General features: G+C 48.0%; 4 protein-coding genes and 2 long non-coding RNA genes across 8 annotated transcripts; 4 read left to right on the top strand and 2 right to left on the bottom strand.

The window, feature by feature from the left end:
• The first annotated feature begins 5,741 nt into the window (after positions 1-5,741).
• eloca (elongin C paralog a) lies at positions 5,742-9,239 on the top strand. Of its 3 annotated transcripts, none has more exons than XM_048976943.1 (4): positions 5,742-5,888; positions 7,067-7,102; positions 7,299-7,442; positions 8,623-9,239. In XM_048976943.1, the coding sequence occupies exons 2-4, from the start codon at positions 7,099-7,101 to the stop codon at positions 8,811-8,813; spliced, it is 339 nt and encodes a 112-aa protein (XP_048832900.1). In that variant the 5' UTR covers positions 5,742-5,888; positions 7,067-7,098; the 3' UTR covers positions 8,814-9,239. The 3 variants fall into 3 exon arrangements, with proteins under 3 accessions (XP_048832900.1, XP_048832901.1, XP_048832902.1); XM_048976944.1 differs by lacking the exon at positions 5,742-5,888 and adding an exon at positions 5,895-6,072; XM_048976945.1 differs by lacking the exon at positions 5,742-5,888 and adding an exon at positions 5,895-6,085.
• A 4,165-nt stretch (positions 9,240-13,404) lies between these two features.
• Positions 13,405-31,979, top strand: ube2wb (ubiquitin conjugating enzyme E2 Wb). The gene is made up of 6 exons (XM_048976942.1): positions 13,405-13,518; positions 15,449-15,540; positions 25,190-25,292; positions 28,081-28,236; positions 29,900-29,975; positions 30,129-31,979. Exons 1-6 carry the CDS (start codon positions 13,504-13,506, stop codon positions 30,140-30,142), a joined length of 456 nt encoding a protein of 151 aa, XP_048832899.1. The 5' UTR covers positions 13,405-13,503; the 3' UTR covers positions 30,143-31,979.
• Positions 31,980-36,536: 4,557 nt separating this feature from the next.
• Positions 36,537-103,417, top strand: stau2 (staufen double-stranded RNA binding protein 2). Its single transcript, XM_048976946.1, has 15 exons — positions 36,537-36,639; positions 38,723-38,945; positions 40,518-40,648; positions 42,403-42,562; positions 44,568-44,703; positions 59,888-60,047; positions 62,678-62,785; positions 67,128-67,340; positions 67,538-67,675; positions 69,205-69,333; positions 69,525-69,585; positions 74,531-74,805; positions 83,205-83,318; positions 101,406-101,512; positions 102,226-103,417. The coding sequence occupies exons 2-15, from the start codon at positions 38,732-38,734 to the stop codon at positions 102,311-102,313; spliced, it is 2,034 nt and encodes a 677-aa protein (XP_048832903.1). The 5' UTR covers positions 36,537-36,639; positions 38,723-38,731; the 3' UTR covers positions 102,314-103,417.
• LOC125708981 (uncharacterized) lies at positions 60,099-61,746 on the top strand. The gene is made up of 3 exons (XR_007382565.1): positions 60,099-60,140; positions 60,296-60,822; positions 61,195-61,746. It is a non-coding gene; the product is annotated as an uncharacterized LOC125708981 (long non-coding RNA).
• On the bottom strand, positions 60,229-60,559 carry LOC125708983 (uncharacterized). Its single transcript, XR_007382566.1, has 3 exons — positions 60,487-60,559; positions 60,394-60,455; positions 60,229-60,331 (listed from the first exon to the last, which is right to left on the bottom strand). It is a non-coding gene; the product is annotated as an uncharacterized LOC125708983 (long non-coding RNA).
• A 2,611-nt stretch (positions 103,418-106,028) lies between the features above and the next one.
• Positions 106,029-117,795, bottom strand: rdh10a (retinol dehydrogenase 10a). The gene is made up of 6 exons (XM_048976935.1): positions 116,930-117,795; positions 115,919-116,154; positions 109,202-109,300; positions 108,178-108,323; positions 107,778-107,909; positions 106,029-107,402 (listed from the first exon to the last, which is right to left on the bottom strand). The coding sequence occupies exons 1-6, from the start codon at positions 117,213-117,215 to the stop codon at positions 107,279-107,281; spliced, it is 1,023 nt and encodes a 340-aa protein (XP_048832892.1). The 5' UTR covers positions 117,216-117,795; the 3' UTR covers positions 106,029-107,278.
• Between the last annotated feature and the right edge of the window lie 13,018 nt (positions 117,796-130,813).

Genomic DNA, 130,813 nt, shown 5'->3' with positions numbered 1-130,813 from the left:
TTACCCGACTTTCCTCCTTGCAGTCTGCAGACGTGCTGTTGGACTAACTGGTGACTCCAAGCTGACCTTTATATGTGCCCTGTGACAGACCGGCCTCCCATTCACAGTCTACTCTACCTTGTGCCCTGTGCTACAGGCAACTCTGACCAGGAGAAGTGGATAGAAGATGGACTTTAATAATGAACCAAAATTAAATTTTGTATTTTAGAAAAATTTATCCCCAAGATTATACAGTAATAGTACACCCCCTAGATCTAAGACTCTGACACGTTTAAGAGGGAAATATTACCAACTTATTTTAAAAAGATTTTTGTCTAAACTTTTTATTAAAATATCCAAGAAAGATTAGCTAGTCCTACTCCAGAACTCCTAAATTCACTCCTTAAGGAGCATTGGTCAATTAACAATTAACTGAACACAGCAAAACGCATTTTCAAGAACTATTTGTTCGATGTTTTCCAGTATACAATAATTGCAGTTATGTAATTATTCATCTTAATTGATCTCTTTGATTAGCTCGATGGGAAAAGCGACCGTATGAGGTTCTGCGATGGAGTGTGCACTGGGAGAACTGGAAGTCAGGGTGAGAGAGAAGGGCTGCTGGTCTTTGATATATTGCGAAATAGTCGAACGAAAGGTAAACTAAGGCCAGCCAGAAATGAGAGTGCTAACTTCCCCCCCCCCCGATCTGGTCGCGTAAGCGGTTTCCCCGGATGAGATGGCAGTTCTCTGTGTGTATATCCGAGACGCTGCCGTGACAGACGTCATGAATCACGCAGGCGAGTCACTGTTTGGCGTGATATATCAGCTGCGTGTTTATGTTCACGCTTTACGTCCCCAGCGCAGCGCAAACCCAGGGGGTGGTCAGCCGGCGCCCTGAATAAACCTGGCAGGTGATTCAAAATTCCCATATTTTGGGCCACATGTGAGAGTGACACCCTGCCTTTTAGTCCAAGAGGGCGTCCGGACTACCCGCTTCAAAGGGAAGGCCAGCTCATACGCCCTACACTCCCCCCGTCTTGTCAGCATTTCACATTGGAGAAAAAGCCCCCCCCCCCAATCCAGGGAGTGGCATGATTTTGGCTTTACTGAGAGACCGTGGACTAACGCCATACTTACACAAAGTACATAAATGAACCAATAAATATTAACAGCACACAGTGGCAATGAAACAGTCGTACTGATATTTAATATATAGTTCAGCTGTAACCAAATGAGATCTGAGATTATTAGCATTAATATTAAACTATTAATATTTAACTACTACCTATTAATATTAAAATTAAAAATAGGTTATTTTTAATATCTGAAAGTAAACCAGCAGTTTATAGGTAGTTTTAATGGTAGAACCTCTCTGCCGTAGCCATTATGCACTTTGTATTGGACGGCAAACTGGAGACGTCTTTTCTGCCAAATTAACATTAAACGTCTATTTTTTTTTATCCGTCTGCAGGGTGATTGTCCTGCTACCTGTTTATAAATAAAAAGTAAAAAATAAATCAAACAATGAGTACAGTGTAAAGAGTTATACGACCGTCACAGTCCCTGGCTGAAAGGTCACGCCTGAGAGTGTCACGCTGCCGAGTGCAGTAATGTCACTCTACCCCGGCCATTCCTACAAGGGGCCCCCTTTTCACAGTTTCATTTTTATTTACAGCCTTTTCTGAGGATCGTGTGCTTGGAACAGATGCGATAGAGATTCCCTCGGGTGGCTATAAGAGTCTGTGAAGTCGACTCCAGCCCCTCTGACTGTGTTTCTGTCCCACAGATCTGGCAAGAAGCTGCCACCGGGATAACATTCCGGCTAAAAGCGGATTTGAAAAAGGAGTCATGAGAAAAAAGGCAGATTTTCCTACGCAGCTACATTGCACCAACCAGAGAGAGAGAGGAGAGAGACTGACAGAAACACTGGCCACGGTCGTGTCAGACTACACGCGTGGGTCATGTTTCACCAGTCATCAGTTCTGTCTTATAAAAGGCCTGCTTGTGAGTCTATATGTCTGTGAGACTGTGTGTTTGTGAGCCTGTGAGTCGGGGAGCATGCAAGCCTGTGAGTTTAGGTGTCTTGAGCATGTGAGGCCGTAAGCCTGTGAGTCTATAATTCCATGTGTCTTTGAGTCTGTGAGTCTGGGAGCATGCAAGCCTATGGGCCTGTGTGTCTGTGAGACTCTGAGTTTATATGTCTGTGAGCACATGAGTCTGTGAGTCTGTAAGTCTGTGATTCCATGTGTCTCTGAGCCTGTGAGTCTATAATTCCTTTGAGTCTTTGAGTCTGTGAGTCTGGGAGCATGCAAGCCTAGGGGCCTGTGTGTCTGTGAGACTCTGAGTTTATATGTCTGTGAGCACATGAGTCTGTGAGTCTGTAAGTCTGTGATTCCATGTGTCTCTGAGCCTGTGAGTCTGTGATTCCATGCGTCTGTGAGACTGTGATTATGTGAACATGTGAGTCTGTGATTCTATGTGTCTCAGAGCCAGTGAGTCTGTGATTCCATGCGTCTGTGAGTTTGTGAGACTGTGAGTTAATGTGTCTGAAAGCGAGTCTGTGATTCCATGTGTCTGTGAGCCTGTGCATCTGTGAGTCCATGTGTGTATAAGCCTGTGACACAGACTTGTAAACATATTATAACAACAATATTTGAAATTTATGGAGGAGTGATGTAATGGTCAAACTGAAAAAGGGGTCACACAGCAAATAGTCACACTCAGTCACATTCTACCCCACGTCACGGTGCGTTACCTGTATAACACCAGCACAGAATATCGTTTCTTCTGGGGCTTTACTGCTCAGAACAGAATATCTTTGCTGATCAAACCTGTAATCATGTAATCATGAGCTACAGGGGACGCTGATATAAAAATGATAATTGAAATTACTATGAATTAAAATAAATGTAGCCATTAAAAAGCAAATAATAGAAGTCCAATAAATTTTTATTTTTGCACTAAGGTTATTTTAAGAGCCATTGTGATCATAAAATGACGAGTTATATCCAGGGTGATATTAATTAAAAAGAAAATGCTTATTTCACATTTATGTTATTGGTGTTTTCCTGTGTAGCATTGCTGTCTAAAACCTGCAGTGTTGGGGGGTTTGAGTCCCGCTTCTGTTAGTACCCCACCCAACACTGTATAATGCTACCCTCCCCAATAGGAAGAAGCCCATGTCATGCCCCCCCCCCTCCCCCAGCGAGCCAATTCAGCACAGACAGGCTATCATGGCAGGCTGTCAGGCCCCTGTTTAACATTACACAGCAGCTGCTGGCTGCCACATGGGCTCAGCAGGTTTCCTTCCCACCTGGGGCGGGCGGGGGGGGGCGGGCTTCCTTAATTAACCCAGCTCCCCCCCCCCCCCCCCCCAAAGGCCATTATGGACACACTGATAACTCGGCAGGGTCAGTGCTCCAGAATCATCCTTCCGGAGGGCACCTGCCCCTGTCCATCACCAAAAGGGGTGGGGGTGGGGGGGGGAGGGGGCACTAAAGGCTAGCAGCCATCTCATCAGTGGGGACTAAAGTCTGCACTTAGCCGGAAGCTTCCATGATTAGGGACACCGCGAAGGCTGAGCCAACAAGGATGACACCTCTTAGCGCCGATGTCCAGGGCAGGTCAATCCTATAGGCGATATAGGTGGCTGTGTAAGGTGCCACATTCTGGGGGGGCACTGACTGACAAGCCAATTTCGCTTTGCTTTGGATCGGGGTGCCAGCGCTGATGCTGAACATCGGCTAGGAATAGCACTGCAGACTCGTTTGGCCAAAATCTTCCAGAAAGTTGCTCAAAAGACAATGTTTGTCAATGTTCTCTTACTCAGAGGCAGGGCAGTGACACTTTGACGCGAGGATCTCTGCCAAAGAAACGTGACATTAATCGTCAACATTTTAAAATTTTACAATAACTTAATGAGTGAACATCAATTCAAAACCAGATTAGACTCAATTCTAAGACATTACACTTAGCATTAGGGAACCAGAGGTATTTTATGAGGTATATTATTATCTCACATCATTTATGACCACATGTTAACCCCTGCACAACATTTCATGTGACTGTGATGAAGGCAATTGTGCCTTACATGGCAGTTACACAGTAGCTTATATACCTGCCATACTTCGACATGGGCAGTGTGGTAGTTCAGTTCTTAGCTTCTGCAATGTGCAAGGAGTTTGCATGCTATACCCATGTCATGCAGGTTTTGTTCCTTAACCTTGAGGTAGGCTAACTGATGTCTGTAAATTGTAATGGAGGGCGAGTGTGCCCAGTGAGGTGTTCCAAAGTTGTGTGCCCTGTACAGCCCTGTTTCAGATAACGGAAGATGAATAAAACAATAACAATACAGTTATTTGTTTCTTATGGTGTCAAGCTACTATTTCTGCAAAATATCTGGCTGCCTTGTGCAGAGGTGAAAATCCCAATATCGTCAAAGGGCCTTTGCTCATTTATTCTGCTTGAAATGAAACAAACACAAGCCAAACTCGTTGTTCTGAAATACGCCTGAACTTTGCGAGGGATTGAAGATTACCCAGCACAAGTTCCTTGGCTCATAGCGCCCCCCTGTGTTAGCTATGGGCCAACACCACACCGCCATTCCTGTCATTACAGCTGCATAGACTAGTGACCGACCGTAAATCATATACTACACATGCCTGCAGGATAATCGAAATACACCTGTGTTTTACGTCAGCTAAATGTTTCTCTTTTTGTGTGTAATCATCCTATTTAATTCTAATGCTCCAAATCACCAATCTTGTAGTTAACGAAGCTTGTTTATTATTTATTTTTACAGTTTTCTCACCAGCTAATGAAACCACGAAAAGCGTGGACATCACACGAGGCACTGTATGTTCTGCTGACATCATTGCCCACCCACACCTCAATCCCTTAAAATAGCAGCACATGGCCGTTAGTCATAATACTTTCCCAGATAAATATAAAAATAAGCTATAAACTATCGCTGCATTGTCAAACGTGGGATGAGTGTTCGTGAGTCAATGCTCTAAGACTCAAGATAGAAGGAAATATTGATTTGATCTGTGTAAGGAATACATCTTAAGACATCAAACTTTTGTGGCATCATTTGTACTGCTATTTTAATTACAAACCTCTAATTTTTAACAGCAGATGTCAGGTTATATGCAGTCATTGCTAGAATGAAAACAGTAAGTTCTTTAATTAAATGAGGCAGGGAATTCAGCTTGAATAGAGACCAAGTTGCAATGACGACACGATGAACCATTAATGTGCAATTAACATACATCAAGATCCAAATTAGACTAACTTGAGTGACTAGGCTGGACGCGAGTGTGCGCTAGTGCGCCTGCGAATTGAAAACGGCTCCCCCTAAACTCCGCTATAAGGGAAAAAATCATGTAACTTTAGTTCCGATCATAAAACAATTTAGATGATACACAACAAAATAGTTTAGATTAGATTAGTTTGGATTAGATTAGATTACAATAGATTACATTCATTATATTAGATAGATAGATAGATAGATAGATAGATAGATAGATAGATAGATAGATAGATAGATAGATAGATAGATGCCAATTTTGCTAATTGAATATCTGAAATTGACACTAAATAAATCAAAAGGATTGAGCTATTACAGACAATATTAAAATGTCTTTGGAGCATTATTTTAACCTTATGAAAGCCGATAATACAGATGGATGCCTATGATCACTAAACCACTGCTAATTCTTCATCGTATTTTAATTTATTATGGGAAACAAGTAGAGAAAAGAACTGTGCATCTTGCAATAACCGGGAACCAAACCTTTCAAGTCTTTGTAGACGGAAGAAAATAGTGACGTACCGCCCGGGTGGTCTTCCGGGTAGCTCGGGCCGACACATAAGAAGCCGTCGCTACGGGTAATTCTGGCAGCGAGGTAATTTCCCTTAAACTGTTCTCTAATTATGCTTCTTGTGTTTTATTGAGTTTATTGTGATTTTGTATTTTAACAGTAGGCTCTAGAATAGTATATATTTGAAGCTTTTTTAAGTCTCCCAGCAGACTAACCGTAATTATGGTTGGACCCGAAGACAGAAAATCGCCACCAGAATTCTGCCTGTGTTTGTATAAAAAGTGATATTTCAATATATTATACTTTTGCAACTGCCAAGGCGCATACGGCGTAGTGCACTCTGTATTGTACGTGCTTCGTTGGAAAGACAGACTGTGCCTTTCGTCGTTTTCCCGACGTCCCCATTTCCACCTTTGTACAAAGCCTGCCTGTTTTATAATTAGGCTGAGTCTAGCTACCGGTAGCATTTTAATCGATGCACCCTGTGTTGCGGAGGCAGTCGTTACCCATAACCTGCTGTGGATACGTTTCGGGCCACTTTTCGCCTTTAAATCTAATTTTCATCTTTCTTGTTGCTATGATATGTTAAGACATTTGGTTGGACATCTGGTCCGTAACTTGATGTTTGTGGAAATTCAACCGTACTACAATTGGCACCTAAAATGGATCAGAAGTACAGCCATAAGTATTAGTTCACCACGCTGTTGCTTTATTACATTTACTTAAGATTCATTGAGGCCTGCTTATTTATGCTCTAAATACTGAACCCATAAAGCACAGAAAAAGACCAGGTGTTGGGTCCTATTGTGCAACCTGAATGTCCTGGATATTGCTGCTGTTGCTGTATGGCCATTTGAACATAATTTTATACAGTTCATGGTCTTATGTGGTGCCAGGAAAATGTCATTCTTGTTGGCCTCTAAGTTCTGGTTTGTATATGTTATGTTCTCTTTGGGGGAGGTGTCCTGTACTCAGTCCCTTAATGAGACCTCCTGGCGAAAGGAGGATGGTGGAAAGGAATGTCAGACTTGCTTATAGGACTCCTAAAAAGGAAATATCTCCTTTATTGCATATGCCGAATTTCATTTCATATATTCCAATGGCATTTGCTCCACTTTTGTTTGCATAATTAAGATTTGATATGGAGAAATTAGTACATTAAAGCAATTCAGTAGCCTTTTACTTGGTTCCAAGAAATACTGTTCTAACCTTTCCTTGGACTGGTAGTTGGCACGGCTAATCATTTGCGTTTATGTTTTTAGGAAGACTGTGGTCATCCCTCACACAAGAAGCAATGGGTTAGTGAAAGTTGCTACTTGACTACTGCTATGAATGGAGAACTTTTCGCTGGACTTTTGCCATTGCGTTTTCGCTTTTTAATGAGATATTTGTAATATATTCCCATGTGCATTGTTTTTGGTCTTGTTAAAGTCAGAGAAAGAACAGCATGCTCCAGCACTGCCTCTAATCCATGTTATTGCAAACTCTGTGTAGATGGAGAAGAAAAAATCTATGGTGGCTGTGAGGGCCCAGATGCTATGTACGTAAAACTCATCTCTTCAGACGGACACGAATTCATCGTCAAGCGGGAGCACGCCCTCACCTCTGGCACGATCAAAGCCATGCTGAGTGGGCCAGGTGAGCTTTTGCGACTGTGCGGGAGCCATAAAAGAAAAACATTTAGTGTTACACACACATTCGGTCCTTTAGGTGCTGGACAGTCAAATGCAGGGAAGCCAACACCTTAAAATCCACTTGCTCTAAGGGCGCTTCTACACTGCGCCAGGTACCGTACTTTCTGTACTTTCCCTTTTTCAATGACTCCAGTACTCAAAGTACCAAAGCAGCTGAGGTACTACTTTTAGTACTTCGGTGGTTTGGGGTGAGACTTGCAAAAGTGTTCATTGTCGATCACCAATGCAAATAGCCTGCCTCTAAACACAATGCAATCGCAGTCTTGGAAAAAGAAAACTCAGAAAACAGTTAAAATGAAGTTAGAAAAATTTTTTGCTATGAAACTTGGGTAAAATGTGAATGTACAGTACCAGTCAAATGTTGGGGCATATCTACTGAAAATCATTTGTTTTTCAACCAAATAGCAACCCTCAGCACACATTGAAGTTGTGCAGTAAGTATTACCTTGTGTAAAGGGAAAGAGAGGGTGTGCCCCCCCCCTCAGTCTAAACCCTATAGAGCTGGTTTGGAATGAGCTGAATCAAAGAATAAACGCAAGGTAGCCTGCTCACAATGTGTGGAAGCTCCTCTAGGACTGTTGGAGAAGCGTTCCAGGTGGCTACATCTGGAAGCTGCTTGAAAGAATTGCAAGAGTCTGCAGTGATAATTCAGGGCCTAATTTTGTTAAAATCCTGAGTTGCTGAATACTTCTCTTGGTCGTTGCAATATTCGAAATGTATTGCTTAATTTACTCTAAGCCTTTTACCATAACCTGAATAACATAGCTTAAAAAGAGAGAAATTTAATAAAAGTGGGTGTGTCCCGACATTTGACTGGGACCGTGTATTTTTAGACATGCATTTTTCTCCTGTCTTTGAGGCATTTTGGTCTCAGAATTTCAGCCAGATCGGGTTTATAATGTGTTTTATGTAGGTTTTATGGGTCATTTGTACTTGGACATATTGGCATGGTGAAGACACTAATGTATTAGATTGTAAAGTTTAAAGGCTACGTTTTCTTTGATTCTACAGAAAGGCGTGGTAGAATGTGGGGCCTGTAGTGGCACAGAGGCACTGACATCGCCCTGTGCGAGGGACCTGCTCTAAGGCCCTGTGTTCAGTATCGCTGACTGCTTCCCTTTCAGGTCAGTTTGCGGAAAATGAAACCAACGAAGTCAACTTCAGGGAGATTCCTTCTCATGTTCTCTCCAAAGTGTGCATGTACTTCACCTACAAGGTCCGATACACCAACAGCTCAACGGAAATCCCGGAATTCCCCATCGCCCCTGAGATCGCACTGGAGCTCCTCATGGCTGCAAATTTCTTGGATTGTTAAGAGAAAAGAGCTGATTTCTTTGCTTTTATGTTCCTTGTTTTACTAATTTATTCACCGAATACATCAGGATGTTTCACCCATTTTAGAATGAGTTACATACTTTAAATACTTTACAGTGTCATGTTGTGTAAAATAATGACTTCTGCCATTTGACCAGCTTTTTACTTCGGTTAAAATGATGCATAATCTAAAGGTTATGAACATCTGTTAATGCAGACATTAATTTTGTCTTGTATATAAATATGCATTATCTAATTAAACATGGAGGCATGTGTCATAGTGTATATATACATCGGTTGAAAGAGACTGCATTTTTGCCTTTTCTGTGGTTTCATAGGGCTTCAGCTTGCAGGTATGCTTTCTGTTACCCCATAGGAAATGGCTGATGCAGATGTCCATTAAAGTATTAGTAACTCCTGTACCCTCCCAAGTGTCTCGGACCTGAGTCTGCCTCCTGTCAATTTACAGAAAGTGGGGTTATGTTCTTCACACTGTTTCTCCTCTCATTTTTCTGGCTTCTCGTCCCCGTAAGATTTAGCAGGATTTTCTGGGACGCTGGTAAACTGCTATGATGTCATGCTCCTTCAAGTACTGTCACTGTTGTATTGTTCATTTTTGGCCTTTTACATCAATGGGTTTGATTCAAAATGTAACACGAAGTGTGGATCGAGAGCACATAGCTGCAGAACATTTGCAAGAAATTTCCTGGAGATGCAGCTGGACATCCGTTTATCTTTATTATGTTTGAGAGAATATTTAGGAAAATAAGGAAGGGTGGGTATTTCTGGAAACGTGATGATTGGTAGAGCTTTCGCTTTTCCTTTAAAGGTTTGATTTTAGGGTTGTGCTTTCTGTTGTAAAAACCCCGATGCTGATTGCTCGATGTGGCTGCCGTGTAACAAATGCATGGATGGGTCCGGCTGTTTTGTCCTGAGATCTGCCCATGCCGTCAGATTGGTGCTAGGTTTCATATTCAAAGTCAGGATATGCGTGATCAGAACAAAAAAGAAATCCATGCGGAACTGGATTAAATGATCTTGTAGATAATTGTAAAAAGTTGACGTCTGACTGCCTATTACAATTTCAGGGCACAGATTCATATGAAGAATGTTACCTAAGGAGAATCTGGTGGCCTGTTAGAATTATTTTGCATTTTCTTTTAACAAATGCTTTTGTCCAAAGCGATGTACACGTCAGACAAATCGTACATTGCAAGTGTTTAACTGTCTTCGTACTTATTAAAAGGAAAAGGGTAAAGAATCCAATGAAAGGAGTAGTTGGAAAATCACTTGATATACTCACATACCTTGTAATAAGTACTCGTGACAGTTGTCCACAGACTTATACAGTGCTCACAAAGTTTTGGGACTTAGTTCAGTAAAATATTGCAAGTTTGTTGGTTTTATAACAAAAATCATCCCTTTATTCATCTGTTTGCAATATATATCACAGTAGAAACAACCAGTAGTTTTAAGTTCAACGTTAATTTCAAAAAGTAATAGATTGAAACCAAAAATATAGCCTAAAAAGCTGTTCTAAATTAAAAGTTGTTAAACTCAGCAGTCTCCTTGGGTGCCTGTAATTAGTAACACCTTTGCAATAACATATAATACCAAACATTTGTGTTTAACGGCAAATGACTGCAATTGTAATTATTAGGAAAATGACAAGAACAAAACTGAATGAGACAAAAAAATATATATAACAAGAAAATGTGCGAGGTATGGATATGTGCAGATATGTTAAGTGTTTGTCAATGGATTTCTGTTGAGAAACCAATAAATATGTAACATTTTTGCCGAATATAGCAAGTGGCCCAAGACTCTGAACACTGTATGCCTGACTTAAACAATGATAGCAGATGGTTTGCTTTGACTGCTCATGTCTGTATATTGTCTGCAGTATTCACTCTATAAAGTAAGTAAATGGTGGCTGACCCTGGATAGATTAAAGAAAAAAAAAACCTACCAGCATTATCCTTTGTGCTTTTGTCAGCAGAAGTCAAGAGTCACAGTCACCATAAAAGCAGGCGTTAGACATTGAATGTATCACGGGGAGTGGTTTGAAATCGAGAACTTTCTGAATTCATCACCGTTATTAACAGAATTGATCAGGATGAGATGAAACACTCAGAATGCTTCATGCGCATTAGCAGTCAGGATGCCATTCTGTTTACATGCACTGACTTGTCTGTGACCTTCTTGTGAATCCTCAGACCATTTCCTGCTTGGCAGCAAAAGAAATCTAAATTCAGAAGTATAAATAACTTGCACTAAACCTCTGTATTAGACATCTGGTAATGGATGGATGGATGGGTGGATAGTGGCCGGAAGGTTGGAAATTAATCAATAGATCACTTCATTCATTCATCCATTCTGTCAGTATAGCTTATTTTTCTTGGGTGGGGTAACAGTTGAACCCCTGGTCCTATGTTAGAGTATCGGGGCTTACAGGTATCACTGAGAAACTGATATAAATATAGTGTTTGTGTTTGATGCAGGCTTCTTCAGTTGGTAGCCACACACAGTGACAGTGACCGGGCGTTATTTTTAGCAGAATGACACGGTGTGTGTTTTTACTCCACCCCTTTTGAAACACGAGAGCGGCTAATTTAATCTGAATGTGTTTACTGCCGCTCTTACAAGGCGAGATGTGTGAAAGCTGTGTTTACTCTTAATTCACTCTCTGCTGAGTGTAACACATTCTATTTGTCTTTCCCAGAAAGATCCCTGGATTTTGCATCCAGTGAGTTCACGTTAAACGTTTAAAGGTGCTTTGAAAGTGGTCAGACCTGTTCAGGAGTGGGATGTACTGCGGCCTGGCATCCAAACATACCACTGCTGTTTTGAAAGCAGCAATTCCTTCTCTCTGGAAAATCTGGTTCTGTTGTCTTTCAGTTAGCACTGGAGTAGGAATTGTTTTAAACATTCAGGGCTCTGTTATGTTCAATAACTTGTCATTTCAAGATGCAAACATAAAGAGAAAAACGTTATGAGTCAGATTTGGGGGAAAAAAACAACTTACAAATTCTGTTTTTATAAGTGTGAAATGTGCAAACAGCCCAATTGTTTACAAAAATAAGTTTGAATTGGAACAAGCCTTTACCGATGCTGAAGATAATACCTATGAATCCTATATATCTTAACTCACACCACTATTAAACGAGTGACTATTAAACTGGCTATTAAATGAGTGGCTGTTGCACAATGGTTTTGAGAACTTGTTTTGGGAAAGACTGTCTCCATGACTTTTATGGTAAGAAACGAGTGAAAATAGGTAACTGAGAAATAAAACGAACCAGTAAAAAGAGAGAATAATTGTGCAATAATAACAGGGATATGAACCAATATATAAAACTAATAGCCTTTATTTGGCAAGTACGAGTATAACTTTCGTGGAACTCATTTAAATTATGGGCAGACTTCAGTTCTGCAGTTTATTCCAAGGAAATTTGCTTGACTATTTATGAAACATATCTTCAGAGATGACGCGAATGACAGTTGACTATGCATGGTCATGCGCAGAAGTAGCTATCCAGCTGTTTAACTTCATTAAGTCTGTAATATATATACTGAACACAAATATAAAAGGAACATCCAGCCATTTCAAATATATTATTGGAAAGAAACTAATAAATGGAAATTCAAGCTTCAGAAAGGAAATCGTCAAGCTGTCTTTATCTCTAATATCCTGAAAAGCAAGGTGGATCTTGTAAATGAATTCCCACATTTTCAGTCGTGACCGCCATTTGTCGGTAGCAGTCTGACACATCTCCTTAGGGTTCGACTGTGACCTATGGAATGCTGTCCCGCAGTCCAACTTTTTTGTGAAAATGTCTGATATTGGTAGGAACATGCTGTCCTATGCACTGCTCTCGAACATCCCAAAAATGCTCTCACGTCTGGTGAGTATACAGCCACATGGTCTGTCATTGTGAAACCAGCTGGACACACTGCCAAAAGCCTCTTATGGTAGAGACATGGATGCTCGTGACTCATTCATGGGAACATCACTAATGCATATCACTGCACCAAGCATGCCAATGGCAGGGTCCTGCAAAACTTGTGTTTCTTTCATTATGCCCATAATAAGCAACATCTGTGTAACGTTCATCAACTTGCTGATATCAACTTGATATGCGCCTTTTACAAAAAAAAATCTTATTTGGCAAATTTTGAATTACATGCTCTTTGTTTTCCTGGATTTTTTTTTTCAAACTGCTGCAAAATGGGAGCAAAACCAAATGTTGCATTTATATTTTTTTCAGTATAGGAGGTCATTAAATAATATATGTGATACAAACCCTCAGAATTCTTATACTATCGTAGAGGTTTTTTTTAATAATCAGTCAATCATCAATTAAGGGAACCCTCCATAGTGTAACTGTTGCCTTACTACCTGCCATACTGTAGATTCTAATCTTAGAATCCCCTCAAAAGTTAAACTGTACAATGATCATTCTTGATAATTAATCGGTTAAGTTTTCTCTCGACGGACTGCGCTAGCGCTTCAGTACCTCCGACCACCACACGGGGCGCATTGAGCGTAAACAACAACGGTCATTCCTGCTTCAATATTAGGGGCCAGTCGTCCTCCGTACGTGTGACGTAAAGACCACATGACACAGTGACGCAGGACGCAGCTTCAGTCTGCGTTCCGCTAGCCAGCCTGCCGCAGGGGGGTTTCCATCATGGCGTCCATGCAGGTGAGTGTCGAAGCGAACCCGAAAGCGCTCCGCCATGCTTTCCGTACGCAACCGTGACTGGTCACTGCGGGCCTGCTTGTGGAATCCCACTGCGGGAGGGAAGCCCCCGCGTCTGTGGGGTGGTGGTACACGCCGGCGGCCGAGGAGGTCCCGCGGAAGGCGACCAACAGAGGGGGATGATCCGGAGAGGGACAGCTGATCGGCCGGAGGCAACACGGGCTTAGCTGAGCGATGGCGTGCCCGACCGAACCGAGCCGGGATCACCCCGTGAATAGCCCGCCGGTCCTGCAAGGAGGTGCAGCCACCTTTGCTCTGCTGTTGTCTGGGAGGACAAGCGCCTGCTGCGGCTCCCGAGCGGTGGATGGAGGGAACAGGCGGCCGGTCCGGGTCGGCGGGGGGATTAAATCGCGTCTTACGGAAAGGCCATTTGCCAGTCCCGCTGTGTTTGGATGCACTCGAAAGCTGGCTGTTATCGCTACGCACGTACCCAATCTTGACAGAAATGGTCTGCCGTGTAAACAGCCCGTCCAGGTCACCTGCGCTTGCTGCCTTTTTACAAGTCCGCCTGCTTTAGTCTGTATCGGTTGTGTTGAAATGAAATCGGAACTATCTACAGTGCAGATATTGTTCATGCATTTAAGGTCATTTCTTCTTTTTATTTGGCGACGCCTCATTACTCACATCCTGAAATACGGTTGAAGCCCCGTGACCCTTAACGGCACCTTCCTGTGTGGCATTTTGCGTGACACGATTCTCCTTCCTTAGGGGCGATGACATGCACTTAGGAGGAGGTTGTCTGTTTGGGTCCGTACGGATCCTGGGCCACTGGGCAGCGGGTGGTGTCCGCGGTTCAGCTTGACAGGGGAGAGGCTCGTGTGTGTGTGTGTGTGTGTGTGATGTGCAGCTGCAGGGCTGGGTCATGATTCAAGCTGATTCAGGTTGCTGTCATTGCACTCGTTTTTAATACTCGCAATTATTATTAAAATGAGTGCTGAGATGCCACTGCACCTCCCCACAGATTCCTCGCAGGTGGAACTGCCCTGTTAACATCTGTATTAACATCTGTATGCAGTGCAAACTGTTGTGGTTTTTGCAGAGCCAGTGTGTCCAGGCACTGTGGTTTTCTTAATGTTAATATTTCCTCTAGTAATTATTTGATTTTATGGCATAACATTACGATCACAGACGGTCACGCCTGTTCCACCATACCGTTCTGGGGAAGCCTGTTTTGTGTCCCTGATGGTTTGCTATAGATGTTAATAATAAGTTTCTCTGTGTGCTAAATAAGATTAATGGGAGTCGGGTGCAGACCTTGGAGGTGTAGTCTGCGATTTCCAGCTAAAAGGGCATGAAGACATGAATAGCTATGTGACCTTTCTGCTTTTTTATTCTCTGTTGAAACGAGATCTCCAGAAGAGACCCCCTGTGTTCGCTTTCTCACACTTGTACAGATTATTTTCATGCTTCTAATTAAAACCTTTTCTTTCCAGTGGTTCACAACTGTAGTCTTGCTCTTTTATGGGTCACAAATTGGTTTAAGAGCTCTTACAAGCTGCCCGGCGGCATTTACCAAAGTCCTGCTTCATTTGTGAGCAATTTCTCTTTAGTTTCCGTCTTAGGCTGTTTCACTTCTTGCTTGGGTGGGGTAAAATGTATCTGGGTGTTATTGTGGGTCAAGGTACATTTTAGCGATAGCCTTGTGCCCTTAAATCAAGTTTAGGCAGGTGAAGATGTGTAATTCGATGGAGTACAGGAGTGTTTGTTTACCAACTCGGCTGTTTCAGTGGCGTCCTGTTTTTCTTAGGTCCTGTTCCAGTTAATGTGGCCTGACAGGTGCAGCCTGATCACTGAACGATCCCCTGTTCTGCTAATTCTTCGTGTCCCACATGAACTAAACGGCTTCTTTCCTGACTTTTTTTTTCTCTTGCAGAAAAGGCTGCAGAAGGAGCTGTTAGCGCTGCAGAATGATCCTCCCCCCGGAATGACCCTGAACGAGAAGAGCGTGCAGAACACGATCACACAGTGAGTGTCCCGGGCGGCTCGTGGAAACCTGTGAAAACACACTGGCACGGAGCTCTGTGCCACTGTTTTTCAGATGCTGTTGGCTCTGCCTGTTTTACAGGGTTAACTGGTTTAATGCTGCTCCCTGCTCATAGCGCTGTTCTGGCGCTTGGCAGTAGCTGTTCCTCTGTGGCCCCCGGACCGTCATTAATGCTGGTCCCTGCTCGTATCGCTGTTCCGTCGCTTAGCAGTGGCTGTTCCTCTGTGGCCCCCGAACCGTCATTAATGCTGGTCCCTGCTCGTATCGCTGTTCCGTCGCTTGGCAGTGGCTATTCCTCTGTGGCCCCCGGACCGTCATTAATGCTGGTCCCTGCTCGTATCGCTGTTCCTTCGCTTGGCAGTGGCTGTTCCTCTGTCCACCGGACCATCATTAATGCTGTTCCCCGCTCATAGCGCTGTTCCATCGCTCGGCAGTGGCTGTTCCTCTGTGTCCACCCAGACTGTCATTAATGCTGCTCCGTGCTCATTGCACTTTCTGCATTCTGCTCACTTGATGTTCACCTGTGAATATTAATTGAATGGACCTGAATGATCTTACATTGTGAGAAGTGTCAAGTGTGCCGGCAGCGGGGATGTCTGTGGAGTTGATCTGATGTGGTACCTCTAGGCAGCATCCTGCTCATGCAGCATTAATGGGCCAGACGTCAGTGGGCGTATGCTGCTGGGCCTCTGACAGCCTCGGCATGGATGCCCATCGTGCTGATCCGAGGACATTAGAAGGACACGTGAGGGTACCAAGGAGGGGAACACTGTCCACCCTTGTGTCAGAAACCCCGAGATCTTTATCTGTGGAAAGATGTGCTTTAGCTGCTTGAGAATTCCAAAGCCTAAAAGTGAGAGAGATGTGTTTTGAGACTGTGACATGTGACTCAGTTGCCCGGTTTCATCTGACACTCAACACACCAGCCATATGGTTTATTCCCGTTTTCTGTCTTGCGATATAGGGAGCGGAATCTAACTTGTTGAATGGCAATATGATGCACTTTCGTTCGCAGTCATACGTCAGTGGAGATTAAGCTTTAATTTGTTCATCTGAATAAGTAGTGAGGTATTTAGCCCTTGCACTGGGTTGAGTTATGAGTCACATCGTTGAATCACTGTTTTTTTGGAGACCATGGGCGATTCTCTGGCATGGGGCCTGCGTGTTTTTTTGTTTTTTTTTGTTTTGTGTATTTTTCCAGGCCTGTACAGTTCTGGGTAATTCTGACTTCCATCATGCGGAGCTGTTCTCCTTATACCTCTGCGGTTGCAGCAGTGTTTGCATTCTCCCTGCCTTTTTGCATGCTGCTATCCGGGGGTTGCACTGTTTTGAAGTGTCCTTAAATTTGTCCTTAGCATTTCCTGTGAAAGTGAGATTGGGTCCCCTTATTGGGACGTCCTCGGTTTTCCCCGCTTCGACTCGAGGTCGCTAAAGACCACTTTGAATGACGATTTTCTTTCCTTCTGTAAATAAATGTATGAATGAACACGCTGGTAAAATTAACTGGTGCTTAATGACTTCCTGTTGCTACTCCACCTTGTTCCTCCCCCACCCAACCAGCATCGTACTGGTTGAAGGTTGTGTTGTACGTTCATCTGCGTGGTCTCTCACGGCTGACTTCATTTTATGCCATTTTAAAAGTAGGCGTGGCAAACTGAAGAGCCGAACCCATAATCTGTCTGCCATAAGGGGTGGTTTGGCCCTGCCCCACAAACTCCATGAGCCTCTGGTTTTTAGTGGGCTAGCTTTGAAAAAAAAAAACTCAATTTTACTGTAATATTAGCGGCTTACAAAACAGCAGAAACATAAGTAGGGAAGCTGGCGATAGATTAGTACTGCCTGTGTCTATGCTACATACTTGTAGTACATTTGTGTCTGTGTGTGTATAATATATATTTGTGTGTGATAATTTTGCAGTGCTTAGCGAAACCATTAATTTGAACAAATTATGAATCTTGTATTTCTTTAGTTCCCTGTAATATTTATTTTTAATTCTGATCTTTAAAAATTGTTCGTTTTTGAGTTGTTATATTCACAAAATGAAATTAATTTAGGACACACTGCTGGCACGTCCCATACTGAGGTATTCAGGGGGTTTTTAAAATAAAAACTTAAAATTCTGTCCCTGAGCACTTGCCTTGGAAATACTTTCTTAAATATCTGTCCCTTAAATCATCAAATATAATTTTCTTCCGAGCAGATTTTGGTGTGTCATGACAAACTCAAAAAAAGAAAACAATGCATATCCTATGATGTTACACATTTCAGCTCTGAGTCTGTCTGACATGAATCATTCATCTCTAACTGTTTTACCTTCTTTATACAGGTCATTCACCCAGCGTCCCAGCTGCTGGTGTTCAGGCACCTCTTAGTTATAACATGTGCACTTGATGTTTTCTGTCGTCCGCACCTGTTCCTTGTTACCGACTGGGTGGCGTGAGTAAGATTTTCTGTGCGAAATCAATAAAAAAAAAATCTTAAGTCTTGAAGAACTTGTTACTCTGGACTGTCAAATGTTGTAAGTCTGTAGTTCTAAACTAGGAGGAAAGATCTGGTTTGAGCAGAATTTGAGAATATGATATTAGTTTCAGGTATATTCTGATTTTTTTTTTGTTCCCAAACCAAGAGTGTATTATACAGAACATTTCTCTTTTTTGGTGTAGGAGCTTTTAGGCTGAATTTTGCTACTTCTGTCACCAGAGTAAAGCTTTTACTGAAAATCTGAGATGTTAGTTGATGTTGGGAGATGTTGGTAGATGTGTAATTGCTTTTCTGGATTCTCATTCTGCTCTTATTTTGACTGCTGTGCTGATGCCGTCCACTTGATTTAGTGCCAAAAGTTTCTCTGTTGTGATGAAGACGAGTCTCTCTTCTGTCGTCTGCTGTCATGAGAGGATTCCAGAAGCTTCTGGATTGTGTGTGTTTTATTGTTCCATTCATCCCTCCCTCCCTCCATCTGCCCCCCCCCCCATCCCCCGCTCCTCCGACCAAGTAAGGAGACTTGGCCAACTACATGGCCGCATTTTGATGTTCCCAGCTTTTCATAATAATGAAGGTCATAGTCGCCGCTGCTGATCCAGCAGATGCTTTTACCCAAAGCAAAGAACTTCTGAGAAAGCAGGATCATGCCGCCCCTGGGGCAGCCGAGGACTCGGGACTTTTCTCAGTGGCCCAATTGTGACATCATAATACCCTGAACCCGCAGCCTTCCAATCACAGGCACAGCACCCTAACCAGCTGAGCTACAATCCACCGCACAGTAATGAACAGGCGAGTTTCCAGCATATGGTCTTTTGGTTGGGCTGACTGTAGAGTTTAAATATGCTGTGATCTGGAAGTGTGGCAGAGTAGTTTGACAAAACTGTACAGTATATATAGTTAGCAGGCTAGGGAAGTAATCCAACCTCCAGTATGATCTTTTTGGATTAGAACAGGAAGCATAATCTATGTCTAAGGGATGCAATTCTCGCCATATCCGTCAGGCCAGTCCACTGCAAGCTGCTGTTTTCAAAGCATTAGCGGATTTGGGGTTTGTTAAAGCAGAGACAGTACAAGTATCTCCACTGGCATCCAGTACGCAGTTAATAAAACTTGCAGTGTATGAAGGTTAGATTGTGGGGAGGCAACATTAGGGATACAGATATTCGGTACAGTGATACGCTGCCCTAGATCTGTGCCTGTAATTAAAATAAGCCGTCTGGGTCTCTCCTCGTCGTCGAGGGTGAATGGTGAGATGGTATTATTTATGAAGGACAGGCACACCACGTGTGCGTATCAGGAGGAGAGCTGATTGGGCCCAACACACTCACGCATCTCCAGTATCCATATGGATGTCTGACTTTTTTTTTTATGTATAAACAACAGCAGCAGTAATAACAGGGAAAGTTAAAGATGAGAGTATCCTCTTCAGTGATTATTTGGAGGGACTTATAAATGCACGGTTTTCACCACTGGGTCTGAGCACATTCTCATCTCAGAAGGCAAAAGGTAGTTTACAGTGAATCTTTGTAGCCATGGCGATGGCAGATCCGTCTCACTCATCCGCAAGAGACTGCCGCAGGAGGGTCTCCCGATCTCCAGTGCACCTCTGCAGGTAGATCCGCGCAGAGTCAGCCGCTAACGTGAGACGCTGAAGGTCATCTCTTCTTCATGGTGGCCCTCAGGGTCACCTCTGTTAGCGTAACCTGGGAAACGGTGGAGAGATTGGGGAATGCACTGTGCCCCTGGGGTGGTGAAAATCCGGATAGAGAAATACCCAAAGGGGGGGTGGTAGTTCTCCATGGATTTTTAGCAGGTGGTCTAGTAGCCTGAAGATGCTCAGATAAGCCGGTGATGAAGATCAGCTCTGTGTTTGGTGCTGTTGGGGGGGGGGGGGGGCTTATTAGCAGTCTCCTCTTATGAGGTTGGTGTTTTTTTTCTTTGTTGTGGCCAGGATGGTGTGAGATTGGAAAGTCTTCGTAGCTTTGGGAATGCTTCATAAGATAGCTTTGTATGTGACTGCCAGAGCAGCGATTCTCATATGGACCCTTGGGGACCTCCAGGCGGTCTACGATTCTGTGCCCCACCAGCTCCAGTCTGTCATATGTGGTATAAACAGTCCCACCATGCAACGAAAATCTTATTCTGCACCATCTTTCTGGCCCCTGGTAAACACAGATTAAACGCAAAACATAAGTACAAATTACGGTGCCTCAATAAGGCAACAAATATGTAAAAAAATGTGTTGATTTATCCACTGCCTGGTCCAAAAGAAAGTCTCCATTTGTATTTTCCGTTGGGCGGCCTTTAGCTTTGATTATGGTGCACATTTGTCACGCCATCGTTTCCACAGGCTTGTGCAGGATCTCGGCATTTATTTTCATCTAGATTTGCGTTCATTTCTCACCGAGATCCTGCATTGACGAGTGAGTTGAACCGCTACATAAAGCCTCCTTCATCACATCCCAAAGACCGGCAATGAGGTTAAGGTCACAAATCTGCGGTGACCAAGTCATACGTGAAAATTATTCCTCATGCTGCCTGAACCTCTCTTTGACAATTTGAACCCAGTCAATCTTGGCATCCTTGTCCTGGAATATGCCCATTCCAACAGGGAAGGAAAATCCATTGCTGATGGATGGAGGTGTAACCTGGCCAGTCAGTAGGTTCAGGTATTCAGCTGATTTTACTTTTATTGCTGCATAACATTGCTGAGCAGTAATAATGATCCAGTCATTGGCTCTTATGTATTTGCTGACATACATTTAAATGACATTTTTTTTGGCAGTGTATTTGTGAATGAGAAATTTGGAATTGCAACTTCTTTAGATGTCACTCCATCTAAAGATTCTGTCGCATAGCTTTATATTAGGAAATATTTTAGGAGATATCTATGCTCTTTGTGTATGTCCTCAGTCACAGTTATTGTGAAGAGTCACTTTTGCAGCTATATTGGCTTTTGGGGGAAGTTTGTCCTGGGTTGGATCGGTACTCGGCAGTGCTGGAGGTGCGCAGTGCCACCCCAGGTTCTCCGGGTCCCTCGCAGCCATTCGGAACGTGCAGGAGCCTGCGCTCTGCTAATCAGCTCTGCTCGGGGCACTTTGAGTCAGACCCAGCATGGAAAAGCCAAAGAAGCTCCAGCAGAAAGCGGCTGCAGGGCTCTGCATCTTCTAATTCCTGTTGCGGTCTCTCTCTGCGCCTGTCCTGTGTCTGCAGTTTGCTTGTTTTCTCTTTGTTGTGTGCATTTCCTGTGGGTTTCGTCGTACGATGGCTGCAGATGGGATCTTAAAATCGAGTATAGATTGTGCGTGTGCACACTTGTGCCCTGTGATAGGCTGGCATCCTGACCAGGGTGTCCCCTGCCTTGTACCCATTTTTCCATAAAAATTGAACCCATGTCTTTCCAGGGTTTGTAATCAGGAGCACTTTTTCTTGCTGGTTGTATTTGAACCATTTCAGTAAAGCCGTTGGCCTTTGAATAAGATGCCAAGATAAGCTCGAATGTAATGTAACCCCCAGCAACACCTTAACCAATCAGTTTAATGGAAGTGGCAATTGCTTTGTTTAGTAGCTGCCAGCCTTTTTGGGGTCTTTTCAAGATTTGCTGGCATTTACCCTTGATTAGCGTGTTAGAGGCTATTACCATGACTGCAGTCAGCCTGCTTTCGTCATACTGGCTGCACATCACTGCGTTAGAGCCGCTTTTATAGCATGAATAAGTAAACAAAGAGCACAAACAGCTCTGTATATAGCCTGTCCTAGCAGCAGCGAAACCCTGCATGAGACGTGCCGTGGACACCCACCCCCCCCCACACACCGCTCCCCACCTCTCACACAAACCCCTTGCTTCTTCAGTGGCCTCCCTGGGGCCCCCTTGCCTCTGAGCCCCCCCATCTCTCCCCGGGGTCCCTCGCCTCTTCTGGGGGCCCATTGCCTCTCCTAAGCCTCCTGCCTCCCACCCCCATCTCTGGGAGGGGCGCCAGCCTCTCTCTCTCTCTCACCCTGTTAGGCGGCTGCAGTTTGTGTTTTTGTCACATGCTCATGGTTCCTGACTTTAACTGGACGGGGCCTTGTCCTTAGCCTCGCACTGCATACAGCTACGCCTGAACGTAACAGGAACTCCAGTGGGAGCAGACTCTCCGCTCGGCCTGCTTTTGTATTTTGACCCTGAGCAGTGGGCGTGGGGGGGGGGGGGGTTTGAATCCTCACTGTCGCAGTTATTCTGGGCCTGTGCTGCCTGAGTGAGTGTATCTCTGATTTATGCACTTAGACGTCCCGCTGAGATACTGTTCCGCACAGCTGGTGATGTAATGCTGCGTCCTGGCTGTGGGCCGGCGCTGGTACCGGTGCCCCACATCCACCAAACCCTCCGCTCACCGCACCTTTCATCATGCACAGCTGGGCCAGATGAAACGGCCAGATGTGACTCGGCTTTGCTGCCTTCAGATCTGGGTTCTTTCAGTGCGGCGATCGAACTGCCGAACCACATATGCACGTTTTTTTAAAGGCTGATTCGGAGTCCGTGTATCTTCATCTTCAGCCTTTCGATGTCGTTTGTGTCTTGCGCTATAACTATCGCAAGTAGATTATAAATACACTGCCTGTCCAAAATAAGTTGCGTCCTTTAATATTTCGTTGGACCGCCTTAACTTTCATCATGGTGCATATTCAGCAGTGCATTGTTTCCACGTGCTTGTGCAACATTTCAACGTTTTGTTTCACCAGGATTTGAATTCTTTTTTTTTTTTTTTTTTGCCAAGATCTTGCATTCTTCATGCTCCTGAACCACCCTTTGACAGTTTGAACCCGATGAATCTTGGCATTATAGTCTTGGAATATGCCCACGTCATTAGGAATGATGGGATAACCTGGCCGCTGAGTAGACGCAGTACAGTTTATTTAGGCATCGCAGCTGAGCAATATCCCATTTGTCTGACACGAGCCGCTGTTTCTGAAAACAGATGATTAATTTGCTTTTCCTGTGAAACTGCTGGTTATATCCACTGAATTACTGCATATTGGGGTGGGGGAAGCTTTGGGGGGGGGGGGTGTCTGTATGTCCCAGAGAGAACAGCTTTTCATTTTCAGATTTTGGGATGGTTTTGGGTGAAAGCTGGGAAAGGAGAAGTTGGCAGAATGGACAGAGGAGCATCAGTGTGAGGTTCTGGTGTGGTGTGGTGTGGACTTGGGGAGGGATGGTGCGTCACCTTAGAAACAGAAGCAGAACACACCAATGTGACCCCCGGCTGAGCAGATCTGTACAGATGGTTATTGTTAGAGAGACAGACGGCAGCAGCCTTGGGACGGACAATGTGCTGGTGCTTTGCCTTATCCCTCACAGCCCCCTCCTGCCCTGTGATGGGAAGGTCGACCCTTGAAAGCCCCCCCCCCCCCCCACTAGCACCTCAGTCCCTGGCACCCTCTGTTTCTGACCCTCAGAAAGGGTCGCTGATACCCAGCCATGCCTGAAATCTCTAAATTCCCTTGATTTGCCCACCGCTCTGACACAGATGTCCTTGTTCTCTTTGCACACAGCCTTGTTGCACTTTGCTACCCTCTGACACTTAAACATATATCTGCTTGTTATAAAGGATTGAATGTAGAATGTCTTTGCAGTATATCTGTTGCTGACCTCTGGCTGTATAGTCCAAATATGCACCCCCCCTAACCCCCCATCCAGTGATTGAAATGCATTTTCAACACGTTCGGACTGCACGGGTGCTGATTGTGTCGTCGCGGTGACTCAGCGCGGTGCATCCCCGTGTGACTGCAGTCAGATGAATGATGCCTACCGTCTCGTGTTACACACTCGTTGCCTGGTGCTGATTAATCTTCCATTATTTACGCACTGGGACGGACCCCTGTGTCGCCTGCTCAGATTGTTGCACTTTCTGTAGAGTGTGAAAAGAGCAAGGCCAGTTGTTAAGCGCTGTAGACTGTGCTTAGAGTGTACCTGCACCGCACTGCAGGGCTGGGTACCGGGCTGTCCCGGCTCAGCCGGCCCCCGGTTTCAGTCTAGCAGGCTCACCTCGCCCCACCCCACCCCGCCACATGTGTGACCTGCTAAACTCGTTCTCGAGGAGTCTGTGCTCTCCCTGCTTTTCTTTGCTCCCCCTCACTCCTCCCCCGCTCCTCCGTGCTGCCCTGCGCTCCCCCACACTCCTCCCCACTCCTCCATGCTCCCCTGTGCTCCTCCCTGCTCCCCTACACTCCTCCCCAGTCCTCCATTCTGCCCTGTGCTCCCCCCTGCCTTTGTTTCCCTGCGCTCCCCCCTGCTGCTCTGTGCTTCCCTGCCCTCCCCCTGCTCCTCTGTGCTCCCCTACGCTCCCCTACTCCTCTATTCCACACTGTGCTCTCCCCCACTCCTCCATGCTGTCCTCCGCTCCCCCCGCTCCTCTGTGCTCCCCCACGCTCCTCCCCACTCCTCCATGCTGCCCTGCACTCCCCCCGCTCCTCCATGCTCCTCCCCACTCCTCCATGCTTCCCTGTGCTCCTCCCTGCTCCCCCACACTCCACTCCACCCCACCCCACTCCTCCATGCTGCCCTCCGCTCCCCCACGCTCCTTCCCACTCCTCCATGCTCCCCTCTGCTCCTCCCTGCTCCCCCACACTCCTCCCCACTCCTCCATGCTGCCGTGCATTCCCCCTGCTGCTCCGTGCTTCCCTGCGCTCCCCCTGCTCCTCCGTGCTCCCCTGTGCTCCTCCGTGCTCCCCCGCATACCCACATACAACTCCATATTCCACTGTGTTCCTCCCTGCTGTTATGTGCTCCCTGTGCTCCTCCCCATTCCCTTTTGCACCCCCATGCCTCTACGTTCTCTTGTTTTCTGTTGTTAGTGTCTCCCCCTCTGGGTTTGTCTGGCTTCAGCTTTTCTTCCTTGCCTGAAATGCGACCTGATTCGCTACCTGGTGCACGTGCACTTAGGTAACGAGTTGGCTAATCTGCATGCTGGATTCGGACTCTCTTCCCGGCCCATATGGACCTTTTATGAAGAGATTGTAGAGATGACATCATGTCCCTTCATCTGTTTTGCACTCCCCACACTGATCCCCTCGCGAAGCGGTGAGGTGAGCATTCGGTCACGGACTGACCGCGCTCCTCGAGGTGAACTGCTCTCCACACCCTCCCTCATATTTTCTTTCCTCCTCCAGGTGGATCGTCGATATGGACGGTGCCCCAGGAACACTGTATGAAGGAGAGAAATTCCAGCTGCTTTTTAAGTTCAGTAGTCGATACCCCTTCGATTCACCTCAGGTGAGCCCCCCCTGTGCCGCGGAAAGGCGAGCCCCCCGACCTCTCTCAGAAAGAGTACATACCGTTTGCCTATTGTCTTTCAGTGTTCTGCGGTCAGTGACACAAAGCTGACACAGTGACCTTCATAGGACTAAAACACAAGCCGTTTAGGTTTCACAGTGACAGACAGATGAGGTTTCAGTATTAATAACATCAGCATTGACTGTTATTGTTTCCCTAATCTTCATTATGATTATCTGTACTAATAGTAGCAATACTGTTTTTGTTACACTGCTGATCCATGCAGGGTGTACCCCAGCCCTGTGTGACCTGCGATAGGCTCCGCCCTCCCACCCAGACTTTGACCAGGATAAGCATTTAGATGGATGATGATGATGTGTTGATGTTGCTGCTGAACACTGAGAAACATGGGGCCCGTCATCTTCATGCTCAGAACCTGCTGGGGCTTTTACCCCCAGACTGAAGTCGGGCCTGAGTCTCGTGCTGTAGTGAATCCCAGCAGTGCTCTGCTGTGCAGTGTTTGAACATAATGGGCGCCCATAGTGAATCTGGTATTTATAAACCTGCTGCAGGTTGGTAACGCAGCACTTGCTGTCTAGTACGCTGACTGAGAAAGCCCAGTGCGATTCAAAATGAAAACCAGCACGTCTAAAGCAGAAATGTGCTGCAAAGCCTATTATTCGGGTTCATAATGCAATTGAATGATGAATAATGAAAATTCGTAGACGCTGCACGATTTTAGAAAACACTTTCATCAAAATGAGAACGCACACGCGCCACACTGAATATATACACGCCGCAAGTACAGGAAACAACTGCAACTTCGCAAACGTACTGCAAATAGCTACAGCACAATGGAGGGCGCTTTTTATGGGCGTTCTTTTCAATGGAGCCAATGGTGAAAATTTACAGTGGAAACCACTTATAGTGATCACGGTTATAGTGATCAGCCGCTTATGTGGATCAAAAAGCTTGGGACAGAATCATTCCCGTACAAATACTGTTCAAATAATTCGCTTGTAGTAATCAAGTACTCCGCTTATTGTTCATTTTCTAAACCAGACAATGTAAAGGGAATATATATATATAATATAAAAAAATATAAAAAATTTTATTTGATCGTCCTACTTTGCCTTGCAGTAACCCATCTGCTTCTGGCTAATGTAGTCTAATGCAACGTGCACAGAAAATCTGACAGGGAAAAAGAAAATCATCTCAAATGACTCAACGACAAATATCGACTCATCACAGCAGATGATTTGCATTGGATTGAAACATTTTCACCGCAAAGACTGTTACGATGTTAAGTACAGTGAGTGTAAGGACACTGTTGGGTTTTTACATTGTAATATATAAAACCTAAACCGCCAAAAACGAAACAGCAATACACATTACAATACTACAATAAGCTGTATTTTATGTACAGTCACTCTATGGTAGCACATTTGAATCATACACAGTTTTTAAATTTTATGCACTAATTTAATTTGTACAGTGCTGTAATTTGAAAAAGATTTGAAACATCTGTACTGTATTTTGAAATCATCAGTATAATTTAGTAAATAGCGACATTGTCCATTTTATTACTTTATATTCGAGTAATAAATATACAAATGTCATTTAGATAGTGATCTGCCTGAGACATAAAGAATAAGAAAAAAATCAGTTCGCCAGATTATTTGCAAAGTTGTAACGTTCACGTGTCCTACGGAAACGCTTCCAATGTGCTGTGGCTATTTGCAGTGTGTTTCCAAAGCAGCAGTAGTTTTCTGTATTTGCAGTGTGTCTGCCAATGTGCAGTACATTTGTAAAATGTGCTTTGCATGTGTTGTCATTTTGACTTAAAGTATTTTCTGAATTTGTGTAGCGTCTGTGAATTTGCAGTGTGTTTGCACGTTCTTTATGGACTTGAATAATTTATTGCTTTGCAGCACGTTTTTTCAATTAGATGTGTTCCTTTATTTTGAATTGCATTGGGCTTTTTTGACCACCCTAGTCTAGGTTAGGGTACAGACTGTAGTACATCTACAGGCCGGTAACACAGCATACACCAGCTGGATTAGGGTACAGACTGTAGTCCATCTACAGGGCGGTAACACAGCATACGCCAGCTGGATTAGGGTACAGACTGTAGTCCATCTACAGGGCGGTAACACAGCATACGCCAGCTGGATTAGGGTACAGACTATAGTCCATCTACAGGGCGGTAACACAGCATACGCCAGCTGGATTAGGGTACAGACTGTAGTCCATCTACAGGCCGATAACACAGCATATGCAGGCTGGGTTAGGGTACAGACTGTAGCCTAGCTACAGGCCGATAACACAGCATATGCAGGCTGGGTTAGGGTACAGACTGTAGCCTAGCTACAGGCCGATAACACTGCATATGCCGGCTGGGTTAGGGTACAGACTGTAGCCTAGCTACAGGCCGATAACACTGCATATGCCGGCTGGGTTAGGGTACAGACTGTAGCCTAGCTACAGGCCGATAACACTGCATATGCCGGCTGGGTTAGGGTACAGACTGTAGCCTAGCTACAGGCCGATAACACTGCATATGCCCGCTGGGTTAGGGTACAGACTGTAGCCTAGCTACAGGCCGATAACACTGCATATGCCCGCTGGGTTAGGGTACAGACTGTAGTCCAGCTGCATGTTGTTTCAGCTGTTACAGTGAGTTTTCTGCTATTCCTGTCTTAGATGACTACGTCCCCTGCTAGATCGTTTTGATTTCTTAAGCCGTTTATGGAGGTGCACACATGTTTTGTGCCTTGCCGCCATGCAGGTCATGTTCACTGGAGAGAACATCCCTGTGCATCCCCATGTCTACAGCAATGGCCACATCTGCCTGTCTATCCTGACGGAGGACTGGTCCCCAGCGTTGTCCGTGCAGTCGGTCTGCCTTAGCATTATCAGCATGCTGTCCAGCTGTAAAGAGAAGGTAACAAAGGGACCGTGGAAGATTTATACGAAGTGTTCGAAAACCTTGTGTGTTTGTCTGTGGGTGCCTCTTGTTTATGCACAAATAGATCCTTGCCTCATAAATACTGCGGCCATGTGCAGTGTGCAGATTTCTGCTTTGGCATTAAGAAAATACTGCCCTAGTCACGGTCTGTCTGCTGTTTAACGACAGGCAGTTACTGTTTGACCCTTGTGGCCCCTGGGCGACATGCCCTGAAACCCCTGAACCATAAAATGACCACAAACCAGCACCCTGCTCTCTCTGTCTGTCCCCTTACATACGCCCAGCCCTCTCTCTCTCCCCTTAGCGAAGCCCCTCCCTCCCTCCCTCCCTCCCCTTAGCGAAGCCCCTCCCTCTCTCTGTCCCCTTACCGAAGCCCCTCCCTCCCTCCCTCCCCTTAGCGAAGCCCCTCCCTCTCTCTGTCCCCTTAGAGAAGCCACTCCCTCTCTCCCTCCCCTTACCGAAGCCCCTCCCTCTCTCTCTCCCCTTACCGAAGCCCCTCCCTTTCTCTGTCCCCTTAGAGAAGCCACTCCCTCTCTCCCTCCCCTTAGCGAAGCCCCTCCCTCTCTCTCTCCCCTTACCGAAGCCACTCCCTCCCTCTGTCCCCTTAGAGAAGCCCCTCCCTCTCTCTCTCCCCTTACCGAAGCCCCTCCCTCTCTCTCCCCTTACCGAAGCCCCTCCCTCTCTCTGTCCCCTTAGAGAAGCCACTCCCTCTCTCCCTCCCCTTAGCGAAGCCCCTCCCTCTCTCTCTCCCCTTACCGAAGCCACTCCCTCCCTCTGTCCCCTTAGCGCAGCCTCTCCCTCTGTCTCCTTACCGAAGCCCCTCCCTCTCTCTCTCCCCTTACCGAAGCCCCTCCCTCTCTCTCTCCCCTTACCGAAGCCCCTCCCTCCCTCTGTCTCCTTAGTGAAGCCCCTCCCTCTCTCTCTCCCCTTACCGAAGCCCCTCCCTCTCTCTCTCCCCTTACCGAAGCCCCTCCCTCTCTCTCCCCTTACCGAAGCCCCTCCCTCCCTCTGTCTCCTTAGTGAAGCCCCTCCCTCTCTCTCTCCCCTTACCGAAGCCCCTCCCTCTCTCTGTCCCCTTACCGAAGCCCCTCCCTCCCTCTGTCTCCTTAGTGAAGCCCCTCCCTCCCTCCCTCCCTCTGTCTCCTTACCAAAGCCCCTCCCTCCCTCCCTCCCTCCCTCTGTCCCCTTACCGAAGCCCCTCCCTCCCTCTGTCCCCTTAGCGAAGCCCCTCCCTCCCTCTGTCTCCTTAGCGAAGCCACTCCCTCCCTCTGTCTCCTTACCGAAGCCCCTCCCTCCCTCTGTCTCCTTACCGAAGCCCCTCCCTCTCTCTCTCCCCTTACCGAAGCCCCTCCCTCCCTCTGTCTCCTTAGTGAAGCCACTCCCTCCCTCTGTCTCCTTAGTGAAGCCCCTCCCTCCCTCTGTCTCCTTAGTGAAGCCCCTCCCTCTCTCTCTCCCCTTACCGAAGCTCCTCCCTCTCTCTGTCCCCTTAGCGAAGCTCCTCCCTCTCTCTGTCCCCTTAGCGAAGCTCCTCCCTCTCTCTGTCCCCTTAGCAATGTCCCCTCATCCCCTTATCGAAGCCCCACCCTGTCTGTTCTGTCATTAATGTCCTCTTTCTCCTCTTCTCCGTGGTGTTTGACAGCGACGCCCCCCTGATAACTCCTTCTATGTAAGAACGTGCAATAAGAACCCAAAGAAAACGAAATGGTGGTATCACGGTGAGTTTCTGCTCTCCTTCTTGCTGTTTTTCCGTTTGCCCTGATTCACAGGTACGAAAAACAACCCAAGTAAAAATCTTAAATATTATAATGGTAATAAGTAATTAACAATGAATGTTTGTCATTAACCAATGGACGATTTTCTTTTAACAGATGATACCTGCTAATGAGTAACTTTGTCATGCTCCTGAAGAAAGTCCTACAGAGTATATAAGCACTTTTAATGATTCAGTCTTTGAACTTTGACCTCTGACTGGAACGATGGACCCGATATGCTGAAGACCTCCAGGCCTGTTGTTGGATGCATGTTTAGCAGTTGTGAAGATGACAGAATGTAATGCACCCAACGTGGATCGATTCAGAGTTGGCAGGGAGAACTTGTTTGAAATTATTCCTTTATTATTATTATTTTTTAATGATTTTATTGTCCTTCTGTATTGTGCAATAACTGAATCCTGCTTGGGCCTACAAGAGAAACTCCAAATCACATAGGTTGTGAGTGTAAGGGATTTAAGAATCGTAACCCCAAGAACATCATCTTTTCGTTTTTAACTTTAAAAATATGCACTGTGACAATAATTATGGAGGTACGTTAACAACTTTTTAGCATTTGATTATTCTGCTACAGCACCACACTTTATATTTTCTTTCTTTATCTGATGAGGCGTTTGAATTCTGAGCTGAAGGGGTTATTTATTTTCGAGTTTTGACCGTATTCCAGACCGGTCATCCTTGCCCGGACGTAATGAACTGGCCTGATTTTCCACCACTGCACGCTCGTCAGCTCTCGACGTTGGAACACAGCTGAAATGAAATCAGTTCGGGCTTTTTGTTGCATTTTTTTGTGTACATGTTATCTTACGGCTCATGATTGAATCTTCTGAAATGTCCCATTTTCGAAGCCGTCTGTGCGCGCGCGTGCATGCATTTGTGGTTCGGCTGATGGTTGGGAGGAGGCCTGGGGGGGTCGTCTTTGGCGTGGTCGGGCCCTTTGAGCTCCCTCGCCACCAACACGCGTCTTGTAAAATAGTTTGACGTAAAGATCACAGGATTAGACTAGATAGAGATTTCGCTCATCGTGGTTCATCTGGCTCAGGTACTTTTTGAATTAATAAAATCCACTATAAAACTCCTAGGTAATATTTTGCATTCGATTTGAAATATTTTCACCAAAAAGACTGTTACGATGTTAAGTACAGTGAGTATAAGGACACTGTTAGGTTTTTAAATTGTTATATATAAAAAACCTAAGTTAGTAATGAGTGCTAGGGTCATAATAGACAGTCCTCACTTTATATAAATGTGTTTTTCTTTTAAAAATATTTTAATATATTGCCTGTAATATAAAGCCTGTGTATGGTATGTTTTCTAAAGATTGTACCTTCTTTGTTCCGGAGGTCTTCTTGAAGGTTCTCCATGGGGATAGGAGGTTCATTACCTGGAGCGCATTTAGCGTTGGTGCATCTAGGCCTGTACAGTTACGGTAATTAGAAATGATTAGTGCGGCAATGACAGGGACAGTTTGAGGCGCTGTAGCTCACGAGGAGCCCTTTTGAAGTGTCCCTCTGCCCCGGGGCTCGTAGAGACGTCGCGACCTTCTGCCCGCCAGCGGTCGGATCCGAAGGAGAACCGCTGACGTGTGTCACCTGTCCAGAGTTCTGGAATCTTCCTTCCCGGCACCATGCCCACTTTACTTCTTGTACGTTTCCTCTGATTGATATCCGGAGGTGGCGGCCGGACTGCGTTTGCTCGCTTTCTAGTGAAGGGTTTCTGTCTGCGAATGGCACCGGAGTAGCTCAGATAAAGCGCAGACCCAGTTGGAGTGTCATGTCGTCGTTGGGATTTGTGGCCGTCGATGTTGAGAGAGAGAAGCACAGAGCGCGTGCGAGCGGCGCCTCTCCCAACTGGCGGTTCCGCTCCCTTCAAAATGGAACATAGTAGTGAGTCTCTCTATTGCAGTGTTTCCCAATCCGGTATCCCCCCCACCCCCCCCAACCCTAACCCCCCCCCCCCCCCGATGTCGTGTCAGACACTCCACAATCTTGCAGGATCCTGAGAGGGACAAAAAATGTGGACTGGATTGGGAAACGCTGCTTAAGTGGGAACCGTCTGTGTGAAGGTCCTGCATGCTGACTTTGAGCATCTCTGACACCCCCACCCCCCCACCCTGATATGATGGGTGTTCGGTTGAAGCTTGGTGGTGCTTCATGGCCACTCCCCCCATTTTATTTATTGTTGTTCTTTTTTTTTTGTTTTTTTTTTTTTATTACTTTGATAGAACTATTGGGTTGTGGATTGTTAGAAAAATAAAAACAAAATTGGGGGAAGTGTTTATTTTGAGAATTAGTTGTAGTAATGTATGAGGTACATATAATCTGTGCCTGTTTAATTTAATAATAAAAAAACAAGACCTATTCTGTGCATTTTGTCATTGTTACCCTGGAAGCTCGGTCTTTTAACCATCATTCTTACCAACATATTTCTCTGATTATTGTTTTAAGTTAAGTTTTCGGTTTATTGGCTCATTGTTACTCCTGTGGTCAGTTGGGTGATGGGGGGGGCTAGAGCCTATCCCAAGTCACACCGGGCATGTGGCAGGGGTTCAGCGTGAATGGGATGGGTGGGGGACACAGCTGGGGTACAGCCCGGGCGGGTGCCAGTCCATCGCGGGGCACACAGCTGGGGTACAGCCCGGGTGGGATGCCAGTCCATAGCAGGGCACACAGCTGGGGTACAGCCTGGGCGGGTGCCAGTCCATCGCGGGACACACTGCTGGGGTACAGCCCGGGTGGGATGCCAGTCCATAGCAGGGCACACAGCTGGGGTACAGCCTGGGCGGGTGCCAGTCCATCGCGGGACACACTGCTGGGGTACAGCCCGGGTGGGATGCCAGTCCATAGCAGGACACACAGCTGGGGTACAGCCTGGGCGGGTGCCAGTCCATCGCGGGACACACTGCTGGGGTACAGCCCGGGTGGGATGCCAGTCCATAGCAGGACACACAGCTGGGGTACAGCCTGGGCGGATGCCAGTCCATCGCGGGGCACACAGCTGGGGTACAGCCCGGGTGGGATGCCAGTCCATAGCAGTGCACACAGCTGGGGTACAGCCTGGGTGGGTGCCAGTCCATCGCGGGGCACACAGCTGGGGTACAGCCTGGGTGGGTGCCAGTCCATAGCGGGGCACACAGCTGGGGTACAGCCCGGGTGGGTGCCAGTCCATCGCGGGGCACACAGCTGGGGTACAGCCCGGGTGGGATGCCAGTCCATAGCAGGGCACACAGCTGGGGTACAGCCTGGGTGGGATGCCAGTCCATAGCAGGACACACAGCTGGGGTACAGCCTGGGCGGGTGCCAGTCCATAGCAGGGCACACAGCTGGGGTACAGCCCGGGCGGGTGCCAGTCCATAGCAGGGCACACAGCTGGGGTACAGCCCGGGCGGGTGCCAGTCCATAGCAGAGCACACTCAAGCAGTCACTCGCTCTGGGCATTTTGGAGACGCCAGTTAGCCTGCCTGCATGTATACAGACAGAAACCCACATAACACAAGGAGAGCATGCAAACTCCACGCAAAGTACATATAGGCTTGAGGCTTGTGTATTTAACAAACCGCACATGACTTGAAATCTGTATTTTCAGCTTGGTTTAATTGAGTAACTAGTATACAATTTGAACAAGTTAAGGCAGAGACAACCGTACTCATGTCAAAAACAACTACTAATCACTAAGAGTTCTCCAAATATGTGTTCTGAGGCTGTCTGGGATTTATGGAAGTTTAAGAGCTATACAGCGTTGAGACACTGAGACAGAAGATCATTCTTATCAGGTATGGTGAGCTTCAGATCCTGCCAGCAACCTGCTGTTGAAGGAGACTGATTTTTTTGCAAGGTGAGTTTTCACACCTCATCACCCTGAAAGGTGCAGTTCTGTACCATGTGTGTCTTCACTGTAGCGATGTGGTTTCTTTGGCGGGGGAATGTGTACTTTCTCATTCATCTTATATCTCAAGTAAATGCAGTTTATAAACCCTCCCGTTGTTGCTTGCAGTGTGTGTGTCACTCTGGTCCTGGGGCAATGCGCATTCATGCCGCTGTATACCTGACAATAAAGCCCACTGGAATATATAAAGATATAATGTTACATTTTTGTAAGTCTGTTATAGTGAAATTTGGTTAGAGCAGTAATGATGAGTCTTGCTTAATGGGGTGATTAAGGGCCACAGTAAGAGGCTGCAATTCCCTCTGAAGAATCTAGAGGCATCTCCCTGACGGCGATCCATCCTCCCACAGTTTCTGGTGGTGGGGGGGAAGGGGGTTCCTAGACACATGGCTGAGATACATCCTGGATCCATCACACTGCACATTCATACACAACGAGCAATGTACGGGCTCCACTAAACCTGATTGGAATTTCATTAAATCCCGGATCAGCCAGCATACGAACATTGAGTGTTGCAGCGAGGATGTTTATGCTTGATTTGCTACTGTGATCCAGCAGTGACTAGGACATAATTTAAAAAAATGCTTCATAATTCAAATAAATTGTTTTTTTTTTTATAGCGCCTTTGACAACACGGTCGTCCCAAGGCGCTTGATAGGAGTGTGCGGCAATATGGTGACAACAGTAAGCACTAAATACACCGAGTTTGCCATCTCCCACGCTGTTAAGACTTCGCATGTAGCAAAAATACCTTATTTTTAAAAGCTATAGTTAAATTGATTTGTGTATGCTGTCTCTCTTCATAATTGTTGCATCTGCATAGTTTTTACAGTAAATAATCACAAATCACTTAAAATGACAGCATGCTATGTCACAGTGGCTACAATGGGTACGAAATATGATTACAATTATGTACGTGTGGAACACACAGCGAGTCGTTTTATGTCGTATACTGATTTATTGTATTTGCATTTATGCGGTGCAATATAAGGGGTCCAAGGATAATGGCATTTCAGTGCGCTGTGTATTCGTATATGGATGTGTTGAAGTTGAACTTTTTTATGTGTGGATATATAAAACAGATGCTGATGCCTCTGTATGCCCTGCCTCTCTGATCGTTTGTTTAAATCCACTCGTGTATGCTAATGATACATGCTATTGTATTATGGTTCCGGCAGCTTCCCCATCATCTCCTTTAACCATCTTTTGAGCGTTATGCAGCCCGGTTCTGGTGTAATTTTACGCCAATGGCGCCATCTGGTGGCGCCATTAGTAACTTCTTTCTAATCACACGGGGCTCTGAAATGTCTCCGGAACATTAGCAATGATCTGCTGACACGGCCCTCCCAGCCTTATGGCCGGCGCTGCTCTGCTATCTTGTAATGCACATCCTGCAGCTGTATGCTGTAGCGTCACTCTGGAGAAAAAATGGCGGCATGTAATAACTAATTCCTAACCGTGTAATTCATCATTACTGCATTGTGTTGTGAAAATACATGTAACTGCTTTAGGATCATTTAATACCTTCATGGAAGGAACAGCAAAAAGAAACAGACTTTTTTAAATGGATAGCTACTTATACACAGACATTAGATGTATCGTTACTATTGTTTATTTTATTCAGTCAGAATCTGTCCGCTTTGTATTGGTATCTGAGCCGTAACACTTAAGAGGTTCTTAATAATGTGAATTTTCTTAAAAGTTCGGGTTACACTCTTCCATTTTACATGCAGTGTGCAGGGTTTTGTGCGTATGGGGTGGTTTGCACATCCTCCCTGTGCTTACAAGAGTTTCCTTCGAGTATTGTGGGAACGTGTGACTGTCATCTGGTCCAGGGTGTCCACTGCCTCGTGCCAGGCTTCAAACTCACCCTGCACTCAGTAAGTAGATTGACATATTTGCTAAATTTGTGATTGGTTTAAATTGAGTATGTATGAGCATATAATCCAGAACGTCCAATCTGCCTTTTAATGTATTTGTTATATTAATTACGAAATATCATCTTTGATAATACAATTTCAAATATGATGCTTAGGTTTGCTTAGCTTTATAATAAATTATCTGACTTTATAGTAATATTCATTATTAGTGATCTTAGACTTGTATAACCAGCATTCATACAATTCTTAATACACGACAATGAATAAAGATATGTACTGTGGAATAAATTATTTGATTGTTATAATGGATCTGAACTCACTGTTCTCTTATTTATTTTTTTTTACAAATTGGACGTGCACAATAACGACTATTTTTGTAATTGCCTTGACTTCAGCTCCATGCGTGATTAATCGTATTTTATTTTTAAAACCCTGTGTGCGCTTACATAACTCGAACCGCAGACTATACCCCCACAGAAGGACGTCGGGTGTCCCCCCCCCTCGTCCGCTCGGCATTTAACTCCCCAGCCCTACCCGGAAGCGGGAATCTACCATTCCTTTCATCTGCGAGAGGAGGGACCCATTGCATAAATCTATATTGAGCGCAGCAGCTTCTTCATATGAATACAACCATAATTGCACTATATATTTATACATTTCTTTTACATTTTCACACTGTGTGATTGCTCTGCGATATAATGTTTCTCTGTAACTACCTTACGGGGCCGCGGACAGCTCCCCCCCCGCCAGCTGACTCGAGTGGTCGCGCCCGGGGGACAGTCAGCTCTCTTTAGTGTTTGCCGATGTCGGAGGTGTGACTGGGGTCTGTCCCTGGGAAAAAGCAGGTAAAAACGCGCCTGATCGTCGGCCAGACTCGCCGTTCGCTCACCGTGTCTTGTGTCCCGGCATCGAGGCGTTCCGCAGCCGTGCTGGCGGCTTACGGGGAAGAAGGGGGGGGGGGATGCGAGCTGGGCGCCTTCGCTCGTTTTCAGCCATGATGTCCGATGCGCCGCCGGTATGGGGGTGACAGGGGGCGGTGGGTGACAGGGGACAGGGGGTGACAGGGGACAGGGGTTGACAGAGGACGGGGGGCAGCCGTCAGGGGGTGGCCGGGGCCGGCAGCGGGCTGTAGATTTGGACAGCCCCGCTGGCCTGTGCCGGCACTCAGCCAGCGACTGGGGTTTTTTTGTTGGGGGGGGGATCAGCTGCATTTCAAATGGACAGTGTGTTATCCCTGTCCCCTCCTCAGACTGCATGACCCCTAGTGGATACAGATGTTCTCTCACTCCTGTCACTCCAGATGTGGTGTGTTGGGGGGGGGGGGGGGTGGTGGTGTCAGCTACATTTCAAATGGAGGCTGTGGTATCTCTGCCCCCCCACCAGTGCGGCATGACCCCCAGCCCATACAGATGTGCTGTCACTCTCGTCACCCTCCAGTTGTGCAATGTATAGTGGGGGCGTTGGTACTCTGCACAGAGTCTAATATGCTGCTTTTATTGGGGCTGGGGTGTTGTTCATAGATTAGCCCTCAGTGTTGTCATGCTGGACGGGGGCTGGTCATCATCAGGACAACAGCTTAGCTGTATGCTGGCACCGGCAGCTTGTGGGGTCACGACCCACTAGATTTTTAACCCATAAGCATACAGTCAGCCAGCTGACCTGATGTCAGGCACATGGTCTTTATAAGATGAATTTTCCCCCGCCCCCATAAGATCTACATTCTGTGCTGGGTAAAGCTACCTGTCCACTCCCTGTTTTATGGCAGTTACTGGTAATTAGTTTGACTTGGTTGGCCTGTATACATATATATGGGTGCTGTGTATGAATTAAGCATATTGGCTCTTTGGTGCTTGTATCACGCGCCCCCGATATCACACAGCACTGATCCGGTCACACTGGGTCGACTATGACTGGTTAGGCTGCACAAAAGCTTTAAGCCTTGTGAGGGAAGACTGACTTGTGAGGGAAGACTGACAAATCCCATTGACTCTTCATGAGGCCAATGGTGAGGAACTGTGACTGGCCTGTGTGGCGCTGATCACCTCCACAATGCCTTTGCAATGGGGATGTTGTGTCATTGTTTGACTCTTTTTTGATACAGAATAACCATTAGTTCATTAGTAACTTTTTGTCCATCCATCCATCCATCTCTTAACTTTCTATCTTAGTCAGGGCCACACATAATTTTTTTTTTTTTTAAATCAGTGATGCTGCTCAGTAAAGGATTTGTAATTAAATTAAATTCTACTCTTACGAGTACTTAAAACACTTTACATTTCATGCCTCACATTCACCCATCCACACACCCATTCACACACCGGTGGCGGAGGCTGCCATGCAAGGTGCCAACCTGCACACCGGGAGCAATTTGGGGTTCAGTGACTTGCTCAAGGTCACTTTGATGGGGTTAGGAGGAACCAGGGCTCGAACCTGCAACCCTCTGGTTGCCAAACAATAGCACTACCTCCTGTGCCACCATCTTCCCCTAATTCAAAAGAACCTCAGAAAAGCGGTCTTACCCTTTTCGGGTTTAGGGTGTATTTATTATGTTCTCCCTGGGGGGGGGGGGGGTATTTAACCCTTTCCCATAGACACCCTGGCATGTGTTTGAGGACACTGAACAGTAGTGAGATTAAATGAACCATTCTCTATATTTTCTGACATCAGATGGTGCTCCTGGTTTGCCTTGAGACATATTTTGAGCCCTTTTTTACGGAGAGCACCCTCTACAGGTGTCAGAAAATATAGCAAATGGTTCAAGAAGCTTCATTTGGCCATCGCTACTAAACAGCGACGTAGGCATTGTGTGAGACGCATGTATTAAATTACCCTTCCTGCCACGTCTGTCGCCTTTTCCACGACATCAGATATGTTTGCTGTTCTGCTTCATCTTAGCTGTTTTTCTGGGATGCCGCTGTGTTGTTTCAGGCGAAGAGGATGGCGCAAGTGAAAGTGCAGAGTGCAGCCCCCCTGTGCGGGGCCGGCCTGACCCCCGTCCTGCCCTCTGCGGCGCTGCCTGGCCCAGGCGCCCTGAGTTTGCAGCCCTCCATCAACGGGACAGCCCAGGCCGTGACGCCAAGCTGCCCCCCACAAGCCAGCGCTGCTACCGCTGCCGGCTTTGTGGATTCCAGCGTGCTCACCAACCCGCTAGGTGTTCTGATGTTAATTTATAGCGCATTCTCACCCCTTTCTTTGATTTGTGTTGTGTGTGACTTGCTCAGCTTTTCACATATGTTTTTTTATCCCCCATATAATTCCCACCATGCACCTCAGCTACAGTTTACCTTTTGCAGAGCGCTGTGGATTCATCTGAAGTAGGGTGACAGGAAACATATGGCATTAGTGGGACACATGGTTGTATTCTGATGAAGGGTTTTGCCCAGATGTGTTGGAAGCGTTTCTGAGTATCTGCAGCAGGTATTAACGCCGGGGCGGCATGGTGGTGCAGTGGTTAGCACTGTGGCCTCGCACCTCTGGGACTCGGGTTTGGGCCGATTGTTCCCCTGCAACTCAGTAGGGTATGCAGTTTGGTTTGGTTGTCTGTTTACCCAATGAGGATGAGCGGGAGACTTCCAGCTGCTGAACAGGGCATGTTCTGGGCTGAAAATGCATTTCAGATTTTCAATTATTTACTGTGAGGCTCCAAAATGGGAAACTGATCACTGGCAACCCCGAACTGCCGCAGTCAAATTGGGCCTGTGGCATTTGATTTGTTAATTTCCTGCTGATTTGTAAAAAACTCCCACATATTTTACTTGGAGTTCAAGGAACCGTTATGCTAAATCTCATCTGCCTTTTGCTGCTGCGTTTGTCTTTTATGATTTTATCACTTTGTCATGTTGACAGATGTCGGTAATTTTATTTAATGCAGTATTTGGTTAATGCGTGGAAGAATATTGGTGACTATTTTAAATATGTAAGGTTATACCTCCTCATCTGAAAAGGGTAATAACTGACTGTCATTAAGTTGCTGCTCTTGAACCGGAAAGGTATTTTCAGCAGGTAATAATGACCAAAATGCTTATTTGCTGTATTTTCTAGCACCACTAGATGGTGATGCCTGTTCAGAAAAGGGGCCAAAGCGTGCCTCAAAGCAAACCATGAGCACCATCTAGTGTAATGTTTCCCAACCCAGTCCTCAAGGAGCCACAGATGGTCCACATTTTTGCTCCCTCCCTGCTCCTACAACGTGTGGACTGTCTCCAGGCCCCTGAGGACTGGACTGGGAAACCGTGATCAACTAGGGACAAGGCAGGCAACAAATGATGGATCACCATTCACTCACACATGCACTCCTATGGGCAATTTAGTAACTCCAATTAGCCTCAGCATGTTTTTGGACTGTGGGGGGAAACCGGAGTACCCGGAGGAAACCCCACGACGACATGGGGAGAACATGCAAAATCTGCACACATGTGACCCAGGCGGTGACTCGAACCCGGGTCCCAGTGGTGTGAGGCAACAGTGCTAACCACTGCACCACCATGTCGCCCCGCAAATGATTGATGAAGCGTAATATTGGCCATCACTAGCAGAAGGCTAGCAGCGAATGGCTAACCACTTCACCACCATGCCACCCCGGAAATGATTCATGAAGCATAATTTTGGCCATCACTAGCAGAAGGCTAGCAGCGTACGGCCCCGTCCGATGTGGTCCCACCGCGGGTCTGGAAGACCCGGCCCCCTGTGCTGGATGTGTCCTCATGGCTGTGTCCTCCTACAGGTTCTCCCCGGGAAAACATGGCAAACCCCAAAGAGAAGACGCCCATGTGTCTGGTGAATGAGCTGGCTCGCTTCAACCGCATCCAGCCACAGTACAAGCTCTTGAACGAGCGCGGGCCGGCTCACGCCAAGGTATTTCCTCTGTTGGGTTTAACGCATGTCCTACTGCACTGTCGTCGTCGTTAAGCCTGATTCATACTTTAATTTTGTGCGTGACGTTGCGGTCCACGCACAGTCATGCGTGCAGAATCTTGCGAACATACAACAAATATAAACAAATGGGTAAACTTTTATGAACAGTTTTAAAGTTCTTACTATGCTTGGGTGGTATTAAGGTGATATGATACGGTATTCTGCCATGTTTTGAAACATCCCTACAGACAGACTCGGCAAATTTTATTGACAAGATTTTAAAGTGCCAAAATAGTGTGGCTTACATACTGTGGTGTAATGTCCGGACGGTATGAGAATTTAGATACAACAACTATTCTTCTTCCATTCTTTCTTTGTTGACGTCTGCTCTGTGAAAGTCACTGCTGCCACCTACTGGAAACACGTAGTAATTTTCACGTAGTCAATGTGGGATTCACATGCACAGTCGGGCACAAACCCCTGATGATGAAATTATCGCACTGCAGCACTGCAGTGACAGGTAGGACACACATGGCTCATGGCGAAGTGCCGAGCGTCTGCACACGATCCCCGGCTACGTGTCTGTTTTACGCCGTTTGTGTGGGAATCATCACTGTATAAAGTGATCTGACGTGTGGATGCGGAATTCCCTGGCCACGCTTGGATTCCCATTACATCACCTCACATGTTTGAATTCTGGGCCTCTGATGGATTTGTGTTCCTGCCTGCAGCCAGCCGCTTCCGGAAGAGTCCATCACTGGTAGTCACAGTCAGCTCAAGGTCATTGGTGCAGTTATTCTGCTGATGTCCAGCTTACGCCGTTTCAGTCTTGAGTGCCGCATAAAGGTTTTATCAACTTCATTCATTTTTGATTGTGAAGCTGTAACGTTGCTGGTAATTTGTGCTTTCCTGAGGTAATTATTATGTAAATAACACTGTTAACTGTTAAATAACTCAGTGTTTTCGGCAGGGTGTGCGGAAGCTCACTGGTTTCGGCAGGGTGTGCGGAAGCTCACTGGTTTCGGCAGGGTGTGCGGAAGCTCACTGGTTTCGGCAGGGTGTGCGGAAGCTCACTGGTTTCGGCAGGGTGTGCGGAAGCTCACTTGTTTCGGCAGGGTGTGTGGAAGCTCACTGGTTTCACCAGGGTGTGCAGAAGCTCGCTGTGTGTGTGTCATAAACAACCAGATTAGTCACTCAGGGGTTTAATAGCTTTAAAAGTGGTCCTACTGACCCCCGGAATGGACCCCGGGGTGTGGGGGTGATTCAGGGGGACACTGACACCCACAAGTAGGTGCGTTAATTATATCCTGTTAATATTTGCAGTGCGCTATACAGTGTGCGTCACACAGGTATAACAGTTCTTGCAGGGTCAGTGCTGGATTTCAGTTCTCCGGGAGTATGGTTGTTAACAGACTAGCAACTTGCTCACACTCGTGAAATCAACAACTTGGTGCTGAAGATAGTGTTAACTGGGACATTTTACCTGCACCTTCCCCTAGCAAACAGAAGCCTAACGTCATGTGACGGCTTCCTGATAATAGTCATTGTAATTTGAATCAGGATAAAAAGTTGAGGTTTTGTCTCTGTTCTTTGGCATCGGGAGGTTTAAGCAGGATGAACTGCATTTAAAAGGCTTTGCCTGAGTGATTTTAATAATCCTCTCATGGCTTGATGGAGGCAGGAAACCTTGGTCTCTCTTCGACCTGTAGAGGTCACTGTTTCTGCTGCTTGTCTGATTGCTGCCTTCTCTGCAGATCTTCACTGTGCAGCTGTCCCTCGGGGAGCAAGTGTGGGAGGCGGAAGGGACCAGCATTAAAAAGGCCCAGCACTGCACAGCATCCAAAGCCCTGACAGAATCCAACCTCCCTAGGCCCTCACCACGTTTGCCCAAGCTGGAAGCCCACAGCAACCCAGGTAGTGAGCGATCCCCCTGTGGTTCTTTTTCTCACTATTAATGAAGTGTTCTGTCCGGGAAATGCATATGAGGTAATTTCTGTACTATTAAGGTGCTTCTTCTCCGGTTTATATTCTGAAATTCAGAGGCACTGAATCAGTCTCAGAACTGCCTCCAGAAATAGACACTTCATTGACGTGTCCGGTCCCCATTCTGAAGGTTCGATGCCTGTCTGACCTGTACAGGAGTTGTGGTCCTCAACCCCCCCCCTCTGCTTGCCTGCTTGGGTGGGCCTCCCGTGCCTCTTCTGGACTGAAGCAGTCAGGGGGTATGTCACCTTGGGGACTCACAGAGAGTCACAGAGAGGCTCTGAGAGAGTCAGAGAGAGAGGGTCTAAGAGTGAGTCAGGGAGAGGGTCAGATAGTTTGAGACCAAGTCTGAGAGTGAGTATGAGAGAGTGTCGGAAAGCAAGTCAGGGAAGAGAGTCACAGTGAGTCAGAGACAGGGTCTGAGAGTCTGAGAGATCGTCTTGAAAGAGAGTCAAGAAGAAAGTCAGAGATAGACTCAAGTTTTAACTGGGTAAAAGTGTGGTCCACAGATGCATCCAGTGAGAGCAATGTAAATAATAATGTCTGTTTAGCTCTGTAAAGATCTTTGTAAAAGTCTCCCTGTCAGAGAAGTAATCGTCAATGTTTAAAACATCCTATAAAATCATCTTGTGCAGAGGGTCCAGTGAAATGCAAACAGGGAAAAGCAGAACCTGAGCCAGCTGGAAACAGAGGTTCACGTCACTTTTAGGGGATGCTCACACCCCCCTCTCTGGTGGTTTGGTTAGTTAAGTATCATCAGGGAGTCAGGCGGTTAGCTTTCCTGTACTGCTTAACCAGATGGATGAGTGGGTGTGAGTTAGCGCTCAGAGACCTTGGCGTGTTGTTTCGACCTGTGTGGCAGCTTCATGAGTGTGTGAAATGCGCACTGACACGAGGGGCTTGCTGGTCACTGCACTGTTATCCTGGAGTGGGTGACTGCACCGTTATCCTGGAGTGGGTCACTGCACCGTTATCCTGGAGTGGGTCACTGCACCGTTATCCTGGAGTGGGTCACTGCACCGTTATCCTGGAGTGGGTCACTGCACCGTTATCCTGGAGTAGGTCATTGCACCGTTATCCTGGAGTGGGTAACTGCACCAATCCCAAGCAGTACAGGGCACAAGGCCAGGGTACACCTTGGATGGACTGTGTCCTGTACGTTGTGATGTCATAAATTTCTGATTAAAAACAGCAGGGGGAGCCCTTGCACTTTGGTTCAATTACAAAGCTTAATTTTGGAACTGTACGTACACCATATGGACAAAGATATTGGGATACTTGGCCATTACACTTATAGAATCTTTTATGACATCCCATAGGCACAAATTTGGAATTGGTCCCCCCTTTGTATCTAGAACAGCTTCCCATTCATTCAGGAAAGCATTTGTGAGCTTATGCACTGATGTTGGATGTGGAGGCTTGATTTGCAATCTCCATTATAGTTCATGCCAAAGGTGTTTGGTGGGGTTGAGGTTATGGTGGGCTTATCAAGTTTTACACTAAACTCACCCAAACATATCTTTATGGACCTTACTTTGTGCACTGGAGCACAGTCAGTGCGGGAAACTGTTCTCACAAAGGTAGAAGCATAGAATTATCCAAAATGTCTTGTTGCGCTGAAGCATTAAGTGTTCCCTTCACTGTCGCTAAGGGGAGTGGACCAAACCCTGAAAAACAACCCCATACCATAATCCCTCCTCCACCAAACTTGACACAAAGCAGTCAGGCAGGTAACGTTCTCCTGGCATCTGCCAAACCCAGACTCATCCGTCAGACTGCCAGAGAGAAGCGTGGTTCGTCACTCCACAGAGCTTTTCCATCTTTAGTCTGGGTCACCTTAAGTTAGGTAGCACTAACTCTGAATGTGGGGACCTCTGTTGCTGTCGGAGGGGCCCCTACCATGGGGGGTTTGTGACTGGCAGCTTCTCTCTCACAGGCAGCATCACGCCCACAGTGGAGCTCAACGGCTTGGCCATGAAGAGGGGAGAGCCAGCCATCTACCGACCCCTGGACCCCAAGCCCATGCCCAACTACCGAGCCAACTACAACTTCAGAGGCATGTTCAACCAGCGGTAAGATGACACGGCCTCTCCTGACGTTTAGGGAGCATGCAAGAGCCCTCTGAAGGTTTTCATCCAAACACTGTCCTTCTAAGCATCCTTTTCAGATGCTGAAATAGCTGAATGAAACGTGATGACCGCCTGTTACTCCATGTTCATATTAGCATCTGTACATACATAGGGCCATTTGAATATACGCACGCATCTATTACAAGTCTGCCAGTATTGATATCCTAACTAAATCACACTGTGAATGCAATCTGTAGGATCTGGTTTCAATACATAATGTGATTATGTGTCTGCTCATTTGTCTTCCATCTGTTGATACTCTATTTTACGTTTTATATATGCACCCAGCAGTGTCATAAATGTATTTATCAAAGAACAGCATGAATACGTTTGTTTAAAGTGTAAATGTAAGCCAGTCAGCCCCAGAGGAATCATCTGCTTATGAGAATCCTGAAATTTAACTATACGGCTGAACTCTTGGTGAACTTCTGTCCCTCGCCCCCAGGGGGCAGTACTGCCTCATTAAAAGCAGTGGACACACATTCTGTAATGTTACATTTTCCCAGACTGAACTCTTGTACAGTGTTGTTATTTTAGATACTTTATTCTTAGGTGAAAACAATATATACATTGTAAATGGTGTTGAAGTGTATATACTGAGTATGTTGTTCATAGGTTGGTTGTGTATAGAGCTAATTGGTTAGGACCCAGGCATTGCGTGCAGCCTGATTGGTTTATGTAGTTTTTATGTAGAGCTGTTTAAAGCCTCTGATTGGATCATGCATTCTCACACTGTCTTTTACTCCTAGTTGATAATATCCCATCATGCATTGTTCTCTCTCTGTGGAAAGCTCAGGTGGCGGTGGCCTCATCGTTTACAGCCAGGACCAGTCACATGACCACTTTTAGAACAGAACCTGGTATGTGTTTCCTCTGTGTTTCAGTCACCGAGAAACACCAGAGAGAAACCCCCCCACCACCCCCAGTTTAATGGGGGGCCTCATCCCATTCTAAACGCATGCGATACAGTGTGGCCTGCTCAGTAGGGGGGGGGGCAGTGTTTACAGTACCCACGAGGGCTGCAGCACTGAAAACAGCAGAGCCCAGCCACATCTGTTAAGCTGCTTAATCTGACTTTGTGTATAAACAGAGTGCTTCAGACCATGTCCTGCTTTATTTATCGTTTGTTTGTTTAGCCGTGATTCGTTTGCTGTCCAGTGCGGCCATCTTTATACATTCACTTCTGTCCTAAATGCTAAATGCTGTTCTGAATGAACTGATGGACTTTAAATAAAGATATTCTAGTCGATGTCCAGCATTAAAGATGCATGCTCACAATACTAATTTTTCTGTTTTTGTAATTGCTTTTTTACATCTTTTACCGCTGTGGACCCTCTGTGATGAGCATAGGCCTCCCTGGCTGGGTTAGATGGTTAGAGATAGACTGTTAGGGAATCGTAGTTACTAACTGATAGATAGGGGTAGATGGTGAAGGATAGGTGGTTAAGTATACATGAGTAGATATGTTAGGGACAGTTAGGGGTAGATAGAGGTATATAGTTATGGTTAAATAGTTAGGCAGATAGTTGGTGGGGCAGATAGGGATAGATATGGATATATAGCTAGGGATTGATGTATATAGATAGGGATGGATGGTTAAGGATTGATGTATATAGATATGGATAGGTGGTTAGGGATTAATGTATATAGATGGGGATATATGGTTAGGGATTGATGTATATAGATAGGGATAGATGGTTAGGGGTTGATGTGTATATATATATATATATATATATATATATATATATATATTCTAGAATTTCCCAGAGGAACCTTCTCGAGGGATTAATAAAGTTCTATCTATCTCTCTATCTATCTATAGATAGGGATAGATGGTTAGGGGTACAGTACTGTGCAAACGTCTTATGTTCAGTCAAATGTTTAAAGCTATTTATCTGGGTAGTAAAAAACAACACAATTTAGCATTAGAACATATGCAAATGAAATGAGTAAGAATTTCTTTTCTTTCTGTTCTCCAAAAAGTCACTGATACCTAATTGGACGGCTAGATGAACACCGCTTCAGTTCCCAAACCTCTTCTCAGGGACACCTCCATGTATTTATTAAATTTCACCACCGGCTCCTTTAATTAATTTTAAAAAGTTTGCTGATATTGAGATATTGATTAGCTGTATGAGGTGCGCTTGTGGGTGAGTTTTAAAAATCTGTGTTGTATTGGACGGATGCTGCAAATACTGGAGTGATTTTAGCAGATGATTTGAAATGGTCAAGCTGACACGCTTTGACAGGCATAATAACCTGGGATTGACATAACTGGTACGCAAATATGCATTGTTGAATCAGCATATGTAATGTGCATTTCTGCCGATACGACAAGAAATTATCGCGCATTTTAACCTTTATATGCTCATTCCTACTTAACACGGTACGTATTTGTGCTGTTACATTAATCGATTGCCACACGTATAGCCCTTAAAGATGAAGGCATATTTGCGTACCAGTTATGTCAATACCTGATATGGCATAGTTTTACTCTAGCATGGCAACCTTTTCAATATAATTTTCTTTAGCTGCCTATGACCTTTGCACAGTACTATAGATAGGGGTAGATGGTTAGCGGTGGATGGGTAGGGATAGATAGGGATTGATATGTATAGATAAGATTAGATGGGGTGAGTGGTTAGAGATAGATTGGGGTAGATCATTAAGGATAGATAGGGATAGATGGTTAGGGATAGATAGATTGATGGGGTAGATTGATAAGGACAGATAGAGAGATAGGATGGATTGGTCTAGATCCTTAAGGGTGGACAGGTATGGATAGTGATAGATGGTTATGTGTAGATCGTGGTAGAAGGATAGATAGGCATAGAGAAGGATCAGTCGATGGTTAGGGGTAGATAAATGGGGTAGATGGTTTGGGATATACTCTTGTGTTTGGTGCCATGACCAGTCGCTGATTCCTGCCTCGTGTGAGTGCCCCCCTCCCCATGCTCTCATGTGTGTGTGGTGGCGTGACCAGTCGCTGATTCCTGAAGAAGGGGGAGTCTTCCAGTTCTCAAGTTCTCAAGAAACCTGAAGGACTCAAAGAAGGGAGCTGAGACGTTGCTAAGATAGTATGATGTCATCAGATAATAAGAGGACTGCGTGTCCGTGACTGTACCGGGAGGGGTCCCGCAGGCTTCCCCCAACTCCCCCCGTGCCTCTCCCACGTAGAGGCGATGCTTTGCTGAAATTTGGATGGGGCGGGGGGGGGGGGGGGGGTGGGTGGCTGGAAGTTGATTTGCGTAGGGAGTTCAGCTTGCACGCTGATTTGGGTATTACTGTAAAGTTATGTCACACTGGCAGGATGACGCTGTCCTCCAGCGATATTTCCCGGTGCGTTTGTGAGCCAAGTCTCGCTTCCGTTGGAGGTACACTCGGAACGACTGCCCCGGGCACTCATGGAAAGCTACGTCAATCCGCCGTCCTCTGATAATCACTGCTTTGAATACATTCACTGGACAGTCGCACTGAGGACTCCTTCATGACCTGTTGAAGGGATATCACCCTTTAGCTGGTGGCAAGACCATCTGGAAAGGGGTTTTACTTCTTAAAATATAACGCAGGCATCCAAATAAGCAGAATAAATGATGATCGGGGTCCGGGTGCCTCTTGGCTGTGTGGCTCTTGATGCATACCTCACTACCCAGTGCCTCTGTTAATTATTTTCTTTGTGAAGATGTTCCCTTCCATGCTGAATCAGAGACCATCTGTGGGGGCCCCAGAAGTGCCTCCCCCCCCCCGAAGGCGTGTGAGGTGGGCCCCGCCAATGGCTGTAACTGGGCCATCTGCTGGTTTTCCCTTGAATAACTGGGAGGTCTGGGATCATTGTGGTGTGAGTCACCCTTCACTGGTGGATTGGAGGGGGGGGGAATAGGAATCTGTTTCCAGCATTGGTGATGCCCCCTCCCTTCTGATCTCAGTATTGCCCAATTCCCTTGTGTGAGTGCAGAGATACGGGTTTGGACGATTTCTCTCATTCCTAAAACATGCCGGTGTAGATGTTGGGCGCGGAGTGCGGTATGCGTGTGACGCTCTGAGACATGGCAGACACACGGGTGGGGGGTTTTGCTTATGTTCATCACCACTTGCTGGCCGGGTCTTCTTAGACACCCCCATGTTCCTTCCTTCCTTCGACCTCTGCACCTACAAAATGAGGTCCCATCCGCCCGACGTCGGCTGGAAGCTCGTTTAATACTTAATAAATATTGCTGCTGGTGGTTGCCGCCCTCTTCACCTGATCCAGATCCCGCGCACGCGCCCCAGCCACCAGCAGCGGAGACACGATACCGGCCGGACGGATCCGCGGCACGCCGTTCCCAGAAAGTCCCGCCGGATGAAATCGTAAACAAATGTGTGCCCCAAAGCAAACATCTTTCATTTTCTCCACTGGATCCCGAGCGAGTCGGTGAACAGGGGTTCTGAGAAACTGAGCGGGCCGGATCTGGCGAGGGTGTGTTCCTGTGTGTGCGAGCCGCATGTGGACCAGCTGCCAAAAGCCCAGCGCTGCCAATACCGCAAGGGCGTCGCTTCTAAAAACACTCACGCACGCACGCACGCACGCACGCCGTAGTGGTGAGCCCCAGGCCAGCCTCGCACGAGCGTCTCCCGCAATGTCTCCGCAGGGAGTGTGTGAGTTGGTATGGCGGCGCTCATTGCCACGAACGCATGCAATTAACCCTCCACAGTAATGTAGCTCTAGCCCAGGATAAACATTTCAGCTCACAGTGACCTCAAAGCAGTTTCAGTCTCGGTTTTAGGGCAAAATCCGGTTGTTTAAACCAGGGGAGCCCAACTCCAGTCCTGGAGGCCAGAGCCCAGCACATTTTTGGGTTTCCCCTCATTTTACACACATTCAACTCCTTGTGCTAATTACCACACAGCTCCTGAGCTGAATCATTTATGGTGGAACAGGGAAAGAACTAAGCTACACAGGGCTCCGGCCCCCCAGGACTAAAGTTGGGCACCCTTGACTTAAACGAACTCCCCGGATGAATCCCAGTTACCTCCCCCCACGAATGTGGTGGGAGATATTTGAATGACCCTCATGGAGTGTGTGGGTTTTGGGTCAGCCTGGACCATTTGGGGGTGATCTGCGGCCTGTATCTGCTCACAGTCAAGCTGTCAGGCCGACTGCCCCAGTGGATAGGCCTCTTTACAGTGATCTTGTCCCCTTCTGGTTCTTGCTATGGTGCCCTTTAATGTGACCCAAACTCTTTCTGGCTCTTGCTGTAGTGCACTGTAGCCCTGCCCCATGCTGACTTGCACTGTGGTGCCCTTACTGTAGCCTCACCCCCTTCCGTCTCACACTGCGGTACCCTTTACTGTAGCCCTTGCCCCTTCCATCTCACACTGCGGTACCCTTTACTGTAGCCCCTGCCCCTTCCATCTCACACTGCGGTACCCTTTACTGTAGCCCTTGCCCCTTCCATCTCACACTGCGGTACTCTTTACTGTAGCCCCTGTCCCTTCCATCTCATACTGCGGTACCCTTTACTGTAGCCCTTGCCCCTTCCATCCCACACTGCGGTACCCTTTACTGTAGCCCCTGCCCCTTCCATCTCACACTGCGGTACTCTTTACTGTAGCCCTTGCCCCTTCCATCTCACACTGCGGTACCCTTTACTGTAGCCCCTGCCCCTTCCATCTCACACTGCGGTACCCTTTACTGTAGCCCTTGCCCCTTCCATCCCACACTGCGGTACTCTTTACTGTAGCCCCTGTCCCTTCCATCTCATACTGCGGTACCCTTTACTGTAGCCCTTGCCCCTTCCGTCTCACACTGCGGTGCCCCTTGCTGTAGCCCCATCTTCTTCCGATCCGTGCTGCGGTGCCCTTTTTCTGTAGCCCCACCCCTTTCTGTCTTCCACTGTGGTGCCCTTTACCGTAGCCCCACCCCCTCACCATCTTGCACTGTGGTGCCTTTAACTGTAGCTCTGCCCCCTACCATCTTGCACTGTGGTGCCCTTCACTGTAAGTCCGCCCCCTGCCATCTTGCACTGTGGTGCCCTTTACTGTAGCTCCACCCCCTACCATCTTGCACTGTGGTGCCCTTTACTGTAACTCCGCCCCCTACCATCTTGCACTGTGGTGCTCTTTACTGTAACTCCGCCCCCTACCATCTTGCACTGTGGTGCCCTTTACTGTAACTCCGCCCCCTACCATCTTGCACTGTGGTGCTCTTTACTGTAGCCCTGCCCCTTTTCTCCGTCTCACGTCTGGCTGCTGTAGGGCTTTGACTACACAGTCAGATGGTGTCCACACAAACATACAAGCTCTTCTCCTGATGGGCTCATAAAAGCATCTGGAGTTACACACATGGCCCATCGGCGGCTTCTCCTTCTGGCCCTCCGTGTACTTAGCCACGGATTCGCTGGTGTTTCCGGCTGCTGGCTCGGGAAGCTGGCTTGGGAGCACTCTGGCCGCTGTGTTGGACAGATGGAAGGCTCGGGAAATGGACGCACGGAGGTTCAGGTGACGTGGCCGCGTTTGCCGTCAAAGCAGAGACACGAGCAGCATGCGGCGTATTTTCTTGGAGGCTGATCAGCGTCCTGAAGGAGCTCCACTTCAGTTTCCAGTAAATGTCATTGTTTTATCATCACCCTGTTAGCGAACACTGTGCGGGCACTACAGTATTAATAAAAACTGCAAAGCCTGCTGAGCCCTGTTAAAAGTGACCTTATTAATGAGGCTCTGGGGAGGTCGTGCCCTCATGGGGCCCATTGCGGGCGTCCGGTGCTCTGTGAGCATGTCCAGAGAAGGCACAGGTGTTCCAGAACATTTCCCTGATCACTCCCCCCTTTGCTCGCACCCCCCCAGGGCGGGAATGGTAGCTGGGGAAAGCGTCTGTTACCGGTTGCCCACTTCCGAAGCATGAAAGGCTTTCTTCCTTTCGAGTTTTTCCATTTTAAATTAAGGCAAACCAAACCGGAGAGAGTCTTTCCAGAAGAATCTGATGGAGGCATGCCAAATCGCAGCCAGACGGGAGGCTTGCTCTGTAAGCACAGCGAGGACTTGCCGTGGTACAAGGCTGAGCCCACGTGACTGACATGCCTAAGAAACACACATGTCGAGGAAACACTCATTATGTGTGTACGCTGAAGAATCATACTAATGAATCACAAACTGAAGGCCCTTCGCTCCAGTGGTGGGATTGGTTCTTGTACCTCAGAGTCCAGTCCTGAACCTCGGCAGCAATATGACCATATGTAGAGGAAACTGTAATTGCAAATATGCCTGGTATGCTTCAGTTATTTATTTATTTATTTTTGTACTTTAATCCATTCATATAGTCACCATTTAGGTAGGAGCCTAATGGTTAGGGAAGTGCACTTGTGATAGGAAGGTTGTTGGTTTGAGTCCCTGACCAGCAAGGTACCGCTGTGGTACCCTAAGCAAGGTGCTGCCCCCAAGCACTGCTCCTTGGGTGCTAAATAATAGCTGCCCACTGCTATGTCACATATGGGATAAACACAGAGGACCCATTTTGTTTGTGGGTGTGTCAACAATGACAATTAATCACTTTCAGATAACATGCTGTCTCTTTTAGTCTCTGCTGATGTTGTGAGGATGTTAGTCACTCTCTGTCCGGTCGGGGAGGCTCTGGTTGCCTGAGAGACGTGGGCTCACATCCCTCCCTGAAAACCCTGCGTCTGCCCCCCCCCCCCAGGTGGCCGTGCCCCCCTGCAGACGGCCTCCAGCCCCCCCCTCTCCCCCCGGCTGGGGCTACATGATCTCATTTTGTTTCTGCCTGTTTTCTGCATTTACTTTTGGGAAAAACAGTCAGGAAAAAAGGAAAAAAACATAACGCCCGGGTAACAGGAGAGGAAGTACAGCTGGGAAAGCGAGAGCGATTCCAAGTTTGTGCTCATGTTCCCACCGTCCCGCCACTCCGCTGCCATGGGGAGGGGGGGCACGGGGCCAGAGCAGGGGCGGAGGAGAGGCTCCCTGGGCCTTGGTGGAGCTCGCATACGCGGTGTCCCAACCCGGCGACCAAGCTCCATTAATCCCGTGTTGCAGCTGTGCGGCTTATGTAACAACTGGGGGGGGGGGCACCTTTTTTCACGGGCAGGGTAGTGGGGACTGGGCTGTGGGTGGGGCCAGTACCAGGCTGTGGGAGTGTTCAAGCTAGTGGCCGACGGGGTGGGGCCAATGCAGGGCAATGGGTGGGGCCAGTACCAGGCTGTGGGAGTGTTCATGGCAGGGGCCGACAGGGGGTGGGGCCAATATAGGGCAGTGGGTGGGGCCAGTACTGGGATGTGGGTGGGTCCAAGGTGGTGCCAGACTGGGGGTGGCAACCACCTCTCACGGGCAAGGTGGCCATGGGCAGGACCCAGGGCAGGCAGTGAGCAGGACTCATGCCGGACAGTGGGTGGCGCCCAGGCCGGGCAGTGCTGCCCTCCAACATCACTCTGATTTGATATCCGTCATTTCATCTGTCTTTGCGATGGAAATTCTGTGGTTGCTGCACGGATTGACCATCAGCAAATTTTGCAAAACAAATGTGGGGAAAATAAGCGAGGACATGGCAGGGGACGAGCAGAGAGAGAGAGAGAGAGCACCATACACTCTCCCCCAGGCTCCTGAGCCAGGCCGGCGGGTGAAAGAGGGGCAGCTGAGAGTCATTTGAGACACTGGAAGCCTCCCCAGTCCAGTACTCCCTCATAGCTCTTAGCCGACGCACCTGAAGGATCTGGGCTCTCCACAATATTTAAATTTTGTGGGTCATAATATATTTTAAAAGAAATGAAAACAGTTTGCACCTGCGGGGTCTGTGAAATCCGGGGAAATTACAGAGATACACTGTTGTGTTACATTTACCTGGGAAGTTGGAAGTCAGAGCTACCTTAAATCTGATAACTTATCCGGCTAAGCAAGAAATCCTGCTTTCTGAAACAAGCCCCAGTTCTAACTCGGTGAATTGTTAGCTATTGTTAGCAATATCGGTTGATAATAACGCATCACAAGGTATTTCGTGCATAAAAACACAAAGAAACAAGTAAGATACACACAGATAGCGGCTGGACAGTGTTGGGTGCGCACCCAAATAAATGAGCCGCAAATAAGACGCAAGTGCTAATAAGCCGTATATAACTACAGCTTTAACATTTTGTTAATAAAGGTGGCAGCCATCTTCAGGTCTGAGGTCAGGATTGTGTAGATTCCTCTGACTAGAAAATGGAATTCAGCATAAGTTCTGTTTATCGTGTTAGAGGACTGCATTCTGGTTCTTGCAACTTTAACGTATCGGCTTCAGCTCGTTAAGAGAAGGAAGAGTCCCTCTCTACATATACGATTTTTTTCTTTTATTTTTCTTAGCAGTAACTCACAGACTGGCCTGTCATTGCAGGTAAATGTGTAACATGTTAGGAAAGTCCTCAAGCTCAGGACAGGTGCCCCAGGTGGGGCGTGGGCTTGAATCCCATCCCAGATCCCCGCAGCCCCGAGTCTTTGGCTGTGTGTGAAGCAGAACTAGCTGCATGTGGAGCACTCATCTTCCCCGTGCTGGCTTGTTTGTCCATGGCCCCACGGATGGATGCTGTGTGAGGCTGTGCAGACACAGCCACGAGTGGGGGGGCGGGGGGTGCTAATGAATTCGCGAGAGATGGAGTTGGGTGACTATCGGGGGCCTACCTGGCACCCAGCCCAATAACAGAAATGGTGGTAGTCGCCCAGAGGGCACGGCTTCAAAAAAAGCCAGGAACACCCTCGTCCTTCAAAGTCAGGGGGGTAATGCTGCCCGCCCCCCAAGGGAGCGGGAGTCAGAGAATTAAAGTCCCCTCTGATGGATTTGTTTCGTTAATATCAGGGAAGAAGACACGTAAATCAGACTGCCGACCGTGGGCTCTGGGGGTGGGCAGCCAACCCGTGGGGTCTGGATCATTCAAGGGTCCCTCAGGGTCCCCTACAGTGGGTCGGGACACTAGGAGGTACCTGGTGCAGGTGAATTCAACTCTTCTGTTACCACTGACAGGTTCAGCTCGCACTTCCTGAGCAAGCGGGAAATTGGAGCGTTTGGATTTAACAGTAAATTGCATATGGCTTTTGTGACACAAACACATAACTGGATGTATTTCCCCTTCATAATTCATACGGAAAGCAGACTCGTGCTGATGCCGCATGCAGCTCTGTTTACTGTGGTAACAGTGGGGAAGGATTGGTTACAGGCAGCCTGCCCCAGCTCCGCCAAAGGTCCCCTGTTTACCGTGGTAACAGCCGGGAGGGCCGGTTACAGAACGTCTCATTCCGGCTCGTTTGGACTTTGATTGGGAGCTGATTAGCAGGCCGGGTTCCGTCTTACATAACACACTGACTTGTAGCCTGAGGAATGCTCTGTGCTGGAGCGTGTTGCTGAGCCTCTGAGGACTCTTCTCACCGCGTCGGCCATCCGGCGCCATGACCGGCGTCTGAAGACAGCGGCGCTTGTCACCAAGCAAGAGCCCCCCCCAGTGTTGGCACCGTCAGAAATATGGGGCACTAATTGGACTAATTTGTGATAATCAGCCTCAGTGAGGTCCATGTGCCTCGGTTAACTCGTGCGGATATCACCAAACACAATTACGAGTGCGGGATCACACGAGGCAGCCATAGCTTTCAGTGCAGAGAGCCCCTCCCCAATCTGCACTATGTATCCCCTTAATTGGGACCAGATGCGGCCTTGCTGGTGTTTTTGCGATTGTTTCCTAAACCCCCATCTACAGTGTTACAGTATTGTAACGAGCCCCAACCATTCCTCATAACATCATAGCTCCAAACACCTGTATGTGCCCTCCTGACCCCCTATTCCTGATGGCGCAGGCCTGCCCACAGCCTTTCCTCCTGACCCCCTATTCCTGATGGCGCAGGCCTGCCCACAGCCTTTCCTCCTGACCCCCTATTCCTGATGGCGCAGGCCTGCCTACAGCCTTTCCTCCTGACCCCCTAATCCTGATGGTGCAGGTCTGCCCACAGCCTTTCCTCCTGACCCCCTAATCCTGATGGTGCAGGCCTGCCCACAGCCTTTCCTCCTGACCCCCTATTCCTGATGGCGCAGGCCTATGTACCGCTTCACCTGTGAGGTAGCTCTGCACCAGCCACCTTGGACAGGCTTAGGCCCCTCGTCTAATTTCAAGCACATCTTTAACAGTGTAGGTACTAAGATCTTTTGGACAGAGAGAACACCAAGGTTTAGTCCTTCTTTCTAACGTTTGATGTATAAGGTGTTCGAACTTCAGGTATGGAGAGGGTATATATAAAGCCCTAATTTAGAACCTTTCTGGCTAACATATATACCGGACTAACCCTAACTCCTTAACATCAGAGTGAAGTCATCCCACAAGTTCTTGAAACACACGCAAGCCTCCTGAAGTGCTCTATAAAAAAAAGTGTCTTCTTGCCTGTCAGTGTGGAAAGTTTCACGGAGCCGTTTCTAGTTCCTGAGGGTACACTGAAGCACAGAGCCATGCTGTGCCAGTGGAGGGTTTGGTACAGTGGAAGATGCTGCCCTGTGTGGCCATCCTGCCAGAAACAAGGCATGATATTGTCAGTTAAGAGCAACATTCAGCTCCCTGCAGCACTCTATCCTCCACTTCACGACCAGTAAGACCCCAGTTAAAAATACCATACGTGGCGGATTAACTGGGTGGAACCACTGCTTGCCAGGAAGAATGTGTATGCTCTACTCAATTTAAAAATGATCTGTATGTGCCTCAAGATATTTTAGAACATCGGCCTGCAGGAGTCTAACTGCATCTGACAATGAGGCGTGTGCGTTACGCAGTGAGAACATCAGACCACAAGTCAAGCGAAGTGGTGTAAAATCATGACATTTACATTTAAACAAACATGCCGAAACGAATCATGGTTTTGGGATCATTTTGGTGCCTCCAAACCGCGTCACCTGCTGTCACTGAAGGAAACAACACATTCAAGAAGAGAACTTCAGGCTACCCATCCAAGAGGAGTTCGGTAAACCAACAAGACCATGTTCTGAGATACCCTGATATCCATGCGGAATTAGAAAGAAAATGGTCGGTCAGGCCTAGTTCAAGTCTAGACATTCAGATGTTGCAGTCATACCATAAGCTTAATCTTATACTAATAATATATTATACCTTTGACAAATCCAAAGTCACTTTTCAAGGGTGGAGTCACAGTGATCCCCTGAGTGTTACCGTCTTGAGAGAACATTTTCACATAAGAGTTTTGTAAATCTTCAAAACCTTCTTTGCCATCCACGTATGTCACAGTTTATGTCAGCGTCATGTTTTTTTTGTATAAGATTTTTGTATAAAAGTTTATTTTGATATGTGTGTTTAAAAGACCGCGTATCATTCAGTTCCACGCACAATGAAGATATATACAGAGCAACTTTGTAGTGGACTGTTGATTGTCTAGCCTGTCCTTCCCAAAGAGAGAACATGCAAACTCCACACACATGTGACCCAGGCGGAGACTCGAACCCGGGTCCCAGAGGTATGAGGCAACGGTGCTAACCACTGTACCACCATGCCACCCTTAGTTTGGCCATATGAGTTTTATATTTGTCCTAATGCTGTAGCTTAGCAATCTATTGGTTGTTTGTCAAAGTGAGATGCTCTGTTTGAGAAAATCAGAGTTAATTGTGGCTCACAGGGTGTCAGTTACATTGCACTGCCCAGTGGCCACACTCTCCCAAATTCTCTTTGTTCACTCTTTCCAGTCAGAGTGCGATGATTAGACCGCACTCCACTTTTATCAGGCAGGAACATTCTTCTGCTACTCATTAGCCATGTAACTCTACTCTTCCTTCTTTCCCGGTGGTTTTGCCACGTGTCTTGATATTAATTTCTTCCATATGTGTTCAGTTGGTATCAAATCTGGTAATTGGGCTGATATTACATGTCTCAAGGGACAAATAAAAGTGTCTATAATAGCCAAAAGTAAATACCTCAAACTCTTTTGGAGAACAAGACCGTTCCTGTGCCTTAATGGCATCCGTTCAGCCAGCTCACATAACCCTGTGCACAAGCATGTACAGCTGAATTTAGTGTCTTTATTTTAAACATGGCTTTCTGGGGTTGTATACTTTACATAGCCACATTTTGTTTCATGTTCAGAGAAATCCTTTGCAATAAATGTAAATTTAGCTGAACGTGAAAGTCATCCTCTGTAAATCGGCATGCATCTTCTGCAAACCAGCATGCATCCCCTACAAATCATCATGTATTCTCCGTAAATAGCATTAATTTCCTGTAAATCGGTGTGCATCTTCCGTAAGTGAGCACTTCTCTGTAAATCAGCATACATTCCTTGTAATTAGCATGCATCCTCTATAAATCGATGGGCGTCTCCGTAAATCAGCATGCATCCACTGTAAATCAGTGTGGACCTCCTGCAAATCAGCATGCATCTTTTGTAAATCCACATGCGTCCCCTGTAAATCAGCATGCATCGTTTGTAAATCGGCATGTGTCTCATGTAAATTACCATGTGTCCCCTGTAAATAGGTGTGCATCTCCTGCAAATCAGCATGAATCTTTTGTAAATCTACATGCACCTCCTGTAAACAGCACGAGCCCTCTGTAAACAGCATGTGTCTCATGTAAATCGGCATGGACTCCCTGTAAATCATTGTGCGTCTTCTGTAAATAAGCGTGCATTCCCTGTAACCAGCATGAATCCTCTGTAAGCCGGTCAGTAAATCCAACTTTCATGTCAATCACAGTAAAAATGACTAGCTTCTATTATGTGGAGAACATCCAATGTTCATTCTAAAAATGAACCTTTGCCTCAACAAAACTTGTGGCTTTTATTGCGCCAGTGTGTAAAAATTGCATCATAATGGATAAAACAATCAATCATTATGAAGATACATGGCGAATGCACATCACTAAATTAGACATATAAGCCAAATGTGATGATAGTGTTAATATGTGTTTGCATAGAGCACAGAGTGAGTGCTACTGATGTATTCATTCAAAACAGTCGATGGGAGTTATATTAAAATCTTCAAACAATCCTAATATAACCATTGAGGTTTTAGCTTGAAATATGTTTGTACTGTTTTTCATTATAAATCAGAATGAAGGTGGAGTTTTATACCAGGTAACCCTGAGTTACTGATGTACTTCAGCACACTTTTCCTGGGAAAATACACTGTTGGCCCTGGCTCATTTTGCCACTCGACATAGCTTTGGATGGAGGTGGGGTGGCTTTGGATCTCGTAGCATTGTGGTCTTCGCTCTGATGAGATCTTCCATCCTGGGGTGGGTGGCTGGGGGAGGGGGGGGGAACGTTGGGGTGTGCAGGTCTACTAAATCTGCAAAATGAACAGTGTCCTGACAGCCCAGCATGAGTGAAGCAGATTTAAAATAAAGCATAAGAAATGTAGCCTGGAACTCTTTGTTCAGCGCTGCCTAAATCAGGCCTGTGTGAGAGCCCCGTTCCCCGGAATCACCCAGCAGCCATTGTTATGTAATTGACCCCGGAGAGCTGCGAGCCGGTCGCATCGCCCTGCCTTAAAACATTAATAACCGAGCCAGCAATATGCTGCAGGATCCCCTCTGGAGATAAATCTACCCGCTGCCGGTCACCCCCAACCCAGTCAGCCACGGTCAAAGACGCTCACCCTGAGAATATGCTGCAATGCTTATGGGAATGTTCCCGAAGATGAGGAAGTGTGTGCTGGGAGGTCTTGGGTGGTTACAGTGGGAATTCCTTGCCCTGGAGTAGCCGTTGCTGGTTGTTCCCCTTTGGCCTGTACCATTGCTGGTATGAATAGGGTCCATGTTTTTCGGGGTATTCACCTTTGGCATGTGCCATTGCTGGTATGAGTGGGTTCCATGTTTTTAGGAGTACGAGCATGTACGCCTCTCCCTGTCGCCCTCAAACTGAAACTTTAACTTCTTGTGGTTTTCTTAGGATATCATTGATACAATAAGGACATAGACACAAACACAGATACGTCGGAGGACCTGATCCTGTTGCCTAGATGCCTGTTCCTGTCTGGGTTGTGCTGTGATGATAAAACTGCCAGTTTTCCATAACCTAATCCTCTTATAAATCAAAAGCTCTGTTTCTCTCTTCCCTCTCTCTCTCTCTCTCTCTTTCTCTCTCTCTGTCTCTCTCTTTCTCTCTCTCTCTGTCTGGCCTCACTCCATCACAGGTACCATTACCCCGTGCCCAAAATCTTCTACGTGCAGCTGATGGTGGGGAGCAATGAGTTCATTGGGGAGGGACGCACACGCCAGGCCGCACGCCACAGTGCCGCCATGAAAGCCCTGCAGGTCCTCCGCAACGAACCCATTCCTGAGAAACGAGCCCAGGTAACCCTAACTCAGGGTCCCTACGCCCCAGGTAACCCTAACACAGGGCCCCTACGCCCCAGGTAACCTTAACACAGGGCCCCTACGCCCCAGGTAACCCTAACTCAGGGTCCCTACGCCCCAGGTAACCCTAACTCAGGGCCCCTACGCCCCAGGTAACCTTAACACAGGGCCCCTACGCCCCAGGTAACCCTAACACAGGGCCCCTACGCCCCAGGTAACCCTAACACAGGGCCCCTACTCCCCAGGTAACCCTAACACAGGGCCCCTACGCCCCAGGTAACCTTAACACAGGGTCCCTACGCCCCAGGTAACCCTAACTCAGGGCCCCTACGCCCCAGGTAACCTTAACACAGGGCCCCTACGCCCCAGGTAACCCTAACACAGGGCCCCTACGCCCCAGGTAACCTTAACACAGGGCCCCTACGCCCCAGGTGACCCTAACACAGGGCCCCTACGCCCCAGGTAACCCTAACTCAGGGTCCCTACGCCCCAGGTAACCCTAACACAGGGCCCCTACGCCCCAGGTAACCCTAACTCAGGGCCCTTACGCCCCAGGTAACCCTAACTCAGGGTCCCTACGCCCCAGGTAACCCTAACTCAGGGTCCCTACGCCTCAGGTAACCCTAACTCAGGGCCCCTACGCCCCAGGTAACCCTAACTCAGGGCCCCTACGCCCCAGGTAACCCTAACTTAAGGCCCCTACTCCTCAGGTAACCCTAACACAGGGCCCCTACGCCCCAGGTAACCCTAAATCAGGGTCCTTACTCCCCAGGTAACCCTAACTCAGGGCCCCTACACCCCAGGTAACCCTAACTCAGGGTCCTTACTCCCCAGGTAACCCTAACTCAGGGCCCTTACGCCCCAGGTAACCCTAACTCAGGGTCCTTACTCCCCAGGTAACCCTAACTCAGGGCCCTTACGCCCCAGGTAACCCTAACTCAGGACCCTTACGCCCCAGGTAACCCTAACTCAGGGTCCTTACTCCCCAGGTAACCCTAACTCAGGGCCCCTACACCCCAGGTAACCCTAACTCAGGGTCCCTACGCCCCAGGTAACCCTAACTCAGGACCCTTACGCCCCAGGTAACCCTAACTCAGGGTCCTTACTCCTCAGGTAACCCTAACTCAGGGTCCTTACTCCCCAGGTAACCCTAACTCAGGGTCCCTACGTCCCAGGTAACCCTAACTCAGGACCCTTACGCCCCAGGTAACCCTAACTCAGGGTCCCTACTCCCCAGGTAACCCTAGCTTAAGGTCCTTACACACCAGGTAACCTTTCACTGGACTTCCACAGCACACCCACTCCCACAGTTACACCCCATCCCCCTTTCAGCAATTCTCCTGTGCTTTACAATACTCCCCATGGCTAAGCAAAAGTTAATGATCTATATTTAGCCATTACAGACGGCTTTCGGAAGTTTACTGTGCTTTACTTGACACTTCGTTCAGGAAGCATTTCCGCAGTTATATAAGCCCCCCACCGGAAATCAGATTTCAGTTGTTTGCGAAAAGCTTGGCGTGGATGCTGGTTATTTAAGCCGTTCTGGCTCCCTGCTCATCCTGTCTGACACTTGTCTTCATAATACACCCTTTGTCATCCACTGCTTCTGTGTATTGCTTTACAAATTGAAAGACACGATCCCCGTACACGCCCTGGGCACTCTCATGTACCAGGACCTGCGTGACACTCCCCAAAATCCCACCCATCCCCCCCCCCCCCCCGCCCCCCACAGCAGTCATCTACCTTCAAAGGCGGCCTGACGCTCCTAGGGCACATGGGGTTTAGCACAGAAGTGCACATATTTGTAGGCTTAAGCTCTTTAGTGCGTTAAACTATACGGTAAGTAATACCGTTATTAGTGTTACTGCCTTTAAATTGTTTTATGCAGCTTGAAAGGCGTTAAAAAGCACGTTGGAAGCCCATTGGAGTCCGGGCACCGTGGCTCATCCTCAGAGGGAGCCCGTTCCGCTCACACACGCCCGGGGGCTCGCAACACCCCCACGGTGCGCACCCCCATTGTTTTTCTGATTCCCCTTCAGTGTCTCATGTAAAAAATAGGACTATAATCACAAAAACAAGTGGAAACTGCAGTTTCTTGGCCTGGCATTGTTAGTTTTAATGAGGGGTATGTTTGACAGCCAGATGGGGCAGCTAGATGATAATAATATTCAAATGCAACAGTCCCATTGCCCCCCTCCACCCCCGGGGTCTATGAAACCTCAGGGAATCAGTGTCTTCTGACTGCAGCGATGGCTTGGATTCGTGCAGATTTGCTTTTTTTGCCTAGCTATGTAGACACCAGAGTACTGATCAATGGACACCCCCTCAGCCCCCCTGGGGACCATACCTTTGTCAGGGGAAGGAAAAAAGAAACTTAAAAAAAGGTCTCTGGAGGAAAAGGAAGATGGTTCACAGCATAATGGCACGCAGGCCCTGGCCGTGGGCGAGCCCGCCTGCACAATTAACGACGGTCTTCGTGTCACAGTGAGGCTTGCATGGGCCTCCCCCTTCAAGTGCACCATCGTAGGACGCCCCGGCCAGCGGCGGGGGGAGGGGGGGGGCGAGGGGAGACATTGGGCTCCAGCCGGAAAACGTCTCGCAGTCCTTGGCCGTTTTAACCCTTCCAGAGCGTGGAGGAGAAGAGTGAGGCTTGCGACAGCGGCGACGCCAGCAAGTCGGAGATCAGCCTGGTGTACGAGATCGCGCTCAAGAGGAATCTTCCCGTCACGTTCGAGGTAATGGAGAACACGCGCGTCAGCAGCCTGCTGTCTCCATGGAAGCAGCGGCTCGGGTTTCTCCGGGCCTTCTCCAAAAGTTTCCATGTTGCTGTCGGTGCTGCTTGTGCTGCTTTCGCCCTGCATGCCGCGTGGTCTTCACCTAGACCACCAGCCCCTGTCTGCAAGCTTGTGTTGATGTACATGGTGTGACAATCTTCCGTGTGCTTTTGTCCCCATAGCTTTGCCCGTTCGATATCCCAAAGTCCCTCACTTCCATCCGCTGCCACTCATGCCGTTCGTTCATTTTTCACACATCTTTTACTAGCTACTGGAACTGTCAAACCGTAAAAAAAGGGATTAATACTGTTCAGGTATTTTTGCATGATTATTTCTGTGGTTTGTATAAGCCTTGTTGAAATTGGTGCTTCATTCTTTGTCCTCTGATTGCTGTGTTTGACACGTTGGTCCCGTCTCTGTTTTGTCCTTGTACCGGTCATGTCCTTATCCCTGACCCTGTTCTATCCTGTCCCCATCATGTACCTGTCCTGTCCCTATCCCTGTCCATGTCCTGTTTTGTCCCCATCCTGTCCTGTCCCTATCCCTGACCACGTCCCGTCCTGTCCATCTTGTGTCTGTACTCATCCAAAACAGACACCTTCCCCCTGGCTGCCACTGGGGCCCCCGAATCAGAAACAGTGTTTGCACTAAACATTTTTGCACCGTGCTCAGATCTTCCTGAAGCCCTGCCCAGACTCAAAGTCCTTCCAGAATTTTTGGGGCCCTGGCATTTCGGGGAGAGAGAGAGAGAGAGAGAGAGAGAGAGAGAGAGAGAGAGCAGTGCATTTTCTATTTCTCCAAAGCTCAGATTTATACAGGTCAGAATGGCGTCTATGCTTTGGCTACAGAGAGGCTGGTGGTGACTTCAGCCTTTAAGACGGTTATGACAACACCATGATTCTAGGTGAATTATGTCGGTGGTTCTGGGCTCGCTTCTGCCAGAGGGAGAAGCAGGGATTTCAGGAAAGCTAAACACACATGCAGACCCTTCTCAGGTAATATCAAACAGACACTGGCTTCAAAGGACTCAGCGCATGAATCACCGGGTTTGTGCATGTGACTGTCATGCCGCAGTATGGGGGCAGCAGACTTGGGCCTGGCGCTTCCCCCTCAGAGATCCTTCCGTCAGATTCTACAAAAGGCCTTTTCAGTCCGGCCCATTGTCTGACACCCCGGCCCTTCCCGAGCCCTCCCCAGGCTCACAGAGCAGTCAGGCCTCTCCCTCGTCCTCCCCCATCGGCGCACGCCATCCCCGGCCTGTTGGGTTCACGAGGCGGGGGCCCACGGCCAGACAGAAGCCTGCGCTGCGCTGCGCTGGCCCGCGAAGGAAGCGGGGCACTGAAACATCAGAAGCCAGTGCCGGATTCTGTGTCGTCTGTGAGCTCCGTCTGCCGCCATCGAGCGGCAACCATCCTGTGCCAAGTTCCCCCTTCTCTTCGGTGATATATAACACCCCCCAACCCGGACACTGACCCCCCCTGTCACCTACACAGAGGGGTATCTTCTAACGTGCACCAAAGGGACTGTCACCTGCCCCGGGGCGCACCTGAAGGCACGGCAGAGACACCCCAGAGAAACGGCGACCGCGGTTACCGCATCCATGGCAACCGAACCCAAACTGCGCTGGGCAGCCGGCGTACAGAAACCCGAGCCGCTCTGGCTGACAGTCTCATCCACTGTGCTCCCTGGCTCTTTTTGTCTGCGCGGCGCTGTCATGCGGCCTGATAGGGTTACAGAGAGTCCGTTTCTCTCTCCAGGACGAGCCGGACCTGGTCCGCGGTGCCGTGAGAGTGCAGCCATGCCCGGCAGCCCCTCGCTGAATGAACGGGACGTGACTTCAGGAATGTCCTGCTTTCCCTCAATCCATGGCTGCTTGACAAAGGAGCTCAGCTTTGGTGAATCATTCATCGGCTGTGTGGACACTGGGCTTTTTTAACACAGGAACTAGGTCCAGCAGTCAGAGTTTGTCTTTCAAAGGGCTTAATTAATTGTTAAACTCATAATGGGGCACGGCAATGATGACACCGCTGGAAAAGAATCCGTTTTGCCATGTCCACAATAGGGCCCCTGCTTTGGTAAATATTGGTTTGTCCCGGGGATCCAACAAAAGTTTGCCGGGGCCCACATGAAGACGTTTTTTGTGCTCCACTGCCCTGTGGGCTAGCCTTGACTGGGACCGTTTGCTGATTGGCTCTGCCTTTCATAAGGCCTTGCAGAGGACCAACAAGATCCTTCTGAAAGAGGCCCAACATCGAATCGACATCAGACATTGGATTCAATTCAGTATTCTGGTGTGATATTTACAGCATGTGACTATCCATTGAAATATACAGCAGATGGGAAGAATAGTTGTTGTTTATTAAGGGGGCATTGGAATGAAGAGAGGGAGGACATGACAGTGAGGAGGAATCGGGGGTCTTCTCCAGTCTTTGAAGGAGACATCGGCCTGCCTCAGAAAAAGAGAGACAGAGAGGTCACAGTGGGTTTCACTGAAGCTGATGTCCATCTGATAAGCGTGCTCACCTCCCAACTGTTCCCTGCATGTCAAATGGCCCCTTGCCGCCGCTAAGCCCGCCGCTGTGCAGTCCTGCCACGCTCAAGGTCGCTACAGTTCCCGATGGTCCAGATGGCGTGCTGCCGGTGGCCCGTGACCTGCTGTGCGCTAATAAACAGACGTGTGAATGCTCCCCCATGTCCGTCACGTGTGAGGGCCACACGCTTTGCATACATCGCACCCTGGCGCTTCTGCGTGGCACCCCCTACAGGGTGTCATGTAGAAGTTAATTATTCCACACCCAGGGGCTCCTGGGGGCTTTCGGCCACACTGTCAGGAACACATTGTGATTTCATCACCATGCGGGAAGCGGGCATCCAGCGTTGCCAAACTGGCACCGATCGCTCAGCGGGGTGGGTCGTAACATCCGCACCTCGGGGGAGGGGCGTGAGGGTGCTGCCTTGTAGGTTATGTCTAGCCTCGGGCAGGTGTGGGGGGGCAGGCAAGCCTGAACGGTGAGTCGGGGTTTGTGTGGCTGCCAGAGCAGTCATAAGGAAAGCAGGGGGGCATGGAAAACACCGAGAGGGGCCGTTGGCTTTCATTTCTGATTTGAGGAGGGCTGGAGTAAAGCTGCGCTGACTGACGGGAAGCCGGGGGTCCAGTGTGCATGTGTGACCCCCCCGAGCGTGAGATCCCACCTGCCACTTGCAGTGTGAGGCACTCTGCATTTTCAGAAAACGAATGACATCACTTGCGCTGGTTTTGATTCATTTTATGCCCTTCGGCTGACTGAAGACCCGGCTCTTTTAACGAAAATAGAGCTGCGATTGCAGAGATTGTCACCATCGGAGACATGACAATCTGCCTCCAGCCCCCCAGCAGCTCCAGGTCTTCCGGAAATATCCAATATCTGCTTCCTATCCAAGCTCCTCGTGGAAGTTCATTGGAGCCTCGGTCCTCCAAATCACGGAGCCTTTATATATGTGACGCACTGCCAGCTCGGCTTCAAATGCTAATGAGCATCGTATCTGCATAATGTCTCTCAATAAACACTTACACACATGCAATAAGAGAAATCATTAATTCCCCTCATTTCGAATGCTGGAAATCTTTGTTTATCTGTTCAGCACCGAACGCCAGATGCTTGTTGGCTTGTTTGTTTATTCATCTTTTCTATGTTTAAATGAAGTAGCATGAGTAAGATGAGATGAATGTACTCTGAGTGAAATGATGCCGTTGAAGACCTGTATTAACATCTTTGGAAGATGCTTGGTGTATTTCTCCGTCATTTTAGGCATTCATTTTTCTTATTGATCTGACTCGAGCAGGTGCCTCATACGATTGAGTCACATCATCATTTTGGGCAGTGGTTTCTCTTATTGATCTGACTCAAGCAGGTGCCTCATATGATTATGCCACATCATCATTTTGGCCAGTGGTTTCTCTTATTGATCTGACTCGAGCAGGTACCTCATATGATTGTGCCGCATCATCATTTTGGCCAGTGGTTTCTCTTGTTGATCTGACTCCAGCAGGTGCCTCATATGATTGTGCCACATCATCATTTTGGCCAGTGGTTTCTCTTATTGATCTGACTCGAGCAGGTGCCTCATATGATTGTGTCACATCATCATTTTGGCCAGTGGTTTCTCTTGTTGATCTGACTCCAGCAGGTACCTCATATGATTGAGTCACATCGTCATTTGACCGGGAGCATGATCGTGAATCCCTGAGATGTTTTTTTTTTTTTTCTTTACCTGCATGCTCATGCGTCTCCCAATTCAGCTGCTCTCTTTAACACTCCCCCAGGTCCTGAAAGAGAGCGGTCCCCCCCACATGAAGAGCTTCCTGACGCAAGTGACGGTGGGCGAGTACACGGCTGAGGGTGAGGGCAACAGCAAAAAGCTATCCAAGAAACGGGCCGCCCTTTCTGTGCTGCAGGACCTTAGGAAACTGCCCTTCCTCCCCGTGGTGGAAAAGCCCAAAATACGGTGTAAAAAACGGCCCAAGACCATTTTAAAGGTGAGGACCTCAGAGGATGCATCAGCAGCAAGTAGCTCAAGATGTCCATTAGCACAACATCAGCTTCCTCAGTCACTTGGACACCTGCTGGACCAGGCCAGGGGCATGGCATGCTTTAAACTGCCATCAGAGTGACCTCGTCTAGCCCCGGCAGAGCTGACCTCCCCCCACCCTCCCCTTCTCCCCTCCGAGGACAGACGGGGCCAGAATATGGACAAGGGATGAACCCCATCAGCCGACTGGCCCAGATCCAGCAGGCCAAGAAGGAGAAGGAGCCGGAATATGTGCTGCTGTCGGAGAGGGGGATGCCACGGCGGAGGGAGTTCGTCATGCAGGTGGGGTCAGGGGGGGCGCCTATTGGGGAGACAGAGAGGAAGGAAGGAGTCTCTATATGCAGGCTGCTCAGTACAGTCCTTTACTGCTGTCATTTATATTTGAGGGGAGGCCTGGAATGTGTGGATTCCTGCTCACTCTCTGCTAGGATACTCTCACTTTCTACCCTGGGGGGCCACATTCATACTGCAGTGTTATTGTGTTGCTGTGTCCTTGGCCCAATGCTCTCTGCTTAGCAAACCTTTCCAAGATGCTGGACCAGAATTCCAGGCCCTCGATCTCATCTGCAGGCGAGGGCCAGGCGCCCCCCATCATTTTGCGGGTAGTCAGTAGGTACTTGTTTATTTCCCCTGGTGTTTTTGAGGCGAAGGAGAAAAGCCCAGCAGGATTTCCCAGTAGCGTAATTCCCCAGTGAGGTCATGCTCCGACTCCGGGTATTCTGAACTAGATAGGGGGAAAAGTCCAGATCAGGCCATAAGGGAAAGACAAACACCAGCCGGTGTTTTACACGGCTTTCTGTTTGTGATTAAAGCGGGAATTCTGATTAGAGTCACGCTCCTGATATTCGGATGGCACAGTGGTGCTTTCTAAAGCCAGCGTGGTACATTTTCTCTTTCAGTTTCCGAGCTGCTTTGCCACTCCGGTGGACCATGTCAGTGTCACACGCCAATGTGTCACACGCCAATGGTTCCTAGGTGATTATGTGGCTCTCCTGGTTTCTTTCAGGGAGGCATTGGGCTTTGGTTTCGTGTGTTTCTATATTTCTGTTCACTTCTAACATTTCCATACCTTTCCTGTCCCGGCTGGGGTATAAATGAGATTTCTGTTCTTTTCCCTGTTTAATGCAGCCCCTGTTATGCATCTGTACCTGTGGCTAAATGCTAATAAACCATGCAGAGAGCTTTTCATTCGTTATTCAAAAAAAAAAACATTTATAAGCTGCTTATCTGTGTCGTAGCAGCAGATGCACCGCATCCAAACCCTGTTCGGTAATTTGGCTTTTGCAGTTCGTGTAACTGGATACTCATACATTAAGGTCTATTCGCGTTTTAATCCGCAGTGTTATGATTATGGCATTATTGTTTCGGTTTACATGAGCGGCTCTGGGTTATTGTTGTAAAGTGCTGTTGAATATGCATGTGACTTTCACGTCAGAGTACACTGGGAACCTTTGGCTACACACAATGGACTTCAGTACAAAGGAGTTCAGTTCCTGTAAAAGGCACTTCACATACCCTGCTGAGTCACACACGGCAGCCAGCGGCTGGGAGCATGGTGGTGTGCTTATTACAAGAGCATTCCCAGTAGTCAGAGAGTCATCAAGACCTTCTGCCATTCCTGACTGAACAGAGGAGTCCGAAATGTGTCAGGATACAACACTACCTCTCCTAAGTGTTTTTTTTCTTTTAGATGAAATATCTCGTGCCATATTAGATAACATCTACCCCATCAAACAATGTATTGAACTAGGGATTTGCCATCAAAAGTTTTTATGACAGTCCTGGCACGGTCACACGCTCTCTCGACCCAGGTGAAGGTGTGTGACGAGGTCGCCACTGGGACGGGACCCAACAAGAAGGTGTCCAAGAGGAACGCAGCTGAGGCCATGCTGCTCCAACTGGGCTACAAACCCTCCACCTTCACACAGGCTCCGTCAGAGGCAGGTGCCGGGGGGGGCCCCCTTCCTCACGGGGAGGTGCTTTTGGCTGAGGCTTCCTCTGGGTGGTCTGGCTGGAAGGTGTGCAGATGCTGTAGAGATGCTCTCCTAAAGCATGACTTTGGGTGTGAATGAGAAGCAGGACCATAGCCCCAGTCTTATCCCACCAATCTCCACCCTGTTTGATTTTACAGCAGATAGACAGCAAAGGCTGGAATGGACAAAAGCCACCGTATCCAGACACTACCAGCACCAGTAAGTTGTTTTTCTCTCTCCCTTCCATCTGAATACGACCCTCACTCCTGTTTAATCTCTGGGGGGGCTGGGGGTCCAGCCACGTGGGGGGCCTGCAAATTCGCCATCCATTCAGGCCGCCCACGCTGATGCTCTGTACTGGCCTGGCCCAGGATGCGCGGCGTTGGGGGGGGGGGGGGGGTTAGTCCCAAGCCTGTGGAATCCAGACCCACTGCATTTTTGGGCACGGGTTCGACCTGTCACTCAGGATTTGGGACATGGCCACGGTCCTGAACAACTCGGGTTTCTGGACACAGAAGAACTTAAAATGCAGAGGCCCCCAGATGCTGAATCTCAACGCTGAAACTCAGTGAAAAGGGTAATTTCAGAAAATAGATAAATAAAAACAAGGGTTCGATGACTTGAAGTAAGAGGATGGTTATAGGATGGATAGTTTCTCGGGACGCGGTGGCAGAAGTGCGGCTCACGCCAGGCTCACCCTCCATTGCTGGTGTGCTCTGTGCCGAGCCAGGCATACTGTCTGACTATCAGCTTCACTGATTACAGCAGAAATAAAATATTCAGGAGTAGCTGTGGGCAGATAACTGGCTGCCAAGTAACCTCAGGCTGTCAGAAAGCAGAAAAGGCTACTCACAGCCCGCATGTTTTGCTGCCGCGTCATTAAGCGACTGGTAATTTAACTATTTTATTCACGGCCTCTATGTCTTGCTACCAGTACAATTAATCAGGCACTAATTTAGCCATTTTACTTGCTGCTTCTGCCGGTCACCAGCGTCCGAGTAACCGGGTGCTGATTTACACGTGTTGCCCACGTTTGTTAATTGCCCATTAATTTCCCCATTTTCCTCACAGCCTCTGCATCTCGCCGCCATCCGATTAGATGGCTGCTAATTACGCTTATGGCCCATGCGTCTCGCTGCTGTCCGATTAGCTGGCTGCCAGTCTAACCATTTTACTCATGGTCTACGCGTCTTGCTGCTGTCTGACTAGCAGGCTGTTAATTTAGCAGTTTTACTCACAGCATCCACATACGTATCTTCTCCATCCAATCGAGTGGCTGCTAATTTAGTCATTTTATGTCTTGGGTTTTGAGGAAGGGCCCCCAGTTGTAAATCTGATGGTAAAACAGTATGAAAATACTTGTGCTTATTTGCTTTGAAAACACGGCATTGTGTTTCTTCAACAGCCTTAAACCCCCCCCCCCCCCCCCCCCCGCCCCGATTCCCACAAGATATGATGATGACAAATGATTGGTCACATGCGTGCAAACGGGTCCTGTGTCTCTCTTGCCTCGGTTAGGTCATGACACGGTCTGGATTCCCAACCCGCATTTTGTGGGGGGGGGGGGGGGGGCAGTTGGGGTTGTCGTCAGAGACGGGAGGATCATCATCCATCATCCATGTATGGTGGACACTGTTAGACCGAGAGCCACCCAACCTACCAAAGAAGTGACTCGCTTTTCATCTCTACACTCCATTCCTTCATATAATTCTGCTCTCTCCCACCCTATGCTTACCCTACACTCTACACATTAGCATAGCAAACTCCCTTGAACAGAGAGAGAAGTCACGGGTTTTAAAGAAATATGTATTTCTTCCATTTGGATACAAGTGATTTATATCCCTTTTCCCCCCAACGCGGCGTTGCTGCCAGTGCCGAGCCAGTGCCCGACTTTCAACCAGTTCCCTGCTTTTCCACTGGCCATCAACTGGTACCGTGCCTAAAAAACTGGCTCTGGCCCAGCTCCCGGGAACTGCTGCCCTGAAACCCGTGATGTTAATGTGTGGGGAGGGGTTACTGTGCACTGTAAACTTCAGCAGAGCCATTTTTTGTTATTTCTAGCGTTTGATGTTTTGTTTGATTTTAGCGTTTGCTGAAAACATGCAGAATTTAAAGTACAGCTGGAGACAGCAGGCTACATTATTAACGATTTAAAAAAAAAAAACACTACCAAATCTACAAAAAACTTGCGGAATGTTGTGGAACGGAAAACGTTTAAAAGTGCCCCATTGTTCTATATTCATTTTTGGTAGGCAGCCTCCAAATTATGATTGCAATACATACTCTTACGGGAACATTTTTTTTACCAGTGGAAATGCAGGCCGGTTCTCAGGTAGTGCCACTCCTTGTCTGCACCAGCACCGGCACCAGCACTAGTGGAAAAGAGGTAATAGCAAATGTAAACATTATCAGTAGTATGCCAGCCCAGGTTCAGGTGACGGACTTCGTGGATCGGAAACACGTAGAGCAGAAATCGATCCTGAGAGATGAAGTCTACCGTGAGTTATTGGCAGATCTGCCCGTGCTCTCAGGGTGTAAGTGGCATATCGAACAGGCCTGTGCTTATCCATCAATTTGCCGTTAACTCCCACGACCCGGCTTTTACGGCCAGAGACGTGCCGCAGAGCGATTAAGACACCGCCCCCCACGCATCAATCCTCCAGCCTTTCACTCACCTTTGGCAGAACGGCCTCGGAGTTCGATCGCTGTAATGCGCGGTGCCCTCAGCAGGCAGCGGGCTGGCGTGATTAGGGCACACCCCCCTGGAGAGTTGAGCAGGCAAGCGGGGAGGCGTGATTATGGCCGCCTTAGGAGAAGCCCCAGCCGAGTGCGTTCCAGATGGCTTTGCTCAGCCTCCTTGCCGCATTTCATTTCCTCATCTGTGTGCTTTTTTTCCATTGGACTCTGACATCTTGCTTCATCATTCTGATTTACAGTTTGGACTTTAATCGTTATCTGTTTTAAATCAAGGAGGGGGCCTTGGTCTGGGTGTCCACCCAGAAGCAGTTCCAGGGTGAAGCCCATTATTTTGGGTGGGGTGCAAGAGGCTGGAGGCCTGCGTGATTGTGCGTATGCGTGTGCTGTGAAGCCTGACGTCATGTTGGCTCGCACCTTGCCGATTTACGATATCCATGCAGAATGCAGCTATTTCTGCGGCCCGTTTAAACAGAAATGGGTTTTATCGCTGCTGCCAGTTGCTCTGTCATGAGGGGTGTATGGGATGATAATATGGGATGCGTGTGTGTGTGTGTGTGTGTGTGTGTGTGTGTCACTTAGATGGGCTGCATGGTGAAAGCTTGAATGGGAAAAGCATGTGGTATAAGAAACTGGCAAATTTTTCAGTAGATCTGTGGATCATCAGTGCAGGTACAGGTAGCAATACTGGATCATCACTTCATGTGCAGGTAGCAGTGCTGGATCATCACTGCATGTCACCTACTGGTTCCTGTCACTGTCCTTCATCATGCTGTAGTTCACCAGACCATGAGGGGGGAGACAGCTCAGTTCCTTATTGTTTGCGGACAACTCCTGAAGTTAATCTTCAAGCAAAATTTAGAAGAACCTTTATTTATGCTTTGTACACTAACATCCACATTTCAGCTGAGCGTTAATATATCTTGGTTTGACATTAAACTAACATACTAGTTTACACAACATTTCTATATTTGTATGACTTGATTTTAAATAATTGTCTATTAAATATAATAGAGTTCTATTCTGGTTCCTCTCTGCCTAATCTAATCCAAGAATACAAATACATTTATAATGTAACTGTTTGATTTTACTTTGCTTTGAACTGAAACTATCTTATGATTTTAGAACAGCTGTGTGTTAGCATTTTTTGATGTTTAAATTATTACTTTCAAAGACATAAAAATATCCTGAAACCTTTTTAATCACTATAATATGCTTTTTTCTTTAACCATCTACTTAATCATGTTCAACAAAATATTAGTCCCATAATTTAAAAAACAAGAAATTGTCCTGACCTCTGGGACGGAAAGGAGCGGGTTGGGAGGGTGTCATTTACCCTTGAATGGACAGAGTGATGTTCCCTCGCTACCTTCTGGACAGTTCAGATATTGATATTGGGTTACAGAAGCTGAGGTAGATGCTTAATGCCGAAATCAGCAAAATAGATCTTTGTCTTTCATCGTATTACAGTGACTGTAACAGGAAGATAACTACTCTGATGGCCAGAGCTGCTGTGGATGGAATTTGGCTGAATCATTCTTTGATTTTGTAGCAACACTGCGAGTGGGTGGAAGGTGGATGAATGGATCTTTTACTCTTTTGCTCTTATTTACCATCAACGGTGCTTAATGCGTCATGTGCTGAAGGTCTTTCTGATACACTTATGTGACACTGTGAATGTGCAGACCGTGTCAGGTTTAACTATTTGTAACGTTTTATAAATGTGATCGCAAGTGTCACACACTCTGCTTCTCATAGCATGCAGTGTGTACACCAGTGCATCCAGTGCACCCAGTGCACCAGAGTGTGCATCCAGAGTGTGTCTGCATACCTTGAGGACAAGCCTGTAGAGTGACTCATGCAAAACACAACCCATCACTAAGCGTGCATCACTGCGCAGAGGTGGACCTACCCGTGCATATCCTCCCTGTTTTATTTCTGGAACCTGGAGGCTCTGCACTGGAGCTGCGCTGGAGGTCTGGAAGTGTACACCAGTGCTCAGCTGCTTGTTCTCACTGCATTTTAAAAGTTGAGTTCAGATCAAACCCATGCTTTGCCCTCTGTGGTCCGACGGGATCCCTGAGTGCTGAACCCTCGCCGAGCTACTCCCTCCCACTCATGCTTTCCCAGTGTCACAGTTCAGAGGCTGCCTGCCGCCTTCCAGACTCCTTGGAGATTAACCGGTTAAATAAGAAGAGGCTGACTATGCGATGCTCGAAGTAACTTGGAGGTTTTAACCATTTTCATGGACCATGCTGGTTTACTTCTCTTTAAATGGCATTGCGATGTGGGTTTACTTCCGTGATGCTACTTTGAAGCACCCCTTTCCAGTACTTGGGGGGCTCCTGTGACTCGTCTCCTGGGGTGAGAAAGACCCTTTTTGGCATTTGAGAGCCAGCCGTGTGTAAGTGTAAATTACTGGGAAGGCTCACATTGACCCCCCCCGCTGCTCTTGGTTTACTCCCTCCAGTGCAGAAGGGGATCCTCCACCTATCCCCCGATGTTTACCAGGAGATGGAGGCCAGCAGAAACAAGGCCGGTCCCGCCGCCCCCCCACTTAGCTACCCGGGCCCCGGCCCATACTACGGCGGCACCAGCAGCACAGCGAGCATCGCGCGGGAGCTGCTGAATGGCGCAGCACCAGAGGCCGAGGGCTCTCGGGGAGGCAAGACCACCCCCCTGCCCTGCGCGTCTGTTCGGCCCTCCCAGCAACTCGACTACTTGGCCCGGGTTCAGGGCTTTCAGGTATGGGGGGTGGCCCGGAGCGGGGGTGCATGCAGGGTTCTCATGAATAGGGGGTGGCTGGGGTAGAGGTACATGCAGGTGTGTGCGGGGCTTTTGAGTACGAGGGGTGTGTGCGAGGCTACAACATATTTACAGCGTTGATTCGACGCAGAGGTATAAATGAGCTGTTAGCGGTGCCTTTTGCTCTCGTGCAGATTCATATTTCACGGTTCCCTCCTTAACGGGGCCTGTTGCTCCTGTGTGCAGATCTGCGCCTCACGCTTCCTTTCTTCACAGGACTTGTCGCTCTCGTGTGTCGATGCATGTTTCATGGTTCCCTCCTTAGTGTCTCAGAGTCTGTCGCTCTCAAGTGCAGATGCTTTTTATAATCTACAGTAAAAACATTTTCTCTGAGGGTCCTGTAACCCGATCGAGCAGAGCCAAGCGTAAACACGGGAAACATCAGGTTCTGCTTTAGCGGGCAGCTGTGCGCAGTGACGTACCCTGATCCGGACCCCCTCCAGTTCTTTGCAAGTGGCGGGTCCCAGGGACGGGGTCCGGTGAAGCCTGTACAGACAGGTGCTTGTGTGGTGTGTGGGATTGCGTGGGACATGTCGGAGGTGGACCATATATCATCATTGTTCTTGAAAATATCTCTGTGACCCTTTAAAAGTAGAAGCAGTGAAAGTCGATGAATGGGACCCCAGTATTGTGTCTGCAAATAATCAAATTTTTGCTCTTTTTCCAGACAAACTGGATTCTTCCACCTCCATGTTATTGTCAAGATTAGAAACGGGGAGACTCATTAGACCGATGGCTCTTTCCAAGTATCGATTGGTCTCTCTGTTCCCACAGGGGATCAGGCAGGATTATATTGCTGCAGAAAAGGTGTCATGTTTTGATTTAGAAGTACTTTGGCCCATCAATGCAATTTTTTGAAGTAATGAGAAAATAGATTTTCTTCCTTTTAATTTTGTTAATGGAGATGGACTCCTCACGTTCTGTGTGTCCGTGCTTCTGCGGTCAGCCCCCAATGAGATGCATCTCCCCCCCCCCCCCACTCCTTGGAGGGAAAGCACAGATGGAGTTTGGGTCGCACCGGGCCGAGTGTTTGGCTGGAGGCCACTGTCGCTCTGGGATTTCAGGAAGTGATGTCTGACACGCCGTCGCCATTTCCTGCACGTGTTCCCGCACTTCGGTATCCTGGTCTGCCCTCACACTGTAATACCCCCCCCCCCCCATTCAGACATCTGCAGACCATGAACCCCAGCAGGGATGGAGGCGGGACCCACTGAAGGCAATTTCTGTGAGAAACTCCGAGTGGCCTGTCAGGTGTGTGTCATACCCTGTGCCCCCCCCGGCCCCCCCTTGTGGGGTCCTTAGTGTCACAGATATGGTTTTAAAGGGGGCAGTATGCCCAGTTCCTTGTGCTCTGGGACAGGGTGAGACTCTTGATAAAACATTAGCTGTCTTTGTTCAGCATTCTGAAAGAGGGCTGATCAGTGTGTTGTGTAAAGGAGGAGGGGGTGTTATCGAGCCTGTCCCTGCTGGGCCTCGTTGGGCAGACCGCATGCCCAAACTGAAAATAAACAAAGCTGGGGGGGTCATCTTGACAGTCCACTTTGTGCAAGACAACCAGAACTTTATTTGGTGACATTTTGACCTGGACCCTATTCATTATGTACCCATATGCCATCGAGCTGTAAATTAAGTCCCCCCCCCCCACTGACATGGGGTGTTACTCATCGGCAGGTCATCACCACCTCCCACTCCCCCCGATAGCTGATGAGTTCTGTTTGCATGGTTCAGTGAGCTGGTATGCACCATGCAGAGTACAATCTCCATACATGTCATGGCTGGGGGGCAACTTCCATCTGCCCCCCCCCTCGTGTCCACCCTTCCTATGAGCTGGCTCTAACCATCCCCCCCCCCCCCCCCCCCCAAGCATGGAGAATCTTTCGGTGAGACTGGTCCTCCTCTTTTATGACTGTGGTTTGAACATCAGCTCTGAACATGGAACCTAGTGTGTATGGAGACATATCTCCTATTGCTCAGTTATAGAGGGGGTGTGTATGATGCCGCTTGTATGTCGCGTGTGCAAATGCAGCTTGCCAGCCTGCTGCTACATGTCTGTTGCATACATAGCATGCTGATAGTAACGTTGCCATGGTTCCAGAGGCCACGTACCAGCTGGGCTGTTCCCAATTGAGAGCTTATGACCCAGAATTCCATAAAACTCAACGGGTAGTTCCATGCCCAGGACACGGGAATATTGGAATGGTCACTCATTTCCCCGAGTCCCAACTGGGACTCAGTGATTGCTCCGGCACCTGCGTGTCACTGGCTGCCAGCACTAGAGGTCTTGCCACTCCTCCAATCAGGATTTCATGGTCGCTTTGTCACCTGCTCGTCACTGGCTGCCAGCACCGAAGCTCTCGCTGTTCCTCCAATCAGGATTCATTGGTCATTCCTGCACCTGCATGTTACTGGATGCCAGCACCGAAGGTCTCACTACTCCTCCAATCAGGATTTGCTGGCTGCTCTGGCACCTGGCTGCCAGTACTGAATATCTCGCTATTCCTCCAGTCGGCACATAGCCCAACCACCCAAGGCCAGCCGATTTGCCAAATTGGCAGGGGTGTGTGTCAGAGTTGCACACAGGACATCACTATGCGATGAACGAGCAGGCTTTGGCCAAGATCGAACCACAAACAAAACAAACGACAGGAGGAAACATGGCCTCCGATCAGAGGGTGGCACAAAGCTTTTAATCTGGTGGAGATATCTGGACATCTCTCTGTGATAGAATTGCAGATATAATTCCTCAGTGGATTTCATCATGGAAAAACATTAAATGCAGTTCAGCCCTAAGCTCTTGGCAGTGCCGTCAAACAGCCCGCATTGGGGATATAAATGACTTACCAAGTGGATTCTCCTCTATTATGGCAGAATTTCTTTAATTCCCCAATTTTTAAAAAAATAAAACGCTTTAGTCAGTGAATATCTTTCCTTCTGGGTCTGTTACAGCCCATTCCTAACTCTGAATGCACCCCATGCGGTGTCCCATCCCAGAACAGAGTTCCAAAATCCGAGTTTAGTGAATTTTCAAACGCTTGTTCTCTTCTTGCCGTTTCAATCTGGGCTTATCCCAAGAATTCTTCAGCCGTTCCCCTGGGTGAGCAAAGCGTGTCCTCCTTCAGCGCAGGGGCTGCAACGGCATCCCACTTCTGCAGCAAGCCATCCGCATACCGCACATGCACAGGACTACCTGCAGGACTGAAGCGGCCCCGTCTGGGGGGGGGGGGGGGGGCGCTACTGCTATGAGGAGTTATGGGCAATACATTGTGTTAAAAGCAGCTTTAACATGTACACAGAACACGCAAGTATGCTGACCTACTGTTCTTTAAGAAGGAATTGTAATACAAAAGCAACCTGCTTATTTTACATAATTCTTAATGAACTGGAACAAGACTAAAGTAACTGTAAATTGAATCAAGAAAGTCGCAAAAATGTTTCCTACCTTTTCGTTCCCCCTTCAAATTCAGCCACACCACATCGGAAAAAAAAAACGCATATGGACAGGCTGGGATGCCTGGAAGAGTGCTGCGTCTGTCGCATGCTGGCCAGCAGGGCTAAAGCTGGCTGCCCATCTGCTGCAGGGCGCAGGTTCGCCAGCAGATTATGTACGTGCCTTCGTAAAGCCTCGCATGCACCGCAGCGTACCAAATGCGCGCATCAGTGTGTACTGCGATGTCTGCATATGGGTTTTACATTTATTTATTTAGCAGAATCTGTTATCCAAAGCGGCGTATGTTTTTTTTTTAAAGTAGGGTCAGACAGTCCCTGGATGAATTAGGGGCCAAGGGCCTTTCTCAAGGTTCCAAACGTGAAATTATTCTGCCAGCCCTGGGATTCGAGCTGGTGACCTTCCGATCACAGTCACAGTATGCTGACCCAATCGTCCGCACATCATATACAAACCAAAGCCAGCTTACAGCAGACTGAGCGTCGGTACAATGCTAGAAGTCTCTGCTGAGGGTTTTTGGGATTTGTGCCTCTCCACCGTTATTGTGCAGTTGGGGAGTCCCCTGTCAGAAGGCCATCAAAGCCCATAAATATGCATATATTCCTTATATTTGACAGTGGGGTGACAGTAACTGGGCTCATTCCTGATGAAGGGAACTTCCATGATATTGTCTAGGTAACGCTTCAGGGGTCCTCTAATTAGTGATGTAATTGCACCAATAACCCACATACACACCAGCCCTTTTTGGATAGGATTGCCAACACCTTCTTTACTGTCATGCTGTCGTACATAATGCATTATAATGGTTAGCATAAGAATTAAGGATGTTTTGTACTGCATTATGAAGGTATCTACGGTGCATTATAGATAAAAGCTTCATAAAGCATTCATAATGCATAACACACACGGCTGTGTTATTACTGTAATGTGATGTCTTTATGCCTTTCTATGAATATTTCTTTCCATGTTCATAACGCTTTACGAATGCATCATAATGGGTTATGAATGTGTTCGTAGATTCTTATAGACATGATATTCATAGAAAGCCTCACCATTCTCTATACAGTATATATTGTGGGATGGTCATCACAGGTGAGGTAAACTGATATGCAGATATACATAATATACAAACGTCACATGTGGCTGAAATGGCAAAGAGGCTTAATCTCAAATGTCTCTGTAAATAGCCTCTTCCTCCGATGTGCTGTGCAGAGTTTCACCTGGATAGCAGAAGGGTTTCGGTACTGCAGGAAGCTAGACACTTGAGTTCTAGTCATCAGGAAATGTGAAGTCGTCACTTTTCTGGTGCGTACAATAGCATCTCCAAAAGCACAACTCACCTCTAGTTCAGTCATCTCTATGCGAAGTACGAAGTGCACATATATAATATGTAATTAGTTTTTCCAGAAAACCACTTTTGCTTACTCTGTCCTTTATGAATCACCATGCTTCTGCGATTGGCATGTGGAGAGGAATGATTGGCTAATCTCTGAATCTGTGGCTCAGCCGTGACGTTTATGATGCGCAAAGGTGCGATTCTGCTCTAATTTGCTAGACATCCTATGGTACTGCAAATATAATTGCAACTATGCATAACTGGGTGTAAACGCACAGTTATATCAGATGATCTCATATAAATCTGGGATAATCTGGGATAAAAAGCCATAATCTTAAATGTTCCCAACAGAACTTCTGACTTTTTTGAGGCGCTCCATACTCATGGCAGGGCAGGGCTTGACCACAGTCAGGTTTGTAGCCATTGTATTGGTCATGCGTGTTTATAAGACTGAATAGAAAGCAGCGTATTATTTTGAATTGCATAAACAATCACTAGCAAGCCATAAACTGTTTATCTGGCTGCTACTTTCCTACGTATAAAACCTGGGCAGCTTCCATCTGTTTGGAAAATGTCCTGCTGCAGCTGTACACAGATTGTGTGATTTTCAGAATTTTACCCAGCATGCCTCAGTGTCCACTTTCCGCTCATAGCCTAGCGGCCCGATGCCCGTAACACAGCTTTCTGTGGGCCACTTAGCCCAGAGGGGTGTCCAGGCTCAGCCTGCTGTTCCAATGAAATCTTTTCCCTCTGGCAGACCCTTCTTACTCTGGTGTTGACCTTTGGCAGATGTGGCAGAAAGAAAGGTGTTTTCCTGTCAGTCTGAATAGGCAGCTGTGTGTCATTAAAGCCTGAGGCTCCTTAGTAAGATGATTAGGCTTATATGAGCCTGTAATTTATATATATATATATATATATATATATATATATATATATATATATATATATATATATATATATATATATATATATATTTACAAATCGATATTGCTGCTTATGCTTTTACACCTGTGCTCAGAATGTAGACGTGGAGTGTTACCTTCCCGCCGCACTGGGACACTGCGAGGTCCGGCCTGTGCCAGCTTTCATGTCCTGTTAAGACCAAACACACACATGCCTGAGAGGCCGGCGGTGCCTTTGGTGCGAGTTGCTCCCATCCAGGTGTCCACCATTCAAAGCGGCCTTCTCCACTCGCCGCCGACACCTGCGGCCGGTTCACGGCGCAGTTAGGAGGACAATAACAGGTCCACATCCGCGTGAGCGCAGGAGTGCATGGCAGCCAGGTTGCGGTTAGGAGGAAAGCGGCAGGTCCACATCTGCATGAGCGTGGGAGAGCGTGGCGGGCAAGTCGCGGTTAGGAGGAAAGCGGCAGGTCCACGTGCGCGTGAACGTGGGAGAGCGTGGCGGGCAAGTCGCGGTTAGGAGGAAAGCGGCTGGTCCACGTGCGCGTGAGCGTGGGAGAGCGTGGCGGGCAAGTCGCGGTTAGGAGGAAAGCGGCAGGTCCACGTGCGCGTGAACGTGGGAGAGCGTGGCGGGCGGGTCGCGGTTAGGAGGAAAGCGGCAGGTCCACGTGCGCGTGAACGTGGGAGAGCGTGGCGGGCGGGTCGCGGTTAGGAGGAAAGCGGCAGGTCCACGTGCGCGTGAACGTGGGAGAGCGTGGCGGGCGGGTCGCGGTTAGGAGGAAAGCGGCAGGTCCACATTCGCAAGTCTGGAAGAGTGTGTTAAAGTATGGTAAAGCATGTTCATCGGCCATTCCTGAAGCTGAGCTGCAGGGAACCAGCCAGTCCCCGTTACTGGTTGGATGGATCAGGAAGCTACCAGGGGTGCATTCTGGGTCTCCTGGCATTAAGGCTCAGGGGCCGTATCTGCATCCTTCTGCGGGGCTCCATTGACCATGAGGGGGCTGGGGAGGGACAGCCCCATACCCCCACTCTCTGTCAAGTGGCGGCAGCCCGGCATTCCAGCTCTCTGTGTGTCGCATCCCCGCTGTCCTAAATGGCTGAAAAGCAAAATACCGTGATTCACTTATTGCCAGAATTCATACCTTCTGGGGATGGTAAAAACCCCAGTGGAACCTGCCTGGTTTATCGTTTGTGCTTTGGTATGGTTTTCTGTAATAAAATCGTTTATTTGTCAATTGCACAAGTATGAATACAGGTACAAAGGGATGCTCCTTGACACATATCCCATCATGCTCTTCTTTTGTAAGATGCACACATACATAGAACCATAGAGCCATGCTTCAGGTCTGGGGGCTGGACCCACCGTCCATCTGGCTCCCCTGGAGCAGATGATCAGCACTGCGGTCTCTAACTTAGTCTCGATGCAGCTACCAGCCGCCCCTCCCCGCGTGGGGGTGTGCTGCTGACACTGAGAAGTGTAAATAACACGCTGTCAGTGGGGGGTTCTTTCTGAATATTTTGCATTGTCTGTCTTGCACAGCCTGAAGCTGAGTGCCGGTGATGCAGAATTGACAGTGGGGGAGTGGGGGGGTGTCTCAGGTTGGCCTGTGTGATCACACGGCTTGCATCCATCGCAGATGGCGGTTTCCACAACCACCCTGTGGTCTGCTGGTGGGAGTGAACCTCGGGAGGAGACTGATAAAATGTGACATGGCACGACCCCACACCTGACAGGGCTACGAGTGAGAGCCCCCCCCAGAAGAGAAATGAGGCTGTGGCTGTGTAACACAGTATTTGACTCTTCACATAGAAGCCACTCTGCTCCCCTGGCCTCTCATACAGACCCGGGACCAAGAGAAATGAATATACGTTGTCATTTCTTACCTTAAATCATTTTCATACTGTCATTTTTATGTACTTCAGCTGACCTTAACAAATTTTTTCTGAGTAACTCAGTATCCATTCTGTTTCTACTGATGTACGTGAACGTCTGTGTGGAATTTATTAAATATGTCGTTGGGTGTTAGGTCTGCATACCCTGAAAAGCCTGTAGCAGGAGACAAAAAATAATGCTAATAACAATTATGGTTTTATGCCTATGGACCTTGTATCTAGTGCAGTGTTAATGAAAAAAATTCAAATATTCTAAAAAATTCTCTATAAAATTACTGGTTTACAGCTAGAGATCAACAGACCTCTACCATGTTTCACATATATAATAAGCAAGCGTGGTCATTTCAGGGTCTGGTGGTAAAGTCTCCTGAAATGATGGCGGTCTCCAGGCAGGTCACCTCCACCCGCGATCACGGACGCTGTCCTCTGAAGAAATAGGCTGCGAAGATGCTGTAAAGAATTCCCACATGAGCGGGGATGCCTTTGTTCCATTGTCTGAAAGCATCTACATGATCCTTTTTGTGCTGATTTGGAATACCACGGGGGCGTTTCGCGAGCAAACCCAGCTATGAAAGAGTACCGTGTGCGGGCTCGTACTCTGAGGGACCTGGGTGAGACGTCTTTAATTGGGGACGTCGGTGTGGCCTCTGAGGAGGGCCCTCTTCGTCGAGCAGCTTCTGCGGAGCGTTTGGTGGGACGCTGCGCTCCGCTGGCTGGGCCGCTCGCTCCTTAAAGCGTGTCCCGTTATCTCTGTGTCACGCAGGTGCAGTTTAGCGACAGACAAAGCGGCAAAGAGTTTCTCACCTACCTGACTCTGTCGCCTGTTCAGATGGGATTCCACGGCATCGGGGGCTCCGTCGAGGCTAGCCATGACCAGGTATCACGCGTGTGTCTGTGTCTCGGCCTGTCTTTAATTTCTCACAGGTCTCTCTGTTCATGTACTCACTCTCATTAACTGTGTGCTAATCGCCTGGCAGGGCCAGTAAACTGGGACGGAGGTCTTTGTAGAGGCAGCACAGTGAGTCCTTAGTCAGTAACGACCTCCGAGAGGTTTCACTAACTGCTTTGAAACGCTTCCTTAATTCCACAGTGATGTCATCCCTGCAACAACAGAACCGACACAACTAATTGATCTGGAATTTCCACTTTTTATTTCCGTTCCATTTTGTTTGTTTACTATCCAACTGTGTGAGTCGAGTTCAATCTCGTCAGCGCGTGGAACCTGAATGGCTGTAACCTCATTTGTCACGCTTCTTTGTGTTAATGAAGAAGGTCATTTAATGATAGCTGTCCCCTGCCACGCTGTGTTACTCCTGTTCTTTGTTTTTCTCCACCCCTGAATTAAATATCCTTGAATCTCCTTCCTTTTCAATGTGGCGTCCGCATTGTACGGCACTAACCAGGCAGAAAACAGGACGCTTATGTTATCCAATGTAAATGTGAGAGCGCCCCCTCCCCTCTCTGTTCAGCATGTCTGTCCACTGTCAGCGTGGCCCGCGGAATGAAAATCGAGGGATTACAGACTGATGTTGCTGCCAAGGGCACCGGTGTGTGTCTGACTGTTAGGGGACGACTTTCTCGTCATTCCGGAACTCGCTGCTGTGTCCGAGGATACTGGGGCAGAAGGGGAGAAGCCCGTTTTGTTTCACAAACTTGCAGTGTCCACGGTAAATCACACAGTATGCATGGTAAAACACATGGTGTGCTTGGTGAAAGGTGCTGTGCGTGTGGTAAAACACTGGGGAGTGTAGTCTGCATGGTAATCATGTGCCGGGCAGAGTAAAATGCATACCGTGAAGGATAAGTCGCAGTGTCCATGGTAAAACATGCGATATGCATGTGTAAAATACACTATGTCTGTGGTGTAACACACAGCATGCACAGTAAAACATGAAGCGGGCATAGTAAAGTACGTGTTGTGCGTGGTAAAAACACGTTATGTGCACGGTAAAGCATATGGTGTCCACGGTATAACATGTGATGTGCTCATATTTACACAAGGCTGTGGTATACTTTGCTGTTTGGGGTTAGGATGGTCATATTAACACAAGGCTGTGGTATACTCTGGTGTTCAGGGTTAGTGTGTTCGTATTTACACAAGGCTGTGGAATACTCTGGTGTTCGGGGTTAGTGTGTTCGTATTTACACAAGGCTGTGGAATACTCTGGTGTTCGGGGTTAGTGTGTTCGTATTTACACAAGGCTGTGGAATACTCTGGTGTTTGTTTTTAGGGTGCTTGTATTTACACAAGGCTGTGGAATACTCTGCCTTTCTTGAGTTGGCAGAGTGCAGCGGATATGGATTGGGTCCCTCTTCCTGGGTTATTCCCGGCTTTTCAGCCGTAGCTTCTGGGACGGGCACCAGACCTTGGCGGCCCTGCATAGGACAAGTGGGTGTAGTAAATGGATTAATAGATGGATGTACGGCAGATATTCTGACCTATGATGGAGCTTGCATACAAACCCATTCCTGATTCATGGTCACCGTTACCTGGGAAATCCTTTCTTAGCTCGAACAGCTCTTTTCACACAGGGAACGGGTCCTTCTAAGGTCAGCATGACGCGGTTGTACGTGACGCTCTCCGCGTAGACCACGGGCCGCTCTCAAGGTCATTGCTCCTCAGAATATGCCACGGCCTTCGTTTTAATCACACAAATGGCTCGCAATTTGCAATTTGCCTTTCATTACTGGAATTGAATATGTTGCTGTCCAAAGTTAAGACCCCCGCCTTGAAATGTAACTGGCTCGCGGCTATCATTGCAAGATAACGCATTAGTAAATATGAACCACATGAGCTTCCCAAGAATGAAAACATAATTCCTCTGAAGACAGTTAATTAGAGGCCAAGGTACTGGTCTTCTTTGGGTGATTGTAATGTGGCAGACGGGGGCCTTTGTCTGTGATGTCGGGGGGGTTGGATTGATTGTGCTGGAGGATGGAGTCACCTGTTGGGGGGGGTGGGTGGCTATTGGCAGCTCTGATTCATGACTGGGCCACCGCTGAGCGCATCTTCAGAGACAGCTCCCGCCTGGCCACCTACTGCCCGCGACGTTTGAAGTGGCCCACCGCAGCGGAGATGAAAATGTCAGCGCGGCAGGACACCTCTGTCGGGGGTCTTCACGTTACTCAGCTCGCAGCTGTTGGAGTTCTCGCGGTGTCACGGGACGCTTGCATAATGCATCTATGGCCCCTGGCAGCATCTGGGGTAGACCCGTTTTGACACCCAAACTCCCCTTTCAGACATCAGCCGTGGTGAGATAAGGCAGAACGGTGCATTGAGACGGCTTTACTGACGGCCTCATGCTGCTGGCAAGCTCCAGTTTGCGATTAAAGGCCCCCTGTCAAGGGGGGCACCTTTTCTTTGGTGAGCTCTGGTGGTGCTATTTTCGTGTGCTTGTTCAGTACGTGTCCTCGTGACATGCAGGGTTACGGTTGTGTGCTACAGGCAGCTCTTTCTTAAGCTGGGGAGACTCCAGTAAAGTCCAGAAACCACTGGCTGACAGGCCGGTGACGTGACGTGGGCCTGCAGTAAGACAGTCAGTCAGAGCTGCACATTCGTTGAGTTAAATGTCATGTTGCAGAGGCAGCAATATGCAGCTGCGTGTTACACACGGACTGTGAGGGATATTAGCATCACACAGAGTTCAGTTATACAAAGCTGAGTCCTGGCTGTTGGGCTGGCATTTGTGGTGCGTTCTGGGATATAGTCTTCTGAAATGATTTTAAAAACGAGTCACTTGTATATCAACCTGCCGCAGCCTGAAGAGATCTGGCCCGGGTTCATACTGTAAATCAGGGTGTCGCTTTGGCCCGGCCCGGGTTCATACTGTAAATCAGCGTGTCGCTTTGGCCCGGCCCGGGTTCATACTGTAAATCAGGGTGTCACTTTGGCCCGGCCCGGGTTCATACTGTAAATCAGGGTGTCCCTTTGGCCCGGCCCGGGTTCATACTGTAAATCAGGGTGTCGCTTTGGCCCGGCCCGGGTTCATACTGTAAATCAGCGTGTCGCTTTGGCCCGGCCCGGGTTCACACTGTAAATCAGGGTGTCACTTTGGCCCGGCCCGGGTTCACACTGTAAATCAGGGTGTCACTTTGGCCCGGCCCGGGTTCACACTGTAAATCAGGGTGTCACTTTGGCCCGGCCCGGGTTCATACTGTAAATCAGCGTGTCGCTTTGGCCCGGCCCGGGTTCACACTGTAAATCAGGGTGTCACTTTGGCCCGGCCCGGGTTCACACTGTAAATCAGGGTGTCACTTTGGCCCGGCCCGGGTTCATACTGTAAATCAGCGTGTCGCTTTGGCCCGGCCCGGGTTCACACTGTAAATCAGGGTGTCACTTTGGCCCGGCCCGGGTTCATACTGTAAATCAGGGTGTCACTTTGGCCCGGCCCGGGTTCACATTGTAAATCAGGGTGTCACTTTGGCCCGGCCCGGGTTCACACTGTAAATCAGGGTGTCACTTTGGCCCGGCCCGGGTTCATACTGTAAATCAGGGTGTCACTTTGGCCCGGCCCGGGTTCATACTGTAAATCAGGGTGTCACTTTGGCCCGGCCCGGGTTCACATTGTAAATCAGGGTGTCACTTTGGCCCGGCCCGGGTTCATACTGTAAATCAGGGTGTCGCTTTGGCCCGGCCCAGGTTCATACTGTAAATCAGGGTGTCACTTTGGCCCGGCCCGGGTTCATACTGTAAATCAGGGTGTCACTTTGGCCCGGCCCGGGTTCATACTGTAAATCAGGGTGTCACTTTGGCCCGGCCCGGGTTCATACTGTAAATCAGGGTGTCACTTTGGCCCGGCCCGGGTTCATACTGTAAATCAGCATGTCGCTTTGGCCCGGCCCGGGTTCATACTGTAAATCAGGGTGTCACTTTGGCCCGGCCCGGGTTCATACTGTAAATCAGCGTGTCGCTTTGGCCCGGCCCGGGTTCATACTGTAAATCGGCGTGTCGCTTTGGCCCGGCCCGGGTTCATACTGTAAATCAGCGTGTCGCTTTGGCCCGGCCCGGGTTCATACTGTAAATCAGCGTGTCGCTTTGGCCCGGCCCGGGTACATACTGTAAATCAGGGTGTCACTTTGGCCCGGCCCGGGTTCATACTGTAAATCAGCGTGTCGCTTTGGCCCGGCCCGGGTTCATACTGTAAATCAGCGTGTCACTTTGGCCCGGCCCGGGTTCATACTGTAAATCAGCGTGTCGCTTTGGCCCGGCCCGGGTTCATACTGTAAATCAGCGTGTCGCTTTGGCCCGGACCGGGTTCATACTGTAAATCAGCGTGTCGCTTTGGCCCGGCCCGGGTTCATACTGTAAATCAGGGTGTCCCTTTGGCCCGGCCCGGGTTCATACTGTAAATCAGCGTGTCGCTTTGGCCCGGCCCGGGTTCATACTGTAAATCAGGGTGTCCCTTTGGCCCGGCCCGGGTTCATACTGTAAATCAGCGTGTCGCTTTGGCCCGGCCCGGGTTCATACTGTAAATCAGGGTGTCCCTTTGGCTCGGCCCGGGTTCACACTGTAAATCAGGGTGTCACTTTGACCCAGCCAATCAACTTTACCCCCCTACCCAAGCAATTTATTTATTGTCACATACTCGTGCTGCTTTTTTGAGGCCTTTGAGGGAATGAGCTAACATGCGGTCTTCATGAGAGCGATGGTTCTCCTCTGTTTCTTTACAACAGTGACCTCCCCGTAGAATTCTCTCTTTTTGGTTTAGGCATCGGTGTGTGGGGGGGGGGCACTTCAGTGGGAGGCATGGGGCTGTTTTGGGTCCCATTCATCACCAGGAGGGTACCGCCCTGAGATTGCATGAGGCCATGTTTGAAAAGAGGTTCCCCAAGGAAGGGATGGGGGGGGCACAGGCACCCGCCCCCGTGAGAAAACAACGTGCGGACACAAACACGATCAGTCACGCGGCCTGTCTGTCATGTGTTTTACTTAGGAAATGACTTTCAAGTCAGGAGATTGGGAGTGCTGGGAACTGGGGGGGGCAGTCTTCACTAAGGCTGCTGCAGTCTGACCCACCAAAGGAAGTCATTGTCGCTACAAAAATATAAACATGAACTTGCGCATTAGGGAACTTGTTGATAGTTTAAGTGGCCTCTCAAAATGAAAACACCTGATAAGCCCCCCCCTCCACACACACACACACACACACAAGGATGGGCCTGACATGAGCTTACCTGCCCTCTGAGGTCCCGTCTGTCCACACCCTCAATCTTCCTGGGCCCCGAAAACGTGGTACCAGCGATGCAAGCAAAATTCCTGATATGCGAGTGTGACGCCCAAAATGCATTATGAGTTCAATGCCTGCAATATGAGTGCAGGACCCGAAATGCAAGCATGATGCCCGTGATGTGAGCGTGATGCCCGTGATGTGAGCGTGATGCCCGTGATGTGAGCGTGATGCCCGTGATGTGAGCGTGATGCCCGTGATGTGAACGTGATGCCCCTGATGTGAGCGTGATGCCCGTGATGTTAGCGTGATGCCCGTGATGTCAGCGTGATGCCCGTGATGTCAGCGTGATGCCCGTGATGTGAGCGTGATGCCCGTGATGTCAGCGTGATGCCCGTGATGTCAGCGTGATGCCCGTGATGTGAGCGTGATGCCCGTGATGTGAGCGTGATGCCCGTGATGTGAGCGTGATGCCCGTGATGTGAACGTGATGCCCGTGATGTCAGCGTGATGCCCGTGATGTGAGCGTGATGCCTGCCCACATTTCCGTCATCTAGGTGTTCTGGCCCTTGCTTGCCGTCACGCTCCAGGTTAATGTGTGAATTTGAAGGGATATAATCAAGTTATTGCTTAAGTCCGCAGCTTAAAACTGCCAATTTGAACTACAGATTTTGACATTAATTGTCATTGTGCTGTTTGAAGTGCTGGAAATACTGCATGGTCGAGGGACAGGCTGCCGACCGCCAGCTCCAAGCAGCAGTGCAGCGGTATGACCGCAGGATCTGCACGGCTCACACGCTCCATCAAGCGCACCTCTAAGCACGCGCTGTACACCTCAATACACCAGCTCCAACTGAGACAGCCGGCTGCCACTTCCTCTGCTGCGGAAACGCAGTGGGGCAGCTCAGGAAGAGGCTGTCTGACCATTTTACACCCCACATGTACACGAGTCAGCAGGACATCGTCCTTGAAGAAGATTCCAGACTGAAGCGACACGTCCGCATTGCATCTTGATCTGAATTACGTATTTGATTTGTTTCGATTTAAAAGTAAAAGAGAAACAGCGATCTTTGCCTTGCTACCCCACTCCAAGCTGTATGAGAGGTGTTAACGAGGTTATCCGTCTGCGCCCATTAATTAAGGAGATTAAAGGAGGTGTGCAAATTTACTGATCGTTCTTGCAGCTCTCACTGCACTGTGCAAACCGTTTACACCCCACGTCCATTAATCAGGGGTCCCTGCAGCCTCTGTCCCACCAGTGCCTGGGAGGGCAGCAGGCACTGGTTATTACAGCAGCCACTTTGCTGGATTGTAGGAGACAGCACTGTGATGTTCTGTTCCTTTGTTGAAATTCACTCGTAAAAGATGCAGGTAAATGCCACGGACACTGCTGTCTTTACATGTGGCGGCTCGCCATCTCTGCTGGGTCCCCTTTCCTCACGTCACGCTTGCTCATTCCCGCAACCGAGGTGATTCTACGGGGCGAGTGGCACCGGTTTTCTCGTTTGCTGCTGACGAGCCGCCCCCCCCCCCCCCCCCCAAGCTTGCGAGGAAGCTGCAGCGGGTCACTCCGGTACCGTGATAAACCTGCCCGTTTGCCTCGGTGTATCGTGGTTACAAGCCTCGGCAAAGGGCCGTGCGCCACTGCTCACCAAACTGCTCACTGCTCACTGAACCCCACCCTCCACAGTAATCTCTGTTTGTAATGATTAACCGCCGATTTAACGGCTAAGAAGGGCTCTCCTCTGACACTCCAGCTTACCAAAATACAGGGAACTTACGGGATTTATTTACAAAAGTACACTCTTCCGCGGTTGTTTTCTTTCTCAGACAAATGGCACTTTGTGGCTAGGTGTTAACTCCTTAATGGGGGCGTCGAATCACCCCCCCCCCCACCCCCCCCATTATCTTATGTAAACAATAGCGCGGCCTGCACTCTCGTGCTCTCAGGGTTAATTTGCATGCCTGTAAACCACCCCCCCCCACCCACCCCTATCACCCGGCTGGATTTTCTCGTCAGGGACCAGAGACGATGCTGAAGGTGACTATAGGCTTCAAACGACGTCGGGACAAAACGAAATCAAACACACCGGAGAGGACAGTTTGCCACGTACTGAAGACGCTGCTGCTACCTTTTACTTCTGTGTCACGCCACAACCCTAGAGGGAGCAAAATCTTCTTTATGCAGCAGACCAGACACAGAGCGCAATTTGATAAAAGAGAGGGCAGCTTTTTAAAAAGTGAAGTTACTGTCTTTGTTAACAGCTACTATTGGTCGGAGCAGCACAGACATGGAAGCCAACATTTTACACGATACTCACATTTCGATGACAAACATTACATGGTTGCAAGGTTTACTATCAACAAAAATGCAGAAATACACATATTAATTAACAATATGGAGGCGACGCAGTGGTTAGCACTGTAAGGGGCGGCATGGTGGTGCAGTGGTTAGCACTGTCACCTCACACTTCTGGAACTTGGGTTTGAGTCTCCATCACGGTTCCATGTGTGGAGTTTGCATGTTCTCCCCGCGTCATCGTGGGGTTTCCTCCAGGTACTCAGGTTTCCCCCCACAGTCCAAAACATGCTGATGTTAATTGGAATTACCAAATTGCCTGTTGGTGTGAGTGTGCGATGGGTTGACCCAATTCCCCATCCTGCATTGTTCCCTGCCTTGTGCCCCCCACAACCCTGAATATGATAAGAAGTTATAGAAGATAAATGGATGGATTTGCAATATTTAGATGGTGGTGAAGTGCAATGCATGCTGGTAATCGTCCTGCTGGCCAATCCTGTGATGTCACGTTCCCCATCCTGCTCTCCCTGTACTTGTGCAAATGGCAAATAAAGGATTGATCACATTTATGTCAGCTAATCATGGACCAAGGGTGGGATCAAAACAAAGAAAACGGCTCTGGGGAGGGACTCTGCATCAGCGGTGATCACAGCGGGGATTGGGGCTCATGCCACGTCGTATCCATATCAGTTCTGTCTATTTGGTGTGAGGCACAGAGCCTCCTCGAGTCTGTGCAGTTTTCCCCCCACCACCAGAGAAAATGAGGCCTTCGTTAGCTGATGTGCCACTTCCCCCCCAAAACACAGACAAAGCTTGTTGTCAAGGTGTGAGCTGTGATTACCCCCCCGCCCCCCCAAATGAAGCCCAGGTTGTAACAGTCTTGTGGCGATTCCGCCCCCCTACCCGCCTCCGGCAGACAATTTTGCCTCTCAGGGAAATAAACTATGGAATTGAGAGAATCCAGCCTCCTCATCTTGTGATGTAATAGGGTCCTTGGCATAAGTAACAGGAAGAAGCCCCCCCCCCACCACGCATCGCTTGCCATCCCCCACCGCTGCCTTGCTTTGTTATTTTTCTGACTGATAATAAAAAACCCCCCGTTCCATCCAGCGTTTTGCTTATTCCGAGATAAAGCGCAGTGTCTGGGAAAAGGACTAACCCATTCATGGGTAAATAGAGATTAGCCTGCTTGGGAAAATTGACCCTGAGTATGAAAATTTAAACGAATGAATGAAACACGACCCACAGGAAGCAGGGCCCTTTCCCAAAAACGCATCAATAGAACATGGACAGTGAATTTAGCTTTTAGGGTGATGGTCCCTGCTGTGACCTGTCAGCCCTCAACTCCTTCAGATGTGACTTTATTCCGCGTGTGGCAGGTGAAACTCATTAGTGACGGCCCTGCATCCGAGGCGCAGTGCATAAAACACATTTGAAGAACATTCTGGCAGACGCCCGAGCCCCTGCAGCTCGAGGTGTGGGGTTACTTCTTAAACCTGTACCCCGCTGTCTGAGACCCTGCTTACACGCTGTGACTGGCTGTTTGCTAGATGTATGTTCGCTAACCGGACCAAATGGACGGTGGTCTCGTGGATTCGTCCCTCCCTGGGCCCCCGGGCCCCATCAGAGGCCCAGCTTAACCCACGGTCATGTGACCTGGCTCTGAAATGATCCGTGTCCAGGGACATCACAGGGGTGGCACGGGCCTGGGGGGGCAGGGCTGCTGATTTATGGCGAGGCAGGGAGACGGCATGTTTTCTGGGGCTTGGGGAAGGCCAGGAGGTCTACCATTAGTACCCTGACCTCCAGGACTGTGGGTGCCCTTTGTGGAGGGGGTGGGGGCCGCATCCCCCCCTCCCCCGGTGAGAGTTACTCACAGCCGCTTTCCTTCCAGCGCTCCCACCGTTTTACTGCCTCGCCTGTGATTAGCGCACTCTAATTGTGCCCTAAACTACCGAAGCTGGTGTTCAGGGTCTGCCTGACTCGTAACAAACAGTGTGAGGAAAGTTCACCTTCAGCAGAGGAATCATCACCCCCCCACCTGATACTGCCTCTTTCTGGGGCAGGATCCGCTCTACCCCTCTACCCCCTAAAATGCCGATGGCTGCGTGTAACGTGTGACGTGTCACTGGCTGATTGGTTCTCTCTGATGCAGGTATGGTGAGCATACAGTCGTAAGGCTAATGCTACACACCGGGAGTCTCAGGTACCGGCCGCTACCATCCTCCATCCCTGTATCCTCCACCCCTGTGTCCCACGCTGTTCCTGGGCAGACACCTTTGTCCATCCGCCCCTCCATGTTAGGATTTATTGTTTTCAGCAAACAGACCTTATTGATCACCAGCTGCACAATGAGCCCACGGGTATCCATGGCGACGCTGTCACGCTTTCCGGCGTGCTGCAGAATGGGGTGACTCTGCGGGGCTTCAGGGTTGCTGGGAACTTGGCAGTGCGTCTGTGGGGTCCCGGCCAGTTATTATTACAGGTACCCCCCCCCCCCACACACACACACACACATTGTGCAGAACAGTAGCCCGTTTCATTGGCATTCCCCTTGCCCATGCCGGGGGGGGGGGGGGGGGGGGGTGCATTCTCAACCCGTATGATTGAGCTGCAGCCTGTCAGACCCCAGCGTCCCCCCTCCCTTCCCAAACACCTCCCTTGCGATGGGGCTTCAGGAGCTCTCACATGCATCCTGACGGTTTTACCCTGATCGTCTCACAGGCTTTTTCTCGAGATATGCAGCTTTTCAGCACCTTGATCAGCTTCTCCCATAGCCACGTCCGTCACCTGTCACCTCCCCGTGGTCTCCTGTACTGTCCCCGTCACCCCGGAACAATCTGCGTTCACACCATCCCACGCTCCGGACCAAATAAGGCAGCGTCCCAGCAAAATGCCAGACCGGCGGGTGCGCGGGACAGCACCAAGCAAATGAGCCTCCGGAAGGTCCCCGCTTGAGAAGAGTGACCGTGATCTTTCGGTCATTACTCCTTTAAATGCCAGGAAGTGATTTCGTTCCGCTTCTAATCCACTCTGTGATGCAAAGGTCTTTCCAGAGGAACCTCTGTTTGCATACAGACGTTATCAGCACAGCCCCGCTGTCGTGATGCTGGTCCGCTGCATTCCCATTTAAACGAGGCGCCGCACGTTGGGTGGAGGAGCTGGGGAAAATCATTCACAATTGAAAATCTCCCTTGGCTTTTAATCATTAAGTGAATCAATTACCGACATACCCACAAGAATGACCAAATCGACAGCACAGCTCGCCAGGAAACGTGGGACAGCCCAAATCCCCCGGCACGGTCCGGAAAGCAACACTGCCTTTAGCGTGTTTCTGTGGAAGCAGAACATCTGCTGGGAATCAGTCCTGCCCCTCGGCCCGCGCTGAAGTTAAGTGTGTGCTTTGGCTGCCGACACTGTTGTCATTCCCTGTTGATTCTGTTTCGTGATTTCATTAGAAAATTAGCGTCAAACCTGCTGACAAGTTAATAACGCCGTTGCATCCAGAGCAGCCATGTTTGATGGCGTTGGGTCTGACCGCGGACGAGTGCAGCCTCTGAAGCGTGCTCATTACCACATCTCTGCAGGCAGTGGCCCGGTGTGCAGTATGGGAGAGACCATCTGGGATCATCTTTCGGGGGCCGTGTCTGTTTGCTCTGTCCTGCTGGGGTCTGTGAGCGACTGGCCGAGTTTTATCACAGAATGTTTTTGGATGTTGTCTAACTATCGCTTAGCCGGTTTCCCGTATCCCAAACATAACCTCCATCTCTTTTGGAAAATAGCTCTGGTCCTGGTATTTTCGGCAGCTGGGCCATGTCTGGCTGCTTCTTCACCAAGAAGGATCAGATGTGGGCTCAGCGTAGTCCAAACAGACCCGCATAAGCTCATTGACCTTTTTCATTTAAGATTTTGAAGCAGGAAACTTCATTCTTTTTAAGTTTTGCTTTTATTGTTCCTGTTTTAATTCACGGGGGCATTCGTGTTTGGCGGCACCTTACCCCCCCTCCAGTCCCTTGTGGTGGGCCTTAGATGCCCTGCCCCCCCCCCCGTCTTGTGCGTCCCACCATGAGATGGGGATCCTCGAAATAGGTCCAGGCCTCCTTCTTCCAAATGATCCACGACATGCAGCTGCAGTCCACCCATAATTTATGTCTTCCTCTGTTAGTAAAATCCATCTCCTTGTTCTGCCTCCTGTCTCCTGCCTGCATGTGTGTGTCTGTGTGTATATGTGCATGTGAATTTATACATCTTGTACCATGGCAGACTGCTTTGCCTCAAAGTTTGTTGCCTGGCGAAAGCCACAGGTCCTGCAAGTCTCTGCAACACGGGCGACATCCTACGGCAGTTTAACGGCATCTCTCAAAATACTGAAACATTTTAAACGTTTTTTTTATGTTTTCGAATAGTTGGTCATTCACTTGCCGTCTGAATTTATGGATATTTATTGATTACAGTGCGTTTCTCAAAGATACAAGGAGTGTAATGTAAGGACTGATCCAAGTAGCTGTTTCTCTTGATTGAAATACTGTTGTTTTGGGGTATTAAGTTTGGGTTATATGCGTAGGAGATATTTCAAACCAACAGTAGATGTAATTGGAATTGGTCTGTATGTCTGTATTATGAAGAACGTTAATATTTATGTAATATTGGTTCCATTTATGTGTTTTAGAAAGGTAATTAATGACGATCGTGTGCTTCAGAGACGTCTGCATGGTCTTTTGGGCTCTCACATGGCTCTAGGCATTAGGTTTTAATAAGGATGTATGAGTGCAGGTCCCCATGAAGCATTTCCGCTTGGCTGGCGTCCTTGGCTCTAGGCCCTCACATCATGGAGATGCACACATGTCGCTGGAGACCGCCAGGCCTGCAGACGCTCTCTGCGCTGGGAGTTCTGCGCGCCTAATGAAGGCAGCTCCTATTCGGATGTGGCGCGGTTCTGTTTTATTGGAGAAGATAAGGCTGTAACAGCCACATGGAGAATGCGACGCGGCGGCCTTGCGGAGTTGATTATCCGGGCGCCCTTGCTCTACCAGCCTCTTTCCATCCAGAATGTGTAAGCGAGCGATTTTGCACGCATCTCGCATTACTTGCTAATGCCGCTCCGATTGCGCCGTGCCCCGACGGGGGGGGGTCGCTTATCCGCAAACGGCAAAAGCACATGTTTACCGCACAGGGGACACCTGCTTCTCTCCGCCCCCTGGCTACACCCTCTCCTCCTCCTGTTCCGCTCCTCCCTCTTCCCCCATCACTCTCACTCAGCTTCTGTGGGACTTGGTTTCTCCCCCCCCCCCCACCCCCTCGCTGTCTGGGGAGTGTTTTGAGGAACGAGGCTAGAACCTAGAACCCTAACCACTATTTCGGTAAATTGCCCCATTAAACGTCCAGCTGTACAAATGGCTGAAGCTGGGCGAGTCGCTTCAGCTAAACGGATGTTCTGGGTAAATAAACACCTTGAGTCTCTTTGGACGGGAGCATTACAGGGCGGTGTGATGGGGGGGCGGGGCCAAATGCATGACACAGGCATCACGGAGGTTAAAGACCCGCCCGATGCAGAACCATGTTTTAGCTGGTGGACTGTATGCTGTATGGAGCGTGAATGCAGCGGGCACCCGCCCCCCCAGGACGGAAACTGGATCCCCGGCCCGGAGAGCGGCCTCACATTCCTGCTCCCCCTCCTGTTGGGTGATTTCACAGCTCATTGAGCGGAGGCCTGTGGTATGTCCTGTTTCTGTCTCCTCTGCTGAGCTGGCTCCACTCTTCCTCCTGCGCCTCCTCCAGCACATCCTTCTCCTCCTCCTTTAGGGAGGTGAACCCCGCGTTCTGTATCACGCTGCCAGCAGCCACACCCGCCGGGGCTTTGATGTGGTGAACGATCGTGTGCGTCACAGGACCCACCCCCCCCCCCCCCCCGCCCAGCCCGGGTTCAAGTTACCTCCTGCGGCAAAGCAAGCCGCCGGGCTCCAGCTTTGCTGCGGCTTTCTGTAAATGACCTGGCCTTCGAAAGCTTCTCACGGATTCCTCTGGAGTGACAGCGGAGCTGCAGGCTGGCAGAGTGCAGTAACTGCAAGCGCATCACGCAGCCTGACACATTTCTACATCACAGGGGGCGATGCGATTTTAAAGTGCGTTCACTATTGGACGCCAGAACAGTTTTGCTTTTGTCATATACCGTTCCTTGGACACTGACAGTACGGACCCTAAATGTTTGTTTTCCTTGAAATGTGTAAATATTTATCTTTAGATGAAGGAAGATGCATTCGATGATTAGACACGGCGAGGCCCCATGGGCAGTGCAGCAGGGTTGGGCCGCTTCCCATCTCCCCACCAAAGATGCCTCGGGAAAAGGCCGGGTCGCTCCCAGCTTTGTTCTCTGCGTTGAGGTAGCAACCAAACCAAACAACAGCGTGCTAGGTGGGATGGGGGGGGGGGGCGAAGGGGGCAACTTGATGGTTTTGGACCCAGTGCTATGAGAAATTGCATTAGATGCAAATTCTATCTGTGTCAGCGCCCCTGATGTGGGGGGGCAGAGCCGGGCTGGAGTCTCAGAATTATCACATAATTATACACGACTGGGCCATTACCAGCACCATTGATCGAGGTACACCTCCCACCCACCACCCCACCCCCCCCCCACCCCAGTTTTACTGAAGTCATCCACCAGCGCGTTAAGCCAAATGCCCCCCCCCCGCCCGTGATGAATGCCCCTCCCCCCCCACCTCTGAAAATGGAGCGGCTTAGCCGAAACATTCATCACACCCCCCAGCCCCCCCCATTAGCACTCACCCAGAACGCCGAGTGTGGGACTAGGGACCGCTGTGATGAAGCCGCAATCGGGAAAACCATTAAGGCTCCCGGGAATGACGGATTTCCTCCTTCCTCCGCCGCAGCAGTGAAGCCCTTGTGAAATTCAGGTATTACTTTACACCCATTGAACTGCATCCTAATAGATGAATGAAAGTCAAATATCTTAATTTTGCAACCTAATCCTGCTGGCCATTGTTATCTAAAGGCAGGGTGAGGCATTTTGGGGGGGGCAGTTTGATTGGACCCCCCCCCCCAGCACCCTTTCATTTCCTCGTTGACAGAGATGTCTGGCTTCCCAGCCTGTCTGCTAGACTAAACATATTTCATCGCGTCCATGTCACACTTGGTGTCCATCAATGGCCGCTTTATCTCATTAGAAAAATAACGGTGTCAGTGGCTGATGCTGTGGCAGATAGCCGGCTATTTATTTTAGGGCCCGCTGTCCAGGGCCATGCAGGCTGGCCCCGCCTGGCCTTTATCAGGGCCCGATCCCCCTTGATGATTTATTGTGTTTATCTGCCTGCAAGAGGAAGAGCTGCGCTGCGTATGGAGGGCGGCCTCTCACACACCGCGGCCCGCGACCTGCTCGCCGCGTTCTCGCTGAAGCCCACGTGCCGTTCTTACCCTGAGATGGCGACGGGCGGCAGGGTGATGAGGACCACGCCAGTGTCTGGAGAGAGACATAGCCAGTGTGAAGCCAGTTTCATGTGTGACCAACTACTCTTGGGCTCGGACGGGGTATTTCTGTAGGGTCCCTTTGAGAGGATGATGGGTCATTTTGTAGGCCCCCTTGTAGGAGATGATGGGTATTTCTGTAGGGTCCCTTTGAGAGGATGATGGGTCATTTTGTAGGCCCCCTTGTAGGAGATGATGGGTATTTCTGTAGGGTCCCTTTGAGAGGATGATGGGTAATTTTGTAGGCCCCCTTGTAGGAGATGATGGGTATTTCTGTTGGGTCCCTTTGAGAGGATGATGGGTAATTTTTTAGGCTCCCTTGTAGGAGATGATGGGTATTTCTGTAGGGTCCCTTTGAGAGGATGAGGGGTAATTTTGTAGGCCCCCTTGTAGGGGATGATGGGTATTTCTGTAGGGTCCCTTTGAGAGGATGATGGGTAATTTTGTACGGTCCCTTTAATAGGATGATAACGCCGTTTTAGTTCACAGTCAATATTCAGCAGTGGTTTTATCTGTACTCATCTCAGACAAGCCCCCTGGCAGTGTGTCCAGGGTCACTTTAAGCCTAACAGAAATGTTTTTCATTTTGGGTCTAGGTCACGGTTATCTGCCTGCTGGGTGATTTTCTTGACAAAAACTCTCCTTCTGGAAGGATGAAAGGTGTCTCTAGCGCGTCAGCCGTAGCTTTTATGGAAGCATCCATGGAGATGGAGGTGCCAACAACCTCCTTCCCTGCCATATCAGCACACACTCGTCCTCATTGTGTCGCACTCATGAACCTGATCCGTGGCTCTGGGTGTGACCGCCTGGCTTCCTTTGTGCGCTGATCCGCTGCTAATTTTTGCCTCCTTATTGTGCTGTCAGTGAGGCCCTCAAACGTGCTGAGATATGGTGTCTGCCTGAGCTGCACTTTTACACGCTTTTATGCAGGGCTATTTGCTCTATGTTCATCTCTCTGCTTAAAAGATGAACTTTAATGTCCAGATCCGACAGAAAATGTAAAATAAGAATTTGGAGTTTCCATTTGGAGTTTTGTTGCCACGGGGGGCCAGAGGTGGGGGAGGGGGGGCATCATTACCTTCACACCAGAAGAATCAGTCCCTAATCGGAGTGCTGCTAATTCCTGGTTAATTTGCATTGTGTGTGGGGGGGGTGTGCTGGGGGATTGTGTGAGGATTGAGGGGCAGGGTGCATGCACACATCTGCCCAGGATTTCTGCACCTCTTTTGGCCCCCCCCCACTAAGTAGTGGGGGCGGGGGACACTCAGCATGCAGTTCCCACCATTCGGGAGATTTATGTCACCCCCCTACCCCCAGCACATCTGGACCCAATCGGCAGGAGCCAGAGAGAATGTGTCAGCCGGTGCCAGCCACTGTTAGCTCGCTCAGGCCTGGCTGGGCCCGGTCTGATATGGTACCAGGTATTCCTGCCCTGGACACCACAAATCAGCTCCATGTGAGGAGATTCATGTTTCCCTGAAGAGATTGGATCTCGGCACGATCGCCTTTCCTGCAGAATAAAATTTATTCTTGAACTTCGCTCTTGTACTGAACTCGCTACACGGCCACTAGCTCACTCAGGGATGGGGAGACGGCCGGGGACAGAATGCGCCTCTGCATGGGAGGGTGTTAGCGAGCATTTAAATACTCTGCTTACACCTCATGGTTCGCCAGAGGTCACCTGACCTTCAAATCTGTGGCAGGAAAAACTCAATTTTATTTTTAAAATATCATAGAGTGAGTTTGTCTGTAATAATGTCGGGGTTGTGTGAGTTTTACAAAAACGACAGAAACGTTTTGGTGACTTTGAATGTCCTGAGGTATCAAAACACCGAACATTCCTGCATGTGCGTGAGAGGATCTGGACTCTGTTTCTGATGGCTGCTTCCCCACCTGCACGTTAACGACCCGGTGCATGCCTGCGTCGTCACATGCGTCACCCCCGCGACCCCAGTGGCCATCTTGGTACATGCCTGAGTGCTGACTCATGGCAGAGGCCAGCCGGACCTCCCACCTGACAACTGTCTGACATCTCGCTCATGGGGGGCCAGGTCTGAGACCCCAACACATTATTTATGGATCAGACAGGTCTAGCACCATATTCCCACTGCGGCATTCCCCTGCGGGGTTATCAGAAGCATTGAGTGGGCCAGTATGTTACTGGTTTAAGTCGATTCTGTCAGATTTCCTTTGCACCATATTTCTTACGCTCTTCTCCATCCCATCCACTTTTCAAACAGGCAACTCTGCTCCACCCCTCTCCTCCACCCGCTTCTCTATTGGGCCACCCTCTCCCCCACCCGCTTCTCTATTGGGCCACCCTCTCCTCCACCCACTTCTCTATTGGGCCACCCTCTCCTCCACCCGCTTCTCTATTGGGCCACCCTCTCCTCCACCTGCTTCTCTATTGGGCCACCCTCTCCCCCACCCGCTTCTCTATTGGGCCACCCTCTCCTCCACCCACTTCTCTATTGGGCCACCCTCTCCCCCACCCGCTTCTCTATTGGGCCACCCTCTCCTCCACCCGCTTCTCTATTGGGCCACCCTCTCCTCCACCCGCTTCTCTATAGGGCCACCCTCTCCTCCACCCACTTCTCTATTGGGCCCCGCCCCTCACCTCCTCCTGCTTTTCACCTTACGCTCATTCTCCATCCCATCCACTTTTCAAACAGGCAACTCTGCTCCAACCCTCTCCTCCACCCACTTCTCTATCGGGCCGCCCCTCACCTCCTCCTGCTTTTCACCCCTCACCTCCACCTGCTTCTATATCAGACCACCCCTCACCTCCATCTGCTTCTCCAATGGGGTGCTCTGCTCCACCCTTCACTCCCACCTGCTTCACTAATGGACTGCTCTTCTGCACCCCTCACTTCCACCTGCTTCTCTAATAGGCTGCTCCTGTCCACCCGTCACCTCCACCTACTTCTGTAATGGGCCGCGCCACCCCTCACCTCCACCTTCTCCTGTAACGGGGTGCTCCTCTCCACCCCTCATGCCTTCCTCTGTTTCTCCCCAACAGGCTGCTTTAAGTGCCTTGAAACAGCTGTCAGAACAAGGACTGGACCCTGTGGATGGGCCGACGAAGGTGGAAAATGGGTCGCGTGAAAAGTATGTTCCGGCAGAACCGTGAGTATTAAATGGTGCGAGATTTGGGTGGGGAGGATCAGCAGCTCCGGGGTTCAGTCAGAGGCCAGGCCTTCGCTGGCGTCTCGTCCGCATCCTAAATGTCCGCCACAGGCCAGCCATAATAGTTGTGTAGGAAAAGCACCTGCCCATGTCTCCCGGACATGGAAGTCAGTCGTTTGCCCTTTAAATGTCACTGCTAGGAGAGTGTGGGATCACCTCCCCCCCTCCACCAGCTGCCATTTATAACAGCAGCTCACAATTCCCAGGACGGGTAGCTCCGTCATTTCGCATTGTCCCTGCTCGGGGTTCCGATGCCCCGATAACACCTCCCTGTTTGTACGGGGCATCCCTCCGCAGTTTTAATCGGGCACTTTGCATACCTCCTATCGGGGGCTTGATCACCAGCCACTGAGGGACAGATAACCCCGGGCAGGCTCCTCTCCCAAAAACCTGAGGGGCGGTGGGCGGGTGAAACACGAGCCTGGAAACAAAAGGAAGCCACTGGAACGATTCAAGAATATTTTCATAGTAGGTGGGGCCCGGAAAAAGGTTACGGAGATGTTTCCAGGGGTGATTCCGTCCCGACGTGGCAGACGGGTGACTCTGTGGGGGCCTATAGATGGCATGGTCCCTTCCACAGCGCTCGCATGGAGCCGGAGGTGGTGTGTAAACGTGTCGCGGACTCACCATGCGTGTGTGTGTTCGTATTCCAGGCAGCCACAACATCTGGGAGGCAGGATGGACAATAAACAGAGCAGCTCAGACTCTCAGGACTGCAAGGAATCAAAGGCTGTCGCTTAGAGCCGCCCACCCCCCCACCCAGCGGGCCCTTGGCCCCCCGGCCCCTGGCCCCGCTACTTCCTCTCAGACCCGTCAACTCACCATGCGAAGATGACCCTCTCCTAATGCATTACTCTTATTGATCATTTGTAAAGAGAAATTAGTCATTACGTAAGTTTAAGAGAAATGAATTAATGCATGGTACTGTTAAATAAAGGGAAACCAAACAAAATATACCTAGAGAATTTTCCCTTTTGATAGATTTTTATTTTCTGCTAGTTGCCCAGTGTTTTATCAGAAGAAAAAAAAAACCTTAAAGGTTAGAACTAGCGTTAGCTTTTCACCTTGTTTTTCCGTTATCACTGAATAACATGCTTGAGTATTTGAGGTTAATTAACCGACGCCAGTGCAGTGAAAGCTCTAGTGATTGTTTTCATATATAGTGTCCGGCTTCTATGCTGACATTCATCTAACTATATGGATATGTATGACTCTCAGAATAACATACGCGAAAAAAGAAAAAAGAAAAAAAAGAGATTTATCAGATTAACGGTGCACAGAACATCTACGGGCCAGGAGCCGCTGTTAGATGTTGACCGAGGTGCTATTCAACAGAAACTGAAGGTGGGTTTTTTTAAAAGCTGGGCGACAAATATTCTACCCCTCACCATAGAGATACGATTACTAGAATGGTTCTATAAAAAAGCACACACGACCATACCGAAGCGTATGGCATCTAAATCCACATATCAGTAAAAGTAAGCATTTTTAGATCAGAGTGTAATTCCTCATTGACGACACAAGCTGCTGTTATGCCAGGGTAACTGTGTGTGCCTTCGTCTAGGGACCCCATAGTTAGCAGGGCAGCGAAACGCACTACATAACCAATCTAGTAATTCAATACCTCTTTGCCCATTTCATGTTTCAGAGATTGTGTTAGATTCAGAGGAGCAGAAGAGGGGCTGCAGATGCCCCTTCAAAATGTTTATGAAAGAGGGTTTAAAAAAAAAAAAAGTTTTTCTGACACATGGGATGTCCTCTGACTGGGTGCGTGAAATTACAGTCTGTGTCTGTACAGAACTTCATGGAAAATGCAGTAAAACCACTTCAGTTCACATTTGAAAACCTGCATTGTGTCTTATTTCGACATCAAAGGTGCAGGTCTGCTTTGAAGAACGGGCCATGGGCACCGGACTGGTTTATGCTCCAGTTCGCTGTTACGTTTCCAGTCTTTGTTCTTTGAAAAGTGTCTTTTATTTCCTGGTTTCTCAGATAGATAAACAGATCATTACTGAAGACCACCGAAACTGACCAACACGAGACAACGATCCAAACACATCCCAACCCAATCACCCGATCTTAGAGATCAGCATGTCTAAGGGAGGATCACTATGGATCAAATGCAGTTCTGGATCGGTGTAACCTATCGGGACATGAAAAGGTCCATTTTTAGGTGGACTGCCAGCCAATCTATCAGTGTCTACAGGACAGAACATTCTAGTCCTTCTGCCACTTTCTGACACACTGGAGAATTGTGAGAACTGATCATTTCTGAAACGGATAAATTCCTCATGTCTCAGGATGGTTCTGTCCACCATAAGTAGCCGTACTCTTCTGCTCTGCTAATGTGGCTTATCAGTCCAATCAGAACTTCATTAGGAAGCACGAGGTACTGATGGACATTCTTCATCATGGATGTTTAGATGTTAGTGCCTCTCCAAAGTGAGCTGCATGCTAGAACATTCCGCACAGGTCGCTCTGTGAGTTCTGCAGGGGCTGCCTGTGGCTGATCTGCTTCCAGGCTCAGCATGTGTCAGTGTGCACCTGGGGGGCAGTGCAGGCGAGGGGCGTCCCCCCGTGAGTCACGTGACCCAAGCAGCGTCACGTGACAGCACCCGTCAGCATGGCGAGGGGCATGTCACACGCAGGTCTATCTGGAACCAGAACACGGTTAACTCAGGTGTGACATTTTGTCGAGTTCCGACAGGCTGTGGTACATGAGTTAGCCGTGCTGGGAGGGAGGGACTGAAGGGGAAATAATCAGATGATTATTCAAAAATGATGAGGGTGATGATGATGACGATGGCGGTTTCTTCACTCGTGTGGATGTCATCAGTTTAAAACCCTGTTCTGTTGAGGGATGTTTAATACCAGGACTATGTACAGAAAAGGCTTGTTGTATTATTAACTTCTACTGATTAGCTAGAAGAAATCTGGTGGGGGGAGACTTGTGGTTTTCTGTCAGAAACTGTCAAAACACGGGACCCCAAATCTGGGACGGGTTCTGGTGCTGTGCTTCAGAGAAAGTGGACAAACAGAAGTAACGCGGCACAGTCTGCGTCTGTGCTTTCCAGCCGAAGCACTGACCCAATAGGGAGTCATTGTGTAGCACCCACCTATGCTGCAGTGCATGATGGGAAGATGGCTGAAGTTAATGACCACCCATCCTTCCCAAGTTAAGACTGTGTGATTATGAGTGATATTGGCTCAGGTCATGCACACGCTCACAGTTAAATGCTTTTGTTCCCAGTGTTTTGTCACCACCCAAAGAAATGGCGCCTGCTGCCTTGATCCCCCCGATATGTTGGCCTTGTCTCACACAGGAAGTGAAGGAAACATCAACGTAAGCATCTCCCACAGCTGACAGCGTCACGGAGGACCAGTGACCACAGCCAGAGAGCATAAGCTCAGGGTGATCCAGCCCCATGTCACCTCCAAGGGGACCAGCTCTCAAGTAGCTGCTCTTGAGCTGAGCAAGTCCAGCTATTTCAGCATTAAGGATGATGAAGAGGAGGTGGGATGCACAGAGGCAACCGTTGACAGAGTGATGTCATCACTGGGCCCCTGAGCAAGGCTCTTTAAAAAAAAAGTATGCCGTTTTGGATAAAAGCGTCTGCTAAATAAATGAAATGTTAAACGTAAACATGCTCCTGGATAGTATTTACTGCGGTCAAATTTCACGCATTCATCTCCCAGAAGCTTTTGCAAGTAAATGTTTACCTGATAACATATGCTGCTCGTACAGGAAATTCCTAGTCGGAAATTGCAACTGGAATGCTCCCTGAAGTCGGAATTCCGACTCGTGAAGTCGGAGGAATCTACACAAGCTCAGAATTCAAGATGGCTGCACCCTTTATCAAACAAAATGTTAAAGCTGTAGTTATATACGGCTTATTAGCACTTGCGTCTTATTTGCGGCTCATCTATTTGGGTGCGCACCCAACACTGTCCAGCCGCTATCTGTGTGTATCTTGCTACAGTGTTTTTATCCACGAAATACCGTGTAATGCATTATTATCAAATGATATCGCTAACAATAGCTAACAATTCACCGAGTCAGAACTAGGACCCATTTCAAAAAGCAGGATTTTTTTGCTTAGCCGGATAACTTACATTTAGCCCAGACAACCTTAAATCTAAATGAAAGGAAATAAAATACATTTAAACTGGGGTACCTCAAATCTTAAAAGTTATCCGGCTAAGCAAAAAAAAAAAACTTTTTTTTGGAACAGGTCCCTGGCATTGCTAAGTAGTTTTCCGACTTGCTGTACCGGAACGCGGTTAACTCAGGTGTGACATTATTCAAAGTTCCGAGTTCCAGCCTCAGAGGTAAATGGAACCCGGCAATATCCATTTCTTAAGAGCACTTAAACAGCTAGATACCAACAAAGAAAACAGGAGGTGTGGTATGGGGTAGACACACACACACACACACACACACACACACACACAGAGGTAATAATCTAAAATCATTTTATTAATTTAAGTTAGGTACAGACACTAAACATCATAACCACATAAAAATTGCTCCTCTAATGAGCAGTCTTTAAAGAAAATTACAAAAGAAGGTTCGTCATAATTGTCAACAAATGGCATACAATTAGAGGTAGAAGTTTTAGGCTGATAACAGTCAATTAAAAAACCCTATCGGAATGTAGTTAATTCAGATTTGTCCCTCTGAAAATGACGTTTTAAGTGAACCAAAATGTTTACCCGCACCCCCCTCCCCCCCTTTGGGCAGTCATTAATCACCATAGTGAAGTATTAACCTCCCTCCTGGCCTGACAACTTAATGCATCGATAAAATGCTTCTCCATGACTCGGGCCGGACATACCAATGCGTGGATGTACACCACAGTAAGGGTGTATCGGGAACTCTGGTTAACCAGTTAATGCCCACTGCTGAGCCCAACCATTCAGGTAAACTTTCTAACCAGTTTATTGGTGTGTCTGTGTGCGTGTGTGAAAAAAAAAAAAAATATATATTTTTTTAAATGGGAAGAGATGAGGCAGGTGAGAGGTACGACAGCACAGCCGCAGTTATTCACTTAGCGACTGTTTAAATTTCAGCTGTACGGCCGCAGAGCATTGACCTTTGACCTCCCCGGGGTGGGGGGGGGGAAAGTATTGCGACTTGATCTGACAGCAGTTAGCGGTCGAATCAGTTCGATGCCTTATTTCAGGACTGGGATCCAAGACACTGTATTTGAGATGGACACCCCCACCCCCTTGTGGAGTCTGATATGGGCTCCGTCGCCACTGCACGGAAGCGGTGCAGTGGACTGCTGATGCAGTCCTGCACTACGGAGGCAGCCGGCAGTGTGGGAGGTGCAGTTACAGTGCATTTCTACATCAAAGTGGCGAGACTCGCTCTTCACACAGTAACATACTGTATATCCCCAAATGCTAAGTGATACCGGAGGCTACGTTACGGAAGTAGTTAATTACTGAATACCTTGTATGATTTCAAAACTATTGACAGTATATAGACAGTTGGTTTCTTTAAACAAACCTTAAAGAGAACAAATAAATCCTTAGTGTAGCGCACAGCTTTCGTTGTTCCAGAGGAACAATATGTTGGACCTTTGCATTTGCACAATGCAAGTGCAGCAGGCGGGCGGCAGTCTCTATCCCGGAGCCCTTCAGTGGTCTTATCCTCTTTATTACAGGAAATGGACACCCGCAGGAACAGCGCCCCCCCCCCCCCTAGATGCCATTCTTCGCTTCATTGTTGTTCATGGCCTCCTTCCGCTGAGCCAGGAAGGGATACATGCACTTGTCCGCACCGAGAAACCGGTACATGCAGACGATGGCTTCGAAGGGGAGGATGCTGGCAAAAGGCAGGGGGAGAAGGAGGACAAGAGAAGAGAAGAGAAGAGAAGAGAAGAGTGAGCTTCAGCAATCGCCCCCGTCAACCTCATGATGGGGCTCCCCTTACATTTAGCGCCACCATAAACCCTACCAGGAACTGGACTGAGACCTACTGAGCTAAACCGAGTTTACAATGGATGCCCAGGTACACTGGATTAGAGCAAGAGTTATACATCTACCAAGCAAAACGGGAACCTAACAGGAGTACTGTTTAATGCTCCTGGTTTAGGAGCCTTCAGGGAGCAGCGAGTGGCATTCGTGGAGCAGCACGCTAAGGAATGGACGGCGCCAAGCTCCCTCAGAGCCAGACCGTCGACAACGCCGCAAGGCCCACCTCTTCATGAAGTTCACCATGTAGACGATGCGAGGCGTGCAGATCATGGGCTGGTCTGTCAGGATGGCCCTCATGGCCTGCTTCACGCAGTACTCTGGCTTCAGTGGGGGCAGGAACGGCTCGATCTCCTTCCTGGGGGGGGGGGGACAACATGAGCAGACAGTCAATGGTTTTCAGACGGTCTGAAAACAAACACACACGCTGGAGGTGAAAGTCCTGGCCGCTCAAAGAGGCTCCAACCAACAAGAAATGGTGTGAGGGATCTCACAAGACATCATCCCTGAAGCCCAGCCAAGCTCAGCTCCACACGATTAGACTTCAAGCAATGTGTGGAGGACATCGTCATTGTGTGTGGGCGTCACCTACTCCAGGGAAACACCAGCAGTCTGAGGTTACTCACCTGATCCTACAGCCTCGGAACATTCCGGTGTCGACCAGGTAGGGACAGACCAGCGTCATCTTGATCCCGTCCTTCTCTGCAGCCTTCAGCTCGTGGCTGAGGGACTCGTGAAATCCGATCGCACCGAACTTACTGGCGCAGTAATCCTGGCAGAGAGAGAGCGGCAGTGGAAGCCGTACACCGGGAAACTCATTAGACGGTGTCCGTGGGCAAAAAAACCGCCCCCCACCCCAGGACGAGGCCCTCAGCTTCAGTAGTCTACGTTAAAGACCAGCTTTAGCTCTGCAGGAATGTTTTGATGTGGTCCTGCGTGGTAATAATCTTCAAAGAGCCCTCAGTAAACACAGATGCATCGTGATAAATCGTAATGGATTTAAAAAATTAAAATAAAAGGAGAAATGTGCCCACAATGTAAAACAGGTACTTTCAGTCACAAAATTCATGCAAGCTTATAAAAATCTGATGCATTCTGGGAATGATAGGTTAAAAAAAAATGCTGTGGTTTCTTTTATGTTACACTAATAGACACGGACCGGCAGAAAGACAGAAGTAGGCGATTTGCTGGGAAAACGGAGCTAGTGTGGCGAGACTGAAAGAGGGAACATCTGGATATGATCCAGAGGGCCTCAGCGTTAATATTTACAGTTATAAAGCCTGAGCCATTCCTAACAGGTGGGATGACAGAAAGCACAGCAAATGTGGCTCGATTCTCGGGGGGGGGCTGGCAAAAGGCTGGGTAGTGGGCAGGAACCGGCGCTGGCCTCCAGATCCACGAGGGGACCCCCAGGCTTGGCGCGTGTCCAACATTCCGATACAGGACCCCTGACACCTCAGCTCAGATGCCTGTGTTCCCACAGGTGAAAACCACCCCCAAAAAACAATCCCCCCCCCCCCCCTCCCCAGGGGGGGGGTGGTCTGGCAAATCACATCCCACGGTTGGCAACAGAGCCAGGCTACCAAGCGGAACGACCAAAGCCCTGTGCTCCGGGACGGTGGTCTGCTTTCAGGCCCGCGGGACACCAACCTCCACGCCAGCTGTGCTGAACAAGCCGAGGGAGCTGGCGACCGTGACGATATGCCCGTGGTTCATCTCCAGCATCTTGGGCAGGAACGCCTTGGTGGTCTGCAGGTGGGGACAGGGACGGGAGACTTTATTTGCAACAGGAACCCCAGATCAAAAAGTGAGAGTGACAGGCCAAAGCAGGGATGTGCAAACTGCATAAAGGCCCTGCATCACTCTACCGGGGCAGGGAGGACAAGCAGAGCACGTTACACATCAGCTCCGGCGGAGGAGAAAAATGTGGAAGGAAAACAGGACCCCTGGTTCTCATGAGGGTGAAAGTCTTCCTGCTCAGCTGATGATGTGGAATCATGCTTCTCTGTCTCACACACACACACACACACACACACACACACACACACACACACACACACACACACACACACACACACACACACACACACGGCTGAACGGGGCCTGATCATGGGGGTAAAAGCTCATGATTTTGTGTCGGAGCCCCTCCCACCACTCCTGTCTGGTTCACAAGTCCTGAAGGACGGCAGTTCACACCCTTGGTGTGACCAAGTACAGCACTATACCATCAGTGGGGGGGGTGGGGGTGCTCTTCACACAACAGATGCGGGATCATTCACGAGGTATATGCAGCTTATAAAGAGAGCCCTTACATCAACAAAAGGCTTACACACCCCCCCCCTGAAATGGTACCAACCAGTACAACGTATGCAGGAATTTCCACAGCTGAGCTGGAGCAGCTGGTCGGACGGAGAGCGTTACTCACGGCCAGCCAGCATCAGAACAGCCACTCTGATGAAATATTCAGACTTTGCATGATAGTCTAACAGGCAGGCTGGCAGGGGGGGGGTGCAGATTAACATTACTTCAGCTAAACATGGAGAACAAATGCGGAATGAATTCGGCATCGGAGCAGCTTGATTTGGGCCCCGGAGACCCCAGCATGATTGCAGCCCCCCCCCCAACTCAGTCACGGAGATATGATCAAGGCTGCCTTTGCATGACACAGTCCATTTAGTACATTACACCCCCCCTCCCAGAAAGAGACACACCTATTAACATCGTCCTGCACCTGGTTGATTACAGGGCCAGACTTAACCCCACTGCACCAAGCCGTTTAGTCGGCATCACTATGTTTAGTGAGCTGTTCAAGAGAAACCCCCTCCCCACCCAAATGAAAAGTGGTGTGTGTGTGTCGGAGAAAGAGAAAAAAAAAGTGGTGTGGGGGCCTTCAACTGGTGAAGCACCCCGTCTTCGGCAGGACACCTGTGGGGGTGTCACCCAGCCAGCCCACAAGTTACCCCAAAGCCAGCTCTGAAGCTCGTGAGGATCTGCACGTTCCAGCCTCACTTTATATTCTGGTCCGTTCTGCGGAGTTCAGGTCACCCGGCTGGCCTCCCGGACGCTGCACCGAGCAGCTCCACTGTGCCAGTCTTCCCTCATACTGAAGCGTCCCCCCCGCCACCAAAACAGTAGAGTAACTCCTCAGGGACGCGATGGTCCCGGTCCGAACACCGGCTCTCTGGCAACCGCGTCTCTCCGCACAGAGCCCCGTCCGAGCTCACCCGCAGTTTTGCCGTGGATCAGAGCAGCCGAACACGCAGCCGGCTCTGCGGGCCGGTACTGGACGAGCCAGATGGCCATAGTTACTCACCCTGTGGTAACCAAAACAGTCGCCGCTTAATAAAATATAAACGAGGGCATTTCAGGTTAAGTGCCCGTCTCCAGTTTAAGTCCGGTGATGACAAAAACCATCGTCAAGTTTCAATTGACCAGCATCAGGGACCAATAAGCTAACGCTACCATTCCAGATCTGCTTAGCCAACGCAACCACCAGACCCGGAGCAATAATTACGCTAATCGACTTATCGAATGATATATGCACATGAACGATATTTTTTTTTTGACCGAGATTTTATCAAATTGTTTACACAGAAGAACAGCCAGTTTTACCACGTCTGCTCTCTGCGTTCGATTTCTGCACACGACGGAATTTTAAGTTCTGCTCCTGCCCAGACCCGCAAGATTCTGTCACGCACCCACCCCCCCCCCCCCACTTGTCATATTCTGTTCCACTCCCACCCACAATTTGTGTCTCGTCTCATTATTACCCAATGCCCTGTTCACTCAACAACATGAACAACAGTTTGATAAAAATAAACCATTTCTATTCTCCTGCTCCCCCCTCTTCAAAATTGAAAATGCATCTCATGCCACGGGTCGCGCGGGGAATGCAGACCTCTGCTCTGCGTAGCAAACGCAGTACAGAAACAGCAACTCCACACAAACGGCAGACAGCAACAGGTGAAGATTACTCCAACGTGTTACTCGAGGCTAATAGGGGCACATTTCAATGGGTGCTTCCCCTCCCGACTACTGCATAATTCCAGTTAGAAAGTTCGGAAGAATAAGTCCAAATGGACTCAGTTTCAAAGCCACATTCTACAGCTTCAATGTGGGAACATTTTGGCATTGAGCCGAATGAGAGAGGAGAGCCCATTAAAGTGAACGAGGCAGCATGTCGACTGGCAACAGAAAAACAACTAACTCAAAAACTCATCTAAAACATAAACCATCCCACCCAGTTTTCCCGAGCTGGGAACAAAACCTGCAGTTGGAGCTGGAGAGGGGCCATCGCGACAGCTGTCCATTACAGACGCCTTTGCCTGACAGCGCAAATATAAACGCGATCGCATGAAACAGCGCATGCTCACAGTCACCGTAATCCGCTACAAAGCTGTAGAAATGCAGTCATTAGCCACAGCCGATAAACCAGCATTTAAAATATGCTGCAGAAGTTTGATGAACAGTACAAATTACCAAAGAAAAACGTCCATCTGCCAAACTGACATTCCAGAGTCGTACAACAAAATGTCCTGCAGAATATCATCTCCTTTTACTCTGCTACCACAGATGTGTGGTCAAGCTCAAATATGTCCCTATACATCAGCTTGACCATATGTTACATCACATCACTGCTGACTGGACTTCGCAGTCAGATGTGTTTAGAGATCAGATACACACACCCAAAGCATTATGTGGTTTTATGTAGGATTTCTTTGACATTCCAATTACAATATCTGCAAATTCTTATAAATTGATTTTTTTGAAAGGATGTACTTGCTTTATTACGCTATTATATTATATCGGTGGCATAAAATGGTTTTAAAAGGACAATGTTGTTCATCGCAATTATTTCTGGGACAATGTCATCCAACAAAAAGTACTTATCGTGACAGGCCCAGCAGCCAGCATCCCCACCCCTCCCCACCCCCCGCACCCCCCGCACCCCCCGCACCCTCCCCACCCCCCCCCACCCTACAGCCTACCCCCCGCCGGCCCTATGAAAAGACAAGGCGAGAAACAGCAATTAGCATGGCTTACTTTTCAGGCTACGCAAAAGGTACGTATCACCAACTGTAAACAAACCCGCCATACATGCCCAGATCATTTGGCCTTTGAAACCAAGATGGGGGGGGGGGGGGTGCGGGGTGTGAACTAATTAAGATCTCAGTTTACTCAGCTATCAAATACAAAAACAAAAAGCAGATGGTTGTACCGCCGGCGTCTGCTGCTGGAGCTGCGCGTGTCGCAGGGCTGCCTTGTTCTGCGGACCGACTGGAGCAGACGCTGCGGACACAGGGACGGGTTCGAGCAGGACCCCGGGATCAGGAGCCGCACCTGGGCTGGAACCCCAAGCGTGAACGGGGGAGCAGAATCAACCGCCGATTTGGAACGGGACCGGACACGGGGCCCGGGTGCCCCGAGCCCGGCACCACACAGAACCCATTGAGATAAGAGTCCTCCTCCTCTGCCTCGTTCCCCCTCTCCCTCTGCCTGGCTGCCCCCTTTCTCCAGGCCGGGCAGGAATGCAGATCGGAGAAACCCGCTCCTGCTGCCTGGCACCTCATCAAGCTGATCCCGAGACAAGAAACCAATTGTGGGATAAGTGGGTCAGGCAGCAGATCCTCATTACCAGTGCGGCCGCATCCACGGCCCGCTTGGACGCATTCCTAGGCGGTCCTTGCCCCCCCCCCCCCCCCCCCAAAAAAAAAAAAAAAAGATCGCAGGACTTGGACAATGTAGGAAAATTATATACAATACGGTCCCCTGCATTCCTGAGAGCGGAGCCCTCCTTTAAAACCTGCCATCTGCAATTTTCTTGCATGTTCAGTAGACCAAACGAACCTTTAACCCTTCTCCAGGAAAGAGGCTGAACTTAAAGTATTAACGAGCAAGCCTCTGATTAAAAGCACCCCCACCCTAAAAAAAAAAAAAAAAAAAAATTAATAATGCTTCGAGAGCCAGGCAACATGAGTGGCTGACAGCAGAGATGTTCAGTGTGTTCATGAGTGGGGGTTCAGGCAAGCCACTTGTGCAATTCCTTGCCCCCCACCCCAAAGCATTAAGTTTGCTCAAACTGTCATGGCAGGTCAGACAGCTGGCGCTGCTCCCTGTTGCACATGCAGCTGCAGCCCCCCCCCCGCCCCCCACAAACCTTCCCGGTACATTAGAGTGGAGGTGCTGGGCCTCAGCTATGGGGCGAGTCTGGAAGACGACCATGCTTAGATAATTGCCTCACTTCCTGCTCGCTCGCACATCTGAGCCGCCTTCCCACCATGTAATCCAAAAAAAACCGGCCCTCCATCTGGAATCCACCCCACCCTCCCAAAATGCAAGTCGGGCCCACAGAGCCCCCCGCCAGGTCACGCCGGCTGCAGTCAGGCAGGAATGAGGGGCTGCCGCACGGCGAGCCCCCGGGACAGAGCTGTACTGACACCGTGACAGACCACAAGTGCTTTCTGGGTCGCGCCACAGCTAGCCAGTAAGCCATGAAGACCGCGCCGTTCACCAGCACGCCGCCCTGCAGACCTCACCATCATCCCCAGTATATTTGAATATCTTCACGAAGTCCATCAGCGTGCGACACGCACGGCGCATACGGATTGGCAGAATCAGCAAACCACCAGATGGATTTTTAAAAAAATTATTTTATTTTCTTGGGGGTGGGTTTGTTCCACGCCGACCGGGACTTAGACCCCCACTAAAAAGACCCATGCTCCTGGTTTCACATTTAAAACATAAAAATAAAAACAGGAAGGCAGCAGGCTTTAGGCATCGGCATGCACCGCGCAATTACATGCGTGTGTTTTGAGTTTTATTTGGCTACACAAACAAAAAGCGTTTGGTCGCGGCGCATTGAGCCAGTGTGCGGCTTTAATGAAGCACGGCCTCGCTTCCCGGCCGTCTCCTGTCCCCATTCATTAGCCCGCGCTTTCATCTTATTCCCGAGGGAGACCGTGTTCCGCATTAAGCGAACGAAAACATGACAAAAGACTAATGAGTATCCCCACAGACCATACAGGCCGCCTGACAGGGCCATGGGCGAGCAAAAGACTCCTGAACGAAAATGAAGATGTTTAACTATCAAAGAGTGAAAGAAGCCTCCTTTGTTGAAGACATCAAAAACAGTTCTCACGGTCCATTTCACCAGTCAGTCAGCGACACAAAGGGAAAAGTCCCCTTACAATTGCCAGTAGAGAAAAGGAAGTGAAGACCAACAAACTGCTCACAAACACCCCCAAGGTAGACATGCTCGTTGGTCTCCAAGCCAAATCTGCAGCAGTTACATTCAAGCGACTGTCACAGCACTTAGAGAGGTGGCTGGCCAAAAGTGGCCCAGACCCATTTACAGCCTCCACACTCATTTGGCGACGAGAGCGCTCCCTTAATGAAGCCGCGGGGGGGGGGGGGGGGGGGGGAACCGGCCGTGAGCCGCGATACCGACTCCATCGGCAGAGGCTTAGGAGCACGTTGGATTTTGGGCAAAAAGAGCTATTCCCAAGACAGGCGGTCTTACTAAATCCACCTCTCTGTGAAGTTTGTTTATATCAGAGATAGATGGGTTTGGGACTCGACCCTGTGGAAACTCGTCTTTGTCATTCTGACAAAGCCTTTAGATTTTTATATTAACAGTAAATCCAGGCTAACACAAATATTCACTTTGGCAGACGTCGCAGAAGGCCGTATCAAACTAATGAAAAAAAGAAAAAAAAACCGCCGTGTTCAGAGAGCGGCTGGGATGGGGGGCTCAGGAGATCTCTGACGTTTACTATGAGCAGGACGCACACGCATCTGCCTCTCAAGTTGGGGATTAAGCACAAGGCTGGGGCCGGCATCACGTCATCGCCGACAAACGGGATGTGAGAGAGTTACACATGCGGCAGGGGATCTGATACCGCACAGTGCCGGCGCTCTCTGTTCTGAGGTGGAGATTTTAAGATAAACATCCAGTTTCCTGCCTCTCCTCAAAGCGAGACGTCACACTCCGAGAGCGGCCTGGGAAAGCACAGGGCAGGGTGCGTGCTGTGCCTGGCCGGACTCACTCTTATTACAGAAAGGTCCACACATCTAATAAAACATGACTTCATCCAAGTTGGGGGGGGGGGGGGGGGGGGGGGGGGGTTTATACCAGTCTAACATCACTCTTCCCTTAAATCACCTGGGGAGGGGCCTTTGTCCAGGAGGCCCTGTCAAAACCCAACTTCACATAATGCGATTCTACCTTTTCTCTGTAGGTTAACATGTTTATTTCAAGCAGGCTCTCGGAAACCTTAAGTGCCATGAGGGTTTAGTGATCGTCATGGTTCCAGTCTGGGGGGCCCTGTGAAGGAGCCGTTCCATCTACTGATAGGACGGGGCACTCACCCAGAAGTGGGCGTGGCAGTTGACCATCATGGTCCTCTCGATGAGCTCGTCGGGGCATTCCAGCAGGTGGTGGCCAGACACCACTCCAGCATTATTGATCAGCAGGTCGATGTCGCCCACCTCGCGCCGCACACGCTCCGCCGTGGAGTAGACGCTCTCGCGCTTGCCCACGTCGCACACGTAGGTGTACACCTGAGGCTGGAATGCGGGCACCTCCTCGATACCCCCCACTGCTCCTGTGGCGGGGCAGGAACGGGAGAACGTGAGGGGACAGGGTGACCCCACTCGAGCAGCCTGCCCTTCCTGTGCTCAGCTTAAAGCAGCCTCATGGTAATTAGTTTCATTTCACTCCATCTGTCAGAATAAGTTGTTTTATCGTGGCCAAGAACAAATGCATGTGCAAGGAAACTGGAATGTGAAGTGAAGAATTACATACAACGGCACTATACACAACGGTATAACAGGGTGAAGCTGTGAAAAAGCAGCACAATCAAGACTTTGAGACATACATGCAGTATATTACATAATGCCTACAGCAACCCGGCCTTAGTTTCGGGCCACTCAGGATCTCACCGCACGTTATTTTGGAAGGAAATAGCAATCTGCAGGAAAAAGGAATCTGCTGAAAATGATACCGTCCCGGAAGAGTACAGATACCCAGCAGCGCCCCGGTTTCCCGGGGATGAAGGGAAGTCTGACCCGTGCAAACGGGCGGTTCCTCCTCGGGTGCCCTAAACGCAGATAAACCTGCGTGTAAACGGCGGGGCGGCAGCACAGCAGCAGTTTTGATGGATTTTCGGGTGGAAAGCGGGACTATCATTTTAAGGCAGATCCGCACAGGTCCCCCTTCCCGCATGCAATACACAGCCATGCGGCTCCGGTGCAGTTTGATTTAATCAGAAACAGATTATCGACAAGATGCACTTGTTAATAAGCAACAGCGTTTTCGCACTAGTTGCGCGTCCTGAAGGGGGCGCTATAGAGATGCCCAGCGAACCAGCGAAGCTTTACCGTCTTTGGGTCGGGGGCTGTCCAGCTCACGGTAGATCTGCCGCACCATCTCGGCAGTCTCTTCGTTGCTCTGGCTGTTGATGTCCCAGAGCACCAGCACCGCCCGGCGCCGGGCAAACTCCCGGGCGAAAAGGCGACCGAGGCCACCGCCGGCGCCCGTGATCACGCACACCTGGCCGGCCACGCTCTTCTCCTTCGGCCGGATGAGCCAGCGCAGCCCGGCCAGCACGAAAGCCCAGAGCACCTTCAGGATGACCACGAAGAACTCCCCGAGGATGTGGATCATGGTAACGGTTGTGGCGAGGGGGAGGGACAGCAGGTCCGGAGCAGGAGTGTCGGACTGTCCTTTACTTTAGGTTACCTAAATAAGGTACTCGGTGCACTGACGAGCAACCTGTCTGTCTTTTACTTAAATAAGTTACAGATCCCTTAAAGTGCGCAGATCAGCCTTGAGAAATATAGCAGAAATACACTCGCCGGCTTTTGCAACTACTGACACTAAGTCTGTAAAAATACACACAATAAGAGATTTAAACGGGAGTACACCTGCAACTAGTGTTTGCACAAAAATAAATAAATCAGCTGCAGTCTGCCGCTCCCCTTTGGAAATATTCAACAAGTAAAAAGTACCAAAACCTATACTCGGATACCTAGCAAAACTACAATTCAACTATAGTGCGATCAATTCACTGAAAAAAACCCTAGTTAAAAAGTGGGAAACGCAAAAACCTCCCAAGTACCAATACATATGCGTGCAGACAGAAAGCCGGCTGGGAGCGCACTAAGAGCCGCGCCACTGTCTCTGCTGCACTAGGAGCCCCCTGACACTGACAGCTCCCCGCTGCTCTGCTCACATGCTGCTGTTCACGCTCCTTTTAAACAAGCCTTAGCCCGAAGGACCCATCAGATAGGCAGACCTCCCACTGCCTGTACCAAAGTCCGTACCGCCTTGAGGCGAGGAGCGCAAGATAACCTCCCCACCCACACATACACAAATTAAACGGTCTCCCTGTATCATAACTGGTAGTCGCCGAAGATGTTAATCGAGCTAGATTTACGGTAAAAACAAAGTTGTCCACTGTCACGTAACTGTCAGTAGCCACACAAATTTGTTTTTGCATTTTCCTCAAGCCAATAAGCAATTAGTTCCGTGAATTTCATTTTAACACGGATTTATGAGACCTGGCATACAGACGTATATACTCATACACGACAATGTTAAACTTTTAAGGGAAATATTCGGGCAGTTGATCGGACAACAATTACTTCCTTAATAAAATATCGGATCCCTGGATTGTGGGGATACTGCGCATGCGTCACAACTATTGGGTGGTAGATAGTTGATCAGTTAGTGGTGACTGTCCATTTATTGGTGTAAAATTTAATACACTTTTATATACCTTCTGAAATATGACTGCCATATACTTTTGAATGTATCTACGGCACTATATATAATAAGAAGTGATTAGATATATAGATAGCATCATATATATGTAATGGGAAAACTTTATGTACAGTCATTTACCTGCATATCATCTCATTATGAGCCGAGTCCTCCGGGTGCCGTCTTTTGCCTAGAGCGGTATCCCCGGTTCAGAAATGTAAATCATCAGCACATTTGGCGAGTTGTCACGGAATAGACGCTGATTTTCCACGGAGGAAGCGTACCTTGTAGGAAAGCCCACAGTACATATGAGCGCACCATTTAGCGGTACCTTCACAGCTTTTGCTTATGTGCTGCTGTCTTATCCGTAGAACAAGGAAGTCGAGGGTATTGTATTGAGCACAATTCACAAAAAAAAAAAAACAATCCCACCTCCGCGTAAGCAAGTACACGGTATCCACAGGTACTCATTCATTCCAGTTTTTTGTCATCAGAGGCAGGCCTTCCGACCCCTGACCAGGATAAGGGGTTAAGAAGATGCATGCATTATTTTTGCGTAAAATGATTTAGTGGCATTAAAAAGATTAAAGAGATCTTAAGCATCGGATGATGGGTGGAATTTGCCATGAGGTGGACCGTTGTCAGGTTCGCTTGGTCGAACCCAGCAACCCAGATCAGTTCAGCTTGATCCTAAAATGGAGAAAAAAAACGGATCGTTATTTATTTCTGGACGGGCAGGTCAGTGTGCAGTTATGCTATCCTCTAAAAGCGCCAATAATGTTGGCAAGGGGACAGATCAATTAGCAGAATAACTCAACACATTTCGGTGTAGTGTTTAAGGGCTTATTTAGGACGAAAACTCGCTTATTTATTAGCGCATCCGGATACGGCGTGGGGATGTCGGATTTACATAATGAATTGGCAGCAATTTATACTAATCCTTTAGTCAGCGTGTTATGTAAAATTGCAACATCGAGTTGCCAGTATAATGGCTTCAATTAAAGCAGGAAGTTGGTACCAAATCAACATCAGACACTATAGGCTTCTAACAGGAAAAGCTTTTGAATGAGTAAAGATGGCATATTTAAATGTTTTATCTTCTTTTCAGGGAGTAGCGCAATGAAACGGACCAGTTCTGGCAGCACAGCCAACACAAGGCGTCTGCAAAGTTGTTTCATTTTCATTCCTTTAGTATTACTAACACGACATACTGTACAAGGATCTGCACTTGAATATTCGTAACCCTCTAGCTCCATATGTTGATTGTGGAGTCTCTTGATTATTTCGTATTCAGTTTTCCTGCATCCCGTGATACCGGCTGTCCTGTCTGTCTGATTCTGTAGCATAAGTGGAACTAATCCATCCATCCATCCATCCATCCATCCATCCATCCATCCATCCATCTTCCAGCTGCTTATCCTGATCAGGGCCATGGGAAAGTTGAACTAATATGAAAGTATTTTCAGTGTCAATAAATAAAATACATTTAAATAATACATGCAATTTGGCATGTTTACCATGACTTTGTATAAACATATAAATCATTAACACTAAATATCTCCAAAAAGTATGATTACAGTTGTTAAACTCTTAGCTACCCCATCTAGATGTCTGTGTGAGATCTCAACAGCACGTGTCGGCATGGAAAATAGAAAATGAATTACTTCTGTAGCTGACAACTCCCTGATGGGGAAGAAGACTAGTAAATGAAAATGAAATGATCTTCTGTTTACATCAGCATTGTATTACTGGTTCAGTTTGGAGCAAATACAACTAAATGTTTTTTTTTTTCATTGTTTTTTTTCTTCTTCTAGATTTATTGTTTTTGTTTGGTAACTGAGATGAGATGATAACTAAATCACTAAAGACTTAAATACATGATTTGTGAAATCTACACCGTTGGAATGAACTTCAAGGCAGCAGACGACTCTTTCTGGCTCCTCAAGCTGCCCTCCACTCTCGCTCTGCCGCCCGTACCGGACCACACACTTCGCTGGCAGCCGGGGAAGCTGGGGAAGCCGTATCAGCGAACTCGGCGTGACAAAGCCACTGAATGCATTGAGGCTCACCGCTCCTAAAGTAAATAAATGCTGGGCTACGGGTTATAATCTGTGCCGCCTGTTCAGATTGGAAGAAGAGAGAGATGATATTAATATAGGCTCACATTTACCGAACAGCACCAAACAGCTGAACACAGCTCCACCAGGACTGTGTTAGTGGTAAACATTAAATGGATTACTGCTGTGATAAAACCCCTGTACTAAAATATTAAATAAATAATCTTGAATAATATCTTTCATGATATTCATCCTCAAACTGCTATACGAGATTCTAAGTGACAAAATGTGTTATAATTATGCAATTGGATCTTTTTGAACCATTTTTGGTTTTACATTTCCTTACACCTTGCACCGCCAAGCCAGCCGTGCGTAATTTCCAGGCTCGGGACAAGATTAATGCAAGCCACTCACCCCCCCCCCTCAAGATGGCACGCCTATACGTAGCATACATGCCAGGATTACCCATGAATATGATTTGTGTATAGTGTTATGTTAAAGTTGAGCAGTGGTTCACTGGTAAACATTGCTACCCTGCACCTCGAATGTTGGGGTTCGAATCCAAGGCTTGCTCAATGTGTGCAGGTTGCAGACTCTCATAGTTGAATGGTGTCTCTGAATTGGCCTGTGATGGGTTGGCATCCCACCCAGCATGTTCCCCTGCCTTCTGCCTCATGTTCCTGGTATGGATTCCCCCAACCCTGGCCACCCTGTACTGGCTAAGCAGATGGATGGATGATTACATGTCTGGTAGATTCAAGCAAGCTCACATACCAAAAGTAAAATATTTTAAATGTTTCTATTTTTTCTTCTAAGTTTAAACCAAATGGTTTACTTTTCCTACAAATGTTTTGTTCAAAATGATAATATTTAATGTATTCTTACTGTTACTCAGATATTTGTTCTATTTGTGAAAAGCACTGGCTTTTAAAAGTACGATTACTACGGTTTATTTCACAATTTCAAATAATTTCTACAAACATAATTCAATCATTGTTTATATTGCACGATTTAAACATTACGGGGAGTAACAATTTTCACACGATTTTGAATTACTTTAATTACGCCTGAATTAAATTGTAAAGCATTATCGCCTCCCAGTGGTATTTTATAGGAAGTACACTGAATTCGATGATACAAGAATTTGACATCGAGCAGCGGTCGAAGCCCATGCGGCGCCCTATGCAAGCTGTCGGTGAAAGTTGTCAACCGTGGGCGGCTTTGGCCTAGACAACTGCCCATCTTCCCCCTGTAAAGGATCCACAGCTGTTGAAATCCATCCAGCCGTCCATGGTTAGAAATAAACGAAAGACGGTAACATTTATAATGATCAGAGCATCTCGGGTGGAAGATCCGAGACAACTTTCAGACTCCGGGATGATATTCTAAGCGGGTTAGATTGGAATCCAAAGCCTGGAGACGTGTAGAAGCAGCACCATCCACCGCGACCCCCACTAGATGGTTTAAGCATGCAAATGTTGGGTCGCGCACATTATTTTACATATAACTTAAGCTTAAAATATAATATTTTTAAATATTTCATTTTCTCACATATTCTGAAAACTGTCTCGCGACTCTTACCTGTGTAAGGTAACGCCATTAAACTGTTGTGACTCAAACGAGAGACATTATTTCACAATGCTTTATTTGTAAACTCTGAGGAGCCGTAACAAACTCAGCGACGTCATACACAAAACCGGTCTCTAACATCCATAACGCGCTATTTATTACTTGTATTAACATGTAACAATGCAATCAACATTGCAATCAAACTGCAAGACAGACATACTCTGTTAGATAAGTTTAATAGTCCTCATCTATTAAAGTGGCCAGAAAGTGGATTTTTCTGCCCGCACGTGGTGCGGTTTTTCCCTTTCAAATTAAAAGGCATAGACCTACTAATTTAGGTATTTGATGTCTGCCAAAATACCGTACAACACAATTGATTATATAAATATACATTTATTTAGTTCAATTTATAGGCCTATTTATTCCAAAGTTTAATTACAAATAAAACGAATTAAATGTAAGTTTAATTAGGCCTATATTAGGTGTAGGGCTTGAGCAGACGGAGCGCTGAAGAAAACATGCTGAAGTTGGTTACTTGTTCGCCTGATTCTTATTCGCAGAATCCGTGTCACCTTAAAAAGGGAATGCAGATTCGACAGATTCCTGTAGAGGGCACTGTGTACGTGAATCGAAGGCTCCAATAATTTACTAATAAAACCAATTTTACTAATAAAAATTTTACTAAAAAAACTAAAACGGTAATAATTCGAATGCTTTTGGTCGTACAGCCACTGGCTCTGAAATTCAACTGTTCTTTAAAATAAAATTAATTACATTTGGAATCTGAGTTGCATGCCGCGTTTGATTGTCCAGATATTATTATTATTATTATTATTATTATTATTATTATTATTATAAGATATTTCACTGTACCTTTTCAGTTTAATGCCCTCTGAAATCGGTACTCTTTCACTTAGACCTATTGTACAAACAATACATTTTCTCTCCCGGTTAAAAGCTTCTTATTCGCAGTTTTCCTACAGGCGAATGCTCACTCTGGCACATGCTGTGCAGTTTATAATAAAGACGTTTTGAAAATGCAAAATAATGTATGAACAAAATGTTTCAGCTGTATCACTTTTATTTATTTCATATATGAATTTTAAAAATCTCCCCGTTATAAAAATGGTGAAATTACCCAGGCTTAATGTGATTTTTCTTTTGTAACAGGAAAATGGCAGCAGGGTATGGTGAGCAAGTGGACACATTCGTTTGAATAAGAAGCCACGGTTCCAATAGGAATTTTGAGGTCTTATTCATCTTGGGCCAGGCAAATATGAAATGCATAGCAGGTATATGGCACTGTAAGGACACGCAGAAACCAGTCTGGCCCAGATTGGTTTTGTACCTGAAAACAGCTGGTAACATGGCATGCTGAGTAATTCATTTAAATAAGAAGCCAGAAGTTCAGCTATAAAATCAATCCACCTGGACAGCAACAAACTTGCCAACTTTGATTCCAGCATTTTTCTAGAGTTTCCTGGTACATGGCATGTGTTATCTCAAATATCTGCTGCATACAGTCTTCCCAGGGCACTGTCAGGTCAATTAGGGCAAGTTTCTTTGACATATTTGAAAGAACATATTAGGCAGATATTAATGGAGAGTTTATTATTATTATGACAATTATTATTATCGTTGTTGTTGAAGAACGTGCATGGCTTGGGAGCCAAATCTGCTCTTGAAGAGTGAGTGTACGATTTTAGTCATGCTTAATTTCAAAAGAAACCCTTTGGTTTACATTATATCATCTAGCTAGATACACACTGCTAAGGTTTGTATATATTCTCTCCTCAGCAACTTAGTTTGTTAATATTGCTGTTAATGTATTGCTTTACTCTGCTTGGTAGCCAGCATAACAGTTTTGTCTTTTATGCCTGTCATGAGCCAAGAATGACAGGCAGGAGCAAAGCATAAGAGGCAAACAATACAGGGTTTGTGTAGGAACCCAAACCGGACTAACAACGGCAGCAATTACAGGAGCACACACTGGTGTGGTGGGAGGCACTTTGATATTGGACTAACGAGGGAGCAGACAAGGGGCAGCTGGAGTGATCCACACGAGGGCTAGAATGAGAGGTCAGACAAATGATTAACAGGCGTGACTCATTAGATCCATACTAGGGAAAGAGTGAGGTCTGCAGTGTAACAATGGCATACAGATATTCTGCTGGTGGTAGATATTTTCTGCTGACCAGCAATTGTAAAATGGACATAGGTCTAAATGAATCATGCTATATTTATATTTCAAAACTACTTTTTCCCGTGGTATGGTTTTCAGTGGTTTACAGAGGAACACTGAATTGGTGCAGTTACTACTACAAAGTACTACAAAGTATAGTAATACTATACTATTACTACTATCACTTATTATCATTATTATTACAAGAAGAAGAAGAAGAGCTGATGGGTTGATCCCCTGTCCTGGGTTATTCCCTGCCTTGGACTCATAGCTTCTGTCATGGACTCCACACCCCCACGACCCTGCAGGACTAAGCGGGTTTAGAAAATGAATGGATGGATGGACAACTTGTTGAAGAGAAATTGTTAATTTGGTACAGATTGTAATGGCTCTAGAGATATATTCAGAAGTCATAAAACCGAAGGAGAGTAGGTACAGATACAATTAATCAGGCTGGAAGATATAATATTGTACCAACAGATGGCACTGTAGGCATCCAAATGTACGTTTTGGGTGGAAACACAGAGTGTAAAACTAATTTACAAAAGCAGGAAAGAATATACACTATCAGTCAAAGGTTTTTGGCACATGGCAATTTTCTGCATTTTCATTTTAATTAACATTTACTCAAAATACACTCAATATTATTTTCTAATAAGTAAATTTACAGTATGTTCACTATTTGAGTACCTTTATCGGCAAGAAAATGTATCAATGAATAATTGTAGCTTTGCTGAGTGTTTCTGGACATGACTAGAAATCGTGACGACCTGTCTGTAGCTCTGTACAAAACCTCCAACAACCTCCAATAACCAAACAAGAATTGTTTTGACTGTAAAAGTCCTTGTTATGAAGTTTACCACTGTACCTGAATGGACTTATGGAATTCAAGATTTTGACCATAAATATAAAGTGTGTTTCTTTAGAGCCTCACTCACACATCAGAGCCTCTCCATCCAAACTGCACACCTGCTCTCTCCCCACTGACACAGCATCAAGCACATTACAAACATCATAACAAACTTTCCCACACTGTCTCCAGGCTGCTGAACTTTGAATGAGAAGCTTATTATGAATGTCCGGGATGCAATTAGTCGGCCTGGCTCGCTGCACTATCCGAACAGGACTCAGAAGTCTATCCATGAGATTAATCTGACGAAAGGGACAATGAAATTTTACCGCGGTTATAGAGATTCTGGGGAGTCTAGAGGAGTTTGAAGGAGAGATTGGCTTTCAAACTGTATAAAAGTGTTGTGATAGCAAACCTACACCAGAGCATTTAATTCACAATAGCTGTAATTTCAGATATGCTTCCCTAGCAGGTTAGCCCTGGCTTGTGTAGTGGAGGAAAGACTCTTTCAGGAAGAGGTTTGCTGTAACCTTCTGAGCCGTTCTCCCAGCTTGTTTCCCTGACTGGGACACACACACATATATATTAGTTCACCGCCCTTTATCATTGTAATGAATGACTCTTTGTGGCCAATAAGGATTTGAAGTGTAATGCTGTATACATGCTCCATTATACCCTGTATTTTAGTTAGAAGATCCTGACTGAGCATTATTGTGCCAAGTGACTGAATCTCCACTGAGTCCTGTGCTTTGATTGAAACCCCTTACAGCCCTGCAGCAGCATGCAAACTATGTATATGTGCGTTTGTGTGTGTGTGTGGGGGGGGGGCATAATTGGCATTTATACACATTGACTGGGTCAAATATCATGGGATAGTAACTAGGCTGAAAAGGTAACAAAGTGGAAGTGTAATTCACAGATTTTAATTATGGAACTGAGGGATGTTCACGTTTGCGTGAATACGCATGTGTGTGTGCATGTGTGAAGGCACCTGTGTTTGGGCTAATTCAGTGTAGCTGTTTATTATGATCCACATGTATGTCATCTGGCAAACGGACACACGATGCCATGACATCTCTGCATTCATTAAGCCACATCTGACCCCGTTATTGCTGAGAGATGCTCGTTCTGAGCAAGGAGCAGTTCTGTACTGCAAGTTACATTTTAAAATAATGAATAGGAACATTTTTTCAGAGTTTTCATGTTGATAATTTATAACCTTGGTGTATAATTCATTTCCTGGCAATAAATGCAAAGGTCAAATATCCAATAAAATTACTTTGTGATACTATGACTTTATATGCATAAATTCCATCGTGCCGAGCAATTTGCAGAAATACATGCATTGCATTTGATTAGTGCCAGATCGCTCCACTTCCGCTGCTACAGGATTGTTTTCCATCTATGATGCCCAGTATAATGCTGAGAATTACATTAAAACAAAAAGGTACGATAATATTTTGCTATACATAAATTCATATGCAGGCAGTATTTCTTTAGTGTATAGTCACTGGACGCATGGTTAATGACACGTAAGCAGCAATGCGTATCCAAATCCAGTGTGATAAATGTCAACCTTCGATTTAAATTTTATAATTATATTTATACAGAGGAAACATCTGCTGAAATGTGTGAGGATGCCTCTCCTGTGAATCTGATGTGCTTTTATGCATGTGAAATCTTTGCATGTTTGTGTGACGTATTTATCATAAAATATAACACACTGTATGTGCTGAATATAGTTCCTATGCACAAATCCTACTTGTTTGACAGGATTCAAGAACAAATAATTAAAACTGCAAGTCACTTCTTAGTGTTTATCTGAAAAGAATTTTCTCATGAGCTACGCTGTACGAATCCAGGCAGACGCTGCAGGGTTACGCATGTTATGCACTGGAGGACAAAGCTAAAATGCAATGGCCACAAAGCCTATCAATGTACGTGCTTCTCATTTTAACCCCCCAGATAGCCCCTGACTGGCTTCTCAGATCCGTCCGATGATCTTGCTGCTGTACGGTATGTGTGATTTTTGCAGGTGATGAATGGACCTGTTTCGCAGTATCGTTTGCCATAATCACACACTCAATCCACACTGTCAGCCACTGGCTGTGCTGCCCTATGCCATCATCCAGCTCATACAGACGGCTGCACCGCTTGTGGGGCCCCGGGAGCCTCATGAGGGGAAGAGGGGTTTCAGGAAGTGAAAAGTCAAGAAGAGCGACAGGAGGGACGAGTCGGGGGGGGGCATGACGGTATAGCTGCAATCGGCCCAATGGGCTGCCTTTCAGGAGCCCGGGACGTCTGTATTTAGACGATGCAAAGACATTCCCCATCTATCGTGGGCCCTGGAGGAATTGTGGAAGTGTTTACGTAAGCATTGTGTTGAGTCGAGTGAGCATTATCGGAAATAAGGAAGTAAAAATGTAATTATGTCAGTATTTTACTAAAACTGTGGCATTTTTATTAGCACTCTATTGGGTTTGTCCCTGTGATATCGAACATCAAGATACACAGTTAATTCACCGCTGTATTTGGCAGTAGTTGGTTACAGGCCTGTAGTCGCTGTGTTACTCCACTGGCCTCTGCAGGAAATACTAGCAAGCAGTGATTTTTACAGTCTAATCTGTGAATCACACCATTAACTTTTACTGCTGACCGCAGTGTCCCTCACGTCGGGGCAGAGAGAGCTTCCGGAAACGTCCGCAGTAATGTGCGAGGGCATGGGCGTGGCTGTGACCCAGTATTTATGTGCTGTGACCCAATAAAATCTCACGTTCAAATCATACAGGCGATGGGGGGTGGGGGGGGCCTGTGTCCCAGCAGAGCGTTACGTCTGACATCGCCACTGCGTGGGGATGCGGGGGCTGCCATAGTGACATCTGTGCGTATTTGTAGCGCTGAAGTCAGACCCGTTTCATGAAAAGCTTTCAATTTTTTTTCCACACAAGAGTAATATCCGATTAAAAATAGGAAATTGTTGGAAATTGTTCATTTATGTAAGCGGAGCTTTTTTTTAAAAAAAAAAAAAAAAAACTGAAAATACGACCAAGGACGGTGCTCCAGGGGGAATGTTTGTTCAGCTTCAGGATGGGGACTTTCCAGGCTCGCAAGGCATTATGGGAGAGAGAGAGAGAGAATGGAAATATTATGATTGAATGGAATATAGATTCTCTGTGAGAAGCAAACAGGGCCCCATTAGTGCTGATGGCTTTGGATGGGTCCCCTCTGCGACAGTGCCGGTACAGTGTGATGTATGCTGTAATCTGTGTACACATTTCCCAATCATTTACAGCACGCTCATCTGCAGGACACTCTGGGAAACGTAGTCAGTCTATCCATTAACTGTATTTGGCCGAACTGTAAGCCGTGCTTAACATCAGTTACTGGGTCTCTCTTACCGCTGCTCTTTTCCTGGTGCTATTTTAAACTTTTCACATTAGTTTTGGGCCTACATAAAAACTATCATATAATTAGAATTTATAGTGATTGTTATTATTATGTGATTTCAATCAACATTATTATCCATCCATAAAACTTAATGGAAAATTCAGAAGGCTGTCTGAAAGTGAGAAAGAGCAGGAGATCTTTGACCAGTCACTGCTTTGACCAGGCAAAAAATGTTCCTGTAAACATTACTCCCTTGTCTTTTTTCCCCATTCCCCTTAATTTAATTAGGGCCATTTCTGTCTCCAAGAATATCTCCAGTCCTGCTCCATGGGCTGCAGTATAAACATTTATCTATGATCTCCAGTATGAAGCTGGTAAAATACCCTGCAAAATAAAAATTACATTCAAACAAAAACATACAATAGTAATATTTTTGCTGGTGTACATACACTCATTTACAGGCAATTTCTTTTTAGTGTATAGCCACTGGACTCATGTGTAATGACAGTTAATCTGTGTTAAGCACCATCACATACACAAATCCTGTGCTATCAGGAAGTATCCATGAAACAAGGCTATAATGCACATCAGTGTCCAGTTTAATGAAGAAAATGGCTACATTGGAATTTATATGTGGACAGAAGCAATTTCATTGGCTCTCTGCCGGACTTTCAGATTAAAATGGTATTGAACCATCTGAACAGAAATAGCTGCAACCCGTGATCTGATAATGTTCCATCGGCCCAACAAGTGAGGAGAGCCATGACTGTCCACCTATTCACTCCCACCTAGAAGGTACTGATCATTGTCTGACCCTATAACATTCTTTACAGCCACATTTTTCATGTTAATAGCATAATTGAATATGTTTCGCGCAATTTATTCATCTGTCAGACTATCCTTTCCAGCCATTTATCCAGTACAGCACTGTTTCCGAATCCGGTCCTCGGGGATCCACCGACAGAACACATTCTCACTCCCTCCCAGTTCCTGGTAAGGTTAGGGTAGGGAGCCGGGAGGGAGCAAAAATGTGAACCGGCTGTGGGTCCCTGAGGACCGGAATGGGAAACGCTGCAATACAGGGTCACAATGAGCCTGAAGCCTGGACACATGGCAGGGGAAACCAGAGGTGGAAAGTTCAGGTCCAACGAGTACAAATCCAGACCAACGTTTTGTTTCAATTAACCTGTTCAGTACTCTGTGACTGGACTCTTCATACTTAACTGGCTGGTGGAAATAAAACCTTGGGTTGGATTTGTACTTTCTGAACCTGGATTTTCCACCTCTGGGGGGACCCCTAGATGAGATGCCAGTCCATCTCAAGGCAAGTACGTACACTGACACCCACACTGTGGGCAATTTGGACCGGAAAGTTCAGGAAGATGGAGTTCCCACAGGAATCCCACAGGAGGAGAACAAGCTAACCTGAAACCCATATATACTCATGCAGTGTGCCACCATAGCTAGGTAGATACGGAAGATGGTCACATCTTTAAGCACGATGACATCTCATGTCTAGGGACCAGTGCAGACCCATGAGGTGAATCAAAATAGACAGCAACAAAAATGCATTAAACCAACACGCTTCTCCTATTTCACTTATCAGGCTCTGCAGCCAGACAGCAGTCAAAGATAAACATCAGCTGAAGTGAGAATATTCTCACCTGAAAAGATTATATTATGAAGGCTTGTGAGAGCCAGAGGACATTCGCCGAGCTGTAAACAAACCATAATGTGCAGTACAAGGTCCTTCACTTAGCACAATGATGAGCAGCGCGGAGTCTTACTGTGGCAGACGTGTCAATCATTCCGAGCAGATGAATCATCTGACAGTGTTTGCCCATCAGCTGGCCAAAGAAAGAAGAAAATGCAGTGAAGCTTTTATCAACATTATATAAGCAATTACAGGAAAAAAAATTCTTTGCTCAAAGCTGCTTAATAGATTAATTAAAGGTTAAACATTTGAGTCAGAGAAATGAAAAAAAAAATTCAATAGGCTCCATCAAATGTATTAAGTAATTAGACAAAGTGTGTTTTAACAATATGTCAGTTCTAAATCCAGCAGCCAAACGCACTGCAATATGCACTCCTTCGATGTGCAAATCTGAAAGTCAGACTGCCAGTTGGCAAAGAATTTATCCATAATTATTTTTTCATCTAGATCATCTCTGTACTGCTTTCAGGATGTTTTCATAATAACTTCTTTTTGTTGACTTTAGATCGAGAGAAGGTTGTCTGCTGACGTCGGAGAGGATTGTTGTCAGTTCCCAGGGCACTTTCACTGCACTCGCTCACCCCCCCCCGTGTCAGAATCTCGCATGAAAGTCAGTTTTTGACGCTCCCAGCCAACTAGCAAAGCCGGAACGTCCCGCTGTTTTATGAGAAAACACTCATAGGGTGCGTCCGAAATCCCATACTTACACAGTACACACTGAATTTCGCTGGAAGCCTCCTA

The sequence above is a fragment of the Brienomyrus brachyistius genome, chromosome 15, assembly GCF_023856365.1.
Source record: "Brienomyrus brachyistius isolate T26 chromosome 15, BBRACH_0.4, whole genome shotgun sequence".
NCBI lineage: Eukaryota > Metazoa > Chordata > Actinopteri > Osteoglossiformes > Mormyridae > Brienomyrus > Brienomyrus brachyistius.
This window is presented reverse-complemented; position numbering and strand designations above follow the sequence as displayed.

What these genes read in the sequence shown, in the direction of transcription:
- stau2 (XM_048976946.1), top strand. Translation starts at nt 38,732, where the DNA reads ATGGCGCAAGTGAAAGTGCAGAGTGCAGCCCCCCTGTGCGGGGCCGGC. An exon ending in TTCCTGAGAAACGAGCCCAG is followed by an intron (nt 60,048 to 62,677) that starts GTAACCCTAACT and finishes TAACCCTTCCAG; the next exon opens with AGCGTGGAGGAGAAGAGTGA. An exon ending in AAGTATGTTCCGGCAGAACC is followed by an intron (nt 101,513 to 102,225) that starts GTGAGTATTAAA and finishes TTCGTATTCCAG; the next exon opens with GCAGCCACAACATCTGGGAG.
- rdh10a (XM_048976935.1), bottom strand. Translation starts at nt 117,215, where the DNA reads ATGATCCACATCCTCGGGGAGTTCTTCGTGGTCATCCTGAAGGTGCTC. An exon ending in ACTGCCACGCCCACTTCTGG is followed by an intron (nt 109,301 to 115,918) that starts GTGAGTGCCCCG and finishes CCCCACCTGCAG; the next exon opens with ACCACCAAGGCGTTCCTGCC. An exon ending in TCAGCACAGCTGGCGTGGAG is followed by an intron (nt 108,324 to 109,201) that starts GTTGGTGTCCCG and finishes TCTCTCTGCCAG; the next exon opens with GATTACTGCGCCAGTAAGTT.
- ube2wb (XM_048976942.1), top strand. An exon ending in GTGCAGAACACGATCACACA is followed by an intron (nt 15,541 to 25,189) that starts GTGAGTGTCCCG and finishes TTCCTCCTCCAG; the next exon opens with GTGGATCGTCGATATGGACG. An exon ending in ACCCCTTCGATTCACCTCAG is followed by an intron (nt 25,293 to 28,080) that starts GTGAGCCCCCCC and finishes GCCGCCATGCAG; the next exon opens with GTCATGTTCACTGGAGAGAA.
- eloca (XM_048976943.1), top strand. An exon ending in AGCCATGCTGAGTGGGCCAG is followed by an intron (nt 7,443 to 8,622) that starts GTGAGCTTTTGC and finishes CTTCCCTTTCAG; the next exon opens with GTCAGTTTGCGGAAAATGAA.